The following is a 122,023-nucleotide window of genomic DNA, read 5'->3' on the forward strand; positions in this document are numbered from 1 at the left end:
CAGTGATGTCATTCATGCACAAGTGACATCACTGGTCCACAACTTTACTCAAATCAACTCTCAATAACTGTCAAACTAAACATGGCTGCAAAACGGTTTACAGTTTTGGGATATGTGTGAGATTATGTGCAAAATGTTTTTTGGTGGAGTGTCCCTTTAAGGGTAGGTGCCCACCTATACAGTAGATAGTTAAATTAATAGTTGATGAGAATTGTCTAACTTATGGTGTAGCAATGTTTTTAAACGTCACAACACTGTGCCACAATGTATCATCCTAGACCTAGAGGGATGATAAGTTTTTGGCAAAATTGGACTAATGTAGCTGTTATGGCCTTATGGGCAAAGTAAAAAAATGTGGTCTTTTAATTGATGGTGTGATTCGCCAGACCACAGTGGCAAAATTCATCATCCTGCTAAGTTTCGTCACAATTGGATCAGTGGTGTCTGAGATATTACTTTTAATTAAAAATGTTTGACCTTTAATCATAGTGTCTGCACTCTGCATTAGGCCAATGGTTCAGAATACATGCTACAGCATGCGCTGGGACGCGTCATCAGTGATGTTGACTGGGGTCGTGGGGTGTTTCGGGTCTGACAACATCATACACCCTCGCCCAGTAGACCCAGCCGAGGCCGATTACGACCCCGACCCACGTCCCAGAACAGCCGCTCACGGATCAGCCTTCCTACTCTGTCTGCAACGTTGCCCGTGGAAGGGTTGATCATGCCCAATCCGCTGCAATAGAGTTTAGTGCTACACCGCAGTATTGAGAGACCTTCGGTGCATGGAGGTCTAAGGCCCTGTGGGGTGATTCCAGGCCGGGCACCTCCTTCGTCTCACCAGAACCTCCCGCGGAAAAAGGCAATCCTACCATGCCGTACCATGGGCAGGGAGGATGCCTCAAGGAGGCCTGTGCGCTGCACGTCATTCGCCTGCGCCAAGCACCTCGCTCTAGCCTGAAGGACCCCAGGCCGCGCCGATGTTTACGCAGATTTTCAGGAGGCTGATCCGTAGCGTTTGTGGATTTCTCCCTCACGAGAGAGCCAGGATGGGGTGCTAATCCCATCCGTACCGGATGCCGTCTCTCCGACCGTCAACTGTCTCTCCAGCTTGTCACCAAACTATACTTGGTTGTCACCTAGTCTATTCCTAAGTGTCACTGGCCAGGGGGAGCCAGGATTGTAGGTCCAATCAGTGTAATAAAAGTTTAATTGCCAGAACACGGCGACAGATTGCATCCTCCTCCAAGTTTAGTCAAAACCAGAACGAGACCCTGCCCCCATTCTTACAGTGTTTATATGGGAGCCATAGCAAAAAATGCACACAAGAGAATGTCTCAACAAAGCCCTCCCACTGCTGTCTTACTGTACCTGCAGCGTGTCCTGCTGTGTCTCGGTGAGTGGCGAGGGCGTGGCCGAGCTGAAGCTGTCGTCGGTGAAGTCGATGAGTGACACCTCGCTCCTGGCCGAGCGCACGCCCGGCCCCTCCCAGGGGCGGAGCTTGAGGCCCAGGGACACGCCCAGCCTCTTCAGCCCTGACGCAGCGCTGCAGTCGTCGTCGACGTCGTCGTAGTCATCCATCACGGAGTCGTAGAATGGCTCTAGATACGAACACACGCACAGTACATACAAGAGTCAGGTAGTAACGGCAGATGCATTGGAAGTTCAGACAACAGAGAAAGAGAGTTAGCCTGGTAAAAACTGCCTGATAATGTGACCTCACATTCTGTTCCGCTCTACGCGTCAGTCTGGACTTCTAGCTGCACACAGCGATTTCAGTGGGTGGGAGTACAGTACTTGCCTTGACAGACAACTCCTTCAGCCAATCAGCATCGCCAAATCCAATCCAAATCCACTCAGAAGAACGTCGAAAACATATTTTTCGCTGAGAAACTCCGCTGGGGCATACTCCTGTTCTTGTTTAATTGTTGCTATTGAGTCTATTTCTGCAATAATTGCACTTATGACTGCGTTTACTAACGTTAACGTTACCGCTCATTGCTTGGGGAGACGCCATTCCTGTTTTGACGTCCCTGATTGGCCGGTTACGTTGTCAACTACGATGCAAGTTCCGTGCACTTTGTAATTTCTGGATATCGCTGAGGGTGGGCAGAAGTCCAGAGCGATCGGTAAAACGAAACAGAATGTGGGGTCACGTGATCAAGCTGTTTTGTACCAGGCTAAGAGAGGGAGATAGAAGACAGAGAAACATACTCTTCAGCAGAACAGCAGGCTGCGGCGGACGAGGGGGAGGTTGCTCTGATAGACCGAGAGGAGAGAGAACTTCAGTGATATTACATTGACATTTTACAATATAGGCATATTTAGCTTGCACTCAAATACTGATTCACAATGACTTAGAGATGGGACGATATGTTTATCTCACGATACAATTCGATACACGATATGGGGTTCACCATTTGATACAGCCACGATACGATCATGTCATGAATAAAAGTTCAATGACAACAGTCCGATTGTGCAATAATGATGTTTATTTCTGGGCCATAAATCTTTCAAAATTGTGATGGTCAAGCCGCCTCCTTTGCGATTACTGCAGCAGAATAAAATGGAGCTAATATCGTGATTCATTTTCCTGTCCCCGTCACATGTTTGCATTGCGATAGATTGAATTTGGATATATTGTCCCATCTCTACAATAACTGCAAAGTAGAGCAAAATAAAGTGACAGCAAAATAAGCTCAGTTTCCTACATCAGCAGCATTCCAAACAGGTAAAAGGAAAAGGTACATTGACAGACGGAAAAGAAAAAGAAATTCATGACGTGGTTCTTGAGTTTGTGTGTTTCAGTGTGTGGGCAAACGTACTCTTGGCACGGTTGGGGAGTTTGGTCGGCCTGGCTACGCTGGGGTCTGCTCCAAGAATATCAGGCGGGTCCATGGGGTTCCCCAAATACAGACTAGGGGGAGAAGAGAAGAAGTGGACTAATGCCGATAGCAATACATGTATGTTTGTATAAAGAATATGCTTAGATGAAGGCTACAAGGAACAGAGGAGTATTTGTTACAGTCATTGAATATTTGTTACTGACACACACCTTGCTATCAGTTGCCGTTAAATTCGGCGATCTACTAACTCAAGTGTATTCAAATTGCACTGCTTATGAGCAGCTGAATGGCTGAAAGGTCAATCTCAATTGAGACAGATGTACTGTAGTTCATTGCTGCACTCTAGTGGTGAATGATGGCAAAAGCAGCCCTATAACAGAGACAATAGATGGACTTAGATGAAGATCACCTGCTGTCAGATTATAATTCTCCACTGCATTATTATGGAGATGTGGTGAGATGTATGAATATATACTTTCATGATGAATAGATAATGTTATGATCCTGCTCAGGCTGTAACTGCAGTATGGCACTCTTGTAATGACTTCCTGCTTTCCAGCTAACAAAAGGGATTAGCTCTCAGTAGAGAAAGGAGGCTTGTGGTGGGGGCTGGACCATGGTACCATGTTAGACTTTTGTTTTTGTGAATAAATCATTGTTACAACTTTGAATACTAGTAGTAGATTGAAGTTATTTAAGGGTAAGTCATTTTCTCACTACAGATAGCACCACATTTCTTGTCAAGACCCACCCTATTCTGCCTCTGAACCCTAAACATTGACCTCTGCTCAGGCCTAAACCACCAAACCAATCATCACTCCTCATGCCTAAACCCAACCACCTCATGCCTATACCCAACCCAATCAGAGGCAGAGTACAGTATATCTCAAGGAGTACAACATTAACACAGCCAGAGTAAGCGACTCTCTTTGCTGATAGTGGCAGCTGGAAAAAACGTATTGTTGTTTGTCGTATTGTTTATCTACAACAACAAAAAGGCAGAATAGTGTGAGCGCACATCTAAGGAGCTGTGAATCAAACCTTACACACCTACTGTTTGTTGGCGTTGTACGAGGGTGTGCTCACCTGTCTATGCGGTCAGCATGGCCCCAGCTGCGGTGTGGGTCGGTGTCCCCGTGTCCGGTGTGGATGAAGGAGTGTTTGAGCGGCCTGCTGATGTCGTGGGCCGACAGGCCGGCCACTGACGTCACCACGTGACGCGGGAACTGACCCACTCGCAGCGTGCGCCGGTTCTGCCCGCGCCACCAGTAGTGCTCCGCCCTGAAAACACAATGTAAAATGGTAAAATGGTAAATGGCCTGCATTTATATAGCGCTTTTATCCAAAGCGCTTTACAATCAGTAGATATTCTACATTCACCCATTCATACACCAATGGCGGCAGGCTGCCACGCAGGGTGCCCAAGGACACAACAACAGCAGCTGGGAGGGAGCGGGGATCGAACCGCCAACCCTTGCGTCATTGGCCAACCCGCTCTACCTCCTGAGCTAAAGCCGCCCCAATGTAGACGTAACACAGACGCATACTATCACAATACCCACACAGATGGAAAGATAAGCATATCATATTCTGCTCACAACCCAGTAACTACCGACCATTGTGTGCTGTTAGTAGAGGCAAACACTGGTTATTTAATTGGTTTTGTATAATATAATCGAAGAGTCCCTTTCTCTATATTTTGATATATAGCATAACATCATGTAACCCCCCCATCAAACTAGTACAAATGTGAGTCAACATCGTGAACATCGTGACTCCCATGAGTGCATTAAAACATCGCCTATGTTACATGACTACACTAAATTACAGTGGAAATTATATCTTGTTAGCTGTCTGGCTCTTGCCTTTGGGAGGCGTACACACATGCGCCGCGGACGCATGCGCGAGCACACACACACACACACACACACACACACACACACACACACAGACACACACACACACACACACACACACACACACACACACACACACACACACACACACACACACACACACACACACACACACACACACACACACACACACACACACACACACACACACACACACACACACACACACACACACAGAGATGACTACAGATGTTTGTTTGTCCCAGCTCCAGAAACCACAGCATTTCTATAATGAGTAAGTAACAAGACAGTGATTACAGTAATTTTCCACAATGCGAGGAATCCTATGTCAACAAAAGATGCATTTGTTGTCTTGTAGGAATGACCTTCTGTGCCAGCACACACACACACACACACACACACACACACACACACACACACACACACACACACACACACACTGACCTTCCCTCGATGATGGTGATGATGTCACTCATGTTAATCTGCAGTTTGTCTTCATCCTCGAAGTCCTGCAGCGCTCTCATCTCTGTAGGCATGGTCTGACAAGACAGAAGACACACTCACAGCATGAGCAAAGCACTGTGAGTCCCATGAACGACCACCTTCATCAGTTAGCATGAGACTGAAGACAGAGATACTGACAGACGCACACCTCATGTCATCATCTATATAATCAAGTTGACGTTGTCTGTGTGCATGCGTCTGTCTGTGTGCACCATGCATGTGTACTGTATATTGAATGCACTCCCACACCATACCTGCCAACATTAGGCTGTGAAAATGAGCGAGATTTTCTGGGGTATCGGCAAATGTTTTGAACCGTGCTCATGATGAGCTGTACCCATTTGTTTTGTTTAATATGTAACGTTTCGTTAGCAGGGTTTTTACGCTTTTAATTTGAAGGCGGAAGAAAGAAATGGTACGTGTGTGAAGTGTGGGATGTTTGACACTGGTCTGTCGGCAGCAAAAACAAGTGCTTAGCGCTACAGTCCCTGTTTGGATGCAGGAGGGGCTGCACTGTGTGAAGCACTTAGACCTGTCTGGATTAAGTAACGTTAGAGAAAACAGCCATCAGAAACAGTCGCGAGATCACTTTTGAGAAATAAAGTCGGCAGGCAAGATATGAATGAAGTGTATGCTGCGAGCCACCAAATAAGGCTTGGCGAGCCGCATGCGCCTCCCGAGTCGCGCAATGCGTAAGGGCTAATGTACACCGCCTCCGGAACAGATGCGGTACGGCTCCGGTATGGCTGCGAACAGACACACACTCATGTAATCTGTCAGACGTATGCAGGATCCGACAAAAATAGAACAGGTGCATAATTTTTCCGTACCGCATGTATTGCACATCAATTAACATCCGGCAGTTTTACCGAATCCGCAATGCAGCGTAACACATCTGGTGTACATTGCCTGTAAAACTGCTCTAGGCTGTCAAAAATAGTTCAGTGTCACCCTAAAGGTGTCTTGCCAGGTGGGCGTGGTCAATGGAAACATGCACCAGTGCGATCTGTCGCGTGCATCTGAAACGACTTATTTTTCAGTCACCTACATTCAAACCTACTTGGTTAGCAAGGTGATAGGCAGCTTCCTTGCGTTTCAGACACAGACAATGATTCTTATTTTCAGGGGATTATACACTAATTAAAACCTACTCATGATGAATATTATATTCCATTTCTGCCAAGTCCATTCTGCGAGACGCCACTAAATTCTACACACTGGACTTTTAACTTGTAAAGTTACTCAACTGACCTACACCCACACACCACATCACATTCCAACTTTTTCTCGCCTGGTTCACAAATGGAGTTGTTACAGTATTTGCACAAACCAAATGAAGCACCATGATGGAGCTGGATGTGGTTGCTAGGAGATGTGTGATACCACTACAAAACCTTTCTTCCCTGTAGTTTGAAGTGAATGAAGCGTGCTACCTCCAGCAGGAAGTCTCTGAGGGCGATGAAGGTGGGTCTGTCCTCTGGCTTGGGGCTCCAGCACTGCAGCATGACGTTGTAGACATCCTGAGGACAGTCGTCTGGTTTACACAGCCGCTCCGCCTCCGCGTCCACCTTCTGGAGGATCTGCAAACACACATACACATTACACACACACACACACACACACACACATGCTGTACAATGATCATGAAGTTAATTATTGACAGGTGCATTTTTCAAATCCCGAGATGCTGCAATTGTATGAATGAGTGGTTTAAGGGGTTGTGTGTGTGTGTGTGTGTGTGTGTGTGTGTGCGCGCGCGTGTGTGTGTGTGTGTGTGTGTGTGTGTGTGTGTGTGTGTGACTGTGTGTGTGTGTGTGTGTGTGTGTGTGTGTGTGTGTGTGTGTGACTGTGTGTGTGTGTGTGTGTGTGTGTGTGTGTGTGTGTGTGTGTGTGTGTGTGTGTGTGTGTGTGTGTGTGTGTGTGTGTGTGTGTTTGAAGAAGGCCGTTAGGCTGAAACGTTTGTGTCTGTACCTGGTGAAACTGGAATAAACACAAAGAAAGGACATTTTGTGTGCTGGCTCTCCTTCTCCTTCATGTGTGTGTGTGTACCTGGCTCCCGTTGAGGCCCAGCCACGGCTCCTGTCCGTGTGTGAACATCTCCCACAGGGTGACTCCAAACATCCAGGTGTCAGACGCATGAGAGAAGGTGCGAGTTTTCAGAGACTCTGGAGCACACCTAGAGAGAGAGAGAGAGAGAGAGAGAGAGAGAGAGAGAGAGATAGTACAGAAACAGAATCAAAGGAAGAAAGTTGGATCGATTCGTTTTTACTTTAAATGAAAACTTACTTGTTACTTTAAATCGTTCTTTTTTGTGAAAGTTGAAAAGAGTGTATATATACACACACACACACACACACACACACACACACACACACACACACACACACACACACACACACACATTAACTGTGGGGTAATGCCAAAATACTAGTAACAAGTCACTTCTGTTAAAGGAACTAATTATGTTTAAAGCCAGATAAGTAACAAAGCAAAAAGAAAACACGTAAACAAATTATTTTTAAAAGTATCTTTCCCCAACACTTCTAAGTCCGGGGAGTCCAATTTAGTGCTAATCCACCAATACCAATAAGTGATACCTTATAGCTAACAGGTACTGTATGAATCTTTCAATTTATTATCATCATTTAAAAGGATTGGACAGGGCAAATGATGAATTGTTCTGTTGCGGGAATGTGACCTTTCACTTACGGGACGGTCTCTTCTCACCACTAGACTGAGAACCCCCCCTCACCATGCGAAGGGGATCTTGTGGCTCTCTTCCATGACGTAGTGGTCGGTGTGTGTAGGCAGCGCCCGCATCAGGCCGAAGTCTCCGATCTTCACTGTCTCATTGGTGGACAGCAGAACGTTTCGGGCTGCCAGGTCTCTGTGGAGGAACCGCCGCTGCTCCAGGTAGGCCATACCGCATGCCACCTGCACACACACATTCACGCACGCATGCACGCATGCACACACGCGCACACACACATGCACACACGCGCACACAGACATGCACGCACGCATGCACACGCACGCACGCGCGCGCGCGCGCGCGCGCGCGCGCGCACGCACACACACACACGTCCACACACACATGTCCACATGCACGCACATGCGCACACGCACACACGCGCATGCACACACACACACACACACACAAAATAATGGAAAATACACAGTAAATTACTAAGAGTACATGTAGAGAGGAGTCATAATGGAAAGATGGGAAACAGAGAGAGATGATAACATGCATAATCTCCAAAACAAGATATTCACCATTATAAAATAAAATATATATATATAATATATAATAAAATATAAAATGATTCTACCTATCCAGTTCATGAAACCTTTGCATTTGCTGTTCTTAACACCCGGTGTCTGGTGTGATGCATTTTAGGTGTATGGGTTGTTTGGAATAAACAGAAGAAGAACAGGGCATCACAGTCCCGCCCACGCTGTGTGACTGACAGGTGGAGCGCTTAGTAAAGATGTGAAATCAAAGGAGAAGCTGTGGCTGGTGGGTGTTGGACTGACCTGGACAGCGTATCCACACAGAGAGGAGATCAGGATGTGTCCCTGACGCTTCCTCAGACGATCCAGCAGAGAGCCCAGAGGAGCGAGCTCCGTCACCTGCACGCACCCACGCACACACACACAAAGATAAAGCCATGTCCAGCAGAGAGCCCAGAGGAGCGAGCTCCGTCACCTGCACGCACACACACACACACACACACACAAAGATAAAGCCATGTCCATAATATAGGAAGGAAGCTACAATGAGCGTGATAGCCTCACTAACCTGAGACCTATTGCTCTGACGTGCCACATTATGAAGTGTTTTGAAAGGGTTGTGCTGGGCCACCTCAGGGATCAGGTGGCACCTTATTTAGATCCCTGGCAATTTGCATACAGGAAGAGTGTAGGAGTTGACGATGCGCTGATTTTTATGTTGCATCGTATTTATAGCCACCTTGAATCATCTGCCAAGGAAATGTTAGGGAAATGTTCTTTGATTTTTCGAGCACCTTTAACACTATTCAGCCACATATTTTAGCAAACAAACTGATTCAATATAAATTGCATAATTCAACCATCGCCTGGTGCATGAAATATCCTGTGCCTCGACCTCAGTTTGTTAGGCTGGATGATATCGTATCAGATATTATCTGGACAAAAACTGGAGCCCCTCAGGGAACAGTTTTAGCTCCTTTTTTCTTTATACTACGGACTGCAGACATAGTGAGGCCATGTGTCATATGCAGACATTTTCTGATGATACTGCTCTTATTGGTCTCATCAACAAAGGTGACGACCGGGCCTATAAAAAGGAGATTGATTAATTTGTTCTTTGGTGTTTTTTACTGCTCAATGTTGAAAAGACCAAAGAGCTAGTTATTGATTTTGGGAGGAAGAAGGCGGAAGTCTCCCCTGTCATTATTAATGGGCAGGAGGTAGAAATAGTTCAGTCCTACAAGTATCTCGGTGTCCACCTGGACAGTAAGCTGGACTGGAAGAAGAACACAGATTCTGTGTTCAAGAAGGCCCAGTCTGGACTTTTCCACTTGAGGAAGCTTAGATCATTAACATCAGCAGGTCACTTCTTCATGTGTTCTACCAAGGTATCCTAGCTAGTGTCCTTTTTTATGCTGTGCTCTGCTGGGTTGGCAGCATCACTGTCATCGACAAAAATAGGATAAACAAAATGATTAAAAAGGCTGGCTCAGTGATTGGCCTTCCCCCTGATTCCTTGGAGATCACTATAGCCAAGAGAACAAGGAGAAAACTGAACTCTATTCTTTCTTTTGAAGGTTCATTCTTTGTATAATGTATTTGATGCTCTTCGTTTAGTGATAGACTTTTGATGCCTCTGTGCTCTACTGAGCGATTTAGAAGATCCTTTGTTCCTGCTGCTGTAAATTATTTAATGAACACTGCTAGCTCTGCATTGTGGGGCTCTCTTTTTGCTTGTGTTATGTAACTCGTATTGTGCCAGGGCCGCTGGAAGTCACTTTAACTCATTGAGTGCCACGGACGTCGATCGACGTCAAAGTAAATAGTGACGTAGAGTGCCACGGACGTCGATCGACGTCAAATGCGTTTTTTGACGGTGGGACGTGGATCAAAGCCTCCTGGATCTCCTGTACAAATATTGTAGCTTTTGGAGGTGTATAACCTATTTCACAGACCCATTAGGTGGCGACAGTGTTCTCCAGATTAGAGGAAGGTCCGGAAAACTGCAGGAAAAACCCCCGTGATCAAAGAGAAACCGCTCATGCTGCAGCCAGAGCCATATAGATGGCTCTGACTGCAGCTTGGCTGCAGCTGATGTTGGCTGCCAACAACAGTCAATCCGCGCACACAACTGAGCTCCTCTGCCTCTGTCTGTCTGTCTGCATAGTTTCTTCACACGATTAGCCGCCAGAAAGGCAGCACCCGACGCCGAAGGGCCAAACCTTTCCATGCAGTCCGGTTTGCCATTTCCTTGTCGCGCTGGGAGCCGGCGCAAAAAAACGGAGGCTCCGAAAATAGACTGGGTGCGTGTGGGGAGGAGTTTGCAGCTGAGGGGGGGAGAGGGGGGTGGGGCACGCATGCACCACACAACTACACCACGTCACTACATCAGAAAATATTATCTTCAGACTCAGAATGTGCTTGAAATGCTGCATTTCACAAAAGGCGGAATAACTCAGCTTCTAATTTGAAAAGTGTCTTTTTGCTCAAAACAGCCTATCTTCTCCGGCTCATAACTAAAGAACGGAAAATGCTTATGCTTATCTGGCAAAAGGACTCATTACTAAAGGCTTGCAACCAATTAAATTAGGCATAGTTTGGTTGCTTAGAAATTGACATATGTCCGTTTGCAAGATGTGCGTCTATATTTCTCATTCTCTCCCCACCTCCTCCCTCCCCCTGCTCTCTTCTCCCCCACACCCTTCCCCTCTCCTGCTCTCTCCTCTTGCTCCTTCCCCACCTCCTATACCCTCCAACATCTCCCATTCCCTCCCCACACCATCACTCTCTCACATTCCCCCTGCTCTTCCCCCTTCTCCTGCTCTCTCCTCTGCTCTCTCTTCATTTCTATATTTTCTATATTATCCATTGTTCAAATGTTATCTTTATTCTGTATATTCTTGTTACTGTGTGTCAGCTAGAATTAGCTAGACATACTTTCTGTGAAGCCCTCTGAGACATGCTTGTGAATTAGGGCTATATAAATAAACTTGACTTGATTTGACTTGAAAATGGGATCAATAAACTTTTTTTTGTAGATGATAGAAGAGAGTCTCATCGTTCTTTGTGCGTGTTCGGTGTTTACATAGTAATATCACACAATATTCTGTGGGCCTCGAGAAATCACTGAAAACGCTCTGAAACTCTGGCACTGGGAGCGTCCGTTCTCCAAAAGTGGCTGGCACTCAATGAGTTAAGCAGCGGGTGCTGGGAGGAAGGGACTCTTACATTTTTTTGCCATATTTAGAGGAATATCTCATTTTAAATTAACATTAGGATTATACTGTTGTGATGTAATTATTCAGTATTTTCTCCTTTTCTCACTCATTCAGAGCAAAGAGGGAGATATATAGCATGATGATAATGCTCTATATCTCCCTATTTGCTCTGAATACACCAGTTAACATGACACAGACTTAACATGATAGAAATATTATCAGCAAACTTAACTAGACTAATTATTCTGATCTGAATGGCAATGATTATATCAAGAAACATTGACTCCTCTCTCTTTGCTGTATAGTGGGAGGTGCATTTTTGAGTAGGCTATTAAAATAGCATGTCAAGTTCACATTTCTTTATTGCCAGATTAAACAATTCGTATTGGTTGTTGGTTGGTTCAACACAAATGTGCGCGCATGCACGCTTCTTCTTCTTCTCTAGCCTACAAGCACGTAACTTCCTTGATTGTTATTGTTGATAATTCTATTTAAATAGGCTACATTTTCAGCATATCAATAATGAAATCATTTCCCGAAACATTCCCAAACAAGAAAGGAACATACTGCACTGCAAAATATTTTTAATTACATTTGTAAAAAATAAAAGCAAAATAAAAAAATAAAAATAATAATCATCTCGCCACTACTTCCCGCGGCCCTGTATTGTGCTGTATGTTACTGTTTCCTGTTTGTGTATCTGTACTCGCTCTGGTGGCAAACCATGTTCCCCTCTGGGATTAAGAATAAACACCATACCATACCATACCAAGCTAAGAGTAAGCTAAAAGTGTGTATTGGTATGTAGTTGACTTAATGTAGGTGTGCGCTAGGGCTGAACAATTAATCGACATCTATCTATCTATCTATCTATCTATCTATCTATCTATCTATCTATCTATCTATCTATCTATCTATTATCTATCCATCTATCTATCTATCTATCTATCTATCTATTATCTATCCATCTATCTATCTATCTATCTATCTATCTATCTATCTATCTATCTACAGTATCTAACTATTATCTATAAAAGGGAGTAATTGGGCAATGTTTGTTTCTCTATTTACATTTTTTGTCCCACTGATGATGTCATAGGCATTGTGACATCATCAGTGATGGGTACGTCGTGTGGAAATTCATACTGTATGTGGATCTATCGTGTTCCTATGATAGAGATATTATTAAGCTCACTACGATCACCAGGTGCTGGCCCAGCTGACGGAGCTGAAGGAGGGCGACAGGCAGCTAGCTGGAGGTGCTCTATGACAAGCTTTATGAGAACTTTGTGGAGGAGCTGGATGCTATAGACACCGGCATTTCACAGTATGACGGGGAGGCCCGCTACACTGTCTCTAGCACACTGAGCTCACGTGTCGGCCACCTGAACCCATGGTCGAACAGCAAGAGTCAGGACACTGAGGATGGTTTCAAGAAGGCTGTGGTGATGGTTGGGGAGGAGTTCATGGACCGTCTGAACTACTACCGGAACTGCTGGTTGCCAGTTGGTGGTGGTGGTGGAGGGGGCTGTTCAGAAGAGGCATGAGGTGGACCCCAGCGGGGAGGTGCTGGTGTTATCCCAGGGTGGCTGTCCCTGGAAGGAGCATCTGTTCACTCTGTGGAGACGGAGCTTGAGGTGAAGACGCCCATCAAGTTTGTGCTTTACCCGGACCAGGATGGAAAGTGGCGGGTCCAGTGTGTCCCCGCCGCGCTCAACACCTTCCAGAACAGGCTGTCTCTGCTGGAGGCGTGGCGCGGCATTCGTGACGAAGTGCTGTCGCAGCTCAGCGGGATTAAAGGATGCATCTTCGTCCATGGCGGAGACTTTATTGGCAGGAACCAGACCCAGGAAGGAGCCCTGGAGATGACCCACAGGACACTGGCGGCCGCCACCCAGCACCCTGCAAACGGCAGCAGTTGACCGGCCAACTGGTAGTACGGATCAAATTCTTACTTGTTTGCTACAGTAGCTTGTGGCGTGTTCTTCTTTGTTCTGCCTTGCCAGAGATGGATGGTATGCAAATAGCAGCCAAATTAACCATGCTGCACTTGTGTCCCACATGCCTGATGTTATGATGTTGACTTTTTATTGTTATTGTTGTTATTTATTGTTCCTCTTTATACTCAAGTTAATTCTGCCTGTACGTACATTAAAATGTGTATGTGTTGTGCGATTCATTTGTAATAAAAGACTATTTCGATCATAAAAAAATAATTAACTTGAGTATAAAGAGGAACAATAACACGAGTCTATTTATCTATCTATCTATCTATCTATCTATCTAGTATCTTATATCTATAAAAGGGAGCAAGTGGGTAATGTTTGTCTGTCTGTTTAAAGTTTTGTCCCACTAATGATGTCACAATGTATATGACATCATCAGTGATGTCATCAGTGGCATCATTATTGACCTAAATCATCTTACGACATCACTGATGATGTCATAGGCATTGTGACATCATCAGTGAGTCCCACTGATGATGTCACAATGTCTATGATATCATCAGTGATGTCATCAGTGACATCATTATTGACAAAAATCATCTTATAACATCACTGATGATGTCATAGGCACTGATGATGTCATAGGCAGTGTGACATCATCAGTGATGTCATATGCATTGTGACATCATTAGTGACAGTGATGTCATCAGTGATGCGAAGTTGAAGTTCAAGGTTAGCGGGCGAGCCTAGGGTTTCGGCCCCGCTGTCAGGTGAAAAGAAGCGGCTGGTGACTGCACATGTATCGGAGGAAGCATTTGCTACAGTTGTTACTCATCACACCGTAATAGTTTTAATTTCATCCATTTTTCAATTAAAATGAGAATTACCGTATGTAAAAATGTTCATTCCCTTTAATATCGCAATTGTACTATCGGTTGAAATAATCATAATTAGGTATTTTCTCAAAATCGTTCAACCCTATTGCTTGAATGTGCATGTATGAGAGAGAGAGACAGAGAGAGAGAGAGAGTGAGTGAGTGAGAGTGTGTGTGTGTGTCTGTGCGTGCCTGCCTGCCTGCGTGCGTGCGTGTGTGACTCTCACCATCTTCATGGGCTGTGTGAGCACGATGCCATAGAGGCGGATGAGGTTCTGGTGGCTGAGGGAGTGCATGGCGTTCACCTCTCTGATGAAGTCATCCAGACCCTCGGAGTCCAACACCCCCCCCTTCAGACACTTCACCGCTACAGACAGCTGGGGAGAGAGAGAGAGAGAGAGAGAGAGAGAGAGAGAGAGAGAGAGAGAGAGAGAGAGAGAGAGAGAGAGAGAGAGAGAGGAAACAGATGTAGAGAGGTACAGTATAGTGAGAGGGAAACATGTAGAGAGGTACAGTATAGTGAGAGGGAAAAAAACAGGTGAAAAATGCTATTCCCGCCTTTATCATCAAAACCTGGTGGTGTGGTTGTAGCGCCCCCATCAGGCCAATAAATGCTAGTCTTCAAACACAAGAACAAAGAGCCAAAATACATCATCGATCTAAGTTCCATCAGAATCAGACCAGGGGTGTCTGTGTTATCACTGAGTCACTGAGAACTGAAAAATACTATGAGGTTTTTATTTGTGCAAGTTTAGCATGAATAACTGTTACTTTTTGTCTTAGGTCTGCCTTTGTGTGTACTGTGTTCCCATCATTGTGTGTACTGTGTTCACATCATTGCAATCAGTTGATACAACTTTTTCAAATAAAAAACCTACATAATTAAATATTATTATACACATTATTCTGCTTGCCTGCCATAACACAGCCTTTCTTAGCACACAGTGGACTGAAGTAGATCCTGAAATCCCCCCACTGTATGTACTGAATTGAGAATCGATTTGGAATCGGGAATCGTCTTGAATCGAAAATCGATTTGGAAATGAATCGTGACCCCAGGAAACTGAATCGAATCGTGAGATACCCAAAGTTTCACGCCATTAATGGTTACAATTTATTAAAATGTATGTACATTGTGCTGAATTTATCTTATTCAGCAAGTTTGAACTTGCTTATTTCACCCACTTAAATATATATTTAGTCACATTTTTAGAAGGGTAAACAAGCAGCTAGTTAAGAGGTAACCATATACAGTGCACTCTTCTTATAGTGATCACCTTGAGACGCGTCAAATTGATCACTTTTAGCGGATGATCATTATAAGCGATTTTTTTCTTTTTCTTTCTTTCTCATGCAGATTACCATCTAATTGACATTTGTATATGTATTACATAAATACAGTACATATAAAGTAAAGGAATGTTATTGACTTAAAAAATCCGTACAGTAAGTTAGGCCTCCAGCTGTTTCAAACACAGCTGTCTAGTCTATTTGCACAAATTTTTATGCAAACCAAGCTCATGTTTTATATAGAGTAATATTCATAAATTAATTTGTTAAAATAATAATAATAATTTGTTAAATAATAATATAAACATAAATACAATTGTATTCCCTCTATACTGTCTCTGTGTGTCTCACCACTCTGCCGTTGGGCCCGGTCCACTCTCCTCTCCGCACCACGCCGAACGTGCCGTCTCCCAGCCGCTCCAACAGCTGCAGCTCCGCCTCCCGGATCAGGCAGGTGAGCGAGGCTCCTGGCTCGCTATTGGCTGAGTCCTGGCTGGCCGATGCCCCCTGGGGGAGGGGCAGCTGGGGGTCGGCGTCGGGTCGTTTCCCCGGAAACACCTGCTGGCCCAGGCGCAGAGACTACAGCTGAGAGTGATTCCACCTCAGACGCATAGACAACAAGCAGATGGAGAGGCAGTGTGTGTGTGTGTGTGTGTGTGTGTGTGTGTGTGTGTTTGTGTGTGTACCAAGGTTATTATAGTTCACTGAAACTAAACTAAAACGAGGTGTGGGAAAAACTTTCACTATGTCTCAAGTCCCCTCAGGTTCCTCATGTTTCACTGTCTAGGTCCAGCAGATCTATGTTAGTCTCCAGTCTGAGTCTTGTTTGTAATCACTCAGCTCTTTCCCATGTGTAATCACTTCCCTCTGTGTATTTAGGTTCCTGTTCACCTCTCAGTCTTTGTCTGGTCATCATCAAGTTCACGTGTGTTCTGTCCATTACCTGTCTTTATGTTACCTGTTATTTGATTAAATATACACAGCCTCCTGCTGTTGTCTGCACTTGGGTCCACACATCACACCATCTACCCACCGTGACAGCCTATTTTCTTTTCATTCAATTCATTTAATTTTCCATTTCTATCTTTAACACACACTCAGCAGCACCTACAATCTGTAGGACGTTACCCCCCCCCCCCCCCCCCCCCCTCCAATCCTCTTCGGTAGTGGCCCTAATCAGGTCTTGGTGAGATATCGCATTAATGAGCATGAAATGGGCGGTCGTGAGGTCACAGTGACCTTGAACACTTTGAACACCACAATCTAATCAGTTCATTCTTGAGTCTTGGATGGGTTTTTTTCAATATTTTATTTTCAAATTTTCCTGAAACGGAACAAGACAAACAAAACGGGTTCAGATACAGGGGCGGAAACAAAACAAAAAACAAACAAAACATGCCACAACGACACTCAATATTACAGTTGTGTAATATAATATCGTGCTACCAGCTGGATAGGGTGCTTATGTGCTTCTAGGAGATGTTGTGTAAGAGGTCAATGAGGAACTAACGGGGCAAGTCACCTGCTGCCCCTAACCTCATCGAGGTAGGCTAGAAACAGGTCCCAAATACTTAGACATTTTTTAATTGAGTTGGTCCTTAGGGACCTGAGTCTGTCCATCCTTATAACAGAGATCATGTCCGTCAACCACAGTTGGAAAGGAGGCGGAGAGGGGGACTTCCACTCTTTCAGGATACGTTTTTTGGCCACAGTTGTCCCCAGTGTCAGAGACTGTTGCACAGCCGTAGGGAAGTCCAGAGAGGTCTCCGAGCAGCCGAAGATGGCAAGTTCTGCCTCCGGCTGAAGGGTTATTTTGTAGGCCTGGCTTAGAGTACCAGTCAAATATTTTTGCTCAAAATCCCGACGAGTCCAAGTGGATGTTTGAGCCAAATTTGATTGAATTCCATCAAGATATTGTGTTAACAAGCATTGGATGGATGGACGGAGGGACGGATGGATGGACGTAAGGACAGACGGACAACCAGAAAACAAATGCCTCCGGTCATTGCTATTGCTGGCAGAGGCTTAAAAACAAAACTAAAACTTTACATTTTTAAACAATAAGAGCTCAACTGAAATGAGCAAAACCACTTGAATTGAAAACAAAAATTAAAAACAAAAAATAAATAAAAACAAATAACTGTGTTCCGGACCCTCTCTGAGATCCTGGACTGTGATATAGAACCTTACCCATTCACAGCTCTGTTTGGTGTTACAGAGGAGGAGGGACTACCAAAGTCCAAGCATGATGCTCTGTCCTTTGCCTCCCTTCTTGCGCGCCGGGTAATCTTATTCAGATGGAAAGGAGCTGCCTTGCCCATGCATTCGCAATGGCTTCGGGACCTTATGTCTTGTCTGAATTTAGAGAAAATCCACTACTCAAGCCGTGGATCAGAGGAAAGGTTCTATAGGGTCTGGGGACCGGTTCTCATATACTTCCAAACAACGGACATTATGCTGGAGCCATAGCTAGGTGTCCTTAACTTCCAACATTTACTACAGCTCATTATGTAGCCAGGCACCATTAAACTCTGTGTTTCATTGTCATATTACTTATACAAACATTATTTTGTGTGTGTATGTATGTATGTGTGTGTGTGTGTGTGTGTGTGTGTGTGTGTGTGTGTGTGTGTGTGTGTGTGTGTGTGTGTGTGTGTGTGTGTGTGTGTATATATATATACAGTATATATATATATATATATATATATATATATATATATATATATATATATATATATATATATATATATATATATATATATCTCAATGCCTTCTCTCCCTTCTCTTCCCCCCCTATTTTCTTGTATTTTTGTTGTTGTTGTTTGTTGTTTGGTTTTATTCACCTGTGTACTGCAATTTTTATTATCATATACTGCCAGCTGTTTGCAGGGGGGAGGGGGGGTAGAACATTGGTCGATCTGTAACAATGTTGCTACCACTGTGAACCAACTTGACATGTCCACTGCTCTACTGCATATGTTTCAAAATCAATAAAAAAGAATTTGGGGAAAAAAATACAAAACTATTTTAAGTCTGGTGTGTACAAGACAGACCAATGTACCTTGCTCATCCAGGACTTGCGTTTATAGAGGGCCCTCCTCCTCTTGACTGCCTCCCACAGCCTCCTCTGACCTGAACACACACAGTCATAAACGTTGAAGACAGTTCCATTTACATTTTCATTTAGCTGTCATTCTCATACAACAAGCACAAAGGTAGAATAAGCTTGAATTCCTAGATGACCAATAGTAGGACAGTAAGGAGTGCAAGGGTGAAAGCCATGGAGCCAGGATAACCGATGCAACAAATATTCACATCCCAATAATTACGTATGATAGGTGAACCACACACACAAAAAAGCAAAGGTTAAAAGGGTTAGGGACAAAAAAAGAAATTCAAACATGATTTATATTTTGAAGAAACTAGGAGGGATGATGCTCGATGAAGTCACCACTAAAGATTTTCAGTTTTCCAGGACATAAAGGTACCGGTAATGAGATTGTGAATTTGTGATATAAAAAATAATAATAATTTGTGAATTTTATTATTATTATTATTATTATTATTATTCATTGTAAAATACGTGTATAGTATCTAGTATGGTAGTGTTGTAGAATGGAATTTAATCATTCTTCTCCTGCATAAGCAACACCTCTATTGCCGAGAGTGTGAAGGTGGGCAGTTTTGAGATAAAACCATAAATGAGGCCAATGGTAGAATTAGCTAAAAGGGCGAACAAGTATTTTTTTTTTTATCTCAGTATGACTTTACAAAAATAGTAGGGGAACTGGAAGTAGAATAGAAGTAATACTGTTACTGTAGTAGCATTACTCCACAATGAATGAAAAGAGAAAATGCTGAACATTGCCTCTAAAGCTGCTGATTTGACTGCTATCTGATCTGAAACACTGAGCGGAGGTCATATTTAATTTATGAGAACCGTTTAAATTGTGCACAAAGTTCTTTTCGTTTTAACCAGATATTCAGGCTTAGAAAGTCTCTCAAGGCTTGCTCTATTTCCATCTGTCCTAGGGTTGCATAATATTGACAACATTGACAACATTGTGAGAATTTCTGTTGCTGTGATGAAAACATTATTCCCATAAATTGTCAAGGGGAAAAAAGTAAAACAACAATGGAATTTACAGTCACCAATATCTCAATTATTATCAGTGCATTTGCAATATGTACTACCCAATGCTGTGTACTAGTACATGTACTGTACTGTATAGTTAATTTTGAAAGCAAATTTTGATTGAGTTTTAGTCAAAGTCTTTTGACTAAAATGCCATTTAGTTTTAGTCATAGTATTTCAGTCATCTGAAATGTTTAGTTTTAACCGACTAAATATAATACGATTTTAGTGGACTAAATCTACCGTAGATTTAGTAAACTAAAATCTAACAGGCTTAGTTAAATGTAATGCATTACTTTTTATTTTTTTAAGCTATGATGTATTTATTGTACTGTTGCTTTTTCCACTGTCAAATCAAATCAAATCAATTTCAATCAATTTCTAAACTCATTGGAAAGATCTATTAATCTGTCAGTATGTAATGGTATTTAGGTTTGAATAAGCAATTCAGGCACAGATTTAACTGTTTAACGTCTTCTTTTTCTCTTCTGATTGGATCTCTTCTCAATTCATCCCTCCCTAACATTTTTGTTGAAATTAATACTTGTATATTATGTACTACACCACCTATTCCCAACCTGTGGGACGGAGACCAATGGTGGGCTGCGAAGGTATTGTAAGTGGGCCGGCAAATCATTTGCGAACTATTACGATCTTCATGGGGGGGAAATGTAATTATGATTATTATGATTATTATGATTATTATGTACATATGATTATATTTCAATCATGAGAGGCCAGTTGGTAGGATTTAACAAACTTTATTTAGCAATCGGCATGCATGGCAAATACTTTGGCGCATGCCTCCATTGGCCAGTGGCGCTGCTCTTGAGGCAAGAGGAGGGCATCTCAGATATGTTGCAAAACAACGCTTCAGAGGACGGCTTCAGGGGAGATGGACTGCCGTGAAGCTAGCTGCTGCTATGATCGGCCAGAGAGAGAGAGGTGACGTAGAACCCTTGCTATATATACGAGAATGAACTGACGTCATATCTGACGTCATTGCAGACGTCATACTTGGACTTTGACTGACCACGTCATACTAGAACTTGACTGACGTCACGGGATGATCAGGTTATGCATGTGTGGCCTTCTGCTTGAAATTTGGTCTGGAGACCTCACATGTAGTGTATATGCATTTCTCTATTGTTGAATGATACATTGTTTAATTTGTAATCAATTATTCATTCATTAGACTATTGCAGAAAGCCCTTCACTTTTAGTTTCTGATTTCTGTGTGGTGCTGATGGACAGCTCCTTTTATTGTTAAAATAAAGAGTGCATTTGGCCTCCGTACTGTTTACAGTCGGATGTGGATTTTCAAAGGATGGGAACTGCTGTACTATACTACTACTACTATACATAATGCCCTGCAAAACACTGTAGGGAGTAAATGGGAGCAGTGGGACCTACCGGGACGTCCCATGCCGATCTTCTCCAGGTCCTCATTTTTGACATAGTCGAAGTGGGAGAGGCGCGTGACGTTCAGCTCGTCACGGAGCCGTAGGAAGTACTGCTGCAGTTGCACATCTGTCAGCAGTTCCGCCAGCCACTCTGTGCCCTCCTCACACTGCATCTACACACACAAACACACACACACACACACACACACACACACACACACACACACACACACACACACACACACACACACACACACACACACACACACACACACTTGTATCACTATACTTGTAAGGACCTTCATTGGCTACATTTATAGAGATTCAAAGTCACCGCCTACTTCCTGCTTCAGCTACGATCCAGCCTTGGAAAAAATATGAATGATGAACGTCGAGAGAGAATACTTTTTTTGATCCCGTTTGAATTGTGCCAAGTCCACATGTACATTTTGTCAATTTAAAGGATAACATCAAGAAAGTCGCAGTTTGTGGTAAAACTGAAACGTAACGTTTTGTTTTGTATGAAACCGCTCAATCAACTCATCTCTCGTCTCGCACAATATACATCCTTTTTTCTTTATTCTTTATACTGCGGACTGCAGACATAGTGAGGCCATGTGTCATATGCAGAAATTCTCTGATGACACTGCTCTTATTGGTCTCATCAACAAAGGTGACGATCGGGCCTATAAAAAGGAGATTGATTTATTTGTTTCCTGGTGTGATGACAATTTCTTACTGCTCAATGTTGAAAAGACCAAAGAGCTAGTTATTGATTTTGGGAGGAAGAAGGCAGAAGTCTCCCCTGTCATAATTAAAGGGTTGGAGGTAGAAATAGTCCAGTCTTATAAGTATCTCGGTGTCCACCTGGACAGTAAGCTGGACTGGAAGAAGAACACAGATTCTGTGTTCAAGAAGGCCCAGTCTCGACTTTTCCACTTGAGGAAGCTTAGATCGTTCGACATCAGCAGGTCACTTCTTCATGTGTTCTACCAAGGTATCCTAGCTAGTGTCCTTTTCTATGCTGTGCTGTGCTGGGGGGGCAGCCTCACTGTCATGGACAGAAATAGGATAAACAAAATGATTAAAAAGGCTGGCTCAGTGATTGGCCTTCCCCCTGATTCCTTGGAGATGATTATAGCCAAGAGAACAAGGAGAAAACTGAACTCTATTCTTTCTTTTGAAGGACATCCTTTGTATAATGTATTTGATGCTCTCTGATCGTTTAGTGATAGACTTTTGATGCCTCGGTGCTCTACTGAGCGATTTAGAAGATCCTTTGTTCCTGCTGCTGTAAAATTATTTAATGAACATTGCTAGCTCTGCACTGTGAGGCTCTCTTTCTACTGTGTTATTGTTATTGTGCTGTATGTTACTGTTTCCTGTTTGTGTATCTGTACTCGCTCTGGTGGCAAACCATGTTTCCCCTCGGGGATTAAGAATAAACACCATACCATCGTCATCACACAAACACCAACATGGCCTGGAGGGAGAGAAAGTTGATGACGTCACTTATGCGACTGGTTGTGTGTAGTCTTTCTGATTTATAACTTATAGTGCAGTATAACAGTTTTACGAAAAACTGCGACTTTCTTGACTTGCAAAGTTATCTTTTAAATTTGAGAAACATCATATGTGCACCTCATGGCACAAAATGATTGTCTTTCGCTGTTCACCACTATTCTTATGTTTTCCGACGCTGGTTCGCATCGGGACCGACCGGAAGCGGGGGACTTCGGCTTTCTATTTCCTAATTAAAACTAATTCTAATTCTAATCTTCATGGAAAACTCCATGGTGCCTCTATCATTCCCACTCCATGCCCAAACATGTGCCTCCTGCATTATGTCACTTTGGTGAGCGGGTCAGAGCACCCGGAGAAATATCAGTTGCCTGAATTTAACTGCACTTCCTGCTGCAACTACTTCATATTAAAAGCTGTCCACTAACGGGACGCCTTTACTGTGAACAACGTATAAGTGAAATGAGGTTTACCGCTCTGACTTAGCATAGCTTCATTGGCTGAGCTATTCATCAATAAAAAAAGGTCGATACAACAAGATTTGGGGATATTTGGAGCTAGTTAACTGTTAATTAAGGGTTAATTAATGTTTAATAGCATAAACTAAGCCTCTAATAACTAACATTTCATTTTCACATGTTTGAAAAGGGGATTGATGCTCTATTACAAATGACTGCAAAAGAAAAATTCAATGGGCATGACGCCTCTGATCAGTATAGAACTGACACAAACACACATTCACAATCACAAAAGAACAGCATCGAGCACCAATATGAAAATGTTGGCCAATACAGATAACCGATATTAACATTGCTGTTATGGCCGATAACCGATATTTACCGATGTTGATATGTGTATAAAAAAAGTTTCTACGATAATTACGATACGATAGTCTTTTTTTATTTCCAAAACATTTGAAAAGCCCATAAATTCATAGATTTATCACATTGTTTCCTCTCAATATGAAAATGTTGTCCAAATACCAATAACCAATATTGACATTGCTGTTATTTTGGTCACCGGACTGAAGAAATGACAAATATTGGCCGATAAGTAACGATATGATTGCCGATATATCGTGCATCACACACTGTACACATACACACCCGCGCGCACACACACGCACTCCCAGCCACAGACCCCCACCCCCCACCCCACCCCCCCCCCCCCCCACACACACACACACACACACACACAGAGCCCAGCATCACAGCATCTATTGATGCAAACACACATTCACAATCACAAAATAACAGCATACACACACACACACACACACACACACACACACACACACACACACACAAACACCACACAGTTACAGCCACAAAAGACTGATCACTGCATCTCCGCCCACTCTGAACTCCAGACGTTACCAGTTGTCGTCCTGTGTCTCTGTCTCTGTCGCTCCCCCTCTCCCTGTCCTCTCCCTCCTCCTCCTCCTCCTCGTCCCCCTCTCCTCGGGCGTAGGGCAGGCGCTGGTACATGTAGCTCTCTCCCATTCTGTCAACCAACAGCTCAACCTTCCCTCGTCCTTCACCGCCTTCAATTCAGCCTCTCTCTCTCTCTCTCTCTCTCTCTCTCTCTCTCTCTCTATCACACTGGTCCTTTCCGCTCTCCTCTTTTATCGTCGTCTAGCATCGAGGCGAGGGTGAATATCGGAGGAGGTGTTAGCTGCGCCGCCTGCCGCGTCCCCCCCCCGCTGCTGAGTCTAGTTTGCTAATCTCCTCTCTTGGCTCCGCGACCTTCTCTGCTCAATCGATACACACGCACGGCGCACGCACACACACACGCACACACACACGCACGGCCACGCACACACCAGGAGGGATTCGACACCGCCACCATCTCCATGTATCACCTAAGCTATGTATAAACTCTCTCTCTTTTCTCTCTCTGCTTCTCTCTCTCACCCTGCTGACTCACGACTTGAACAGGACACCTCCACACTCTCTCTATCGCTCTCTCCCTATCTCTCTCTCTCCCTTATTCTCGCTGAGCATCCTAGCCTATGTCTCATTTTAAATAATTCAGCATCCCCGACAAGAGGATGAGAGAGAGAGAGAGAGAGAGAGAGAGAGAGAGAGAGAGAGAGAGAGAGAGAGATCTTGGAGAGAGGAATGGAGGAGAAAAACACAGACAGAGATATGTGGCCAGATGGTTGGGCAAATGGATGGGTGGTCCAGCCCAGAGGATTCAGGAAGACAGGCAGTTTCCAACAGACAGTTTCCAACAAGCATCTGACAGAACGGTTATGTGCAGATGGTGGCAACTGGCAACGCTTCACATCAACTAGGGCTGGGTAAAAATATATATCGGTATATAATGTTTTTCCTGATACTAATCGAAATTAATTTGAAGGAACTAATATCGATTCATAAATCCCAATATTGATATTTTAATATAATGCCTTTTCCCGTGGATGCTTGAAGCTTTAACCCTGTTAGATTTGTGTGGTTTGGTTTCTTAGCGCAAAGAGATCTCGTAAACATGTGTAAACATAAATATTTCTAATAATGCACCAGGTTAGAGGGTTCCTTGTACAATTAACAGCATTAGTTCTTTGAGAATCTCTTTCATATCCAAGCAAAATTTGCATTGTAATTGAAATATCGATATCGTATCGTATAGGAAATCGAATCAAATCGGGACCTTGTGTATTGGAAGCATATTGAATTGGGAACTCAGTTGCGATACCCAGCCCTAACATCAACCCAAACAAGCAGAATAGCATGATGTTATGGCATGGTAAAAAAAAAAGAATCCTATCCAAAGAGCACTGTTTAGAACTGATATCAGGAAGATAATTATTTCGCAAAATGATGCAGGTAGCAGCGATGGACAACTATAGAGGTCGCTGGAACTTTCATTTTGGTGCTACACACCAAATGTAGAAAACATGAAGGACATTTTCCTGATATAGAATTGCAGCCCCTTTAGCACAATCCACATCTCAATTGTCTCAAAGCTTCAAAATCCTTCATCTGCTTCTCTTCACCTACTTCTCACTGTGATTGGTGTAGAATAGATTTAATGGATTTTTATCTGGATTCAACTCATCAGTGAACAAAAGACTAAGTACCCCTAATATTTTGAATTTTGAGTGTATTTACAGTGATTTTCAATGTCGGCGCGTGCCAAATCAACATCTCTTCAACATCACACAGACTCAGTAACCATGACAACATGAGAGAGATACAGAGACAGTAGGCCTGTGCACTAAATAATTCACAGATACATTATGAATCTCTCTCGTGCCGATATGCCTGGTAAAAGCTATCCCCACTGGCTCCGCCTCCATCCCATCCACATACTTCATGCTTCATTCAAAACCATTATTTTCAATTATGAAGAGATGTGTGAGATGTGGCAACATCTCACACATCTCTGTGATGTGGCAACATATACAGATTTAAGGCCATATTATGCATATTATGCCCTAATAGACTGACTGAGAGACTGACTGAGAGAGTGAGAGAGGATGAGACAGAGAGAGAAAGAGAGCGAGTGAGCGAGCTGCCACCATCAGCAACTTTTTGTGACAAGACAGGCTGACTAGCAGAGAGACTGGGAGGTGGTGATGACATCACTGTGGCCCCTATTCTCCCACAGGCCTTCGGCGCTAAAACGGGCCTTAACCGATCGATCGGCACGTGACCGGAAATGGCCGATTTTCACGTGATCGGCCTCGATCGGTGATCTGCGCCGGTCACTCTAAAATGCCGATTCTGTGAGCCGATTTTCAAGTGACGTGCGCGCACCCAAAAGCAGCGAGACCGAGTGGATGTGGATGAGTTGCAGCCAAAATAAAAGCTGCCACTACACAGTACACACATGCCACAGCATGTTTTCGTCAGTGTGGAGCCGCGGAGGGGCCGGGTAGGTTGGAGTCCACAGTCTCCAGTCTGAGCGGCTCGCTTCACCTCACCGTCCCCTCTTCCCCGGCCAGCCTCCACATCACCGCTGCCTGCTGCTGCTGCTATCTGTCAGTCACGTTGTAACCCTAACCCTAACGTGTACAGCCAGGAGAGGACTTTTGTTTCGTATTGCGAATAGAACGACGAACATAATAATAAAACGCATCGCACCAGTGTGCAAGGTTTTCTGTGAGAGATGATTTTTTTTTCGAATGGCGGATTAAAAAAAACGCGCTCTGTGTGTAAACTACGATATTCAAACTGAGTCAACTCAAACTCATTTCCTCATCTAGGCTACTCAAGAACAGCCAAATCCACAACTGTAGAGTGGGCATGGCTTCGAAGGTCTCTGGGCTCCAGAGCTATACGGCCCTATTCTCCCACAGGCCTTCGGCGCTAAAACGGGCCTTAACCGCAAAAAAACGTGCCTTGCGCCTGTTTTGGGACGATATCAATATGGCTTTACGCTGCCAAATGCGCTTTAGGCCGAATGGGCGTGGCGCAGTCCCAGAATGGGCCAAAGTGGGCGTGTCGGCCTTAAATCTCGGCGTACTGATATCTTCGCACCTGGCGTAAATTTAGCGCTTTGCGCCTTTGAAAACCAGGCCTATTCAGTGTGCCAGTGCTCTTCTGCCTCTTCTCTGTCACCCTTCTCTCTCTCTCTCTGACTCCCTCGCTTAGACAGGCACAACACACTTCCCATATAGGAAAAATAAGTTGTAAGTTGTCTGGCCTGTCCCAGCATGCATTGTGCTTCTCCATTTCGCTACTAAATAGCAACCAAATGAGGCGAAATAGATATAAAAGGTCGATCTAAATTAATGTGTAATGGTAACACAACCTGCAATTGTACACATTTCAATATTGGACCAAATGAAACATCGAAATGAATACACCACCCTATGTGAAACATATATGTCCTCCTGGGCATATATATATCTCTTGTCGATTTAACGTGATTTAGATAAGTGACAGCGGAACGCGCTGCGGAACGCTTTCTACTGTCATGTGCTATACTGTGATGTCCGCTCCAATAACTTGGCCCTACTTCACATTTAGTTTTACAATAAAAACACATTTATGCAATGACTTTACATAATGTAGGGTATATTTATGTGCATCATTCTACCTGCAGCAGGGGAGAGAAAACGATATCGTTCTGGACAAACTTTCACCAATATAAAATTAATCTCATCATATAGGGATAGGCTATATTTTTCTAGCTGATGCCTTTAGAACATTCTTTTCACTTTGATCTTGCTATAGTGTAGCGTATTTACATGCTTGCAGTATTTAAACTGCAGTTAGATTGGTTTGAGAAGCATAATAATATGGAATAATAGCCTATAATGGAGACAGACAGACTGGATGAAGGGAGGGGGGGGGGGGCAGAGCGCTTGGCTTTCGTCAGGTTTTGCGGGACCACTGGAATTGGAGCTAAAAAGGCAAGCATGCGATTCGTTTATTGCACTTATCCAATGAGCATGACGGTGAATAATTTTACGCTTAAAAGGCGTGGTTGTAATGGTTGAGGCTGCGTCTAGCGCCAAGACCAAGATATCAAGTGCGCTGGTCCACGCCCACTGATTTGTGCTGCGCCAGGCGCTCGGCCTAGAAACAGCGCCGATGCAATGATAGGGGCCTGTGTGTGTGTGTGTGTGTGCGTGTGTGTGTGTGTGTGTGTGCGTGCGTGTGCGTGGGCGCGCGCGCGTGCGTACGTACATACGTGTGCGCACGTGTGTGTGTGTGTGTGTGTGTGTGTGTGTGTGTGTGTGTGCATGTGTGTGTGTGTGTGTGTACAAAGGGCTGATAGAGGATATATCAATATTCTACCAATATTGTGATATGAGAACTTACCACCACCTTCAACATCAAATTCAAGGACGCATGTCTATTTTCAAAAACTTTTAATACCTTGATTTTTTTTTCCCAACTTCACAAACATTCAAGGATTTAAAGGACTCGTGGGAACCCTGGCAACTAGATAGGTGTTGTCTTTTCCTGCTTTTAAAGGCTACATTACAGTACATTACAAGTGATGTAATTTTCGGAACTTACCAGGCTGTTTTAGCTGTTTTATTATTTGGTTTTAACACTTCACTGTATCCATAATATTACTGATGATTATTTAGCAAAAATCTTATTGTGTAAATATTTTGTGAAAGCACTAATAGACATCCCTACAATATTGTCACAATATTGATAATGAGGTATTTGGGAAAAAATACTGTCTATTTGATTTTGTACATATCACCCAGCCCTGTGTGTGTGTGTGTGTGTGTGTGTGTGTGTGTGTGTGTGTGTGTGTGTGTGTGTGTGTGTGTGTGTGTGTGTGTGTGTGTGTGTTTACGGATGTGTGTGTGCGTGTGCATGCCAGTGGCCTAAATGAGCATAAACTCAGAGCTTTCATCTCGTGTCTTATCGAGGGCGGCACTCTAAATATAGTGACGCTAAATTCTGCATCCAGCGGCATAACGAGCAGTTTGGCGTGGCGTGGCGTGGTGCTTTCATTTCCACATCACACACCTGAGACACACACATACACCACACACACGCACACACCACATGCACAAGCACACACACAAAATGGATGGTAAAATAATGAAAGGAAGTGCCTGGGGGATTTTTGGATTCTACTAGTCACTGTGGCCAGATGGCTAAAATAGTTTGTTTCCTGCCTATTCATAGCTTTCAAGGGGCGTTACGTAAGTACAAGGAACGCCCATTCTGGCGGTCAAAACTCAAAACAACAATGGCGCTGAACACTGACCAGACGCAGCTCCAGCAAAAAGCGGTCTTTTTTCCACCAGTTTCCAGTCAGGAATATTTAGACCATCTATCAAGCGTTGAAAAAGAACGATATCTAAACAAACTGCACGTTTTGGGCACTTCAAACAAACCGAACTATCGTTAACGTTACTGTCCAACACATGGCAGTTCGGAGAAATTGTTTCACAACAAACTGCGTGCGGAGTGCGGACTCGTTTTTATAATGTTGTGGAGAGAGAGCACAGCCCTCGTCGCGTGTGAAGAGAGAGGGAGAACGGGTGAGACAGAAGCAAACTATTTTTTGCAGATCTCAAAAGCAGGTAAACCACTGTGGGATTAGTGAGACTATTGCTAAAAGAGAAGATACTGTAGTGATGCCTGTGCTGTCGTCCGCTCAAACAGTACTTAGCAGTACTGTTTGACCGTCAGGTGGGCGTTCCCGGCAGCACGTAACGCCCCTTGAAAGCTATGAATAGCGGCTGTATGCATCCAAAAAAGGCAGCGAGTAGGGGTGTCACGATATGAGAATTTCTACTTTGATACCGATACCAGGAAAATATCGATACTTGATACCATTTTCGATACGGGGGGGTTGACAACACATCAGGGCATACAACTAAAGGAAGACAGATTCATGGACAGACGCATGCTTCTCCATAGCAGGGGCGTTTCTACGGCCCCCACTTCTTGCCCTGGCCCACCCCAAAAAATAAAATAAAAATAAAAATAAATCTAGAGGCAAACTTGCTGCTGCCTTGCTAGCTAATTGTTTTATAGCTTAAAAACGCAGGGCACATCATCTCCAGAGTCTAATGCATGACGACTTCATGACATCTAGGAATTTTGCACGCTTCCCGCGCAGAATTTCATCATGCAATTGCCCCACCAATTTTATCCAGGCCCACCCAATTTTATCCAGGCCCACCCATAATTGAATTTCTGTCTACGCCCCTGCTCCATAGGCTCGATAAAGCTCATTAAAATCTTTGCACTTAAACAGCAGATTACCCACTTACTTCCACTATTTCACCAGTCAAATTAGAATTTAGAACAGAAAATAACTTCCAGAGAACGGATAGTCATTTGCAAGTGCAAGTGCAAGTGCTTAAAAATCAACATTCCATTGTAAAATAAATAGTGATACTGTGGTATATAATGACTGTTGTAGAAGGAAATTGTCTGTTCAGCTTTGAAATTTGGTCTGAAGACAGGCATTTCTGAATATAATTCGATGGTCAGTTTCTTGTGATAAAATAACTACCGGTAACAGGAAATGTAAGATAAAAAGGTAAATGAAATGATGAGATCAAGCGTGGATAAAGTTTCTTAGCTGTGGTTTATTTCTAAGTTGCATGAAGTTACAGCGAGAGAATAGACAGGTCAAGAACAGTGGTGAGAGTATATGAGAGCTGTGAGGTAGTGGAGTGCATGGAGGATAGAGAAAAAGTGGCCACCTCTCCATTCAGTGATGTTGGTTATACAGCTTTGTCAGAGGCAAAACAACCAGCTTCATCATCCTGTTTCCCAACCTCCTCCTCCAAGGTCACCTTAACCCCACGACCAGTTTGAGAACATTGCTGTCTCACTCTCGCCCCTAACTAGCCAATATCAAAAATCATACTTCAATATCATCTTGACCCATTCTGTCGCCACTTCTGACAGCATTAAAGCTTCTGGCTTTTCATAATTGGTCAGTTGTGAAATCATTGTACAAACATTCATCCCAACAATATCAAGACGACATGATTTCCCATCAACAATATTAAAACAACATGATTCCCATCATTTTGGGGACAAACTGCTCATTATTTTTGACATTTTGGCATGACACAAGTTTCTTCCCAGAATCCTCAGACCTCTGACCAGAAACCCAAGTCGCAGGTTCAAATCCTTCCACACTGTCAACAATGAGACTTGTCTCACCTTGTAGAGCGCTGCTGGGGGTCACTGGAGGTCACCTGGAGGATGCCATGGACGGACGGACCCACAACCCCTACAAAGAGAGAGAGTGAGAGAAAGAGTTAGCTGTGATTGTTTCAATGCAATTCTAAAATGATTTAAAGGAGTACAGAGTTTAAACTAGGGATGTTCATTTTGAAAATTTTCCAAAATCGATAATCGGTTAATATTAACGATCAATTATCGATCATCGATTTTATTAATACTTAGAAAATTTTCAATATTTTCAATTTTTTTTTTTTTTTTTTTTTTTTTACAAAATGAATGCCTATGGCAGAAAATACGAAAGACAACGTGTTCTCCTCAATGAACTCTTTATTTCAATGTGTCTCCTCTCCAACACTGCTGTCCCCGGCGCATGCCGGTGTGAATTTCCCATGTTTAAAACAGTTTTGTTGGCACAAAGGCCCGTGCCCAGCCAGAAAACTAGAGACTATATGAAGCTCCACCTCACGTTAGTCGGCTGTGCAATGGAGTGGGGCGAGGAGGAACGAATTCCACCCAAACCTAGTCCAAAAAAAAAAAAAACTTTTTTTTTTTTAATAATTAAAAAATCGATCCAAATGCCACAGGATCGATTCCAATCCTTAACGATCGATTATCGATTTTCGATAATTGATGAACATCCCTAGTTTAAACTACATTATTTTAACACGTTCACTGCCATTGACGAGATATCTCATCTTAAAAAATCCAACGGTTGACTGCCAATGACGAGATATCTCGTCTTAAAAAAAAAAAAAAAAAATTGACGGTGGGACGTGGATCAACGCCCCCCACGTCTCCTATAAAAATATTGGAGCCACCGAACGTGTACAACCCATTCCACCGACCCACTAAGTGGCGACAGTGCTCTCCAGACTAGAAAAAGCCGAGCCAAAACTGCAGGGGAACGCGCGAGGAAACCATTCTCTCATACTGTAAAATGGATTGGCGAAAACGCTTTCGCTTTCGCGCATTATCGCGCTGGGAGCTGGCGGTGGGGGATTGCAAATTTGCATAATAGATTATGCGTGCAACACACTTTGAAACACCCGCAGAAAGCCCACAATCGCACGCAGCTTCATTGCAGCTGAGCTCACATCCGAAACGACTCATGCAGACTCGCCCAAAGAGCAGCCGCCAGCAGCCAGGCAGCACAGACAGGCAGAGCCTCGCTTGTGACAAACGCTGCAAAGCCACCAGAGACACACCCACGGAGGGAGGAGTTTGAAGGAGAGGGGGGTTTCCTGCTGCTATGGAGGAAATTACTGTTCAAAACTATTGTTTAGATGTCTGACGTCTTACGCCAAAAATAAATGGTTAAAGTGACTGTTCTATCGAATTTCACAAAAAGCCATTTATCTCAGAATAAATTTTCAGACGCTGAAACCATGCTGTATTCTACTGCTAATGCCTACATAACTACTAACTCTACAAACTAACTCTTTTAGACAGAGAAAGCACACATTCTATTAGTTCTTTTGAGATCATTTGTGTTCACAAAATCTTAGCAGAAAAGAATCCTCGGCTCTTGAAAGATGAGCCAGAATCCTCAAAAAAAAACCTTGGCAGAACCTACCTACAGTATTGAAAAGACGGCTGGCAGTGAATGTGTTAATTTAAAAAAATGAAATTGCACAATAAAGGGCACTAACATGCCTAGTATAATACATTTTCATGAACTTGAAGGAGAATTCAGTTTTTTTACAACCCGGACCTTATTTCCAGCTTTAATTATGATTTTAAATTTTAACTCACCTCGAAAAGATTTTTTTTTAATTGATCCACTACATTATCCATGCACTATAACGCACCGAGCAGCGGCATGGAACAAAGGAAATAGGGGCATGTGTAATGTGTGTATTTACATCCTGTAAATAGCTTACTTTCTGACATGCAGCAGCTCATATAATTTTGAATCTTCCATAGTTAAAAACCTGTCATTTGACACCAGAATCGTAAAGACTTCACTGGACAGTGAAATTCTATGGTCAAAATAGAATATTGAATTTTGAAATTTACGTGGAATAAATCTGGCTTCGCTGTGGTCATAAATGTATGGATTGATAGCAAGATCATTCATATTGGAAAATTCTACACAAAGTTGCAGAAAAATAGTATTTCCGGGGTGGAAATGGGGGCCATAATGGGGGGGGGGGGGGGGGGAGATTTTTGAGTGGCTAATAGGTTTTATCAAAAGAACAATCCCAAGGAGTAGCCTATTTGTCTTTCCAGATGTGAACGATTTTACATTAAAAGTGAATTATTTTAATGTGCTCCACTAAGAGAGAAAATGGAGAAAGACACTAAAAGCCTGGCAGTAAGGCTGATGTTAACCATATTTGTCACCATGAGGAAGGAGACTGAGAACGAATCTCACTTCAGTGTGTGTGTGTATGTGTGTGTGTGGGGGGGGTGTGTGTGTGTGTGTGTGTGTGTGTGTGTGTGTGTGTGTGTGTGTGTGTGTGTGTGTGTGTGTGTGTGTGTGTGTGTGTGTGTGTGTGTGTGTGTGTGTGTGTGTGTGTGTGTGACACATAGACAGAGAGACAGAGAGAGAGAGAGAGAGAGAGGGGTACAAAGAAATATGTAACAATATCCCCGACCCAAAAAAACAGAGGTGGGGACTGGAGTCACATGACGGTGACTCTTCAGTTGTTTTGAGACTTACTTTTTTTCTTCTTTTCTTGAAAGAAGATCTTGTGTTTGTGCGAAAAAACTTAGAATGAAAGTGATGAGATTTGTTTCAGCAGATGACTGAATTTCAGTTTTGTTTTCTGTATTTGTATTGTTGATTATATGACTTGGACTTGACTTGGTAACCTACAATTTACACCTGAGACAATTTTTTCCTTATGATTGCTGTAACTTGAGCTATAGGCCATGGGTGTTGACAAACCCACTTTAGCAATCAATAGAATCTCCAACTGGCTGGCCTGGTGCACAGATTGTGGGACTCATTGAATTGTAATAGTTATGGTTGTGCCATATTTTCTATGCTTCTATTAGGCTATGTGTTTGTAACTCTCACGTTGACACTGTACCACAAAAATAATGTCTTATTTGGGGACGATAAAGTTGATCAAACAACAATCAAAGAATCTCTAGGCTATGTCATGCCAATAAAGTACTCACTGAACTGAATGGAAGTGAATCCAACTGAAACAGGGACAAGACAAGAGAGACAGAGGGAGAGACAGATGGAGGTAGAGAGACACAAACAGACATGGCATCCCAATAAAACAACCTATCTACACTATAATGACATGAGTGTCTGTCCGTCTGTGTCTCTCTCTCTCTCTCTCTCTCTCTCTCTCTCTCTCTCTCTCTGTCCTACACGTATCTCGAGAACCATTGGTCGGATCGACTTCAAACATTGGGTGTGTGCTAAGGGACCTGATGGAGTGCAGTGTCCTGTTTCTGTGCATTTCTTACCAGAAATGCGTTCAATATTAATAAATTGGTCTTCGATTCTGCCCCGCCCGCCTCAACAGTGACAACAAAAAGCGGTTTTCTACATTACATTACATTTACATTACATTACGTCATTTGTCAGTTATCCAAAGCGACTTACAACAACACATTTTGTCAGCAATAGAGCAATCAACTATGGAGCACAGTCTATGACAGCTACAACTTCTGAAGGAATAGTGGTAAATAGTGGTTTCTATCTATCTATACTATAATTCCGGCATCGTCTGTCTGTCTGTCTGTCTGTCTCTCTGTCCTTCGCGTATCTCGAGAACCGTTGGTCGTATCGACTTCAAACTTGGGGAGTACACTCAGGAGGACCTGATGGAGTGCAGTGCCCTGTTTTCATGCGATTCGGACGTGAAACACATTCAAAATTAATACATTTGTGTTCAATCAAGCGTGTGCTCCTTCAAGCCCCAGCTGTTCTGGGTTAATTGAGAAAAGTAAACACTGCTGTGAGTACGGTCCTTGAGAGTGAATGGTGCTGTAAGTAGGGTGTTGAGAATGAATGGTCGAGAATGAGGGGGGGGTAAAGTAAACATTGGAGAGAGGGCAGCATGAAAGGAGCAGAGAATAGTCAGAGAACATGTATTTGTAAGCTGAATATGCAGCATTAATATTCAAGTCTGTCATGGTTGTGGATCAGTCACTCACTGCACTTTAGAGTAGCCTACATGTAGATATTATTATGATTTATTTAGATAACTACATCAGAGAGGATAGGCTACAGTACGATGTCCTTGCTATAGATGCCCCAGTCACCATACTTCACCTCTGCTCTGTTCTGTAGTAGGCTACTAGCCTACCACACACTCACAAAAAAAAACGCCAAACCGCGGTGAAACTGGCCGCGGTGACCGCAATGATGAAAAATCCATACCATCACAGCCCTACCTGACAGAGTGCAGTGTGTGCGCAGGGGGGAAGCGCCCAAGGGGTGGTGCATGGGGGAACGGGCACTGCATTAGTCTATACTATAACGCTACGTTCACACAGGGCACCTACGCCTTGCCTTGCCTCAACCCACGCCTACGCCTACAGACCTTGAGCTGCGCGTGAACCTACACAGTATCACACGCTTTTGCGATCACACTGCACGCCTATTCCACGTTCACCTGAGCCGAGTCACAAGCGCCGCTCCTCTCTCCCGAGTGTTTTTTTTTGTCACGTGTGGTCCCGAATTATCATGGGTAGGTAAAATAAATCGGATATATTTAATGTGCTATTGATGCTGGATATGTATAACCAGGTCTCCTTCTTGGGTGACTGCTGTCATAGAGAACTGGATGCTGTTGTACTAAGTGGATTAACTTTTCATTGTCCATCTTGGTTCTTCGGTCGCTATTCTCTCTCCTGAAGATTTGTTTACCGACGGCGAGAAAGCCCCACGTTATAGCCACCCGTCAATCTCTCTCTCTCTCTCTCTCTCTCTCTCTCTCTCTGCTCAACATTGTTGTAGTAACACCATTTTATTTAGAAATTCAGTTGACTTTGCCATTTCCCACAGATATTGTCGCGTTTTTCCTTCATGGCTTGACAGAAGAAGTCTGCCTTCACGCGCCTAGTCGGCTTGAAGATAGAACTCACGCCTAAACGATAAAATCAGTGCAGGTCAGGCAAGGCGTGGGTACACGCAAGGTTCACGCTGAGGCGCCCTGTGTACACAGCCTCATTGACTAAAAAGGACGCCTATTTAAAAGTGTGGGTAAAGGCAAGGCGTAGGCAAGGCTTGGGTGCCCTGTGTGAACGTAGCCTAATGCCAGCATCATCTGTCTCTCTGTCCGTTTCCCTGTCCTTCACGTATCTCAAGAACTGTTGGTCGGATCGACTTCAAATTTGGGGAGTGCACTAATGGTAACTCGACACAGTGCAATGCAGAATTTTGTGCAATTCGGTACAGCGCCACCTACTGGCTAGGGTTGTGCGATATACCCGAAATAACCATCGTGATTGTTTCACAGTTAAACATCGTGATTAACGATGGCATCGTCATTTATGCCATCCGCCGCTGGAATGCACGTTAAAAGCAGGACAGCTGAGCTCTTCATGAGACCGACAGGCAGGCTACTAATGCTACTGCACAGAGCCAGGCCACTCAAGCAGTACTGCTGTAACAGCTAGCAGTAGCCTAGCTGCTGCTGCTGCTGTATTTCTCTCTCAACTCTCTCCAGTCTCCTCAACTCTCTCTTATTAGGTTCAAAAGCCCACGCGAATCTAAAGTTATATCCTCCAATAATTCTGTCACTTTTCTGCCAGCTAGTTAAATTCAACACACACGTTGTTGGTCAGGATCTGTAACGTTAACGTTAGCCTATTTGTTTTGCGCCGTTCAATATTGCTAGTGCTGTGTCAACGTTGAAAGCACGCACAAATCGCTTGAGGAACAGTTTCTTCCCGCAGGCCACGAGACTCCTTAACATACGTACACAAATAGTGTAGTAGCCGCACTGTACCGTACTGTAGCTGCTACCATTACGTATGTCTAACGTTTAATTGTATGTTTAATAAGGAATATGCTATTTGCACCTGTATGTCAAATACGCCGAATTTAAAATGCCGAGTTTAATTGTATGTTTAATAAGGAATATGTTATTTGCACCTGTATGTCAAATACGCAGAATTTAAAATGTTTAAGCACGTCTAAAGTATGCACCCGACACGTGCACCTATGTGCAGTGAATATGCCACTGTCTCTGACTTGTCTCATCACTATACTGCCTTATGCTTGTTGTGTCTCTTGTTGTTTTTGCACCCATATGCCCTGTTATATTTGTTATATTTGTACTATTTGCACTATGTTGTAAACGGAGTCCACAGCACAAGAATTTCACACGTGATACTTGTACCATGGAGTGACAATAAAAATCTTGAATCTTGAATCTTGAACTTCAACTTTCACTTTGGAAACAGGCGAGTTAAATTCACATTTGAAGACTTGTACTCACTTTGGGTTGAAAACAGGAAAGAACGTGAAGTTTCTTCTTTCTCTTAAAAGTTTTCACAACAAAAGAACTGACTTCTCATGTGCGGGGGATGCCCCGGCGACATTAACACATTCACTGCCAGCCATTTTTTTTTTACTGTAGGTAGCTTCTGCCAAGCCGTTTTTTGAGGATTCTGGCTCATTTTACAAGAGCCGAGGATAATTTTCTGCTTGGACTTTGTGAACACGAAGTTCACAAAAGTACTAATAGAATGTGTGCTTTCTCTGTCTAAAATAGTTAGTTTGTAGAGTTAGTAGTTATGTAGATATTAGCCGTTGAGTACAGCATGGTTCCAGCGTGTGAGACAGGAAGCTGAGATAATCGCAGTTTTGTGAAATTCAATCAAACAGGCAGAACAGTCACTTTAACCATTTATTTTTGGCATCAGTGAGAGATCAGACATCTGAACAATATAGTTCTGAACACCCTCTCCTTTAAACTCCTCCCTCCGTGGGCGTGTCTGGTGGCGTTTGTCACAAGCCAGTTTCTCCTGCCTGTCTGAGCAGTGAGCAGCCTCCCTCTCTGGCGGCCCCTCGTCGGCGAGTGTGGCGAGTGTGGACTGTGGATGGGACTCAATCGTTTCTTGGATTTTCGGTTGAGAGCTTTGATGAAGCTTTGTGCGATTATAGGCTTTATGCTGCCCACCCAGTCTATTTTTGGAACCCCACACCGTTGTGCGCCGGTGTGCAGCAGCGTGAAAGCGTTTTCGCCTACAGTATTAGAATGAGGCTCGTTCGTTTCTGGGTTTTCGGAATGCGTGCGATTCTGGCCTTTCTGCGGGTGTTTCAAAGTGTGTTTCACCCATAATATATTATGCAAATTTGCAATCCCCCACGCCAGCACCGCTCTCCGCTCTCTGTGTGCTGCTGCTGGCGCGGCCGCTCTCAGGCGAGTCTGGTGACTGATGACTGTAAAATCGCCATGCCATTTCCTTGAGAATGGCTTGCTCCCGCGGCTGTTTTTGGTTGGCTTTCTCTCTGTCGGGAGAGCACTGTCGCCACTTAGTTGGTCGGTAAAACAGATTATACACATTCAATACTTCCAATATTTTTATAGGAGACGTGGGGGACATTGATCCACGTAGCACCGTCAAAAAATTTTTTTTATTTTTTGACGAGTCAACTCGTCGTTGGCAGTGAACGGTTGGATTGTGTTTGACGAGTCAACTCGTCATTGGCAGTGAACGTGTTAAACAAGCGCACCCAGTGCAGAGAAGCACTAGAGCGGAGGAGCGGGAGGGGAGGCTTCTCTGAGTCTGAACTGGATGCGCTCGCTTAATGCCGCCGGCACGTCCCCCACACGTCACGGTAAGTGGACTTGGTATTTTTTATTATTAACTCATTGAGTGCCATGGACGTCCTTCGACGTCCAATTAAATAGTGACGTAGAGTGCCACGGACGTCCTTCGACGTCCAATGCGTTTTTTGACGGTGGGACGTCGATCAAAGCCTTCCGCAGCTCCTGTACAACTATAGTAGCTATTGGAGGTCTATAACCTATTTTACAGAACCCTTAGGTGGCGACAGTGCTCTCCAGATTACAGAAATGTCAGGAATACACAGCCTGAAATAGCCTTGATGAAAGAGAACCCGCTCATGCTGCAGTCCAGAGCCATGTAGATTGTTCTGGCTGCAACTGACGGTGCGTGCGAACACAGTCAATCCGCGCACACAACTGAGTCCTTCTGCCTCTGTCTGTCTGTCAGCATAGTTTCTCCACATGATTAGCCGCTAGAAAAGCAGCAGCGCGACACTGAAAAGCCAAACCTTTCACTGCAGTCCGCGTGTGGCTTCTCCATGTTGCGCTGCCTGGGAGGCGGCGCTTCCCAGGCTTCCTAGACGCTTGGTGCGAGGCTGTGTGTTACTAGTGTGGGGAGGAGTTTTCAGCTGAGGGGGGGGAGGGGGGGTGGGGCACGCAGGGCAGGACACAACTACACCACATCACTACATCAGAAAATATTACCGTATCTAGAGTCAGTGAATGTGCTTGAAATGCTGCATTTCACAAAAGGCTGAATATCTCAGCTTATAATTTGAAATGCCTGAAAACGCTGAAAACAACCTATCTTCTCCGGCTCATAACTAAAGAACGGAAAATGGTATCAATAAACTTTTTTTTGCTGATGATACAATAGAGTCTCCTTGTTCTTTTTGCGTGTTCGGTGTTTACATAGTAATATCACACAATATTCTGTGGGCCTCGAGAAATCACTGAAAACGCTCTGAAAACTCTGGCACTGGGAGCGTCCGTTCTCCAAAAGTGGCTGGCACTCAATGAGTTAAAACAGCACAAATTTAATTCGAACAGATAATTAATCACGATGATCAATGTAGAAGGCTCAGGGGTCGATGAGGGGTCGGCCAATCACGATCGTGCCAACCCTACTACTGGCAACACAAAAAGCTGTTTATCTTGAGAACTGTTCATCCGATTGACTTCAAACTTGGCGGGTGCGTTGCTGGGAACCAGAGAAATTGCAGTGGTAAACTTTGTGCAACTCAACAATAAGATCACCGCTTTCATGTAATGTATCTCCAGCAGAAGCGTCATGCCCATTGAAACTGAGGGGGCAGTTGCCCCCTCAGATTTTTTGAAAAAAAGAAATGAAGGGGGAAGTAAAATTCATGCTGTTTGTAGGAGCCAATTAGTGCTCTTCTATAAGTAAGACCAACCCCTTTGCTCTGATCAGGTGTTTCGCCCGGAAGAGCATACAGTTTTTGACCACACACACCCACGGTAGGCAGCTTGTTGCTGCAGTACCTAAATTACCTGTTTATTTGTTGTTTGTTTGCTACTGGAAATGCTGTGGAAACAAAGAGGATTACTAGAAAATAAATGTAACGAGTATCAAAGCAAGAAGTTGTCTGGACTTTGATTCAATCAAACAAGGTAACGTGTGCGTCAATCAGGTGAAGCCCTGGCATAGCACCTCAGTGGCTTAAAGCATTGGCTTAGCTTCTACAATCAAGTCAAAAACTTTGCTTTCGTGGAGTTTGGAGTTTGAAGAAGAGTTGGGAGTTTCTTCACGTTGTGATTGTTACGGCGAGGAGGATTCCGATCGGCTGGTTGCTGTGTGATTGGAGCACTTCGCCAGCTGCATCTCGTCTAATCAACGGCTGCCCAGGACGCAGAGACCGAGAGGTGTGCAGGCTGCGGCGGCGGTGGGAGAGCCCCGGACGGGAGCCAGTGTTTGGAGGTTGGAGCTCCGAGCGCGGAGTGTTGCCAGCTGCATTGCATCTGCTGATCGCCTGCCAGGACGCAACGCGGAGTGTGTTGCCAGCTGCATTGCATCTGCTGATCGCCTGCCAGGACGCAACGCTGTTGGAGCTTCTGGCCGCTTTGATTCATGGAACAACATTCAGGATAATCGAGGTATGTGTAGCGCTACCACCGTTTAGATGGCCATCTAGGTTTGTGTGCACACATTAGCTGGCGTAATTCCATGGTTGCTGAAGGGGATGAACTTGAACAATAAACGTTGATCTTTTGCGAACTGTTGACTGTCGGACAATGTCGAATAACGGTAACGCGGAGCAGTCTGACAAGCGGTCAGGTGTGGGCGCGCATACAGCAGCCAAATCGGACAGTGGGGCTGGCTGTAAAGAGGAGGTATTGGGAAAACGAGTGAGCAAACTTTCCGTTAAAGCACTTGCTGAGAGATTGGACACATTGCAAAATAGTAGAAAAAATAAGCTAAATAAGGCTGTCGATTTAAGAAGAGCAATACAAGGTTTAATTGATAATAATGAAATCTCAAAGGTAAAGGGTGCTTTTGATGGTTACATTAAATTGTGTGATGACATTGAGTGCATACATGATGCTTTGATGGCTTTACTGCCAAAGGAGGAACACGAACGACATGAAATATGGTATAAGGCCAAAATGATGTTCAATGATGAATTTGTTGTCACTGTCCGAGAGTGGATGAAAAACAATGAAAATTATGTGTCTGAAAATGAAGGTGCTGGTAATATGAATCAAAATGCTGGTAATCATGATGTTGTCACTGTCAATCAAAATGTTGGGATTTGTGATGGTATAAGTCCTGATGACAGTGTGTCCAGAGTGGGCAGAAAAGGTTCAAATAAAAGTTGCACCAGTATCCGATCTACCACTTCTTCAGCACAAATTAAAGCAGCAGCAGAAAGAGCTGCAATTGTTGCTCGTATGGCAGCTTTAAAGGAGCTACAAGCATTGGAGGAAGAGGAACAAAAAATAAGGAGGAAAAAGCAACAACTGGAATTGGAAACCGAGCTAGCAGCATCTACTGCTAAGCTGTCAGTTTTGCATGCTTATGATGGACAGCATTCCTCTCATGCAACAATGGATGGCATGGACTCTTATTATAAAAAAGGGACAAAGGAGGCACCATGCATCACACTTAACCCTATGGCACAGCCATATGAGCCTGCAGTATGGAAACCAACACATTGCCACTCAATGCCACAGAGCAAACAACCAGCGATGGATGCTAGACCAAAGCAATGTTTCAGTGCAATAAACCAAGTAGTGGATGCACAGGACCAACAACATCAGCAAACATCACATGTTTTCCAAAGTGTTGCTACAATTGCTCGAGCAAATCAAAGTAGTGGACAATATGTAAATCAACAACAACAAAATGATCAAATTCCATCTGGAGATATCATCACTATCATGAACAAACAAAATGAATTAACCTCTGCACTTGTACACCAGCAGCGCCTACTCTCCTTGCCAACACGAGAGATTCCTATGTTTGAAGGAGATCCGTTTCAATACCAAGCCTTTATGAAATCATTTGAGCAAGGAGTGGAAAGCAAGGCCAGCGAAGCTGACTGCTTGTATTATTTGGAACAGTTCACCAAAGGACAGCCAAAGGAGTTGGTTCGTAGCTGCCAACATATGGCTCCTGAATGTGGCTACATTGTTGCTAAGGGACTCCTCCAAGAACACTTTGGAAATAAATATAAGATCGCCACTGCATATATTGAAAAGGCTTTGGCTTGGCAATACGATCTGATGATGTTAAAGCCCTACAACCATACGCTTTGTTTTTGCGTGGTTGTACTAATGTCATGCAAGAACTCCATTATATGCAGGAATTGGATATGCCAACTAATATGAGAATGGTCATTTCCAAGTTGCCATACAAGCTCAGGGAGCAATGGAGAGCAAAAGCCCATGATATTATGGAAATCTCTAAAGATCGAGCTCATTTCATGGACATTGTTGTTTTTCTTGAGAAACATGTGCGCATACTGTCAGACCCGATCTTTGGTGACATTGAGGGCACGTCGCCACCAACAGCCGGTTTAAAGCCTTTCAACAAGTTTCATCTTCAGTCAAGCCACAGAGTGAGAGGAAGTAGCTTTGCCACTATAATAACATCAAGGGATTCAGAACATAAAACTACAACAAATGGCTCAAGGAGACAGGAGAGCTTATATTGTCAGTGCTGTTCACGTGCTCACCTTTTGGAGAAATGTCAACAATTTAAAGGCAAGAAGCACAGAGACAAGATTCGCCTTATAATGGAGAAAGGCATTTGTTTTGGATGCTTATGTACTGGCCACATAAGTCGGGACTGTAACAAGCGCTTGACCTGCGAAGTTTGTGAGCAACAACATCCTACTGTGCTTCATATTAAGAAGATGCATATGGAATCAGAACAAACAAATGAGGCACCAGAAGTGAAACAATCAACTCTCCCCCAGACATGTGGACGTACAGGGGATGGAAGAGATCGCTGTATTCTGCCTATTGTTCCAGTGCAGGTCAAGTCAGCCAAGGGACATGAGGTCATACAGACCTATGCATTTTTGGACCCTGGCAGTTCTGCTACATTCTGTTCAGAAGATCTTATGCAGAAGTTGAGCATTCCAGGAAAAATAACTAATTTCCTTTTGACAACTATGGGGCAGGAAAAGGTCGTTCCAGCATACTCCTTATCTGGAATGGAGGTGTCTGGTCTGGAGGAAAATAGCTTTTATCCGCTCCCAGAAATTCTCACACAGAAGAAGATGCCAGTTACTGCAGATAACATCGCTACTGCTGCAGACTTGAAAAGGTGGCCTTATTTGTCAAAGATTTGTATCCCCAGCATAAAGGCCAATGTTGACATGTTGATAGGAACCAACGCTCCCAGGTTATTGGAACCTTGGGAAATTGTTAACAGTCGTGGAGATGGCCCCTACGCTATAAGAACAGTGTTGGGATGGGTCATCAATGGTCCCTTAAATGGAAATGGGCGTGGCAGCAATCTTGACATTGAGCTTCCTTCTGTTGTGGTGAATAGAATTTCTGTATCCAACTTGGAGCTCATGCTGAACAATCAGTATAGCTACGACTTTAATGAAAAGTCCTCAGACGACAAGGAGATGTCTAGAGAAGACTGTAGATTCATGGAGATCATAAAACACTCAGCAACACTACAGGATCAGAGGTACTGGCTGAAGTTGCCGCTTAAGAAACCTGAAGTTCTCCTACCAAACAACTTTGCCGTGGCCAAGCAGAGGATACTTGGATTGAGGAGGAGGTTTGTGAAGAGCCCGCAGTTGCACAGGGACTATTCAAGCTATTTCAACGGAGTCATGTTTGGAGACAGACCCTTGAAGATTAATCATTCCAACAATGCCATAGTGAAGCCGCCGGAGCTGACGCCACAGGCTGCTGCCAAGGAGCTGGAGAGCGTGATGAAGAGGGTCAGGGAGGCCTCGTCCACCATCGCAGCTGTATTGGAACCAGTAGAGGAAAAGAAGCGCTCCCCCAGTCGCTCCAGGAAGCCGCGCCGCTCCCGCTCGCACTCGAAGACTCGCAAGAAGAGGTCCCGATCGAGAAACAGGAGCAAACTGTCTGTGAGGTTGTGGCCAAGGGTAAGCAACCCCCGCAGTGGCCACAGGAGGCGCTCTCGCTCCAAAGACAGGAGGCATAGCCGCAGTCGATCCAGGGAACACATAAGGAGGAGCAGAGGTCAGTCCAGGAGCCCTCGGGTTAAAAAACCTCGATCACCCTCACCGAGGAGGGGCAAGAGAGAGAAGAGGAGGGAGCGCAGCAGGGACAGGAAGGAGCGGTCTACATCCAAGAAGAGGAGTTTAGTTGCTGGAGATGTTGTCGTCATCATGGATCCTTCAGCTCCACGTGGTTCCTGGCCTCTTGACAGAGTGTTGGAGGTTTTCCCTGACAAAAGGGGCCTGGTGCGTTCTGTCAATCTACAAACCAAAAACAACGTTATTAAAAGATCTATAACGAAAACTTTGTTTACTACAAGAGGTGTAGATTGAATTACATTGCATTTCATGTGGTGATGGTGCTGCATTTATGGTACTTGTGGGTTTCATATTTGGCTCCTCTGTGGTTTTGTATTGAATTGTTGTGTCTAGCCGCCACTAACAATTAGAGGGCGGTGTGTAGGAGCCAATTAGTGCTCTTCTATAAGTAAGACCAACCCCTTTGCTCTGATCAGGTGTTTCGCCCGGAAGAGCATACAGTTTTTGACCACACACACCCACGGTAGGCAGCTTGTTGCTGCAGTACCTAAATTACCTGTTTATTTGTTGTTTGTTTGCTACTGGAAATGCTGTGGAAACAAAGAGGATTACTAGAAAATAAATGTAACGAGTATCAAAGCAAGAAGTTGTCTGGACTTTGATTCAATCAAACAAGGTAACGTGTGCGTCAATCAGGTGAAGCCCTGGCATAGCACCTCAGTGGCTTAAAGCATTGGCTTAGCTTCTACACTGTTAGTTATTATAGGTATAGTTTGCATAGCAAGTTAGTTGGCTATATTTGTACTACCATGCAGCTAAAGTTAGCATTGTAATGTTAGCCAGAGCTGTTATGGCAGTGAGCTGTTTTTACCACTACCACCACTGTCACAGGTAAATCCATTTCATGTCTCCAGGTCAAGATGCAGTTTTTTTAAATAATTTGCATTGTGGATACTGGATATAGTCTTTTTATGTGAATAACATTTTGGGTGAAGCAAGATTGAGCTATTTCAAGAAAAGTGGCAGCAGTGTAGAAGCTAGTGTGGAAGTAGTCTCGCTAGCCAGCCTCTCTTCCTTTCTGTCAGAGAGTCTGGCGTCGCGGAAACAGGCACGGGGATCAGCCCGCCCCTGCTCTAAAGCTGCTCTCCCATTCGAGCGGCTGTTTCGGTGGCAGCAGGATATCCGCTCCCCCGCTTGCAAGCTCTGTCACACTCTGTCATTGGCTCCGACCATATGTCAATCAGAGCGGCTTCCGCTCCCATGGCATGTGTGTCGCTGTAATGCTCCCGGCCGCCGAACAACGCTAACTAGCTAGCGTAGAAAGCTAACGGCAGAAATCTATGGGCTAACTCGTTGCTACATGCTGAAAATGGCAAGTTTTGAAGAAGATATGGATTGTGCAATAAAGAAGGCCTGCTCGGCACTTTCGGTGGATGGTTGTAAAGATATCCAGAGAATATGTTTAGAACATTTGCTGTCTAACAGTCTAACAGTCTGTCTTTATGCCTGTGCGCTCTCCTCCCGTCTAAATGTTCCGCCGACACAAGTTCCACCCCGAAACTATTTTCCAAGGGCACTAACGTTAAGCACCGCCCAAGACGAAGCTGATTGGTTAACCCAAACAGAGCATTTTTTTCGCAATCCCACAATGGAAACCTGCGACGCCAGACTAGTGTGGAAGTGACTAAGCTAATAACCATAAAAGCACAATCACCGAAATCTCTAAATAAATATACAGTATTTACCGTAATGAGAAAAGGAGCAAAATATTGATGGTTAAAACTTAATCATGATATCACAACACTCTAATCCCAATGATAATTTAAAATGAGATATTATAAATCTGGCCAACATTTTAGAAATAGCTAAATGGACGATTGATAGATCAATCAATCATGAGTGGATTCAGCACACTTTATCTGGGCAGACTGATTGAATCATTGCAGATCTATTCAGACCTTAGGTCGCCACCAAAACTTTTCTGCTGGGGACCTTTGGTCGCTGCCGAATGTTTATCTCTAAATACATATACAGTATTTACCCTAATGAGAAAAGGAGCAAAATATTGATGGTTAAAACCGAATAATGATATCACAACACTCTAATCCCTCTAAACTCTAATAAAAAAATTATAATTTAAAATGAGATCTTCCTCTAAATCTGGCTTCAAATGGCAAACATTTTAGAAATAGCTAAATGGACTGATTCAATCATGAGTGGATTCAGCACACTTTATCTGGGCAGACTGATTGAATCATTGCAGATCTATTCAGACCTTCGGTCGCCACTGACATTTTTTAGCTGGGGACCTTTGGTCGCCACCGAATGTCGCCCCCTCAGAATTTTGTTTGCATGACGCCCCTGATCTCCAGGACTGTCCGTCCGATCGACTTCTGTATGTCTGTCCTTTGCATATCTCAAGAGAACCGTTTGTCGGATCGACTTCAAGCTTGGGGACCTGACTGAGTGCAGTGGGGGTGGGGGGAGAGCGCTCCGGGGTGGTGAATGGGGGGAACGGGCACTGCACTAGTTAATTTTAATTGAACTGAACTTAGATGGTGTGAATTGAAACGGGCAAAAAGGAAGGACAGAAGTGAAAAACGGGGGAGAGGGTCCAATAGGGAAAGACGATAGGGGAGATACATTGCAGACAGACAGACGTCTTTCCTATATAAAGACGAAATCTGACTGGCCAAGCTGTTTCATCTCTCTCTCTCTTAAAGCTGATTAGTTCCCCTGCTCACCACTGTCAGTGAGCAAAACAAACCGCCACACTCTTCTCACTAACGTTACAGTAGGCTACTTCAGTTTATACTAACCTGAACCACGAGATCCTCCTCTGCTGCTGCAAAGCCAGAAGACATGTCGCATCTCTGTCAGAATCATTATTAACCCGGTTATAGACATGAGCTGCACGGGGGAAAGGTTATGATGATGATAACCTCGGCACGATGCTAACGTTACTAACCTGTAATTAAGACGATCTGTCCTGATGTCCGCTATAATCAGCGGCCGTAGCGGGATAGAAACCCGCCGCACTGTAACGGGAACTGGTTGAATTAACCGGATCCGTTATCTCTCTCTCCTCCGGTAATTCCGGGGCGCAGGGCGCTCGCTGCCCAGTGCGCCTGCCGCTTCAGAGCGTCACTATGTGCGTAAAAAGCTTAAGCGGCGCACCTAGAGTGCACTTTCAGGCTGGCTGGCTAGCTGGCGTGGCGATAAGAGAAGATAATACTTCCGGTTTGAGCACTCATCTTTCAAAATAAAAGCACTAACGTTGAAACCCAAGGGCTTCTGAAAAATAAAGCCAATGCGGAAGTGCATTAAACCTGGATTCTTTCTAATCGCCTGCAGGGGGCGACTCCACTGGCTGCAAAAAGAAGTCAGATTGTATGGAAGTAAATGGGAAAATTACTCGGTAATCACTTTCCTTATTTGTTTCTCAATCACTCGTTTCAAGTCTTCAATGCATGATGTTCATTTTGTAAATTATGGTCCCATTTAGTCAATTTAGAGTAAAATAGACAATAAATCAGACTATGTTTTGGAGCGTGTTTGACAGGTCACCTGTTCAGTGATCGTGCACCAATAGTAATGAAAGGTCATTTATGAAGTCATTGTGCATTCATTTTCAATATATAATTTCTACACCACTCATCCAAAGAGAAATATCTATTCCCATGCAGTTTACTCTAAGTAGCGTAACTGTGTCCTGCAACGGACACCTGGACGCCTGTTTCGTCACGTCCGGGTCAGAGGTCTCTCGACGTGGTTTCCGGTACTTTAGCAGGCATTTCAGATGCTGGATCGCCGCTTTGTGAAAGTGGAACTAATTTATACATCTATATGTGTCAATATGTGGAATTTCATATGAATATGTGCATGGTAACATGTCAAATTACTTTAGGAAAGTGACTTTGATGACAGAAAGCCATAAGACGTGCTTGGGCGACGAGAGTTACTGATCTTTAAAGTTGCTAGCTTGCTAGCTAGCTAACGCTAGCTTTGTCTAAAACACAACAAGGCCAGCTAGGTGGCAATAATGCAGCAAAATGGGACTCAGCGACCACTACAAGCCACTCGCTTTGTTGACTATTACTGGCTTGCTAACCACTGGCTTGCTAACCAGCAGAGCCGCAGTGAGCTGTCCGTAACAGGACAAGAGCAGCTTTCAGTTAAGACGCCAGCGGTAGCGTCCGTTCCCCGACTCTGGTAAATCAAAGACACAACTAAAAGAAATTATTTCAACGGTATGTTGCTAGAAAGAAGTTCGACTTAACGTTTTCGCCGTTAAACTACACGGAAACATGACATGATCATTGTAGCAGTGTTTGAAGCACAATTTTAACAGGAGTTTTGTAAAAATATTGTCCGTTGCAGGACTCGCTTCCGTTAGGTGTTCGTTTACAGTCATGGTCTACAGCAGCCGTACAAAATAACCACATAGAGAGACATATGATGCTATAAGCCAAAGGGTTTATTACAGTTTTCTGGTGAACATGGAAAAAACAGGCAAACGTAATTTCAAAAACCATAGGTCAACTGACAGCAACTGGCTAAACTATGTGAATCAAACACTGAAAAGGGAATTCATTCAGCTGTAACAATTTCTTGCATTTTTAAGTGATGCATAGGCCTATCGAGTGATAAGTCCATTTCCCCAAATGCTAAAGTTAATTTCAATTCTTAAAACAGGTGTGGGAAGGTAACAAATTCAAACAGCCTAAGTATGTAAGTGCCAATTAAGGGTCTTTTCAAGCAGAAGATAGAGGCAGACATGAGGGGAAACCTTTCTGAAATTAGTTCACACAGCCAATTTTACTGTTGAAACATTTAAATCTCCTTGGCTCTGGAATGCATGTTAAGATAAAACAAATGGGTTTGAACTATAGGACGAATCAGTGTGACATCACAACCCCCTGGAAATGCGGAACCCTGCAGCAGTTAAATAGTATGAATTGTGCCAAACAAACGTTAATATCTCAAAAACTATACATGACATCGCTTATATTTTGACATTGAGAGCAGAAGTAGCTCAAGTCTGATGTATAATTATGTATGTTGTGTTAAAGTTGTGTGTTAACTGTCGCAGTTTTTAAAATGAAGTGAATTAGTAAACAGCACAGCCGGCTGGAGTGAGACACTCAAGGCTGGCTCCACAGGGTCCCATTATAAAGTTACCCCCACAAAGTTTGTTTACCAACACTGATCCCTCGTATAGGATTAGACCGATATCAGTTTGCCGATGTTTTCCTTTTATTGAATATTTGGTATCAGCCAATGGAGGTTTGTCACAGCTACAGAAAAGCTGCCCGTGAAACCTGCAATGAAGCTTTACATCTTTCTTGTACATTACTAGGGATGCACCGATTGCAAAATTCTGGGCCAATACCGATGTTTCAAAATGTTTTTTATGCCTTTTTTGACAGGGAAACAAAGAAATCTTCATTATAAACAAATAATTGACCTGTTTTAAAATCTTTTGAGTCCTTCATCACACTATCTTTGAATCAGCACAAATTCAATCATACTCTAATGTAATTATGAAACAAACGACAAATTATGTGACCCAACTGAGAGGCTAAATATCGGCCACTGCAATCAGTGAACGGCATTTTCTTTTGCCGACGGCAGTGAACAAGACCCATATCGGCCCATACCGATATACGGCCCATATATCGGTGCATCCCTACATTACATTTCATTTCCACAATAATGTTTGTGTAAACTAATAATTAATTTACAGTAAATGCAGTAACAACTTAGAGATGTAGGGTTTTAATGTCCCAAATAGTTTTAGAGATGTGACAATAAAAAAAATACTGGGAAAAACAAAAAATCAATGTAATTTTTTTTGCAATGAAAGTGATCAAATATAAAGATACTGAATATCGGGAAAAAGTATCAGCTTTCGGCAGCGTCCATACAAGTATGTCTGTATTGTTGACCCAAGACCCAAGTCTGTTGAGCAGAACTACATTTCAGTAAAGCAATACAGTAACATGCAGTGAAGGATTAAGGCATTGAAACACATGCAAGAGAACCATGAGAGTCGAGTTATGAGAATGCATAAGTAGTACAGTATCTGCGCCTGCGGTATCTTCACAATTCAGACACTGAGAAACACAACAGGATTCAATAAGTCTACCTTTACCTAGCCAGGCTGATACTAGGTGTGTTGCTACCTATCATGTACTCTGTCTGAATTAAAGTATTCCTGCCTATTTCATGTTGTAAGCAAAAACAAATAAACAAAATAATAAATCTGAGGTGCTGACAAGACAGTAGCATGAAAAAGGGAAACAAGCACAAACAAAATTAAAAAATTTCACCACACACACCCACATACACCCACACTGGAGGTCAGGAGGGCTGTGCCTACACACAATCCAAACATAAAGACAATCAAAATAAATAGATCAAGTATAAAACTCTGGGAAACACTGTTCCCGATAAGTTGTTCCACCCTTCCAAGTGAAATATGGGAGACACTGCTCCCGATACACACATAAAACACATGTACACACACACTCACTGGTAGGCAAAAACTACCATCACTGCTTATCATTATGGAAGCACTGCTCCCGATAATGGGTTTAATTATGGAAGGCACTGCTCCCGATAATTTGTCATATTAGAAATATAAACCGCTCTAAAATAGACTGTGCAACGTGAATAGCTTTCTTTGCAACTTATTTAACCAAAACATTGTATCAGCATTCAATGCTTCTCAATGCTTTCAATCTAAGCATTTTTTATTTTGATTATTCAGCCATACTAGTTTTTGTGACAAGCGGAGCATGATTCAAGCCACGTGATTTCATCATGATGTGATTTTGATACTTTTGGGAGAAACTTTCCCCCTTATAAATATCCAGACAGTTCAAGGGCGTTGGAAGCACGGTGCGGTGGGTGCTGCAGCACCCCCTGGTGGCAAGAGATGTATTTTTTTTTTTTTTTACAGTGCACCTGAACGCAACATGCAAAATACCCGCTGAATAAGTGTCCAAATGTTCATGTAATTCTGGCCAATACTCCACTTCTGTTATAACATTTCAGTCTGGAAGATATAATCTTTATGACTAAAAGGCTAAATGAATAGCTTAGAAAATGAATAGCACCGGGGGCCCATGGTACTATTAATCCGGCCCTGGATATATGGGAGGAATAGCAGGTAGGCTATCACTGTCCCTGAGTCCTGACGGTAAATTGAGTAATGCTGCAGAGAAGAGGAGAAGACACTGAATAATGACATCACAACAGTATAATCCTAATGTTAATTTAAAATTTAATATTCCTCTAAATATGGCTAAAAGTCCAAAAAGGGTGGGAGAGAGAATGAGGATTCCAACACAGCAGTGGGAGCAAGTGGTGACATGGAGGTGAGTGAGAAAAGGTGACTGAATAATGACACAACAGTCTAATCTTAATGTTAATATTCCTCTAATCTGGCGACAAAGTGGCCAAAAAAAAATTGCCGGCGACCTTTGGTTGCCGCCAAATTTTCCGGCGCCCTATGGGCGCCGACAGCCGTCCCCCCCAATGTTGAATCGGTGGCAGCACCCCCTACCTAAAAGTACTTCCAATGCCCCTGAGACAGTTTTCTCTCCCTCCTCCTGATATATTGCCTGACACTGCATCTGTGATCTGGGGGAAAACTCACTTTCTAAACTTTCACCCACCCCCCCACCCCCTTTTTTTTGTTCTCTTTTTGTGTGTGGAAATAACGGAATCTCAGTGAGCGCACCACTGGTCCACCCTGCTTGTCTACAGGTAACTTTTTTAATTGCCAGGCACAACTAGGTCTGGTCACATAAGCAGATTATGTATCTCTGATGCTAATTTAGCACTCCCACTTTTCAGTACAGTACAATGCAATGTCAATGGAGGCTGGGACCCAAGAGATGAACCTGATGATTTGAAAGCAAACAGAGCTTAGAGTGTCTCCATCTGAATGAGCGAGCAAAAAATAATTAAAAAAAGGCTATGACATCGCATTTGTTTTGTTATAAGAAAAATAAATGTTGCAATTGCAAGTGAAATACTTGAAGAAATGGTAATCGTGTCTCACCAATATTTTGTGTAACAAAACAGGCAACACTTCAGAATGATCTGAAGTGGACCAGGACATTGTACTGAGAAGAGGCCAAATTAGCATCCAAGTTACACCAATTGCCCAATCTGGCATTTCCAGCTCCGTAACCAAGTGTTCTTTCTGCCTGTGATCAAAGTCTGGGCGGCATTCCCCTTTAATATTCAGGAAACTCATCAAGTACAGTAGAGGAAGAATGAAGGCCATGTATGGCCCCATTTCATTAGCAACAGTAGAGTAATTTCTGTAGCAGATGCTGCCATAGGATGAGACAGTATAACCGTCATAATTATGGAAGGCTCTGCTTCCCGATAATGTTGTATAAAAAGACAAACATACATTTATAGTGGGCACTGCCACTGATAAATAAAAAGTATAAATAAGGTTCTCAGTGCTAAGGTGGCAAGAGGTCGCAGCTTTTTGGTTCAATTTGGGGGGGGATGGGGCTCGGACCTGGGAGGAGGACAGAGTTTTGACTTTCAGGTAGCATTTGTACTTGATGGCAAATTACATTTCACAGCATGTAGAGTGTGTGTTATCTTCGGCTTTAGCTTAGGAGGTAGAGCGGGTCGGCCAATGACGCAAGGGTTGGCGGTTCGATCCCCGCTCCCTCCCGGCTGCTGTCGTTGTGTCCTTGGGCAAGACACTTAACCCCAAATTGCTCCCGATGGTGTGTAGGCACCCTGCGTGGCAGCCTGCCGCCATTGGTGTATGAATGGGTGAATGTAGACTATCTACTCATTGTAAAGCGCTTTGGATAAAAGCGCTATATAAATGCAGACCATTTACCATTTACCATTTATCTTCAATTCAACGGATTCTCCTCCAAGGTCTCTGAGGGAATGAGGTGAATCCCCACCCCCATATCTGAATACAAGCCAAACCTGTATATAAATGGGTGGGGCTTAGACCTCCGATTGACAGCTTGTGCTTAAGTGCTACTATTGGATCTACTTCATCTGGCAGAAGAAATGCCCTCATGCACAAACATTCATCGACGTCGCTAAGTTTCTCTTTTTCTTTCTCTCACATAGTCACACTGATACTCACACCCTCTCGCACGCACGCACGCACGCACACACAACTCCCCGCATCCTTAGATCTGGTTGTCGATGTCCCAGATGTCTCCGACCATGGCATTGGCACATCCCTGCAGGGTCCAGGTGGCGAGGGCCAGCTGGATGCGGAGCTGCTCCATGTCGCTGGTCTCAGAGATGGCTGCCAGAGTGTGGGAGCCCTGGCCCAGCAGCACGTGACGGAAGGGAGCATCTTTGACGGACACGTACGGAGACAGGAGGGCGTGTTCCACCTGGAAACCAGAGAGGAGGATGTTTACCTGGGAAACAAGTGAGGTTATACTGCCCCGTACGGCAAAATGACCGTAAATCGGTGGTGGATCAATACCACTAACAATTGCTTTGCTAGTTTTCTGGCTTTCAAAACTTGTGTCTAGGGCAGAGGGATTCCCAAAGTCTGGTGACTAGGGGGCATGCGGGAGGAAAAATGCAATGGCTGTTTTTTTTGTTTTTTTTATTGCAAGTGGGATTTTTCACAAAATAAAAACATGACGTTTAAAAATGTGCTTTATAATACAGAAGCAGTGTAGCAGTGAAGACTAAATATCGGAAAATGAGGATAAAATATCAAAGACTGGATGCGGTCGAGAAAAAATTGAGGCTTATAGGTCATATACCACCGCTTCACTAGACATTTCCTTTGATCTCTGCTCTAATTAGATAGCTTACTCATCTCTATAGTGAAAACGTGACTTTACAGTTTGTGTTGATTATAGGCCACGGTAGCAGGGGACGGGAGGGATGTGGCTGGAGCCTACCAGGAACTTGTGTAGATGAGAAGTTATATCAGAGACATTGGACTATAGACACAGTTCAACTTCCAGAGACATTGGACTATAGACACAGTTCAACTTCCTGTATCTGTTTTGCCACTGCCACACCCCCTTAGGAGACTGGTCAGCCAATGAGATTTCATACCATTGACAGACAGCCAATCACAAGCTGTTGACCATGCCCATTTAGGAGACTGGAAGAGTACGGTTTCATACTATTGGCGGAGCCTGGAACGAGGTATCTCTATAGTCCATTATCTCTGGTTATATCAATGTTGTTGCACTTCTACTGGTCACTCAGTCATTTGGGGTGGCAAACTGGCAACCCTGTTTGTTCGACTAAGTGCAACAAAATAAAAATATATCAAAAAGTGGATTTGCCTCACCATCATCATCCTGTCGTTGACGATGCGGCAGGCCTCCTTGTCGTTGATGTCCATGTTGGTGATGGCATTATTGATGCTGTCAGCAGCTCGATTGAAGGAGCCCCGTGCGTCGAGGAGCCACCTGGAACTCAGGCCATCAGACTACAGGAGAAAATATATTAATATGTGGAAAAAAATAGTCAAATCACACATCAGCTTCAGAATAAACAAATTTCAAATAATAAAAACAGTTAAATTGGCTAGTAAAAACATTTGGGTGCTTGTTTCACTTATAAGTTATCAGTTTATTGTTGATTCATGTATTTCTTTGCCTCGTTTTAAAAATAAAAATTGCCAACAAAAGAGGCAAAACATCAAACAATAAAAGTGGGAGCATCAGTCTAGTTTGCCATTTGTATCTCGATCTAGCCCATTCCTCCCGAGTCATGAGCTTGGATAAATCCTCACGTGAGACTCTATGTCTCGGGTCTATTTTTGTTTGCCTTCGTTTATATTGTTTTTCTATTCCATCAATATCTCTGAGGTCAGGTTGTGAGGAGGATCCTTGCCTGACCGGTGATGGCTGAATTACTTACTGAATTCATTTGGGTCTATGTCCAGTCTCTTTAAAGATGCTATGTTTTGTTTTACTGTCCTTCGGTTTAGCACCTGCTTGACTTGGGCTGTATTTTGGGCGCTGTTCTGCTGCTTCAGTGGAGGAGAGTGATTGGTTGGATGGTTGGCTGCTCGCTCCTCCTCCTTCTTGCTCATGGGCTCTGGCTGCCGCGTTATCATTTAAACGAATTGCTTCTGTGCATGCTATTAGCTCTAACATTTGGTCATTATCATTTCCCTCCTCTGACTCTGAGGAAACACATTGTTTAGAATATAAACGCGTGCCAGTGGGCTCTGTGTCTGTAAACCTATCACAATTGATACCGCTCTTTCTCAAATGTCTAATGAAAGACTGGGGAGTCACGTGATTGTTTTTCACACAGTGCAGATGCATGAGGACAGATGCTTGCTTTGCAGTGTTTTCAGGGAATTTTGCTGAGATTCGGACTATATCTGTTTGTTTCAGTTCCAGGATAGATATGATTATACTGAGTTTGTCGGGTGCCGTTGTTTTGACAATTTTATCAATCATATCTGTCATTTCTTTAACACACTTGAAGGCTACTCTGTAGACTCAACCTATCTGTTATTCTGGCCCTGTAGAGGGCACCGTGGCACGGTGACAGGGCACAGTGTGCGATAGAGAGGAGCTGCAAATGTAAGGTACAAGTTATCTAAATACGTCTGTGTATGTACACAGGACAGGTTATCCAAATATGATGTCTATCTGTGTATGTACACAGGTCATCTAAATATGAAGTCTGTCTGTGTCATAACTATATGTAACTGAAATGTATATGAATATTAGTGATTGTCCAAATAAAGGCTAATGTGATGTAAATCTTCTCTATCAACTATCATGGATGTTCATCTGACTCGTGTCATAAAACCTTGGAGCAATGACTCCGCTCATCACCCAGAGATGCATTTTCAAGTGAGTAACAACTGAAGGAGAACAGAGTATAAGAGAGAGAGACCTTAGATAACTTCTTGATGTGCTGATTGAGCTTGAACACAGCCTTGGTGATGGGGTCTTTGTATCGCTCTACATCCAGGCGGAGCAGGTGGTCGTGGGCCAGCCGGAGAGCCATCTGGCCGGCAAACTGTCCCGCCACCGCAGCCATTTCAGCGGTGTGATGGTTGGTTGCATAAGCCAGGTGATCCATGTTGTCCAGGTTGGTGCCATAGTAAGGGTACTCCTCAACCTTTAGACATAAACACAGGGAAACGTTAGGGCTGCTCATGCTAAATTGGCATACCTCCTTTCCAGTCAAATGCAATGTCAATGTCTGAGAGCTTATTGGAGTGTCCCTAATATTTTCTGTTTCTGCAAGTGTTATTTCACTCACCTTAGGAGTGATGAAGTGGAAGGAGACAGAGGGGATTCCAAAGGAGGCCAGGAAGGGGTAGGCAGGGTCCTCCATCGCCATGGGCCTCATCCTGGAAACATGATATGTAAATGCGTTAACATACATGGCTGGAAATAGACAATTCCTCTTTCTAGAGAAACAGATATTAGGTGCAGGGAGATTTCTGTGGCATTCAAACTGACTGAGAACAGTATATTTGAGGACCATGTGAAAAACTTTCTTACAAAAGGCCAAAATGTCATTTTGTAATAAAACCCTTCATGGCCAGAGATGCAAACCACTGACGACAAGATAAGATATTCTTCATGGCAGTGAAATGACATGTGTGATGGTGGTTAACCAGACAACAACACAGTGAACTGTCTTTGTATACTGGTATTCTACTTACCAGTTGGCTCCATCAACCATATCGTACATAGAGCCGGAACCAATAGGACTCGTTACCTGTATGGACAAGTCAGATTAGAATCCATGCAAACCACACTGGCGTGATCAGGACTGGACTACCATGTGCGGTGATGTGTGGTTACCTCTTTCATCGTGCTCTCAATGAGGCTGTGCAGCAAAGGACTTGAAGAGGCCATGAAACCCCCACGACCTAGTGACAAAATATGGACTCATTAGTCTACTGACAATCCTACCCATTTGAGTATTGGTGTGTGTGTGTGTGTGTGTGTGTGTGTGTGTGTGTGTGTGTGTGTGTGTGTGTGTGTGTGTGTGTGTGTGTGTGTGTGTGTGTGTGTGTGTGTGTGTGTGTGTGTGTGTGTCCTGTACTAACCCATGACCACTCCATCCAGGCTGATATAGGTGAGAGCCCTTCTGTCAATAGATGACATGTAACCCTAAAAAACATTATGAGCAACATCTATAAAACAGTCTAACAATCTCTCACTGAACTAAAAACGGTATTTTCTGATCCGGCGACTCAAACTTCTTACCTCCAACCACTCGGTGGCGCCGACGTTTCCGTACTCTCCGGCGGCCCAACTGGCAAACACCAGGCTTCTCCTGGGCCTGAACCCATCTAAAACTCAAACACATGTCATGGTCACACAGTGCATAGTGTTTGTGTCCTTCAATCAATCAATCAATCAATCAGACAGACAGACAACAACAATGTATTTCATATTTATTGTGTATATCATATGTATGCACAGAGCAGTAGTAGTACATTTTGTTACCTTTCTCCACCATCTCATGGACAGCCTTGGCCAGCTCCGTCAGTATGGTGGTGCCAACATTAGCTTTGGCATAACCTTGACCCCAGGCGTCTCTCTGAGCTCCCAGCACAACATAGCGATCTGCAGATACACGCACAGACAGAGGCGCACACTTTAAAATCCCACCTCTTACATGCACAACGACGAAACCAAATAACACTTTAGTATCCCACCTCTTACATGCACAATGTAGAAACCAAATAACACTTTAGTATCCCACCTCTTACATGCACAATGAAGAAACCAAATAACACTTTAGTATCCCACCTCTTACATGCACAATGAAGAAACCAAATAACACTTTAAAATCCCACCTCTTACATACACAATGAAGAAACCAAATAACACTTTAGTATCCCACCTCTTACATGCACAGTGTAGAAACCAAATAACACTTTAGTATCCCACCTCTTACATGCACAATGTAGAAACCAAATAACACTTTAGTATCCCACCTCTTACATGCACAATGTAGAAACCAAATAACACTTTAGTATCCCACCTCTTACATGCACAATGTAGAAACCAAATAACACTTTAGTATCCCACCTCTTACATGCACAGTGTAGAAACCAAATAACACTTTAGTATCCCACCTCTTACATACACAATGTAGAAACCAAATAACACTTTAGTATCCCACCTCTTACATGCACAATGTAGAAACCAAATAACACTTTAGTATCCCACCTCTTGCATGCACAATGTAGAAACCAAATAACACTTTAGTATCCCACCTCTTACATGCACAATGCAGAAACCAAATAACACTTTAGTATCCCACCTCTTACATGCACAACGAAGAAACCAAATAACACTTTAGTATCGAACCTCTTACATGCACAATGAAGAAACCAAATAACACTTTAGTATCCCACCTCTTACATGCACAGTGTAGAAACCAAATAACACTTTAGTATCCCACCTCTTACATGCACAATGAAGAAACCAAATAACACTTTAGTATCCCACCTCTTACATGCACAATGTAGAAACCAAATAACACTTTAGTATCCGACCTCTTACATGCACAATGTAGAAACCAAATAACACTTTAGTATCCCACCTCTTACATGCACAATGTAGAAACCAAATAACACTTTAGTATCCCACCTCTTACATGCACAATGTAGAAACCAAATAACACTTTAGTATCCCACCTCTTACATGCACAATGTAGAAACCCTATAACACTTTAGTATCCCACCTCTTACATGCACAATGTAGAAACCAAATAACACTTTAGTATCCCACCTCTTACATGCACAATGTAGAAACCAAATAACACTTTAGTATCCCACCTCTTACATGCACAATGAAGAAACCAAATAACACTTTAGTATCCAACCTCTTACATGCACAATGCAGAAACCAAATAACACTTTAGTATCCCACCTCTTACATGCACAATGCAGAAACCAAATAACACTTTAGTATCCCACCTCTTACATGCACAATGTAGAAACCAAATAACACTTTAGTATCCCACCTCTTACATGCACAACGACGAAACCAAATAACACTTTAGTATCCCACCTCTTACATGCACAATGTAGAAACCAAATAACACTTTAGTATCCCACCTCTTACATGCACAATGAAGAAACCAAATAACACTTTAGTATCCAACCTCTTACATGCACAATGCAGAAACCAAATAACACTTTAGTATCCCACCTCTTACATGCACAATGCAGAAACCAAATAACACTTTAGTATCCCACCTCTTACATGCACAATGTAGAAACCAAATAACACTTTAGTATCCCACCTCTTACATGCACAATGTAGAAACCAAATAACACTTTAGTATCCCACCTCTTACATGCACGATGAAGAAACCAAATAACACTTTAGTATCCCACCTCGTACATGCACAATGAAGAAACCAAATAACACTTTAAAATCCCACCTCTTACATGCACAATGAAGAAACCAAATAACACTTTAAAATCCCACCTCTTACATGCACAATGAAGAAACCAAATAACACTTTAAAATCCCACCTCTTACATGCACAATGAAGAAACCAAATAACACTTTAGTATCCCACCTCTTACATGCACAATGAAGAAACCAAATAACACTTTAGTATCCCCCTCTTACATGCACAATGCAGAAACCAAATAAGACTTTAGTATTCCACCGCTTACATGCACAATGCAGAAACCAAATAACACTTTAGTATCCCACCTCTTACATACACAATGTAGAAAATAACACTTTAGTATCCCACCTCTTATATGCACAATGAAGAAACCAAATAACACTTTAAAATCCCACCTCTTACATGCACAATGAAGAAACCAAATAACACTTTAGTATCCCACCTCTTATATGCACAATGAAGAAACCAAATAACACTTTAGTATCCCACCTCTTACATGCACAATGCAGAAACCAAATAACACTTTAGTATCCCACCTCTTATATGCACAATGAAGAAACCTACGTCGAAAACTATGTCGTAAACGGAGTCCACTGCACAAGAATTTCACAATTATATGCACAATGAAGAAACCAAATAACACTTTAGTATCCCACCTCTTATATGCACAATGAAGAAACCAAATAACACTTTAGTATCCCACCTCTTACATGCACAATGCAGAAACCAAATAACACTTTAGTATCCCACCTCTTATATGCACAATGAAGAAACCTACGTCGAAAACTATGTCGTAAACGGAGTCCACTGCACAAGAATTTCACACGTGGTACTTGTACCATGGAGTGACAATAAAAATCTTGAATCTTGAATCTTGAAACCAAATAACACTTTAGAATCCCACCTCTTACATGCACAATAATTCATGTGCTAAGAAATAATGTTCACAAGCATGCACATGCTCACTCTATCTATCTATCTATCTATCTATATGTATTGGTTCTCTATTATTTAGGCTATACAGTAGGGTTGGGCGATGGGACAAATATATGGGCTATCTGCAATTGAGTCCACCGTCGGTTGCTTTTGTTGGGTGATCTTTCACGTGATTGTTGTCATTTTAATTTGCTAGTTTAATGGTGAGAGAGAGAGACCGACAGACGTCTGACATGCGGCTCGGCACACACACCCACAGACACACACACACACACACACACACACACACACACACACACACACACACACACACTGAAGAAAGACTCCTCAATGTCTGCTAGCAATTTTATTTCCGACAAAGTGCACACTCTCACACGACCGGAAGGAAAAGGACGTGGCAACAACAACTCACTCTAACCTAGACTGTTCCAAAGGCAGTACTGCACTGCCCCCTAGCCACGAACCACCGCGGGTTAACGGTCTCAGTCCAAAGTCCATTGGCCGGTCTCCGGCTCGTAACGCTTGGGCGGCCCCCTGGCGCGGGCCGGGTGGGCGGGCCGTAGTGGCGACGGCGCAGGAAGAGATGCAGCAGGGGCGGGCCGCACTGGCGACGGTGCTGGGAGAAGTGTAGCAGGGGCCACACCAGCGGGAACAAGGGGCGCGGGGAGAGACGTCGCCCCGCCTGAGGGCGCTAGCAAGGAGGGGCCCAAATCTGCACCACGGGGCCCGTCTGTCCACTGCCGTGCGTCACCCTGGGGCGCCACCGGGCCAGGGGGGGTAGCCGGGGGCAGACATTCCAGGGAGGGAGGAAGCGGAGGAGGCGGCGACGGCAGCCGCTGGGTATAGGGGCAGACCGGCGTATAGCCACGGAGGAACCGCCGATTGCGCAAAGTCAGACGTCCAGACCCATCGACTCTCACCCGATACTGATCGTGGCCAAGCGACTCTACCACCACCCCGGATCTGTTCCACTTGTTGGGGCTCGGGCCCTGCTGATTCTGGACGAACACCCTCTCACCGAGAGCCAGAGGGCGGAGCGGCCTCGAATGAGCCCCCAGAGACTCGGTAGTGCGGGACATCCGCGTACGAAGGGCATCCTCCTTCGCAGCCCATGCCTGACGCCAGAGCAGACGGATATGTGGGTTTGAAACTTCTCAAGCCGGTTGACGAAGGAGAGCGACCCTCGAAGGGGGTGACCGAAGATAATCTGCGCCGGTGAGAGGTTGCAGTCCGGGTCGGGTGTGTTGCGCAGCTGTATCATCGCGAGCAGGAAGCGATCCTGGTCGAGACTGCCCGCCGGGCCAATGTTGGACACCAGAAGGCGCTTCGCAGTCTTGACAGCGACCTCCGCTCTCCCGTTGGACTGCGGGAAACTGACGGATGACACGCGATGCCTGATCTGCCACAGGTGGAGGAAGTCCTGCATGTGGCTCGCCATGAACTCCGGGCCGCCATCGCTCGAAAGCTCCTCAGGCACACCAAAGGTACGGAAGAATGAGCGGAGGTGGCGAACGAGGCCAGCCGCACCTCCAGCATCAGTCCCGGCCGCAGCGCCCAGGACCTCCACCCAACCCGAGAGCCGATCCCCGACGACCAGGTAGTGGCGGCCCCCGTAGTCAAAGAAGTCAGCAAAAAAAAACTCAAATGGGGAGGACGGTGGCGGAGATGACAGAGGGGGCGTGGCCGCCTGCGATGGAGCGTTGCGGTTGCAGTCTGCGCACCCGTTCCTGACAGCGCGGATATCCCCTGACATCCCAGGCCAGTAGACTATGGCCCGGGCGTGCTGCTCCATCGCTGAAACCCGCTGGTGGGCAGCATGAAGGTGCCGAAGGACCCTCTCGCGGAGGGACAGGGGAACCACGACGCGATCTTGGTACAGCAAGACCCCGTCCTGCGCATAGAAGGAGTCACAGACCGGTGACGGCCGAGGGACGCGTCAGCCACTGTCTCTTGTGCGAGGAGGGGCCAGGAGACGGCGCCGAGCTCCTGAGCATCGGTGCGGATCGAAGCCATGAGCGCCAACTCCACGGCGTCAGGCACGCCTGGCGGTTCCAGAGAGAGGCCGTTAGCCGAGCCCGAGGGGGAAGGGTGCCTCGAGGCAGCGTCAGCGGCATGCCAGGAAGGTGCACAACCTCGAAACGCCACGGGAGGGTGCGCTGCTTCAGCCTGAACAGGCGTGAGTTCGTGATCTCGTCGAGAGTGCGGTCCCCGAAGATCTTCACCAGGGGCTTGTGATCGGTGACCACGACGAGGTTGTCGCATCCCTGCATGAAGTATCGTGTCTGCTCCAGGCCCCAGGCCATGGCCAGGGCCTCCCCTTCAATAGCCGCATAACGCTGCTCCGCCGGGGACAGGAAGCGCGACCCAGCGAGTGTGATTCTCCAACCCCCCGGGCAGCAGAACGGCACGCCTGAGGCACAGCTGCAATGCTGTTGGAGAAGGAAGTAGCCAATGCCTCGCCTGGACCAGTCGGGGGGGAGGCAGGTGCGCTTCTGCATGTCGTAGATCTCCACACCTTCGCGAATGGCCCCAATTATGACATGCTTGGACGCCTGGAAGGCCTCCTCCAGCTCAGGTGACCACGAGAACTTGCAGCGTGGGCTGAGGAAGGGCTTGAAAGGGGCCATAGTGTCGCGCAACTGGGCGTAGTTAGTCACCTGGTTGACGAGGCCGAACCAGCTCCTGATGTCCGTCGTGGAGACCGGGCGGGGGAAGTCCCGAATGGCATCCAGGTATTTGGGAAGTGGCTCAATAGTAGCCTCCGACACCCTGAAGCCAGCAAAATCAACGCTCCTCTGCGCAAATTGGAACTTGTCCGAGTTCAACACGACGCCCGACCGCCCGACACGTGTCAGGAAGTCGATGGTCCTCCACCAGTGCTGCTCCAGGTCGGTGTCGTAGTGGACCGTGTCATCCACGCAACGTTCCTTGCGTTCAAAGTCTGAGAGGACAGCGTCGAAACGGCGGTTGTAGCCATCACCCGACGACAGAAAACCCTGTGGCGCCCTGGTGTAATGCCACCGGCCAAAGGGAGTGATGAAGGTTGTCAGATGACGATCAGACTCGCGCAGGGGCACACTGTGATAACCATTCCAAGCGTCCGTGACAGTCTTCCAGGTGCCCTTCGGAACACGACGTGCAAGGTGGAATGGGGACTCAGTTGCGAAAGTCTCACGCTGGCAGAACTTATTGAGAGGGGAAAGGTCCACGGTTCTGCGGGGGGACCCGTCGTGCTTCCGGGTAACCGGCTCGCCGTATGGCATGCGCTCGATGACACCGAGGGCCTCGTCCCGGAGAAGGTCGTCGCGGACCTTGTGCTGCCAGTGGAGAGGCACACCGGCTGCGGTGTGGCATGCTTTCGGAGTGGCGGCAGGGTCCACGTGCATTTCGATGGGCGGTCCATCCATGCAAGGCAGCGCCCGATGGGGGCACGTGTTAAATGTGGACGAGGCGTACCTCTCAAACAACCACCTCTTCATCTGGTCGTTCAGGCGTGCAGGGGAATGGCAGTGCCGCGGGGCGCGACGGAGGGACAGCGCGCTGTGGGAACGAGCACCGGGCGCCATGGGGGTCATGGCCGTCGCAGCCGCCGTTGGCGTACCTCACTGCATTGACAGACAAGGGCAGGTCCGGCGAGGAAGGGGTGGCGGAATCACGCTCGTCCCTGGGTTGCCCCGCACCACCTGTCGGGAAGTCCTTGGGCAGGAGGTCGAGGTTGAGCAGCGACCCATAGGAGAGGTACATGCCCCGGACCGAGCTGCTTACATACACCATGGAGCGGCAGGACGACCCCCCGCCGCTCTTGGGGACCGCAGAGAGTCTAGCGAAGAATGCGCCATCAATGGCTATGGGGGAGCGGTTGGCCGGCAGCCGAGAAGCTGAGGCTGACAGGGCGTAGGTCGTCACGCGAGAATCCGCAGGCGAGGTACTCCTCTAGAGACCAAATGTCCGACTGCGCACCTGTGTCTGCGATAGCAGACACCTTCACCTTGATCCCCGATGGCCGACAGCCGGCGCCGTCCCCCTGACTGACTGGATTGTCAACCGAGACGGTGATCAGTGCCCGGGGGTGTTCCCTCAGCCTCCATTCGCCCTTGGAGAAGATATGGTGCTCGAGTCTGACCGGTGCTGCCGCGCGGCGTTGGCGACGGCTCCCGCGATAGTGGCCTGGGTGCGCCTCAGACTGAATGGTCGAGAGCTGGGAGATCGGCTCCGACTCCAGGGCGGCCTGTTGACCGTCAGACGGCGTCTGCAACCGCTCCTCGGATCCCATGGTGGCCTGCTGACCGTCAAATGGTGGCGGGCGGCGCTTGCGTCGGCGGGCCCTGAAACAGTCGATACAGAGCTGGTGAGGCTTGGTATTCCATCCACGAGACCCCTCTGTGAAGACAGGAAAGGTGTTCTGACATCCGGGGCACGCGGCTCGTCTCGCCATATCAGCTGGGCTCGGGGCCAAGGAGGGGCTCCGCTGTGGGCTTGGCTGTGGGCTCAGCTGTGGGCTCTTCCTCGAGCGCTGGAATGAGGAGACAGCCGACAGGGCGGATGACGGGAGGGCGTTACGAGCCATCTCCTTGCCCTCAACGAGCGCGATCACATCGTTCACGGGCTTCCTGAGAATGTCAGGTGTGCCTAGCGCCTCGCGGCGTATGTCTGAGTCGTAGATCCCATTGACAAGGACATCGCGGATGATGTGATCGGTGTAGCTCACATCCCTGCCGCATTCACAGACAGCAACGTAGGAACATGTCTCTGCCTTCCCACGCACTCTGGCGGTAAAGGCGCGGAATGTCTCATCGCGTTCCTGACGCAACTGAAGCAGCTCTGTGCGCAGGACGCATGTGGCGACCGGAACAACGGCCAGCGAGCGCATAGCGGCGAGTAGGTCAGCCAAAGTCCCGGAGGCGGCATCCGGGTCCGCTTTCAGTAGGCTGTCACCAAGTTCGGGCCCCGCACACTGAAACAGCTGGAACGGGGCCTGGGCTGCTCCTATGCCCGAGCCTGCACAGAAGACATTCCAACGCCGGACGAACACATTCCATTCCTCTGTCGAGATGCCGGTGTCGACCCTAGGCCGCTCCAGCTTCGGGCCTTGGTGAGCTGGGGGCCGGGCCGCTGCATCCCGATGGGCATGTCCGTGGGCCGTCAGCAGCGCGATGGCAAGTCCCTCTGAGACGTCTCCGGTCTCAAAGTCGCAGCCGAGGAAGGGGCATTTGACCAGCATGATGGTGTTCTCATGAAGAAAGACTCCTCAATGTCTGCTAGCAATTTTATTTCCGACAAAGTGCACACTCTCACACGACCGGAAGGAAAAGGACGTGGCAACAACAACTCACTCTAACCTAGACTGTTCCAAAGGCAGTACTGCACTGCCCCCTAGTGGCCGGGAGTACACTCCTGCACACACACCACAGCGTTGAGGTTTAAGCAGTGAGAGAGGGGGAAACGAAACAGAAACACGCTTACCTGGGTCTACAAGGCAGGATGACAGCAGATTAATAGCAATGCGTCGATCGCATTTAAAATAACTGCCCAAATCCGACTGAAGCAAATTAAACTCAAACTATAAAGCAGCCATCGATATGATTCAGACACTTTTTCCACTCTATCTGCCTGTCTCTCTCAACCCGCATGTTTGTTTAGTGTGCGTGTGTGTTGTAAAGAGGTTTCATTTGCGTTCGTGTCATTTTCATCGGCGTTTATTATAAGAGCATTGTATCGTCCCGGCTCCGTCCCCAAATTAATTTTCATCGCCCCTGACGCTATTTTTAACGTCCCCGGGATGACGGGAGGTCCTGTCGAGCCCTGGTTAAGTGTGTATAGCCTCTTCTAAACATGAACTGCGGATTATAACCGTAGAATCAGGTCCGACTATCCGCTGCAGTTACCCTGCTAGACATGACTCAATAAACTGCTTAATCACTTTCTAAACATGGGGAGAAGCTCCGGCGCGGTTTGGAGCACAGTGCTGCTGCCTGCCTACTGCAGAGGACAAGTAGGCTACAGAATAGGCAACAATTATCTGCTCTGGAGAGTGTGTGTCAAACCAACCCTCCCTCCGTGTTGTCGTCCTCCATGCTGCTCTGCTGCGCTCGCGAGTCGCACTTTGAAGTGAAAAGGCGGAGGGGAGGAAAACTTTGGAAGCGTCTTTCAGACATAGAAATGCAAATGGTAGAATGTGCACTGCATGTAGCGCGATTCTAACCATCTGTCTGGAAAGGCAGATCGTGGACCCATTCTAATCGTTAACGATCTAAGATCGTCATATCGCCCACCCCTACTACAGCCACATAATTTTTTAACTACACTTATATTATTTGTCCATGAATGAACGTCCAGGAACATCACAAGTATGTGGCAAGTCCTACCAGGATCAACAAATCCCTTGATGACTCCAAACACGTTGTGGATCTCCTTGTTGACGAGCACGTTGTTCACCTCCAACGTGATGTTCACACTGCCTCCCAGTGTGTAATTCACTGAGAGCATGCCGCCTTTGAAGCCACTGCTAGCGTCAGGTACAGGGCCTCCCATCTTCCTGGAGAACAACGAGAGAGAAGGGAAGGGGGACTAGAGCTGAGTGCCACCGCAATATGCAGAAGAGTTTGTGTCGTGACCAATTTGTACATCTTCCTTTCAGTCACCTTAAATAAAGTTCATTGAAAAACACTGTTGCTCGCATTCATTTAAGTTTAGAGTCATCTTCATATCTTTTCTTTCAAAGCAGATGTTTTTTGGGGATATAATCAGCTCTGTGGAGAATGTCTGATAGCAAAACCTTTCCAAAATGAATAGTGTTTTGGAATCCGTTTTCATATTTTACATTTAATTAGTAGTGCCTTACAGGGGTAACCATTCCATTGGATAAATAAAAAGGTTCTTTATCTCTACTTGCTGTTCACAGGGATTGTTTGCAAAGATTTCATTCTAAAAGTTTCTTAAAGTCTCTCTGCCCTGATAATCATGTTAACTTTCTATTTGCTGGCCAGTTCCAAGCAGTGCAGGTTTTGGTCTATCCTCTCATGCTACAAATGGACACCTTGTGATACAAACGGACACCTTGTGATACAAACGGACACAGATGGTAGGTATAGAAGCGACTGCACTGATTAAAAATGTACATAAACATATGAATTTAGGTGGATACTTGCATCCAAAGCACCTTATGGCACAAACACACTGGAAATGGAAGCGACACCGGAGCGAGGCGAAGCGTCTGGAAGCGCAGGCAGTTTTATTTCGGTGCCCTTGTTAACAGATTCGACCAGTCACACAGAGATGGGGACTTGGACTTGAGACTTGGACTTGAGTCGCACTTAAGTCACCCACACAGTGACTTGAGACTTGTCCTCAAAGACTTGCCGCGTGCGTGCATGTGGCCTTACTGTAGAATAGCTACAGCCATCTGGGCGGTGATAGTCTGGGCTGGGATGGTGGGGAGGCCAGATGACTGAGCCGGGGGAGCTGGGTGTGGTTGAAGGAGGGGAACCCAGGGGTGTAGGGATCACCAGAACCAAGATGGACCTGAAACGAACACACACACACACACACGCAAAATCAGGAACTTTGGACAGAGAACAAAACATTAGATACCAAAACATGCGACACCAGCTAGTTTCAGATTAGATTAATCGCGAGGACATACTGGTGATAATACAATAACTAGCACCGTGGATATATGCCTCCACCAACAAGTGAGCAGTCGACATGCATGTCTGTCCAGACTTTGACGTTTGAGCCAAATGTGAAGAAATGCCATCAAGGCATTCCTGAGATATCACGTTAACGAGCATGAAAAGAGCGGTCGTGAGGTCACTCACAGTGACCTTGAACTTTGACCTTTGACCACCAAAATCGAATCAGTTAATCCTTGAGTCCAAGTGGACGTTTGAGGCAAATTCGAAGAAATTCCATCAAGGCATTCCTGAGATATCACGTTAACAAGCATGAAAATGGCATTTGAGAGCTCACAGTGACCTTGACCTTTGATCACAAAAATCTAATCAGTTCATCCTTGCATCCAAGTCGACGTTTGAGGCAAATTGGAAGAAATTGCCTCAAGCAGTTCCTGAGATATCACGTTAACAAACTTGGGAATGGCGTTCGTGAGGTCACAGTGACCTTGAACTTTGACCTATGACCACCAAAATCTAAGCAGTTCATACTTGAGTCCAAGTCGACGTTTGAGGCAAATTTGATGAAATTCTGTCAAGGCATTCCTCAGATATCGCGTTAACGAACACCGGACGGACGGACAACCCAAATCCATAATGCCTCTCGCCTGGCTATCGCCGGCGGGGGCATAAAAAATAATAAGATAAATAAAACGAAATCAACATACAGAAATGTCATGCTAATAAATAACTCATTATTGGCTTGAGGGAGTTCTTGCTACATTACTCCAGTTGGCTTAGAAAATTTGCTCTGAGATGAATTAAAAATGTAAGGGGAAGCGAGCAAAGTTGTCACCCGGAACGACATGACACAGGTGTGAGTTCAAACTTACGTGTCCGTAGAGTTCTGTTTTCTCTTCATATTTGTAGTCTTGAGGGTCAGCGTAGATCAGAACAGCAGCGGCTCCCTTCTCAGCAGCATTATCCACCTACAGTATGAAAGCCACTATATATAAATGTGTATATATATATATATATATATATATATATATATATATATATATATATATATATATAATAAGTTAAGGCATATATATATATATAATAAGTTAAGGCTACTAGTTACTAGTGTAGATACTCATTTTGTTTAGCTTTAATTAGGGAAACTAGCACCTGCTGCTTGGCAAATGCTGGTAAATATTTCCATGTGGCTGGTCAAGTTTGTCTACTCTACCAGCCACTTTGGTGGGCATAGCCATCAATTATAAAGTTTCTACTAGGGGTGCACCGATCACGTTTTTTGCCACCGATCACCGATTCCTGATCGCCTATGGGAAATATCTGCCCAACCGATCATCGACTGATCACCGATTACCGATCACCGATTACCGATCACCGATCACCGATCACCGATATATAAACTCCTCAAAAAAAGTTTGGAAACGTTATTTCGGTCGATTATTTCTCCCCTTTAATAATACCAATTGGCATTGTATTTTATATCGTTGGAAAGATTAGTGATAGGGCTTTTTTCTATTTAAAAAATAAATAATAATAATAATATAAAAAAATATCGGCAATCAGCCGAAATATCGGCAATCAGCCGATCACATATTTGAGGTCAAAATCGGCCGATACAGATTGCTTGCCGATCGATCGGTGCACCCCTAGTTTCTACTCTTCCATTAAAAAGTAATCTGTTACGTTACTGCTTTACCTAGCAGGAAAAGTAACTCATTAGAGTACTCTTAGGAGTACTTTTGCATTACCAAAAATGAAAACCCCTTTGCGATTCATTGTGCAGTAGTCTACAGTGCACATAATCTGTAACTCTGAAGGCTATTAACAAGAATGATCAGACACAATATCCCCTTTACAGCTGTTGATGTAACCATTATGTTTGATTAGCCTAAAAGTACGGTGATGTTTTTGTCCCTTTCCATGTAACCAATCAGGGACCTAGAATAGGCAGCTAGGCTGTGACGACGTGCTTTGAGTGAGCCAGCAAGGTTGGTTGTTATCATACGGTGTACTGCGCATTAGTGCACAAAGCTGAAATGTTTTTCAGATTTAAATAAAATTGCTCGTTCTGAGTTCTGAGTGTATCGGGCAAGCACATGGGAGACAAAGGTAACGGATTACTTATTTGAAAAAGTAACTAATAACGGATTACTTGAATTGCAAAACTAATACGTTGCTCGTTACCTTAAAAAGGTAATCTGAGTACTCTAATGCTCTCTAACCCCCAACACTGCTATTGACAATGTAGTTATCTGGTAAAATTGCTAATAATACAGTGTAGCCTAAGCCGATGTAATTGTTAGTTTTGGGTTGACTTGAGATAGTTCAATAAGCCGTTTTTTGTATTCACCTGCAGAATTTCACAATTGGCATTTCTTCAGTTTTGTTTTTTTACAACTGCATTTTACCAGTTTAGTTTTTTAGTCAGTTTTAGTTCCTTTTCATCCAAGTTTTTCAAAAGTAAAACTAGTGGTTCACCTGATAGGAGGTACTACTTTACTGCATCAAATCAACTGCTCTCTCACACACACACACACACACACACACACACACACACACACACACACACACACACACACACACACACACACACACCTTCTGTGCGAAACTGATGCGTCCTGCACGGAGCAGCATCACACAGCCTTTCAGCTCAATGATGTTCTTCTTCTGCAGCACTTTCAGATCCTCTTCACGCCCGTAGTTACCATATACCACCTTACCCTACACACACACACACACACACACACACACACACACACACACACACACACACACACACACACACACACACACACACACACACACACACACACACACACACACACACACACACACACACACACACACACAAACAATTTGGATTACAGTGCATCTGCTAGTTTTTCAGCCTGAGCTTTGACATGGTATGAAGCACAACAGACTGCATGGATGAATGTTCTCTGTGAGATACTTAGAGGGCCGAGCTGATTGACAGCGTCCATTTCTATAGAAATAAAATATGTCTAAAAATATGTCTAAAAATATGTCTAAAAAAATATGTTGAATATGTTCAAAAAATATATTCTAAAATATGTTGTGCATATTAGCGTGCAGTGATTGCTGTGTGGAGCTATTGTATGTTCATTCAGATAGGTTCTGCTACCTTTTTCCTTTCCCTTAGAATGTGATTTATGCTTTGTGAAACTTTTGAAGATTGTACCTGGGTCTGCCTCCACACCACTAGGCGGAGACAAAGACCCATGAAAATGCTATTTAAGCACTTCCTTTGCAAATGTATTTTTCAATTGACACTGACGAAGGCCCGAGTTAGGCCGAAACTGTTTGTCCCAATAAATGTCTGCCACGGGAGCTACCAAAAACTTGTGTTGCGAGCCCTTTTTTCGTTTATGAGGCACAACAGAAACATGACACTGAGCAGGACGTTTCAGATCAGACCATCAGATCATTTCATGTGTGATGTAAAGATGCAGCCTCCTATGCACCTTATGCCCAGATGAGTGACTTTTTTCCAATCAACCTATTGATTTACAATGTTCTTATCAGCTGTCACTTGTATGATTTGTTGCATATGCAAAGATCTATGGTATTAGAGGGTGATTTAGTGTGCGTGTGTGCCCGCGCAAGCGCGCGTGTGTTTTAAGCCCTGTCGGCAAACCAAATTCTCCTTATGGGGGCTTGAATTGAATGGTGTTGCCATATACTGGTAGTTAGTGTTTTGTTTTAATAAGCGCTCACATTAAACTTCCTTGACCTTCAATTCTTGACTGGCTATTAAAATTTTGTTCTGTGCGGTTTGATTGTCACTGAACGTCTACGACAGACAAGCCACTAAACTCTACAGCTGAAATGAGATGAGGAATAATTATTATTCTTCATCTCCAATATCTATAAACAGTTTTTCAACACTAGGAACTCACGCCATTTTCACACGGTTTTCTTCACAGATTCATGTCAGCTCACCCCAGCTGTTCCAGTAGCGCTGTAGGCAAGATAGCCCTTGGGTTGAAAGTCATGTGAACCAAACAGGACACGGTTTGGCTGCTTACTGAAGATGAGAGAGTAAAGGCTTGTTACAAGATCATTCTTTTTTTGTTTCGTTTTACAGTCAATCAGCACCAACAGCAGCAGCAGCTACAGGCAACCAATGAGAGTCAGAGCAACGGCACCTTGAAAATAGATGTGACAAAATATCCCTGTGACTCTAGCACCCCATTTCCACCTGGTTTTTAAAAGCCACCAGTATCCAGATAAGTTCTCTGGATAATGGTCGCATTTAAAAACTATGTGTAAATGGGGTGTAGGACGATCGTGTGAGGTAGAGAATTGCTAGGAAAAGAAATAGGAAATAAAAGGACAAGTCAACATGTCATCTCCCAAGAATGATGCACCAAATCAGACTGGTTTAGCACTTATGGCCTTTCAAAAGTTTGAATTTTTGACAGTTATTGTAATTAATTATAGCACCCGCAGCACTACATTTCTGCTTATGTATGTATGTATGTATGTGTGTGTGTGTGTGTGTGTGTGTGTGTGTGTGTGTGTGTGTGTGTGTGTGTGTGTGTGTGTGTGTGTGTGTGTGTGTGTGTGTGTGTGTGTGTGTGTGTGCGCGTACCTGTCTGATGTCTGCAGCTGAACGTAGTGGATGTCAGTCCAGGGATCCATCTCCTGTGTCTTGAACGTCTTGTAGATCTCGTCTGCCAGACGCATGTCTTCTTCACTACCTGCTGAACGGCTGCCAGTATCAAAGACGCTGCAGAGACAGAAGTGAGAGTTTGCCTGTTAAATTTGTCTCCGTTCAGGATTTTCAAATAACCCTGACATGATGACATGAACCATTCTATTTTCTGAAGATGCTGCATTAGACTGGAAACACTGTTACTTTTCAGCTGTTATCAGGTCTTTGTTGTTTGTTGTTTCAGTACTGAATCAATAGCCGCTACCTTATGTTCAAGATAAAGTTCCTATGAGATATAATTGTATCTCGAATTTACAAGAATAATGTGGACAAGAGGGTAGATGTGCATGTGTTTTCTGTTACCTTTTTGTCTTCACCTTCAGAATGACACAAGTTCAAAGCAATCCTGGTTGGCAATGAAGTGAATCTTGATCTAAAACTGAGTCTGTGTGCGTACCTCAGATGCTTGTCAAAAGCCTGGGAGGTGAGTTTCTGTTTTAGCAGGCCGGTGATCTTCTTCCAGTCCAGCGGAGCTTCTGGAGCTGCAACGGGCATCTTCGTCACCTCTTCCTGTTCTGTAGGAAGGGGAGTAGGAAGGGCTGGACAGGGGGAAACGGGCATCTTCTCCACCTCTTCCTGTTGTGTAGGAAGGGGAGTAGAAAGGGCTGGACAGGGTGCTGCCCCCTGCTGATGTGCACGGTGCGACACATAGCCCAACATGTAGCCTGGAAGACGGAGACAACGCAAATGGTTAAAAAAGTGTTTATTAGAACAGAGGAAAGGTATGTGCCTGAGCCTGCCTATAGCAATTAATGTCGGATTTAACATTAAATCATTGCCACAGTAATTTTGAGACATTAGTATGATTACCATATAAACAAACAAGACTATTGTCGTGAAGATGGCAGTCTCTTGCTACATTGTGTGCCACCGGTTCAGCTTCACGACAAAAAAACAGGAAGAGCGCGCAAGATTTATGGGGGGAAGTGTATGGCGCCATGGTATCATGCATTTAAAAAGGTTGTTATACCAAAGTTTCACAATTAATTTGACACTGGTATATTGAAATTTAAAAATGCTACACATTGCACCTTTTCTTGTTGGAAAGTGAGACAGAAAGAGTTTGATGTAAAAACAGACAACAGGTGAGGATGAGTGTGGCTTACCGAGGATGAAGAACAACAGGACTCCCAGGGTCACCCAGCAAACGTTATGCCGCCGGTGTTTCAGAGATAGCCTGGAGCAAGGAGGGCCTCCCGGCTGGTGTGTGATCTCGGTGGCGTCATCGATGCCGTTGTCAGACAGTTTGACTTCCACGTGGCTTCCTCCTTCCTCGTCGGGCTGCACGGTGAAGCGGCTGTATCGCTCACCCTTGATCTGCAGAGGGTCAAAGGAAGAGCAAGATCTACTGTCAATCAAAACTATGGAACTATGCCACTGTGCTGCTCAAAAGGCCCATATGGCCCAAAAATATGACAATGACAAAGTCGGGCGGCTGTGGCTCAGGAGGTAGAGCAGGTCGTCCACGTCCACTAATCGGAAGGTTGGTGGTTCGATCCCCGGCTCCTCCAGTCCGCATGTCGAAGTGTCCTTGGGCAAGACACTGAACCCCAAATTGCTCCCGATGGCTGTGCCAGCACCCTGCGTGGCAGCTGGCCGCCCTCGGTGTGTGAATGGGTGAATGTAGGCACATTGTAAAGCGCTTTGGATAAAAGCGCTATATAAATGCAGTCCATTTACCATTTCATTCAACTTAAAGTCGAACTGAACCCATTCGTCACGTGCGTCGCAGTCCGTTTCAGACTGAGAACATAATTTGTCTGAGATGACAAGTTGAGAGGTGGGTCATAGTATCATGTCGATGATTTGATTTGACAATTCTGTCGACTGGCTTTGGCATTGGTCAATCATGGCGTGTTCCACCCCCAAATCATGTGGGATTCAGTGTGTTGTCGTGCTACGCGAGTGGGATCCGCGGAGTACCAGGCAGCCAGCTTCTTCGTGCGGAGCGAGCGGACAATCCGATGCATGGGTGCTGCCCGCCCGCCTGGAATCTCCGAGGGCAGACCCCTGACAACCACGCTCTCAAGCGCGCGGGGCACCTTTAACGCTATTTCTGTAAATACGATATTCCTGGAATGCGCGTTTTAACGAGCCAGTTACATTTCTTTGCATTCTTAGAGATTATAGTTTTTGTTTTTTGTTCATGTTTCTAACAATTGGCCAAGTTAGTAGTTAGTTTATGGGATAGGAATTCTGCCAGATGACAGGCACTAGGCGCCATTTTCTATTTCATTTGGAAGAGAAAATTATCCTGAAATGAAGATTTGATTGACAGCTGCATGTCGTGATATGATTGGTTGAAATGGGGTAGAAATTTGATAGTACTAGGTGACGTCAGCAAACTGTACATTACTGTTATCAATGACATCTTGAAAAATTAACTTTTGATGTGAAAAACTAAAGAAATTAGATTTTTGTGAATGTTTTTGCATACATTATTAAATAGGTGCACTGCATACCCGCGGACTTATGCCTCCGCCATTATAGTTCATTCTACAGTCCACATCGCCATTTGAGGCAAATTGGAAGAAATACCGTCAAGGCGCTCGTGAGATGTTGCGTTACAGAGCTTGAAAATTGGGTGTGTGAGGTCACAGTGACCTTGAACTTTGACCACCAAAATGTCCTTGAGTCCAAGTGGACATTTGAGGCAAATCCGAAGAAATTCCATCAAGACATTCCTGAGATATTGCGTTAACAAGCTTGAAAACGGCATTCGAGAGGTCACAGTGACCTTGACCTTTGACCTTTGATAACCAAAATGGAATCAGTTCATCCTTGCGTCCAAGTCGTGGTTTGAGCCAAATCAGAAGAAATTCTATCAAGCCGTTCTTGAGATATTGCGTTAACGAACTTGGGAATGGCGTTCATGAGGTCATAGTGACCTTGAAGTTTGACCACCAAAATGTAATCAGTTCATTCTTGAGTCCAAGTCGATGTTTGAGACAAATTTGATGAAATTCCGTCAAGGCATTCCTGAGATATCACGTTAACAAGCTTGAAAATGGCATTCGAGAGGTCACAGTGACCTTGACCTTTGACCACCAAAATCTAATCAGTTCATCCTTGAGTCCAAGTCAATGTTTGAGAGAAATTTGATGAAATTCCGTCTAGGCATTCCTGAGATATTGCGTTAACAAGCTTGAAAATGGCGTTCGAGAGGTCAGTGACCTTGACCTTTGACCACCAAAATCTAATCAGTTCATCCTTGAGTCCAAGTCGATGTTTGAGGCAAATTTGATTAAATTCCGCCAAGGCATTCCTGAGATATCGCGTTAACAAGCTTGAAAATCAAGTTCAAGTTCAAGTTGACTTTATTATGTCCCCGAAGGGCAATTGGTTTTGCAGCATAGCCATACATACAAAAAGTGCAATTGACGTATACAATACAATACAAGGGTGGTAACCTGAGTACAGAGGGCTAGAAGGCCAAACAACAAGAAGTCTTCACCGACCAACCTGTACGTGCAAAATTACAATATACGATGAACTCGGTAGCATCTGCTACAGCGATAAAAACAATAGGATTTAAGACCAAAATAGAAGATAAAGGATCAGAAACGATAAAAAGATAAAAGTATAAAAATATAAAAGAATGAAAGAATAAAAAATTAAATAAAAAAATGAAAGGACATTGCTAAAAATGACAATTTGGGACCAGAAGTAAAGTGCATACTGTATAACGCATCCTAAAAACAGTCACAGCAACAGCAACTAACCTAGGAAGAGCTACCTCCTGCCCCGACCTGAGTTCAGGATGGAAATGGCTGTGGGGGTAAAGGAGTGCTTATACCTGTTAGTTTTTATAGGTGGTGGTCTATACCTGGAGCCAGAGGGCAGGGGCTGAAACTCTGAGTATAGGGGGTGAGAGCTGTCAGTTAGGATGGCCCTGGCCTTTCTTCCAACCTGTCTATTAAAAAGCTCAGACATCATGTTCTGCTGGACACCTGAGATTTTGCTGCTCACTTTGACAATTCTGGAGAGTGAGTTTTTGGCCTTGATGCTTAGGTGACCATACCAGCACACTAGAGAGAACATGAGCACAGACTCGATATATGATCTATAGAATAAAGACATCAGGGTCTTGTCTACGTGGAACTGGGACAGCTTCCGAAGGCAGTGCAAACGTTGCTGGCACTTCTTGCAAAGCATCTCAGTATTATGGTTACAATTCAGCTTGTTATCAATGTGGGTCACAAGGTATTTATAGCTGTCAACAGAGTCAATCACCTGGGCCTTGATGACAGTGCTCTGGGGGGTAGAGGGCTGACGCCTAAAATCAATGCACATGTCCTTCGTTTTAGTGACATTTAATTGGAGGAATGCATTGTCACACCAGTTAACAAAATCGTCGATCACGGGACCGTGGCTGTTTTCCTCATCGTGGAGAAGGCTCACGATCACCGGGTCATCTGCAAACTTTAAAATGTGCCTGCCATCATACTGGCTCCGGCAGTCATTTGTATACAAAATATAAAAGAGTGGTGAGAGAACATAGCCCTGCGGGGAACCAGTGGATGATGACAGTTCCCCTGACAGACTCCCATTCACCCTTACTCTTTGGGTTCTGTTAGTTAAAAGATCCAGAACCCAGCCCACAATGTTAAAATCAAGACCAAAGTCATTAATGAGTTTGTCAATTAAAATGTGTGGGGTTGAATAGTGTTAAAAGCAGATGAAAGATCTACTCTTGCACCCTTTCCCACCACGCTCACCCCGCCCCCCCTCCTTCGATCGGATACATCTTACTGGAGCCATAGATATATGGATCTGCTATGAATGATAGCATAGCCTCCAGTGTTGCTGTGGACGAGCTACTCCCTCCACTTCCCACTGCAAACCCCCGACCCCCGCAAACCCACTCCCTCCCCCCCCCCTCGTTTTCTTTGTTTTCAACGGATGTTAATTCCTTACATGTAACAACAAATGTTTATGTATTGTATAATATTCAAGCGTGCCATTATTCCTAATCAATCTAGTAATAATGTAATAGTCTTAATTTGAGTATAGAAGGTGATTCCCATTCGTGTGTGTTTTTGTCTTTATGTTGTTTGTTGAGGACCGCAATGGAAACAAGCCAGTGCTTGAAATAGCCAGGCTTTATTGTGTTTTTATCCTCGGTGATTGTCTGTACCCTGTATCTTTGTTGACATTTCACCAAATAAATAAATCAATCAATCAATCAATACAAAGAGCAGCTTGGCATGGGTTTTGCTGCCTTCAAGGTGTTTAAAAACAAGATCTAACAGAGTGGCGGTAGCATCTTCTACCCCACGGCTAGCCCTGTATGCCAACTGGAGGGGGTCCAGCAGATGCTCCGTGTCGGCAAGAAGTTTGCTTTTCATCAGTCTTTCAAAAGACTTCATAACTAGAGAGGACAAAGCAACTGGCCTAAAATGGTTAAAAACCTTGGGGTACTTGCTTTGCCTTTGGCCACTGGAATGACTGTGGACTGTTTCCAGATTTTTGGCACCCTCTGCAGGTTAAGAGACAGCTATGTGGCAGAAAATAGGTCCTAATTGTTCTGCACAAGAGGAGAGCAGCCGGCTGCTTATGTTATCAGGACCTGGGCTTTTCCTATAGCTTTGGAGGATTTGAAGGCTTTGACCACAGAACGTTCGTCAAAGGGGGCACAACCAGGACAAGATAATTTAGTTTTCAGTTCTAAAATCTCAAAAATGGCGTTCGAGAGGTCACAGTGACCTTGACCTTTGACCATCAACATCTAATCAGTTCATCCTTGAGTCCAAGTCGATGTTTGAGGCAAATTTGATGAAATTCCGTCAAGGCATTCCTGAGATATCGCATTAACAAGCTTAAAAATGGCATTCGAGAGGTCACAGTGACCTTGACCTTTGACCACCAACATCTAATCATGCACTTTACAGGTTAATTAGTTGCCATTAAATTAGACAATTAAATTAGCTTATTAAAATGACAAAAAATCATCATCAACCGCCCCAAAAAATGCAACCGGCGGTGGGCTGAGCCGACCGTGGGTCGGCGATATATTTGTCCAAACGCCCAAAGAACAGACACGGTACAGTATTAGTAGCATATCTGTCTAATACTGTAGTGATATTATTGACCAATTTATCTAACCTGTTCAAAAAGTATGACAAATTAATTAATTTGTATTATAATTAAATAAATGAAATCAAACCAAACAAAAGTCAAATAACTATGCTTAACTCATTGAGTGCGAATGACGACTATAGTCGTCAATTCAAATAGTAACGTAGAGTGCCAATGACGACTAAAGTCGTCAATTGCGTTTTTTGACGGTGGGACATGGATCAAAGCCTGATACATCTCCTGTAAAAATTTGGGGCATGTTGAATGTGTATAACCTATTTTACGGACCCATTAGGTGGCGACAGTGCTCTCCAGATTAGAGAAAGGTGAGGAAAAACAGCAGAAGAAGCCCCGTGATGAAACGGAAACCGCATCGGTATGCATCGATATGCATGAAGCATAACGTTAGCTGTGCCTGCAGCAGCCAATCTGCTCCCACAATTGAGCCCCTCCGTGTCCGCTGTGATAGCCCATCCACATGATTAGTTGTGGAGTTGTTATTATTCTCAGTTGGAAGCGCTAGGAGCCGGTGACAAATGCACGCGAAACGCTGTGAAAAAGCTGGGTTTTCAGTGCAGAGCAAACGCAGCACAGAGCCACCAGAGACACACCCACGGAGGAGGGGTTTGCAGTCGAGGGGGGTGGGGCACGCAGGGCAGCATACAACACCGACCCAGACAGACCCAGACAGCAGGCTCGATGGACAGATTGGCAAGCTAGAATATCTGATGCCCACCAGCAGTAAATCAAGACCAGCAAGAAAGTATAGGGTCTGCGCACGCAGGGGCCAGCGCTGCTGGTTGCAGCTAAAAAATATTATTTTGCCAAACAAAATTCCTTTCTTTTCGCTGTTTTATTGAAGGAAATTATTTTTGAGGTGTCACTACATCAGAAAATATTAGCTTCAGAGTCAGTGATGTGCTTGAAATGCTTCATTTCACAAAAGGCTGATTATCTCAGCTTCTAATTTGAAACGTCTGTTTTTGGTGAAAACAACCTATCTTCTCCGGCTGATAACTAAAGAACAGAAAATGATATCAATAAACTTTTTTTTGCTGATGATACAATAGAGTATCATCGTTCTTTGGGCGTGTTCGGTGTTTACATAGTAATATCACACAATATTCTGTGGGCCTCGAGAAATCACTGAAAACGCTCTGAAAGGGCTGGCACTGGGAGCATCCGTCTTCCAAAAGTGGCTGGCACTCAATGAGTTAAATAACTACTAATGTAAGTGCCTTCTCCATGGGGAAAAAATCCAGTGAGAGGAGTGTGACTGACAACCAGTTATCCAATCATGGCAATGCCGTAAGGAGGAGCATGAGTGAGTCATCCAATCATGACGATGCCATTTCCAGCTTGCACTCACACAGCGACGTGCACAGGTAGACCCCCAGGTGGTGCCAAAACTGCTGCCTTTTTAACCTCTGACTGTGCCCTTTTTGCAAGACACTTCCAGTGGCCAACATGACTATCTTTCAGAGGCTGTAGCAGACTCATTTATAAAGCTATAGTGACGATACTGATAGCATCATGAAACTAGAAGACCAGACCGAATGCATCCATTGGTAACAACCGTCATGCTAACCTGTAAAGTGTTACCTCAGTATTTGGCTTTGTCTGATGATTATATGGTTACTGCTGGCTGTACAACAAATTGCTCCTCGGGGATAATAAAGATGTGAACGTTTGAACCATAAAGCATGTGATATGAAGACGGAGAAGGAAGTCCAAAGGGCGACTCCACCGAACCTGATGACGATGTCACGGGCTGTGAACTTTACACCACAGGAAGTTTGTTTTTCAAGTTGAACAAATTTGCCATGGAAGTTCAGATGAGAAGAAAATGAAATGCTAAGAGATGAAAATATTATGGGTGAAGATGTAACTCAAAAGTAATTGCACCATAGAAATGTTATCTAAATGTAATCAAAAAGTACAAATATGGAGGGGGGTACGGTAAATATGGAAATCTAAATATGGAATCTAAATGGAATCTGAAACTACTACTAGCCTACTTCACCCTGACATGAGATTAGATACTGTATGAACTCCTTCATGCTGGCTATATGCAAAAATAATAATTAGTATTATTAGTATTAGTATGTTGGTGCTTAAGTTAAGTTATCCTTTATTTATCCCCATGGAGAAATTCATCCTCTGCATTTGACAGATCCTCTACTAGGAACCTTCTTAGAACTAGGAGCAGTGGGCAGCCGCAGTGCAGCGCCCGGGGACCAACTCCAGTTCTTTTGCCGTTGCCTTGGTCAGGGGCACTGACGTATTAACCCTAAAATACATGTCTTTGATGGTGGGAGGAAACCGCAGCACCCGGAGGAAACCCACACAAACATGGGTAGAACATGCAAACTCCACACAGGAAGGACCTGGGACGGAGCGGGGTTCGAACCCGGGACGTTCTTGCTGTGAGGCAACAGTGGCAACAGTGTAAAGCACTGAGCCACCGTGCCATCAGTGTGCTTTCTCTAACAATAGGATCTTGTGATCAGAGATAAGAATCAGATCCTCATATCGTCTGATGTCAACACATTTAATTTATTAGTTTACAATTCACAATTCATTAACTTGCTGACTGACAACTTCCCCACAGTAAACACTGTATGGGTCACTGACTGCATTGTACAACAAGGGTAGGTCTGTTAGCTCTGCTTCCTTCATGCTGTCCATGAAAGTGTAAGAAAGAAAGAAAGAAAGAAAGAAAAGAAACTTAGTTAGTTATAGGCTAAATTTTGGCGAGGGGAAAAAAAATTGCATTGCCATTTTCAAAGACGTCCCTTGACGTCTCACCTCAAGATATTTGAATGAGAATGGGTTATCATGGGAACTTGCATACCGGATAACTTTACACAGACACTTGAACACGTTGAACAAGTTAATATTTAATATTTAAACTGATGAACACAAACAAGTCATCCAAGTCTTTACGTCTCAAGTCAAGTCAAGTCCCGAGTCTTTAACTTCCAAGTCCAAGTCAAGTCTCAAGTCATTCAGTTTTTGTCAAGTCAAGTCGCAAGTGATTGAAACAGGGACTCAAGTCGACTCAAGTCCAAGTCACCAAGTCTCAAGTCCCCATCTCTGAATACAGTCATCTAAAAAGTAATAGGAGAAACAAAACACTCACCACGCTGTTAAATGCCGACCTCACTCGATCCATTGCTGCTGCCGTTATGAATCTGAAGAGAGAATGTGGGGAGGGAGGAGATGAGGTTTTCAGGTCAACTAAGGTCTAGAATGGTGGAGGCTGTTTCCTCTGTCAACAGGGTGACTGTTATTCACCGGAGCAGAGAAGCCTGCACTGGTGATGGATGCTAAACGCTAGAGGTGATTGGGTATTCACCCTTAAAGTCGAACTGAACCCGTTCGTTACGTGCATATGAGTCCGTTTCAGACTGAAAACATAGTTTGTCTAAGATGACAGGTTGAGAGGCGGGTCATAGTATCATGTCGATGATTTTATTTGACAATTCTGGGGACTGGATTGGGCTTTGGCCAATCCTGGCGTGTTCCGCCTCCAAATCGAGTGGGATTCAGTGTGTTGTGGCGCTCCCCTCGGGAAGAGCCTGGTGACGCGAGGTTAGTGGCTGAGTGGAGCTCAGCGAGCCGCAGGCAGCCAGCTGCCTTCGTGTTGCCGAGCGAAGAGTGCAGCACGTCGGCCTGGAATCTCCGAAGTGCGACCCCTGACAACCAAGCTCTCGGATGCGCGCGCCATTATCGCTGCTGTAAATCCTCTCTCTCTCTCTCCCCAGCTGTCTGTAGCGGTGAAGTGTCTGAAGGGGGGGGGTGTTGGACTCCGAGGGTCTGGATGACTTCATCAGAGAGGTGAACGCCATGCACTCCCTCAGCCACCAGAACCTCATCCGCCTCTATGGCATCGTGCTCACACAGCCCATGAAGATGGTGAGAGTCACACACGCACGCACGCAGGCAGGCAGGCACGCACAGACACACACACTCTCACTCACTCTCTCTCTCTCTCTCTCATACATGCACATTCAAGCAATAGGGTTGAACGATTTTGAGAAAATACCTATGATTATTTCAACCGATAGTACAATTGCGATATTAGAGGGAATGAACATTTTTACATAATTCTCATTTTAATTGAAAAATTTATGAAATTAAAACTATTATGGTGTGATGAGTAACAACTGTAGCAAATGCTTCCTCCGATACATGTGCAGTCACCAGCCGCTTCTTTTCACCTGACAGCGGGGCCGAAACCCTAGGCGCGCCCGCTAACCTTGAACCTCAACTTCACATCACTGATGACATCACTGTCACTGATGATGTCACAATGCATATGACATCACTGATGATGTCACACTGCCTATGACATCATCAGTGCCTATGACATCATCAGTGATGTTATAAGATGATTTTTGTCAATAATGATGTCACTGATGACATCACTCATAGACATTGTGACATCATCAGTGGGACTCACTGATGATGTCACACTGCCTATGACATCATCAGTGCCTATGACATCATCAGTGATGTTATAAGATGATTTTTGTCAATAATGATGTCACTGATGACATCACTGATGATATCATAGTCATTGTGACATCATCAGTGGGACTCACATCATCAGTGGGACTCACTGATGATGTCACAATGCCTATGACATCATCAGTGATGTCATAAGATGATTTTGGTCAATAATGATGTCACTGATGACATCACTGATGATGTCATATACATTGTGACATCATTAGTGGGACAAAAATTTAAACAGACAAACATTACTCCCTTTTATAGATATACGATACTAGATAGATAGATAGATAGATAGATAGATAGATAGATAGATAGATAGATAGATAGATAGATAGATAGATCAGCGTTTCTCAACTGGTGGGTCGCGACCCAAAGGTGTCGCGACCCACCAAATTGGCCCAATTTTTTTTTTTCCATATTTCATTTGAGTTAAATTCAGATTATTGAAACTGGATTAGCCTGACCAGTTTTACTTGTTTAACAAGCTGCAGCATATGCTCTGCCTGTAATTCAAGAGAAGTCTGCCTTTTCATTTCATATTTAATTTTAGTTCAAGATGATTGAAACTGGATTAGCATGGCCCCAGTTTAATTAAAAGTTATTACCAGTTTAACTAAAAAGCATATAGCCTGCCTGTGATTCAAGAAAAGTCTGCCTTTTTATTTCATATTAGTTAAATTCAGACTATTGAAACTGGATTAGCATGACCAGGTTAACTTGTTTTATTATTATTATTATTATTATTAACTTGTTTAAAAACATATAGGCATGTAATTCAAGATAAGTCTGCCTTTTATTTCATATTTCATACAGTTCAAATAAGACTTTCTGAGCATGACCAGTTTGACTTGCCTGTAATTCAAGTCTGCCTTATTTCAATTGGTTTTTAGCCCTAGTTGCACTTCTGTTGCACTTTTTTGTTCATTTGAGGTTTATAACAGTGCATGAAGGCATTGTGTATTAAATTAATGCGCTATTTTTTGTGCAATAAATTTGAGTGGTTTAAAAAAAAATCTGAAATTTTGGGTCGCGACTTCATGACAAGGAAAATAGTGGGTCCTGAGGCTACACCAGTTGAGAACCACTGAAATAGACAATAAATCAGACTATGTTTTGGGGCGTGTTTGACAGGTCACCTGTTCAGTGATCGTGCACCAATAGTAATGAAAGGTCATTTATGAAGTCATTGTGCATTCATTTTCAATATATGATTTCTACACCACTCATCCAAAGAGAAATATCTATTCCCATGCAGTTTACTCTAAGTAGGTGTTCGTTTAGTCATGGTCTACAGCAGCCGTACAAAATAACCACAGAGAGACATATGATGCTATAAGCCAAAGGGTTTATTACAGTTTTCTGGTGAACATGGAAAAAACAGGCAAACGTAATTTCAAAAACCATAGGTCAACTGACAGCAACTGTCTAAACTATGTGAATCAAACACTGAAAAGGGATTTCATTCAGCTGTAACAATTTCTTGCATTTTTAAGTGATGCATAGGCCTATCGAGTGATAAGTCCATTTCCCCAAATGCTAAAGTTAATTTCAATTCTTAAAACAGGTGTGGGAAGGTAACAAAGTCAAAGTGCCAATTAAGGGTCTTTTCAAGCAGAAGATAGAGGCAGACATGAGGGGAAACCTTTCTGAAATTAGTTCACACATCAGCCAATTTTACTGTTGAAACATGTAAATCTCCTTGGCTCTGGAATGCATGTTAAGATAAAACAAATGGGTTTGAACTATAGGACGAATCAGTGTGACATCACAACCCCCTGGAAATGCGGAACCCTGCAGCAGTTAACTAGTATGAGTTGTGCCAAACAAACGTTAATATCTCAAAAACTATACATGACATCGCTTATATTTTGACATTCTGAGAGCAGAAGTAGCTCAAGAGTCTGATGTATAATTATGTATGTTGTGTTAAAGTTGTGTGTTAACTGTCGCAGTTTTTAAAATGAAGTGAATTAGTAAACAGCACAGCCGGCTGGAGTGAGACACTCAAGGCTGGCTCCACAGGGTCCCATTATAAAGTTACCCCCACAAAGTTTGTTTACCAACACTGATCCCTCGTATAGGATTAGACCGATATCAGTTTGCCGATGTTTTCCTTTTATTGAATATTTGGTATCAGCCAATGGAGGTTTGTCACAGCTACAGAAAAGCTGCCCGTGAAACCTGCAATGAAGCTTTACATCTTTCTTGTACATTACTAGGGATGCACCGATTGCAAAATTCTGGGCCAATACCGATGTTTCAAAATGTTTTTTATGCCTTTTTTGACAGGGAAACAAAGAAATCTTCATTATAAACAAATAATTGACCTGTTTTAAAATCTTTTGAGTCCTTCATCACACTATCTTTGAATCAGCACAAATTCAATCATACTCTAATGTAATTATGAAACAAACGACAAATTATGTGACCCAACTGAGAGGCTAAATATCAGCCACTGCAATCAGTGAACGGCATTTTCTTTTGCCGATGGCAGTGAACAAGACCCATACCCATACAAGGCCCATACCGATATACGGCCCATATATCGGTGCATCCCTACATTACATTTCATTTCATTTCCACAATAATGTTTGTGTAAACTAATAATTAATTTACAGTAAATGCAGTAACAACTTAAGAGATGTAGGGTTTTAATGTCCCAAATAGTTTTAGAGATGTGACAATAAAAAAATACTGGGAAAAACAAAAAATCTATGTAATTTTTTTTGCAATGAAAGTGATCAAATATAAAGATACTGAATATCGGGAAAAAGTATCAGCTTTCGGCAGCTTCCATACAAGTATGTCTGTATTGTTTTCGGCCTTCATAAACCGATATTGGACTGAACATTTCAAAAATGTATACAATTCATTTGACCCAAGTCTGTTGAGCAGAACTACATTTCAGTAAAGCAATACAGTAACATGCAGTGAAGGATTAAGGCATTGAAACACATGCAAGAGAACCATGAGAGTCGAGTTATGAGAATGCATAAGTAGTACAGTATCTGCGCCTGCGGTATCTTCACAATTCAGACACTGAGAAACATGACAGGATTCAATAAGTCTACCTTTACCTAGCCAGGCTGATACTAGGTGTGTTGCTACCTATCATGTACTCTGTCTGAATTAAAGTATTCCTGCCTATTTCATGTTGTAAGCAAAAACAAATAAACAAAATAATAAATCTGAGGTGCTGACACTGACAGTAGCATGAAAAAGGGAAACAAGCACAAGCAAAATTAAACATTTTCACCACACACACCCACATACACCCACACTGGAGGTCAGGAGGGCTGTGCCTACACACAATCCAAACATAGACAATCAAAATAAATAGATCAAGTATAAAACTCTGGGAAACACTGTTCCCGATAAGTTGTTCCACCCTTCCAAGTGAAATATGGGAGACACTGCTCCCGATACACACATAAAACACATGTACACACACACTCACTGGTAGGCAAAAACTACCATCACTGCTTATCATTATGGAAGGCACTGCTCCCGATAATGGGTTTAATTATGGAAGGCACTGCTCCCGATAATTTGTCATATTAGAAATATAAACCGCTCTAAAATAGACTGTGCAACGTGAATAGCTTTCTTTGCAACTTATGTAACCAAAACATTGTATCAGCATGATTCAATGCTTCTCAATGCTTTCAATATAAGCATTTTTTATTTTGATTATTCAGCCATACTAGTTTTTGTGACAAGCGGAGCATGATTCAAGCCACGTGATTTCATCATTATGTGATTTTGAGACTTTTGGGAGAAACTTTCCCCCTTATAAATATCCAGACAGTTTTCTCTCCCTCCTCCTGATATATTGCCTGACACTGCATCTGTGATCTGGGGGAAAACTCACTTTCTAAACTTTCACACCCCCCCCCCCCCCCCCCCCCCCCCCCCCCTTTTTTTTTGTTCTCTTTTTGTGTGTGGAAATAACGGAATCTCAGTGAGCGCACCACTGGTCCACCCTGCTTGTCTACAGGTAACTTTTTTAATTGCCAGGCACAACTAGGTCTGGTCACATAAGCAGATTATGTATCTCTGATGCTAATTTAGCACTCCCACTTTTCAGTACAGTACAATGCAATGTCAATGGAGGCTGGGACCCAAGAGATGAACCTGATGATTTGAAAGCAAACAGAGCTTAGAGTGTCTCCATCTGAATGAGCGAGCAAAAAATAATAAAAAAAAGGCTATGACATCGCATTTGTTTTGTTATAAGAAAAATAAATGTTGCAATTGCAAGTGAAATACTTGAAGAAATGGTAATCGTGTCTCACCAATATTTTGTGTATACCAGACCAGGACATTGTACTGAGAAGAGGCCAAATTAGCATCCAAGTTACATCAATTGCCCAATCTGGCATTTCCAGCTCCGTAACCAAGTGTTCTTTCTGCCTGTGATCAAAGTCTGGGCGGCATTCCCCTTTAATATTCAGGAAACTCATCAAGTACAGTAGAGGAAGAATGAAGGCCATGTATGGCCCCATTTCGTTAGCAACAGTAGAGTCATTTCTGTAGCAGATGCTGCCATAGGATGAGACAGTATAACCGTCATAATTATGGAAGGCTCTGCTTCCGATAATGTTGTATAAAAAGACAAACATACATTTATAGTGGGCACTGCCACTGATAAATAAAAAGTATAAATAAGGTTCTCAGTGCTAAGGTGGCAAGAGGTCGCAGCTTTTTGGTTCAATTTGGGGGGGGGGGGGGGGGGAGGCTCGGACCTGGGAGGAGAGGACAGAGTTTTGACTTTCAGGTAGCATTTGTACTTGATGGCAAATTACATTTCACAGCATGTAGAGTGTGTGTTATCTTCAATTCAACGGATTCTCCTCCAAGGTCTCTGAGGGAATGAGGTGAATCCCCACCCCCATATCTGAATACAAGCCAAACCTGTATATAAATGGGTGGGGCTTAGACCTCCGATTGACAGCTTGTGCTTAAGTGCTACTATTGGATCTACTTCATCTGGCAGAAGAAATGCCCTCATGCACAAACATTCATCGACGTCGCTCCAAGTTTCTCTTTTTCTTTCTCTCACATAGTCACACTGATACTCACACCCTCTCGCACGCACGCACGCACGCACGCTCGCACGCACACACACACAACTCCCCGCATCCTTAGATCTGGTTGTCGATGTCCCAGATGTCTCCGACCATGGCATTGGCACATCCCTGCAGGGTCCAGGTGGCGAGGGCCAGCTGGATGCGGAGCTGCTCCATGTCGCTGGTCTCAGAGATGGCTGCCAGAGTGTGGGAGCCCTGGCCCAGCAGCACGTGACGGAAGGGAGCATCTTTGACGGACACGTACGGAGACAGGAGGGCGTGTTCCACCTGGAAACCAGAGAGGAGGATGTTTACCTGGGAAACAAGTGAGGTTATACTGCCCCGTACGGCAAAATGACCGTAAATCGGTGGTGGATCAATACCACTAACAATTGCTTTGCTAGTTTTCTGGCTTTCAAAACTTGTGTCTAGGGCAGAGGGATTCCCAAAGTCTGGTGACTAGGGGGCACGCGCGAGGAAAAATGCAATGGCTGTTTTTTTTGTTTTTTTTTATTGCAAGTGGGATTTTTCACAAAATAAAAACATGACATTTAAAAATGTGCTTTATAATACAGAAGCAGTGTAGCAGTGAAGACTAAATATCGGAAAATGAGGATAAAATATCAAAGACTGGATGCGGTCGAGAAAAAATTGAGGCTTATAGGTCATATACCACCGCTTCACTAGACATTTCCTTTGATCTCTGCTCTAATTAGATAGCTTACTCATCTCTATAGTGAAAACGTGACTTTACAGTTTGTGTTGATTATAGGCCACGGTAGCAGGGGACGGGAGGGATGTGGCTGGAGCCTACCAGAGACTTGTGTAGATGAGAAGTTATATCAGAGACATTGGACTATAGACACAGTTCAACTTCCAGAGACATTGGACTATAGACACAGTTCAACTTCCTGTATCTGTTTTGCCACTGCCACACCCCCTTAGGAGACTGGTCAGCCAATGAGATTTCATACCATTGACAGACAGCCAATCACAAGCTGTTGACCATGCCCATTTAGGAGACTGGAAGAGTACGGTTTCATACTATTGGCGGAGCCTGGAACGAGGTATCTCTATAGTCCATTATCTCTGGTTATATCAATGTTGTTGCACTTCTACTGGTCACTCAGTCATTCATTATATAATTCCCCTTTCAAAACTGTTGTCTTCATAATTTTGGGGTGGCAAACTGGCAACCCTGTTTGTTCAACTAAGTGCAACAAAATAAAAATATATAAAAAAGTGGATTTGCCTCACCATCATCATCCTGTCGTTGACGATGCGGCAGGCCTCCTTGTCGTTGATGTCCATGTTGGTGATGGCTTTATTGATGCCGTCAGCAGCTCGATTGAAGGAGCCCCGTGCGTCGAGGAGCCACCTGGAACTCAGGCCATCAGACTACAGGAGAAAATATATTAATATGTGGAAAAAAATAGTCAAATCACACATCAGCTTCAGAATAAACAAATTTCAAATAATAAAAACAGTTAATTTGGCTAGTAAAAACATTTGGGTGCTTGTTTCACTTATAAGTTATCAGCTTATTGTTGATTCATGTATTTCTTTGCCTCGTTTTAAAAATAAAAATTGCCAACAAAAGAGGCAAAACATCAAACAATAAAAGTGGGAGCATCAGTCTAGTTTGCCATTTGTATCTCGATCTAGCCCATTCCTCCTGAGTCATGAGCTTGGATAAATCCTCACGTGAGAGTCTATGTCTCTGGTCTATTTTTGTTTGCCTTCGTTTATATTGTTTTTCTATTCCATCAATATCTCTGAGGTCAGGTTGTGAGGAGGATCGTGGCCGTGGGAAATAATCCTTGCCTGACCGGTGATGGCGAGAGAGACTGCTCTTACTGAATTCATTTGGGTCTATGTCCAGTCTCTTTAAGATGCTATGTTTTGTTTTACTGTCCTTCTGTTTAGCACCTGCTTGACTTATGCTGTATTTTGGGCGACGTTCTGCTGCTTCAGTGGAGGAGAGTGATTGGTTGGATGGTTGGCTGCTTGCTCCTCCTCCTTCTTGCTCATGGGGTCTGGCTGCCACGTTATCATTTAAACGAATTGCTTCTGTGCATGCTATTAGCTCTAACATTTGGTCATTATCATTTTCCTCCTCTGACTCTGAGGAAACACATTGTTTAGAATATAAACGCGCGCCAGTGGGCTGTGTGTCTGCAAACCTATCACAATTGATACCGCTCTTTCTCAGATGTCTAATGAAAGACTGGGGAGTCACGTGATTGTTTTTCACACAGGGCAGATGCATGAGGACAGATGCTTGCTTTGCAGTGTTTTCAGGGAATTTTGCTGAGATTCGGACTACTGTATCTCTGTTTGTTTCAGTTCCAGGATAGATATGATTATACTGAGTTTGTCGGGTGCCGTTGTTTTGACAATTTTATCAATCATATCTGTCATTTCTTTAACACACTTGAAGGCTACTCTGTAGACTCAACCTATCTGTTATTCTGGCCCTGTAGAGGGCACCGTGGCACGGTGACAGGGCACAGTGTGCGATAGAGAGGAGCTGCAAATGTAAGGTACAAGTTACCGTATCTAAATACATCTGTCTGTGTATGTACAGAGGTTATCCAAATATGATGTCTATCTGTGTATGTACACAGGTCATCTAAATATGAAGTCTGTCTGTGTCATAACTATATGTAACTGAAATGTATATGAATATATTAATAACTAGTGATTGTCCAAATAAAGGCTAATGTGATGTAAATTTTCTCTATCAACTATCATGGATGTTCATCTGACTCGTGTCATAAAACCCTGGAGCAATGACTCCGCTCATCACCCAGAGATGCATTTTCAAGTGAGTAACAACTGAAGGAGAACAGAGTATAAGAGAGAGAGACCTTAGATAACTTGTTGATGTGCTTATGGAGCTTGACCACAGCCTTGGTGATGGGGCCTTTGTATCGCTCTACATCCAGGCGGAGCAGGTGGTCGTGGGCCAGCCGGAGAGCCATCTGGCCGGCAAACTGTCCCGCCACCGCAGCCATTTCAGCGGTGTCATGGTTGGTTGCATAAGCCAGGTGATCCATGTTGTCCAGGTTGGTGCCATAGTAAGGGTACTCCTCAACCTTTAGACATAAACACAGGGAAACGTTAGGGCTGCTCATGCTAAATTGGCATACCTCCTTTCCAGTCAAATGCAATGTCAATGTCTGAGAGCTTATTGGAGTGTCCCTAATATTTTCTGTTTCTGCAAGTGTTATTTCACTCACCTTAGGAGTGATGAAGTGGAAGGAGACAGAGGGGATTCCAAAGGAGGCCAGGAAGGGGTAGGCAGGGTCCTCCATCGCCATGGGCCTCATCCTGGAAACATGATATGTAAATGCGTTAACATACATGGCTGGAAATAGACAATTCCTCTTTCTAGAGAAACGGATATTAGGTGCAGGGAGATTTCTGTGGCATTCAAACTGACTGAGAACAGTATATTTGAGGACCATCTGAAAAATTTTCTTACAAAAGGCCAAAATGTCATTTTGTAATAAAACCCTTCATGGCCAGAGATGCAAACCACTGACGACAAGATAAGAGATTCTTCATGGCAGTGAAATGACATGTGTGATGGTGGTTAACCAGACAACAACACAGTGAACTGTCTTTGTATACTGGTATTCTACTTACCAGTTGGCTCCATCAACCATATCGTACATAGAGCCGGAACCAATAGGACTCGTTACCTGTATGGACAAGTCAGATTAGAATCCATGCAAACCACACTGGCGTGATCAGGACTGGACTACCATGTGCGGTGATGTGTGGTTACCTCTTTCATCGTGCTCTCAATGAGGCTGTGCAGCAAAGGACTTGAAGAGGCCATGAAACCCCCACGACCTAGTGACAAAATATGGACTCATTAGTCTACTGACAATCCTACCCATTTGAGTATTGGTGTGGGTGTGTGTGTGTGTGTGTGTGTGTGTGTGTGTGTGTGTGTGTGTGTGTCCGTCCTGTACTAACCCATGACCACTCCATCCAGGCTGATATAGGTGAGAGCCCTTCTGTCAATAGATGACATGTAACCCTAAAAATGAACACGAACATTATGAGCAACATCTATAAAACAGTCTAACAATCTCTCACTGAACTAAAAACGGTATTTTCTGATCCGGCGACTCAAACTTCTTACCTCCAACCACTCGGTGGCGCCGACGTTTCCGTACTCTCCGGCGGCCCAACTGGCAAACACCAGGCTTCTCCTGGGCCTGAACCCATCTAAAACTCAAACACATGTCATGGTCACACAGTGCATAGTGTTTGTGTCCTTCAATCAATCAATCAATCAATCAGACAGACAACAACAATGTATTTCATATTTATTGTGTATATCATATGTATGCACAGAGCAGTAGTAGTACATTTTGTTACCTTTCTCCACCATCTCATGGACAGCCTTGGCCAGCTCGGTCAGTATGGTGGTGCCAACATTAGCTTTGGCATAACCTTGACCCCAGGCGTCTCTCTGAGCTCCCAGCACAACATAGCGATCTGCAGATACACGCACAGACAGAGGCGCACACTTTAAAATCCCACCTCTTACATGCACAACGACGAAACCAAATAACACTTTAGTATCCCACCTCTTACATGCACAATGAAGAAACCAAATAACACTTTAAAATCCCACCTCTTACATGCCCAATGAAGAAACCAAATAACACTTTAGTATCCCACCTCTTACATGCACAATGAATAAACCAAATAACACTTTAAAATCCCACCTCTTACATGCACAATGCAGAAACCAAATAACACTTTAGTATCCAACCTCTTACATGCACAATGCAGAAACCAAATAACACTTTAGTATCCTACCTCTTACATACACAATGTAGAAACCAAATAACACTTTAGTATCCCACCTCTTACATGCACAGTGTAGAAACCAAATAACACTTTAGTATCCACCTCTTATATGCACAATGAAGAAACCAAATAACACTTTAGTATCCCACCTCTTACATGCACAATGAAGAAACCAAATAACACTTTAGTATCCCACCTCTTACATGCACAATGAAGAAACCAAATAACACTTTAGTATCCCACCTCTTACATGCACAGTGTAGAAACCAAATAACACGTTAGACTCCCACCTCTTACATGTACAATGAAGAAACCAAATAACACTTTAGTATCCCACCTCTTACATGCACAATGAAGAAACCAAATAACACTTTAAAATCCCACCTCTTACATGCACAATGTAGAAACCAAATAACACTTTAAAATCCCACCTCTTACATGCACAATGTAGAAACCAAATAACACTTTAGTATCCAACCTCTTACATGCACAATGAAGAAACCAAATAACACTTTAGTATCCCACCTCTTACATGCACAATGAAGAAACCAAATAACACTTTAGAATCCCACCTCTTACATGCACAATAATTCATGTGCTAAGAAATAATGTTCACAAGCATGCACATGCTCACTCTATCTATCTATCTATCTATCTATCTATCTATCTATATGTATTGGTTCTCTATTATTTAGGCTATACAGTAGGGTTGGGCGATGGGACGAATATATGGGTATCTGCGATTGAGTCCACCGTCGGTTGCTTTTGTTGGGTGATCTTTCACGTGATTGTTGTCATTTTAATTTGCTAGTTTAATGGTGAGAGAGACCGACAGACAGAGAGAGAGAGAGCTCTGTCTGACATGCGGCTCGGCGCACACACACACACACACACACACACACACACACACAGCGTTGAGGTTTAAGCAGTGAGAGAGGGGGAAACGGAGCAGAAACACGCCCACCTGGGTCTACAAGGCAGGATGACAGCAGATTATAGCAATGCGTCCTCGCATTTAAAATAACTGCCCAAATCCGACTGAAGCAAATTAAACTCAAACTATAAAGCAGCCATCGATATGATTCAGACACTTTTTACACTCTATCTGCCTGTCTCTCTCAACCCGCATGTTTGTTTAGTGTGCGTGTGTGTTGTAAAGAGGTTTCATTTGCGTTCGTGTCATTTTCATCTGCGTTTATTATAAGAGCATTGTATCGTCCCGGCTCCGTCCCCAAATTAATTTTCATCGCCCCTGACGCTATTTTTAACGTCCCCGGGATGACGGGAGGTCCTGTTGAGCCCTGGTTAGGTGTGTATAGCCTCTTCTAAACATGAACTGTGGATTATAACCGTAGAATCAGGTCCGACTATCCGCTGCAGTTACCCTGCTAGACATGACTCAATAAACTGCTTAATCACTTTCTAAACATGGGGAGAAGCTCCGGCGCGGTTTGGAGCACAGTGCTGCTGCCTACTGCAGAGGACAAGTAGGCTACAGAATAGGCTACAATTCTCTGCTCTGGAGAGTGTGTGTGTGTGTGTGTGTGTGTGTGTCAAACCAACCCTCCCTCCATGTTGTCGTCCTCCATGCTGCTCTGCTGCGCTCGCGAGTCGCACTTTGAAGTGAAAAGGCGGAGGGGAGGAAAACTTTGGAAGCGTCTTTCAGACATAGAAATGCAAATGGTAGAATATGCACTGCATGTAGCGCGATTCTAACGATCTGTCTGGAAAGGCAGATCGTGGACCCATTCTAATCGTTAACGATCTAAGATCGTCATATCGCCTACCCCTACTACAGCCACATAATTTTTTAACTACACTTTATTTGTCCATGAATGAACATCCAGGAACATCACAAGTATGTGGCAAGTCCTACCAGGATCAACGAATCCCTTGATGACTCCAAACACGTTGTGGATCTCCTTGTTGACGAGCACGTTGTTCACCTCCAACGTGATGTTCACACTGCCTCCCAGTGTGTAATTCACTGAGAGCATGCCGCCTTTGAAGCCACTGCTAGCGTCAGGTACAGGGCCTCCCATCTTCCTGGAGAACAACGAGAGAGAAGGGAAGGGGGACTAGAGCTGAGTGCCACCGCAATATGCAGAAGAGTTTGTGTCGTGACCAATTTGTACATCTTCCTTTCAGTCACCTTAAATAAAGTTCATTGAAAAACACTGTTGCTCGCATTCATTTAAGTTTAGAGTCATCTTCATATCTTTTCTTTCAAAGCAGATGTTTTTTGGGGATATAATCAGCTCTGTGGAGTATGTCTGATAGCAAAACCTTTCCAAAATGAATAGTGTTTTGGAATCCGTTTTCATATTTTACATTTAATTAGTAGTGCCTTACAGGGGTAACCATTCCATTGGATAAATAAAAAGGTTCTTTATCTCTACTTGCTGTTCACAGTGATTGTTTGCAAAGATTTCATTCTAAAAGTTTCTTAAAGTCTCTCTGCCCTGATAATCATGTTAACTTTCTATTTGCTGGCCAGTTCCAAGCAGTGCAGGTTTTGGTCTATCCTCTCATGCTACAAACGGACACCTTGTGATACAAACGGACACAGATGGTAGGTATAGAAGCGACTGCACTGATTAAAAATGTACATAAACATATGAATTTAGGTGGATACTTGCATCCAAAGCACCTTATGGCACAAACACACTGGAAATGGAAGCGACACCGGAGCGAGGCGAAGCCTCTGGAAGCGCAGGCAGTTTTATTTCGCTGCCCTTGTTAACAGATTCGACCAGTCACACAGAGATGGGGACTTGGACTTGAGACTTGGACTTGAGTCGCACTTAAGTCACCCACACAGTGACTTGAGACTTGTCCTCAAAGACTTGAGACTTGACTTGGACTTGAAGGTTTGGGACTTGTGAACAATCTTTAACACATTGACTGCCAGCCCTTTTTTCAATGCTGTAGGTAGGTTGTGCCAGTTTTTTTTTTGAGGATTCTGGCTCATTTTACAAGAGCCGAGGATTCTTTTCTGTTAAGACTTCGTGAACACCAATCATCTAAAAAGAACTAATAGAATGTGTGCTTTCTCTGTCTAAAAGAGTTAGTTTGTAGAGTTAGTAGTTATGTGGATATTAGCCGTTGAGTACAGCATGGTTTCAGAGATTTTCAGAGAGTTTTGAGATAAATGGATTTTTAGAACCACCTCACGTGCCTGTGATTATGGGTGCCCTTGGGCAAGTCTGTATACTGTATTGTGTGTGTGTGTGTGTGTGTGTGTGTGTGTGTGTCTCCAAACTCCTCCCTCCGTCTGTGCTGCTGCTGCTGGCTCCTGCTGGCGCTCTCGGGCAGTCTGGATTACTGTAAAACGGGCTCGTTCGTTTCTTGAGGTGTCGGCTGAGAGCTTTGAAGAAGCTTTTGCGATTCTGGTCTTATTTATGCGCAAAGGTACTCGAGTGTGTGTGTGTGCGCGCGCGCGTGTGTGTGTGTGTGTGTGTGTGTGAAATCGAAAGAGTTTTCGCCCAGCTATTTCCTTGAAAATTAGAATGGCTTTCTCCCGCGGACCCGTGGCTGTTTTTTGCTCGGCTTTCTCTCTGTCTGGAGGGCACTGTCGCCACTTAGTGGTCGGTAAAATAGATTATACACATTCTCTTCCTCTAATATTGGTATAGGAGACGTAAAAGGGGTTGATCGATGTCCCACCGTCAAAAAAAAAAAATGTTTATGTAAGCCGAGATATCTCGTCCTTGGCACTCAACGGTTGGATTATGTAAGCCGAGATATCTCGTCCTTGGCACTCAACGTGTTAATTTAATTAATTTTTTTTATTTTTGGTGCATTAACATTAAGGAAATGTCTACTAATGATGTCAACACTCAATGCTGATACTGTATGTTAATAAAGGAGAGGATAATACAGTACTGTACATGCTTTGATTTCCTTAGTTTTAGCTAGGCAGTGTTCTAAGCAGACTGGATGACATACAGCAGATGATAGAATGCTCATCCATAAGAGACTTGAGACTTGACTTGGACTCGTGATCAAAGACTTGAGACTTGACTTGGACTTGAGCTCAAAGACTTGAGACTTGACTTGGACTCGTGATCAAAGACTTGAGACTTGACTTGGACTTGCAAAAAGTCCACGCCGAGCGTGCATGTGGCCTTACTGTAGAATAGCTACAGCCATCTGGGCGGTGATAGTCTGGGCTGGGATGGTGGGGAGGCCAGATGACTGAGCCGGCGGGAACTGGGTGTGGTTGAAGGAGGGGAACCCAGGGGTGTAGGGATCACCAGAACCAAGATGGACCTGAAACGAACACACACACACACACACACACGCAAAATCAGGAACTTTGGACAGAGAACAAAACATTAGATACCAAAACATGCAACACCAGCTAGTTTCAGATTAGATTAATCGCGAGGACATACTGGTGATAATTCAATAACTAGCACCGTGGATATATGCCTCCACCAACAAGTGAGCAGTCGACATGCATGTCTGTCCAGACTTTGACGTTTGAGCCAAATGTGAAGAAATGCCATCAAGGCATTCCTGAGATATCACGTTAACGAGCATGAAACAAGCGGTCGTGATGTCACAGTAACCTTGAACTTTGACCATCAAAATCTAATCTCTTCATCCTTGAGTCCAATTGGACGTTTGAGGAAAATTGGATGAAATTCCTTCAAGGCGTTCCTGAGATATTGCGTTAACGAGCATGAAAAGAGCGGTCGTGAGGTCACTCACAGTGACCTTGAACTTTGACCTTTGACCACCGAAATCGAATCAGTTAATCCTTGAGTCCAAGTGGACGTTTGAGGCAAATTCTAAGAAATTCCATCAAGGCATTCCTGAGATATCACGTTAACGAGCATGAAAATGGCGTTCGAGAGCTCACAGTGACCTTGACCTTTGATCACGAAAATCTAATCAGTTCATCCTTGCATCCAAGTCGACGTTTGAGGCAAATTGGAAGAAATTGCGTCAAGCAGTTCCTGAGATATCACGTTAACAAACTTGGGAATGGCGTTCGTGAGGTCACAGTGACCTTGAACTTTGAAATTCTGTCAAGGCATTCCTCAGATATCGCGTTAACGAATACCGGACGGACGGACAACCCAAATCCATAATGCCTCTCGCCTGGCTATCGCCGGCGGGGGCATAAAAAATAATAAGATAAATAAAACGAAATCAACATACAGAAATGTCATGTTAATAAAGAACTCATTATTGGCTTGAGGGAGTTCTTGCTACATTACTCCAGTTGGCTTAGAAAATTTGCTCTGAGATGAATTAAAAATGTAAGGGGAAGCGAGCAAATTTGTCACCCGGAACGACATGAAACAGGTGTGAGTTCAAACTTACGTGTCCGTAGAGTTCTGTTTTCTCTTCATATTTGTAGTCTTGAGAGTCAGCGTAGATCAGAACAGCAGCGGCTCCCTTCTCAGCAGCATTAGCCACCTACAGTATGAAAGCCACTATATATAAATGTGTATATATATATATATATATATATATATATATATATATACGGTATATATATATATATATATATATAATAAGTTAAGGCATATATATATATGGAGGAGTGTAGATACTCATTTTGTTTAGCTTTAATTAGGGAAACTAGCACCTGCTGCTTGGCAAATGCTGGTAAATATTTCCATGTGGCTGGTCAAGTTTGTCTACTCTACCAGCCACTTTGGTGGGCATAGCCATCAATTATAAAGTTTCTACTAGGGGTGCACCGATCACGTTTTTTGCCACCGATCACCGATTCCTGATCGCCTATGGGAAATATCTGCCCAACCGATCATCGACTGATCACCGATTACCGATCACCGATCACCGATATATAAACTCCTCAAAAAAAGTTTGGAAACGTTATTTCGGTCGATTATTTCTCCCCTTTAATAATACCAATTGGCATTGTATTTTATATCGTTGGAAAGATTAGTGATAGGGCTTTTTTCTATAAAAAAAAATAATAATAATAATAATAATAATATAAAAAAATATCGGCAATCAGCCGAAATATCGGCAATCAGCCGATCACATATTTGAGGTCAAAATCGGCCGATACAGATTGATCCGTTCAACCCCCGTTCGGGGTGCACCGATCGATCGGTGCACCCCTAGTTTCTACTCTTCCATTAAAAAGTAATCTGTTACGTTACTGCTTTACCTAGCAGGAAAAGTAACTCATTAGAGTACTCTTAGGAGTACTTTTGCGTTACCAAAAATTAAAACCCCTTTGCGATTCATTGTGTAGTAGTCTACAGTGCACATAATCTGTAACTCTGAAGGCTATTAACAAGAATGATCAGACACAATATCCCCTTTACAGCTGTTGATGTAACCATTATGTTTGATTAGCCTAAAAGTACGGTGATGTTTTTGTCCCTTTCCATGTAACCAATCAGGGACCTAGAATAGGCAGCTAGGCTGTGACGACGTGCTTTGAGTGAGCCAGCAAGGTTGGTTGTTATCATACGGTGTACTGCGCATTAGTGCGCAAAGCTGAAATGTTTTTCAGATTTAAATAAAATTGCTCGTTCTGAGTTCTGAGTGTATCGGGCAAGCACGTGGGAGACAAAGGTAACGGATTATTTGAAAAAGTAACTAATAACGGATTACTTGAATTGCAAAACTAACGCGTTGCTCGTTACCTTAAAAAGGTAATCTGAGTACCGTAAATTCCGGACTATAAGCCGCGGCTTTTTTCCCGTTTTTTGGCCCCTGCGGCTTATATAACGGTGCGTCTTATCTATGGATTTTTTCAGAAAAAAAATTTCAAATACAAATAAAATCTCTCTTTTTTAGCACTCTTTCTACCTATAAATCCACTTCTGTTTTAATTTCCTCTGTTGCCCTCTTTTCACCACACCGCGGACACTGTGTGCACTGTCGAAATAAACAAAGGTGTTGTGTTATGTTGTTTTGTTGAAATGTTACGGTAATACGGTAAATGGGAGCTTCCTCAAACAGCCAACAATCCCCTCTGTGCGTGAACCCTTACATATGGTAATTACGGTAAGCAAAGTTCATCAGCCCGGAATCACAACAAGACGAGCAGTCTCTCTCTCACTTACCATGGGGAAGGTACGCAGAAAGTCACACGACGCAGCTTTCAAGCTGAAAGCAGTCGAACTCGCACTAAAAGAAACAAACAGAGCAGCAGCGCGTACCCTGGGCATCGATGAGTCAATGGTGAGACGTTGGAAGCAGCAGCAGGAGGAACTGTCTCAGTGTAATAAGACAAAAAAGTCCTTCAGAGGCCACAAAAGCAGATGGCCGGAACTTGAAGATTCCCTTGAGGACTGGGTGTTGACCCAGAGAGGAGACGGCCGAGGCGTTTCCACGGTGCAGATCCGACTGAAGGCCAAAACAATCGCCACCGAGATGAAAATTGAACATTTCAGAGGTGGGCCATCTTGGTGCTACCGATTCATGAGACGAAAGGGACTGTCCGTCCGGGGGAGAACTACTGAACAACTCCCTCCCGACTACCAGGAGAAAATCACAAACTTCGGCGAATTCACACAAAGGAAGATCACGGAATATTATAGGAGTGTGAAAACATCCACAATCACCAACGGGTTCCAAAACGCTGGACTGCTGCGGGATGAAAAGGATGACGCCGCCACAGCTGGCGCTGAGGGCCGTCAGAGGCTTCAGAGGCTGTTCGATGCCGACAGTGATGAAGAGGAGTTCGTTGGTTTTGAGTGACAATGAAGGAGAGAGGAGAGTGGTTGACGAAGCCACCCTGAACCTGTTCGTTTCCGACACTGAAGATGAGGACTTTGGTGGTTTCAGTACGCAGGAAGAAGAGGAAGACGAGGATTAGTGACTTGACTTCTCTGGTTACAGGTTTGCTGCACATATACGGTAGCCTATTGTTGTGTGATTTTGTCTGGGGATTAGTGACCTGACTTTTGTTTTGTTTTGTTGAAATGTTAATAAATGGGAGCTTCCCCAAACAGCGATCTCTTTCCCGACATTCCTCTCTGTGCACGAACCCTTTCATATGGTAATTAAACATCAAAACACCCGCGGCTTATAGTCCGGTGCGGCTTATAGAAGAAAAAAATAGTCAATTTTGGTGCTGCGGCTTATAGACCGGTGCGTCTTATAGTCCGGAATTTACGGTACTCTTAAGGCTCTCTAACCCCCAACACTGCTATTGACAATGTAGTTATCTGGTAAAATTGCTAATAATACAGTGTAGCCTAAGCCCATGGATGTAATTGTTAGTTTTGGGTTGACTTGAGATAGTTCAATAAGCCGCTTTTTTGTATTCACCTGCAGAATTTCACAATTGGCATTTCTTCAGTTTTGTTTTTTTACAACTGCATTTTACCAGTTTAGTTTTTTAGTCAGTTTTAGTTCCTTTTCATCCAAGTTTTTCAAAAGTAAAACTAGTGGTTCACCTGATAGGAGGTACTACTTTACTGCATCAAATCAACTGCTCTCTCTCACACACACACACACACACACACACACACACACACACACACACCTTCTGTGCGAAACTGATGCGTCCTGCACGGAGCAGCATCACACAGCCTTTCAGCTCAGTGATGTTCTTCTTCTGCAGCACTTTCAGATCCTCTTCACGCCCGTAGTTACCATATACCACCTTACCCTACACACACACACACACACACACACACACACACACACACACACACACACACACACACACACACACACACACACACACACACACACACACAAACAAACAAACACTTTGGATTACAGTGCATCTGCTAGTTTTTCAGCCTGAGCTTTGACGTGGTATGAGGCACAACAGAAACATGACACTGAGCAGGACGTTTCAGATCAGACCATCAGATCATTTCATGTGTGATGTAAAGATGCAGCCTCCTATGCACCTTATGCCCAGATGAGTGACTTTTTTCCAATCAACCTATTGATTTACAATGTTCTTATCAGCCGTCACTTTGTATGATTTGTTGCATATGCAAAGATCTATGGTATATTAGAGGGTGATTTAGTGTGCGTGTGTGCCCGCGCAAGCGCGCGTGTGTTTTAAGCCCCGTCGGCAAACCAAATTCTCCTTATGGGGGCTTGAATTGAATGGTGTTGCCATATACTGGTAGTTAGTGTTTTGTTTTAATAAGCGCTCACATTAAACTTCCTTGACCTTCAATTCTTTTTTTTCTTCCCCCCCCCCCCCCCCCCCCCATTTTTTATCCCATTTTATCCCCCATTAGTGCTCATTTGATTTCTCAATCCTGGTTGCTACTCCACCCTCTGCCGATCTGGGGAGAGCCGAGACTGGCTCCATGCTTCCTCCGAGACATGGGCAGTCAGCCAGCCGCTTCTTTTCACCTGACAGAGGAAGCTTCACCGGTAGGACATAGCACGTGGGAGGTTCACGCTATTCCAACCAGTTCCCCTCCCTCTGAACAGGCGCCCTTAACGACCAGAGGAGGAACCACACTAGCAACCAGGATATTGCATGTTTTTGTGAAGGGGGTTCCTATATGAAGCAAACCCCCGGGAGGCACGGGGAGAACATGCAAACTCCACACAGAGACCTTCAATTCTTGACTGGCTATTAAAATTTTGTTCTGTGCGGTTTGATTGTCACTGAACGTCTACGACAGACAAGCCACTAAACTCTACAGCTGAAATGAGATGAGGAATAATTATTATTCTTCATCTCCAATATCTATAAACAGTTTTTCAACACTAGGAACTCATGCCATTTTCACACGGTTTTCTTCACAGATTCATGTCAGCTCACCCCAGCTGTTCCAGTAGCGCTGTAGGCAAGATAGCCCTTGGGTCGAAAGTCATCTGAACCAAACAGGACACGGTTTGGCTGCTTACTGAAGATGAGAGAGTAAAGGCTTGTTACAAGATCATTCTTTTTTTGTTTAGTTTTACAGTCAATCAGCACCAACAGCAGCAGCAGCTACAGGCAACCAATGAGAGTCAGAGCAACGGCACCTTGAAAATAGATGTGACAAAATATCCCTGTGACTCTAGCACCCCATTTCCACCTGGTTTTTAACACATTGAGTGCCACAGCGCTTCAGTAAAATTGTCTGGAGCCTGTGCCAGATTCACTTCCATTCAGTTGAAAACAGCTATAGAATTTTTTCTATTAGGGCTATATGAACAGGGCTGGACTCTAACATTGGACACTCCTGCTTCTTTCAAAGAAGAAATTTTGTTTCTAGACAGTTCCATTATGAAATGACAGCCTCTGAAAGAAGAGCACTTTCAAGGGTTTTCTGCTGTCTTTTTTTACTTTTCAAGATAAAGTCACTTTTATGAATACTTTTTGCACTCTAATTTCAAGCACATTCACTGACTCTAGCTACTATTTTCTGATGTAGTGACATGGTGTAGTTCTGTGCAGCCTGCGTGCCCCACCCCCCTCTCCCCCCTCTCCCCCCCTCTCCACCCCTGAGCTGCGGGCTCCTCCCCACACGCACACAAGTCTGTTTTCGCAGCCTCGTTTTTGCCCCGGGCGGATCCCAGCGCAACAAGGAAATGGCAAACGGGACTGAAGGAAAAGGTTTGGCCGTTCGGCTTCGGGTGCTGCCTTTCTGGCAGGGAATCGTGTGGAGAAACTATATGCAGACAGATAGACAGAAGCAGAAGAGCTCAGTTGTGGGCGTGGATCGAAGCCAACTGTCAGCTGCAGACAGAGCAATCTATATGGCTCTGGCTGCAGCATGCATCGGTTTCGCTTTGATCACGGCTTTCTCCGCTTTCTCCTGCACAAAGTAAAGGATCTGAGGTGGGTGGCGCAGCTCCCGTGTAGATGTTTAAGGTGGCGCCGTGTGATCCCTTGAAGGGATTCATGCTCACTGGCTGGGTACGACCTTAAACAGCAGAATTATGGAATAATATGAATTATGATTTTAGGACGTCCTTGGCACTTCTCGTTACTTTTTTTTAGGACGTCCACAGACGTCCTTGGCACTCAATGTGTTAAAAGCCACCAGTATCCAGATAAGTTCTCTGGATAATGGTCGCATTTAAAAACTATGTGTAAATGGGGTGTAGGACGATCGTGTGAGGTAGAGAATTGCTAGGAAAAGAAATAGGAAATAAAAGGACAAGTCAACATGTCATCTCCCAAGAATGATGCACCAAATCAGACTGGTTTAGCACTTATGGCCTTTCAAAAGTTTGAATTTTTGACATTTATTGTAATTATAGCACCCGCAGCACTACATTTCTGCTTATGTATGTATGTATGTGTGTGTGTGTGTGTGTGTGTGTGTGTGCGTGTGTGTGTATGTGTGTGTGTGTGTGTGTGTGTGTGTGCACGCGTACCTGTCTGATGTCTGCAGCTGAACGTAGTGGATGTCAGTCCAGGGATCCATCTCCTGTGTCTTGAACGTCTTGTAGATCTCGTCTGCCAGACGTATGTCTTCTTCACTACCTGCTGAACGGCTGCCAGTATCAAAGACGCTGCAGAGACAGAAGTGAGAGTTTGCCTGTTAAATTTGTCTCCGTTCAGGATTTTCAAATAACCCTGACATGATGACATGAACCATTCTATTTTCTGAAGATGCTGCATTAGACTGGAAACACTGTTACTTTTCAGCTCTTATCAGATCTTTGTTGTTTGTTGTTTCAGTACTGAATCAATAGCCGCTACCTTAGATAAAGTTCCTATGAGATATAATTGTATCTCGAATTTACAAGAATAATGTGGACAAGAGGGTAGATGTGCATGTGTTTTCTGTTACCTTTTTGTCTTCACCTTCAGAATGACACAAGTTCAAAGCAATCCTGGTTGGCAATGAAGTGAATCTTGATCTAAAACTGAGTCTGTGTGCGTACCTCAGATGCTTGTCAAAAGCCTGGGAGGTGAGTTTCTGTTTTAGCAGGCCGGTGATCTTCTTCCAGTCCAGCGGAGCTTCTGGAGCTGCAACGGGCATCTTCGTCACCTCTTCCTGTTCTGTAGGAAGGGGAGTAGGAAGGGCTGGACAGGGGGAAACGGGCATCTTCGTCACCTCTCCCTGTTCTGTAGGAAGGGGAGTAGAAAGGGCTGGACAGGGTGCTGCCCCCTGCTGACGTGCACGGTGCGACACATAGCCCAACATGTAGCCTGGAAGACGGAGACAACGCAAATGGTTAGAAAAGTGTTTATTGTGGTTTATTAGAACAGAGGAAAGGTATGTGCCTGAGCCTGCCTATAGCAATTAATGTCGGATTTAACATTAAATCATTGCCACAGTAATTTTGAGACATTAGTATGATTACCATATAAACAAACAAGACTATTGTCGTGAAGATGGCAGTCTCTTGTTACATTGTGTGCCACCGGTTCAGCTTCATGACAAAAAAACAGGAAGAGCGCGCAAGATTTATGGGGGGGAAGTGTATGGCGCCATGGTATCATGCATTTAAAAAGGTTGTTATACCAAAGTTTCACAATTAATTTGACACTGGTATATTGAAATTTAAAAATGCTACACATTGCACCTTTTCTTGTTGGAAAGTGAGACAGAAAGAGTTTGATGTAAAAACAGACAACAGGTGAGGATGAGTGTGGCTTACCGAGGATGAAGAACAACAGGACTCCCAGGGTCACCCAGCAAACTTTATGCTGGTGTTTCAGAGATAGCCTGGAGCAAGGAGGGCCTCCCGGCTGGTGTGTGATCTCGGTGGCGTCATCGATGCCGTTGTCAGACAGTTTGACTTCCACGTGGCTTCCTCCTTCCTCGTCGGGCTGCACGGTGAAGCGGCTGTATCGCTCACCCTTGATCTGCAGAGGGTCAAAGGAAGAGCAAGATCTACTGTCAATCAAAACTACTGTATGGAACTATGCCACTGTGCTGCTCAAAAGGCCCATATGGCCCAAAAATATGACAATGACAAAGTCGGGCAGCTGTGGCTCAGGAGGTAGAGCAGGTCGTCCACGTCCACTAATCGGAAGGTTGGTGGTTCGATCCCCGGCTCCTCCAGTCCGCATGTCGAAGTGTCCTTGGGCAAGACACTGACTGAACCCCAAATTGCTCCCGATGGCTGTGCCAGCACCCTGCGTGGCAGCTGGCCGCCCTCGGTGTGTGAATGGGTGAATGTAGGCACATTGTAAAGCGCTTTGGATAAAAGCGCTATATAAATGCAGTCCATTTACCATTTACCATTTCATTCAACTTAAAGTCGAACTGAACCCATTCGTCACGTGCGTCGCAGTCCGTTTCAGACTGAAAACATAATTTGTCTGAGATGACAAGTTGAGAGGCGGGTCATAGTATCATGTCGATGATTTGATTTGACAATTCTGTCGACTGGCTTTGGCATTGGTCAATCATGGCGTGTTCCACCCCCAAATCATGTGGGATTCAGTGTGTTGTCGTGCTACGCGAGTGGGATCCGCGGGGTACCAGGCAGCCAGCTTCTTCGTGCGGAGCGAGCGGACAATCCGATGCATGGGTGCTGCCCGCCCGCCTGGAATCTCCGAGGGCAGACCCCTGACAACCACGCTCTCAAGCGCGCGGGGCACCTTTTACGCTATTTCTGTAAATACGATATTCCTCGAATGCGCGTTTTAACGAGCCAGTTACATTTCTTTGCATTCTTAGAGATTATAGTTTTTGTTTTTTGTTCATGTTTCTAACAATTGGCCAAGTTAGTAGTTAGTTTATGGGATAGGAATTCTGCCAGATGACAGGCACTAGGTGCCATTTTCTATTTCATTTGGAAGAGAAAATTATCCTGAAATGAAGATTTGATTGACAGCTGCATGTCGTGATATGATTGGTTGAAATGGGGTAGAAATTTGATAGTACTAGGTGACGTCAGCAAACTGTACATTACTGTTATCAATGACATCTTGAAAAATGAACTTTTGATGTGAAAAACTAAAGAAATTTGATTTTTGTGATTTTTTTTGCATACATTATTAAATAGGTGCACTGCATACCCAGGTATTTGAACTAAAAGAAAAGAAAAGTCATTTTTGGGTTCAGCTCGACTTTAAGTCAAGCTCATCGTTGCTCAACCCTCATTACAAGGCAGACCATTTGACCCCCGCGCAGCTTGACTTCACCATAACTAAACTCCAGGATGAAATGGTGAAGTTCTGGTCAAACTAGAACGACCGCAACGCGGACTTATGCCTCCGCCATTATAGTTCATTCTACAGTCCAAATCGCCATTTGAGGCAAATTGGAAGAAATACCGTCAAGGCGCTCGTGAGATGTTGCGTTACAGAGCTTGAAAATTGGGTGTGTGAGGTCACAGTGACCTTGAACTTTGACCACCAAAATGTCCTTGAGTCCAAGTGGACATTTGAGGCAAATCCGAAGAAATTCCATCAAGACATTCCTGAGATATTGCGTTAACAAGCTTGAAAACGGCATTCGAGAGGTCACAGTGACCTTGACCTTTGACCTTTGATAACCAAAATGGAATCAGTTCATCCTTGCGTCCAAGTCGATGTTTGAGCCAAATCAGAAGAAATTCTATCAAGCCGTTCTTGAGATATTGCGTTAACGAACTTGGGAATGGCGTTCATGAGGTCATAGTGACCTTGAAGTTTGACCACCAAAATGTAATCAGTTCATTCTTGAGTCCAAGTCGATGTTTGAGACAAATTTGATGAAATTCCGTCAAGGCATTCCTGAGATAGCGCGTTAACAAGCTTGAAAATGGCGTTCGAGAGGTCACAGTGACCTTGACCTTTGACCACCAAAATCTAATCAGTTCATCCTTGAGTCCAAGTCGATGTTTGAGGCAAATTTGATTAAATTCCGCCAAGGCATTCCTGAGATATCGCGTTAACAAGCTTGAAAATCAAGTTCAAGTTCAAGTTGACTTTATTATGTCCCCGAAGGGCAATTGGTTTTGCAGCATAGCCATACATACAAAAAGTGCAATTGACGTATACAATACAATACAAGGGTGGTAACCTGAGTACAGAGGGCTAGAAGGCCAAACAACAAGAAGTCTTCACCGATCAACCTGTACGTGCAAAATTACAATATACGCTGAACTCGGTAGCATCTGCTACAGCGATAAAAACAATAGGATTTAAGACCAAAATAGAAGATAAAGGATCAGAAACGATAAAAAGATAAAAGTATAAAAATATAAAGGAATGAAAGAATAAAAAATGAAATAAAAAAATGAAAGGACAGTGCTAAAAATGACCATTTGGGACCAGAAGTAAAGTGCATACTGTATAACGCATCCTAAAAACAGCCACAGCAACAGCAACTAACCTAGGAAGAGCTACCTCCTGCCCCGACCTGAGTGATCTCACGATTCGATACGATTCGATTATACAAGTCTACGATTCGATTCGATTCGATTATACGATGCATCGAGATGCATCTCCGCTGCATCGAGATGCATCTTAAATCGATGCATCACTTTTTCCGCAATACATGATTTATTTTTTCTCACTTTCTTTTTTCTCACTGTGTGGCTACTTTTAAAATAAAAGTGCATTTGGAATTGCATTGTATTATGATCCATAATTAAAATAAACAACTGCATGTACTTACATTCTATTTTATTTGATTACCGTATTAAAAAATATATATATATATATATATATATATATATATATATTTTTTTTTTATAATCGATTTTTGATATTTGTTAATCGATTCAGAATCGTCCTATTAAGCATCGCGATGCATCTCTGAATCGATTATTTTCGGCAGCTCTACCTCTAAGCTGGTATGCTGCCAACCAGCACGAACACTGAATACAAATAAGCAGAACCTTTTAACTGTAACAACACACTGTTTTTATTTCTCATAACTATTCAGCTTAACTTTTCTTCAAACATCAACATAATAAACAAAATAAGACTTTTGCCTACTAGTGCAACTTGAGAAGAGGCTAATACGAACAATAGTGCAATCAGAATGGACTGGCAAAAAAAATAAAAAATAAAATAATAATATATATATATTTTTTTTTAGGTTTTTTCGGTTCGCACGTGATCAAACCGGTTTGGGCTCGTACACCGAACCGAACCGGTAAAACCGGAAATCGACCCATGCCTAGTGGTAGTCTATACCTGGAGCCAGAGGGCAGGGGCTGAAACTCTGAGTATAGGGGGTGAGAGCTGTCAGTTAGGATGGCCCTGGCCTTTCTTCCAACCTGTCTATTAAAAAGCTCAGACATCATGTTCTGCTGGACACCTGAGATTTTGCTGCTCACTTTGACAATTCTGGAGAGTGAGTTTTTGGCCTTGATGCTTAGGTGACCATACCAGCACACTAGAGAGAACATGAGCACAGACTCGATATTTGATCTATAGAATAAAGACATCAGGGTCTTGTCTACGTGGAACTGGGACAGCTTCCGAAGGCAGTGCAAACGTTGCTGGCCCTTCTTGCACAGCATCTCAGTATTATGGTTACAATTCAGCTTGTTATCAATGTGGGTCACAAGGTATTTATAGCTGTCAACAGAGTCAATCACCTGCGCCTTGATGACAGTGCTCTGGGGGGTAGAGGGCTGACGCCTAAAATCGATGCACATGTCCTTCGTTTTAGTGACATTTAATTGGAGGAATGCATTGTCACACCAGTTCACAAAATCGTCAATCACGGGACCGTGGCTGTTTTCCTCATCGTGAAGAAGGCTTACGATCACCGGGTCATCTGCAAAGTTTAAAATGTGCCTGCCGTCATACTGGCTCCGGCAGTCATTTGTATACAAAATATAAAAGAGTGGTGAGAGAACATACGTAGCCCTGTGGGGAACCAGTGGATGATGACAGTTCCCCTGACAGACTCCCATTCACCCTTACTCTTTGGGTTCTGTTAGTTAAAAGATCCAGAACCCAGCCCCCAATGTTACTTAAAATCAAGACCAAAGTCATTAATGAGTTTGTCAATTAAAATGTGGGGTTGAATAGTGTTAAAAGCAGATGAAAGATCTACAAAGAGCAGCTTGGCATGGGTTTTGCTGCCTTCAAGGTGTTTAAAAACAAGATCTAACAGAGTGGCGGTAGCATCTTCTACCCCACGGCTAGCCCTGTATGCCAACTGGAGGGGGTCCAGCAGATGCTCCGTGTCGGCAAGAAGTTTGCTTTTCATCAGTCTTTCAAAGGACTTCATAACTAGAGAGGACAAAGCAACTGGCCTAAAATGGTTAAAAACCTTGGGGTACTTGCTTTGCTTTTGGCCACTGGAATGACTGTGGACTGTTTCCAGATTGTTGGCACCCTCTGCAGGTTAAGAGACAGCTGAAAAATGTGACAGAAAATAGGTCCTAATTGTTCTGCACAAGAGGAGAGCAGCCGGCTGCTTATGTTATCAGGACCTGGGCTTTTCCTATAGCTTTGGAGGATTTGAAGGCTTTGACCACAGAACGTTCGTCAAAGGGGGCACAACCAGGAAAAGATAATTTAGTTTTCAGTTCTAAAATCTCAAAAATGGCGTTCGAGAGGTCACAGTGACCTTTGACCTTTGACCACCAACATCTAGTAATCAGTTCATCCTTGAGTCCAAGTCAATGTTTGAGGCAAATTTGATGAAATTCCATCAAGGCATTCCTGAGATATCGCGTTAACAAGCTTAAAAATGGCATTCGAGAGGTCACAGTGACCTTGACCTTTGACCACAACATCTAATCATGCACTTTACAGGTTAATTAGTTGCCATTAAATTAGACAATTAAATTAGCTTATTAAAATGACAAAAAATCATCATCAACCGCCCAACAAAATGCAACCGGCGGTGGGCTGAGCCGACCGTGGGTCGGCAATATATTTGTCCAAACGCCCAAACCCTAATGCCTAAACCATCAAATGTACACATGGGCAACAGTCATCTAAAAAGTAATAGGAGAAACAAAACACTCACCACGCTGTTAAACGCCGACCTCACTCGATCCATTGCTGCTGCCGTTATGAATCTGAAGAGAGAATGTGGGGAGGGAGGAGATGAGGTTTTCAGGTCAACTAAGGTCTAGAATGGTGGAGGCTGTTTCCTCTGTCAACAGGGTGACTGTTATTCACCGGAGCAGAGAAGCCTGCACTGGTGATGGATGCTAAACGCTAGAGGTGATTGGGTATTCACCCTTAAAGTCGAACTGAACCCGTTCGTCACGTGCATATGAGTCCGTTTCAGACTGAAAACATAGTTTGTCTAAGATGACAGGTTGAGAGGCGAGTGATAGTATCATGTCGATGATTTTATTTGACAATTCTGGGGACTGGATTGGGCTTTGGCGTGTTCCGCCTCCAAATCGAGTGGGATTCAGTGTGTTGTGGCGCTCCCCTCGGGAAGAGCCTGGTGACGCGAGGTTAGTGGCTGAGTGGAGCTCAGCGAGCCGCAGGCAGCCAGCTGCCTTCATGTTGCCGAGCGGAGAGTGCAGCACGTCGGCCTGGAATCTCCGAAGTGCGACCCCTGACAACCAAGCTCTCGGATGCGCGCGCCATTATCGTTGCTGTAAATACGATATCCCTGGAATGCGCGTTTTAACGAGCCATTTACATTTCTTTGCATTCTTAGAGATTATAGTTTTTGTTTTTTGTTCATGTTTCTAACAATTGGCCAAGTTAGTAGTTAGTTTATGGGATAGGAATTCTGCCAGATGACAGGCACTACGCGCCATTTTCTACTTCATTTGGAAGAGAAAATGATCCTGAAATGAAGATTTGATTGACAGCTGCATGTCGTGATATGATTGGTTGAAATGGGGTAGAAATTTGATAGTACTAGGTGACGTCAGCAAACTGTACATTACTGTTATCAATGAAATCTTGAAAAATGAACTTTTGATGTGAAAAAGTGTGAAAAACTAAAGAAATTACCGTAGATTGTTGTGATTTTTTTTGCATACATTATTAAATAGGTGCACTGCATACCCAGGTATTTGAACTAAAAGAAAAGAAAAGTCATTTTTGGGTTCAGCTCGACTTTAACCTGACAGTTAAATAGCAGAAGTGGTTTCTTCCAAAGAAGGTAGAGGCCATTTCCTTTTCTCAACCATTAAAAAAAACTCACAACAGGGTTTGTGGGGTTTCACAACTAGAGCGTTAAGAAATTATCTGCCACTAGAACACTTCTTAAGCCATTTCTCAAATGCACTACTGAACAGACATTTGTAAAATGCACTACTGAACAACAGACATCTAAGATGCACTACTGAACAACAGACGTTTGTAAAATGCACTACTGAACAACAGACATCTAAAATGCACTACTGAACAACAGACATCTAAAATGCACTACTGAACAACAGACATCTAGAATGCACTACTGAACAACAGACATCTAAAATGCACTACTGAACAACAGACATCTAAAATGCACTACTGAACAACAGACATCTAAAATGCACTACTGAACAACAGACATTTGTAAAATGCACTACTGAACAACAGACATTTGTAAAATGCACTACTGAACAACAGACATCTAAGATGCACTACTGAACAACAGACATTTGTAAAATGCACTACTGAACAACAGACATCTAAAATGCACTACTGAACAACAGACATCTAAAATGCACTACTGAACAACAGACATTTGTAAAATGCACTACTGAACAACAGACATTTGTAAAATGCACTACTGAACAACAGACATCTAAGATGCACTACTGAACAACAGACATTTGTAAAATGCACTACTGAACAACAGACATCTAAAATGCACTACTGAACAACAGACATCTAAGATGCACTACTGAACAACAGACGTTTGTAAAATGCACTACTGAACAACAGACATCTAAAATGCACTACTGAACAACAGACATCTAAAATGCACTACTGAACAACAGACATATAAAATGCACTACTGAACAACAGACATCACATCGATGAACAACGATGAATTTCACTGCTCTCAAAATACGCTCTCACTAGATGATTCATATCACACACTTGACATTTATTTAGATTATCTTCTGAAATGTCACATTTAACCAACCTTGCAGGAACTTTCACAATCCAACCTGAATCAATTCGGCATTTTCAACCAATATGGCGCTTAATCACAATACAGCTCAGTCTGTTTGACATTTGATTGTTATCACCTGCAGTGTTTCCCCTAGAACATTTTTCAGGCCTGGGGGGATTTCCAAACGTACGCGGGCACAACGGTGGGGGCCCTCGCTGGCGATGCTAAACTTTTAGCTAACCTGTTCACATCTATGTTCCCAATGGCATCCCAAGTATCATCATACTATTATGGGATGTGATGCAAACAGTTGTATTATGGGATGTGCGTTTCCCAGGCAACGACACGTTGACACGTTTTGGAACAGCGCTGCACACTGGCACAATGCTCCTAAAAGCAAAATGCTTATTGTTTTGAATGATTTGGCATCTTCTATTACTGTCAACACTGTCAACACCAGTATTGTTGTATTGTAATAATATGCCATAAAGGTTTATTGGAATTTTGGGGAGAGCAGGGGGGGAAATCTTTTTTTTTTTTGCAATTTATTTTCTGGCCTGGCGGGGTGGCGGGCCCGCCAGGCCTGTAGAATGGTAGGGGAAACACTGACCTGTTAATTTATTACAATCGCCTGTTATTTTCCTACCAAGATGGCCGTGTGGTGATAACAGAGTACTATGAATAGGTATTAACACGTACATTAATGCAACGTGCAAAAATATGCATCTTGCACACTCAGTGACTGGAGACAGGTCACGACGAGTAGACAATAACTAGACTCCCGACTTAAAGACATCGCCTCCACATCATAACAATAATAGCCTTGTTCCCTTTACAAACATGTCAGACACACTCCCGAGTCGGCTCAGGCTTGAGAAGAGGAACCTGTCCCAACTGACTACCCACAGCTTCCTCATTCTTTTCTAGACGTTTCCATTTCCTTACAGGTGACACCTGCCAGGGGGCCTCTTAGCCGACGGGATTTAATCATTTAATCAGCGCCCTTCAGTGAACGCTTGCAGGAAATGGTGGCTGGCACAAATAAATGACACTAACAGACAGCAGCACTCTTCCTCCTCTGTTTTCTGCGGAGGTTTGAGACAGACCAGGCTGCAGAAAGCCATGACAGCGCTCTAGGCTTTCTGGGTTTCTCATGTGGCCCCCCATGAAAAATAGTTGCCCACCCCTGCACTATACTGTACCTCTCTACATCTGTTTCCCTCTCCCTTCCTCTCTCTCTCTCTCTCTCTCTCTCTCTCTCTCCCCAGCTGTCTGTAGCGGTGAAGTGTCTGAGGGGGGGGGGGGGGTGTTGGACTCCGAGGGTCTGGATGACTTCATCAGAGAGGTGAACGCCATGCACTCCCTCAGCCACCAGAACCTCATCCGCCTCTATGGCATCGTGCTCACACAGCCCATGAAGATGGTGAGAGTCACACACGCAGGCAAGCAGGCAGGCAGGCACGCACAGACATACACTCTCACTCTCTCTCTCTCTCTCTCTCTCTCATACATGCACATTCAAGCAATAGGGCTGAACGATTTTGAGAAAATACCTAATTATGATTATTTCAACCGATAGTACAATTGCGATATTAACACGTTCACTGCCAATGACGAGTTGACTCGTCAAACACAATCCAACCGTTCACTGCCAATGACGAGTTGACTCGTCAAAAAATAAAAAATAAAATTTTTGACGGTGCTACGTGGATCAATGTCCCCCACGTCTCCTATAAAAATATTGGAAGTATTGAATGTGTATAATCTATTTTACCGACCAACTAAGTGGCGACAGTGCTCTCCCGACAGAGAGAAAGCCAACCAAAAACAGCCGTGGGAGCAAGCCATTCTCAAGGAAATGGCTTGGCGATTTTACAGTCATCAGTCACCAGACTCGCCCGAGAGCGGCCGCGCCAGCAGCAGCACACCGAGAGCGGAGAGCGGTGCTGGCGTGGGGGATTGCAAATTTGCATAATAGATTATGGGTGAAACACACTTTGAAACACCCGCAGAAAGGCCAGAATCGCACGCATTCCGAAAACCCAGAAACGAACGAGCCTCATTCTCATACTGTAGGCGAAAACGCTTTCACGCTGCTGCACACAGGCGCACAACGGTGGGGGGTTCCAAAAATAGACTGGGTGGGCAGCATAAAGCCTAGAATCGCACAAAGCTTCATCAAAGCTCTCAACCGAAAATCCAAGAAACGATTGAGTCCCATCCACAGTCCACACTCGCCACACTCGCCGACGAGGGGCCGCCAGAGAGGGAGGCTGCTCACTGCTCAGACAGGCAGGAGAAACTGGCTTGTGACAAACGCCACCAGACACGCCCACGGAGGGAGGAGTTTAAAGGAGAGGGTGTTCAGAACTATATTGTTCAGATGTCTGATCTCTCACTGATGCCAAAAATAAATGGTTAAAGTGACTGTTCTGCCTGTTTGATTGAATTTCACAAAACTGCGATTATCTCAGCTTCCTGTCTCAGACGCTGAAACCATGCTGTACTCAACGGCTAATATCTACATAACTACTAACTCTACAAACTAACTCTTTTAGACAGAGAAAGCACACATTCTATTAGTACTTTTGTGAACTTCGTGTTCACAAAGTCCAAGCAGAAAATTATCCTCGGCTCTTGTAAAATGAGCCAGAATCCTCAAAAAACGGCTTGGCAGAAGCTACCTACAGTAAAAAAAAAATGGCTGGCAGTGAATGTGTTAAAGGGAATGAACATTTTTACATACGGTAATTCTTATTTTAATTGAAAAATTTATGAAATTAAAACTATTACAGTGTGATGAGTAACAACTGTAGCAAATGCTTCCTCCGATACATGTGCAGTCACCAGCCGCTTCTTTTCACCTGACAGCGGGGCCGAAACCCTAGGCGCGCCCGCTAACCTTGAACCTAAACTTCGCATCACTGATGACATCACTGTCACTGATGATGTCACAATGCATATGACATCACTGATGATGTCACACTGCCTATGACATCATCAGTGCCTATGACATCATCAGTGCCTATGACATCATCAGTGATGTTATAAGATGATTTTTGTCAATAATGATGTCACTGATGACATCACTGATGATATCATAGACATTGTGACATCAGTGGGACTCACTGATGATGTCACAATGCCTATGACATCATCAGTGATGTCATAAGATGATTTTGATCAATAATGATGTCACTGATGTCATATACATTGTGACATAATTAGTGGGACAAAAATTTAAACAGACAGACAAACATTACCCACTTGCTCCCTTTTATAGATATACGATACTAGATAGATAGATAGATAGATAGATAGATAGATAGATAGATAGATAGATAGATAGATGATAGATAGATAGCACACACGCTTGTTTAACAAGCTGAAGCATGCTCTGCCTGTAATTCAAGAGAAGTCTGCCTTTTCATTTCATATTTAATTTTAGTTCAATTCAGATGATTGAAATTGGATTAGCATGGCCCCAGTTTAATTAAAAGTTATGACCAGTTTAACTAAAAAGCATATAGCCTGCCTGTGATTCCTTTTTATTTCATATTAGTTAAATTCAGACTATTGAAACTGGATTAGCATGACCCGGTTAACTTGTTTTATTATTATTATTATTATTATTATTATTATTATTATTATTATTATTATTATTAACTTGTTTAAAAACATATAGGCATGTAATTCAAGATAAGTCTGCCTTTTATTTCACATTTCATAGAGTTCAAATAAGACTTTCTGAGCATGACCAGTTTGACTTGTTTAAATTTAAAAACATATAGGCTTGTAATTCAAGTCTGCCTTATTTCAATTGGTTTTTAGCCGTAGTTGCACTTCTGTTGCACTGTTTTGTTAATTTGAGGTTTATAACAGTGCATGAAGGCATTGTGTATTAAATTAATGCGCTATTTTTTGTGCAATAAATTTGAGTGGTTTAAAAAAAAATCTGAAATTTGGGTCGCGACTTCATGACAAGGAAAATAGTGGGTCCTGAGGCGACACCAGTTGAGAACCACTGATCTAGATTACTAAAGAGATAACCATGCCAACCCTGCTGTCACTTCCTGATCGTTTCCATGTGCACAGCATGAGGCTGAATGTACCTGTCATTAAAAATGCATTTGCATGTCTCAGATCACTAGCCTGCTTCTATCAAGAAAGTCGTGATAGGCATAAAGAAAGAGAGAGCAAGAGAGCGAGAAAGAGAGAGCAAGAGAGCGAGAGAGCAGGAAGGAATAAGAGATGATTCAGCTTCTTTACAGCAGTGTTTCCTGAATGGATGGAAGAGATACTGTATGCGTTGTGAGTCTGGTGCTGATGATGGGGCCTCAATAGGCAAAAGAGCACTAGCATGATTTTAGGGGTCCTCCTGGTGGGGCCAGGCTACCTGGCATTAACGTTAACAATTTCAGCCAAAATGATTCAGGACCACTGCTGGGGATATTAAAGTAGCAAAAACAAACATGTACACATCGACCTACCGATCATAAAGACACAGAACACACATTTAAACTGTAAACATTATTTAGCTGTGATGATTAGCTGCAGGAAAACGGCACAAACATGATCTAGATTACTAAAGAGATAACCATGCCACCAACCCTGCTGTCACTTCCTGATCGTTGCCATGTGCACAGCATGAGGCTGAATGTGCCTGTCATTAAAAATAAAAAGAAAGAAAGACAAAGAAAAAAGAAAACGCTATCTCGTCAATTCATAGATGACGTATCACGATATATGAATTGGGAATGTATGCACAAGGCACAATTTAGGCAGAACTTCAAGGGCAGGTGACAGGTGACATAAGTAACGTTAGCTATAGCTACAGTAACTTAGCTGCTAGCATCTTGACATCAGCAGCATCTCTAAGATACACACGTTTCTTCCTTTATAACTTGCCAGTTTCTTCTCAAGCGACTGCTCTAAAAGGTACGTACAGCTCGATATCTATCTTATCCTGAACTTACCGCACTGGAGAAAAAGATGTTCGTTAACTCACCTTTCAGTCTGCACCGCCCCGTGTCCTTATCGGCTGTGTGCTGCCCATGGATGTAGGCTGATGGTAGGCTGTGCCTGGGCTGTGCTACTATTTCCGTGTCACGTGACATCACCGTGAAGTCACGTAGGCAGCGAGACAGAGAGTGACGTCATACGTGATACACACATACACCAAGGGACCAAAGAGCAGTTTTGTAATCTTGAAACTGAGACCCATATGTCATTTATTTTTGGATTGTTTATGTGCAAAATTGTTTTGGATAGAGATAGTGTCTCTTCAAGGAGCTGACTGGTCCAACTGTTCACTTAGAAAAAAGAGACATATTTTTTTATGAAAAGAGTGATATTGATAGTAAAAGATGATTTATTTTGAACCTTTTTATTTTATATGGGAGATACTACAGTATATACATAAGTGCAAGTGGACTACCAAGAAACCACACGTACCAACAGTTCAAAGTTGAATTCGGACATTACATTCAAACTTTATGTGGTCTCAAGAACAGCAAAGCCTTAAAAACTGTGAATATTTGTAAAGATTTAAATATTTTTATTAATGCCTGAGTTTATTCTAACATGATACCCCTGTTTGTTTGTTTGTTTGTTTGTTTGTTCTGTTTTTTTATTTTTTTTATTTCTATCGAAGTGGCATACTCTCTGTACTGATGTTTAATGTATGCTTATTGACTTGTATGCTTTGGAATGAATCAATAAAAAAATAAAATAAAAAAAGGGTCCGGCGGTCCGAGTTGTCTTGAACAGGACTATTAGGGACATTCACACCAAAAGCGTTTTTTTCAGTCAGAACGCTATTAAAATCATGTTGAGAGCGCTTCCATTGTGCACAAAACAGCGCACGGAGCGATTTTTTTGTGCTCCGTTTCTTTTCCCCTGTAGTCGCGTGACGCGTCCAGTACAGAACACAACGACCACAAGGACGGTAGCCAGCTGGTTTTGTCTGTTTGATGTTGTTCACTGTCAACACGAAAGCCAGATTATTGCCAATTCCAGCAGCGGAGGTTGAAAATCCCTCGGGAGGAGAAAAGGTAGGTGGAGTGAAAAAGTCGAGCAGGGCGCTTTTCCTCTAATGTTCAACTTTTTTCAGCTTTAAAACGCCCACAGCACTCCTCCAAAAACAACAGACCCCACCACTGCTAAACGCCAGGTGCGTTCATTAAAAGAGGAGCACGTTTAGCGCGTCCTTACATAGAGGGGCAGCTTGCGAACAGGCAAGGCAGGCAACTGCTTGGGGCCCCAGTCAGTTAGGGCCCCCTGAGGGGTGACAAACTTTACTCCAAAAAAGGTCGTTTAGGGCGGCAGGACATGCCAGGTCAGGGTGAGAGCGGGTCGTTTAGGGAGGCAGGACATGACAGGTCAGGGTGAGAGCGGGTCGTTTAGGGAGGCAGGACATGACAGGTCAGGGTGAGAGCGTGTCGTTTAGGGCGGCAGGACATGACAGGTCAGGGTGAGAGCAGGTCGTTTAGGGAGGCAGGACATGACAGGTCAGGGTGAGAGCAGGTCGTTTAGGGAGGCAGGACATGACAGGTCAGGGTGAGAGTGGGTCGTTTAGGGAGGCAGCACATGAAAGGTCAGGGTAAGAGCAGGTCGTTTAGGGTGGCAGGACATGACAGGTCAGGGTAAGAGCGGGTCGTTTAGGGTGGCAGCACATGAAAGGTCAGGGTAAGAGCGGGTCGTTTAGGGTGGCAGGACATGACAGGTCAGGGTAAGAGCGGGTCGTTTAGGGAGGCAGGACATGACAGGTCAGGGTAAGAGCGGGTCGTTTAGGGAGGCAGGACATGACAGGTCAGGGTAAGAGCGGGTCGTTTAGGGAGGCAGGACATGACAGGTCAGGGTGAGAGCGGGTCGTTTAGGGAGGCAGGACATGACAGGTCAGGGTGAGAGTGGGTCGTTTAGGGTGGCAGGACATGACAGGTCAGGGTGAGAGTGGGTCGTTTAGGGAGGCAGCACATGACAGGTCAGGGTGAGAGTGGGTCGTTTAGGGAGGCAGGACATGACAGGTCAGGGTGAGAGTGGGTCGTTTAGGGTGGCAGGACATGACAGGTCAGGGTGAGAGCAGGTCGTTTAGGGAGGCAGGACATGACAGGTCAGGGTGAGAGCAGGTCGTTTAGGGAGGCAGGACATGACAGGTCAGGGTGAGAGCAGGTCGTTTAGGGAGGCAGGACATGACAGGTCAGGGTGAGAGCGTGTCGTTTAGGGAGGCAGGACATGACAGGTCAGGGTGAGAGCGGGTCGTTTAGGGAGGCAGGACATGACAGGTCAGGGTGAGAGCGTGTCGTTTAGGGCGGCAGGACATGACAGGTCAGGGTGAGAGCAGGTCGTTTAGGGCGGCAGGACATGACAGGTCGACTACACCCATCAAGGGTGTGAAGCAGCAAAGGCACAAAACACCAATTCTCCTGCAATAGGCTATAGATGAAATCCAGTCTGCAAGTGGGTTGATCACATCCATCATAATTATAGCAGTGTTCATGATGAGGCATAACTGGGCATAACACTATATTTTATATCAACAAAAAAATGATTTTCAGCAATGGATTCATTCTGTTTTTCCTTACCAGTATACTTGAATCATGCTGTAGCTTGAGATTGCTCTTTGTTATCACATTTGAAAATTCACTAAAGGATTTTGATTGATTGAAAATAGATTAGCTGCATGAGTGTGTGTTAATAATTAATTCATGCAATTATTTTGCAATAAAATAAGTTTAAATGTAAGAAACAACTTGAAAACATCTAAATGTTCATCTGCATGTACAAAAAACATCCTTCTTCAAAGGGGAAATACATACATTTAGTTTCAGACATAGGCCATTTTAACCTGTGTTATGGAAAAGTGTAGTTTTACAAATGTCATGTCAAATGTCATCTATTAATAGACCCCATTATGCACCTGCACATGTGACTCATTCTTGTGGCAGTGCAGCAGTGTATAACATCTGAAAACACAGGTGTTTCCTTGTGAAGACATTCTTTTTGAAAACCTGGTTGTCTTCAGAGAGTAAAGCCTATCAAAAACACCTCAACAGAGATTCTGCCTGTGGTTTTGA

General features: G+C 43.9%; 2 protein-coding genes and 2 pseudogenes across 4 annotated transcripts in view; 1 reads left to right on the forward strand and 3 right to left on the reverse strand.

Annotated features, from left to right (window-relative positions):
* tnk2a (tyrosine kinase, non-receptor, 2a) overlaps positions 1-21,504 on the reverse strand; it is a gene marked incomplete at both ends in the record, with an annotated part of 29,462 nt that extends 7,958 nt beyond the window's left edge. Inside the window, 13 exon segments of the mRNA XM_083654457.1 lie at positions 1,372-1,601; positions 2,215-2,259; positions 2,829-2,920; positions 3,936-4,130; positions 5,171-5,265; positions 6,664-6,810; positions 7,280-7,406; positions 7,983-8,164; positions 8,768-8,863; positions 14,731-14,880; positions 16,145-16,351; positions 18,855-18,925; positions 21,342-21,504. Coding sequence (XP_083510583.1) covers positions 1,372-1,601; positions 2,215-2,259; positions 2,829-2,920; positions 3,936-4,130; positions 5,171-5,265; positions 6,664-6,810; positions 7,280-7,406; positions 7,983-8,164; positions 8,768-8,863; positions 14,731-14,880; positions 16,145-16,351; positions 18,855-18,925; positions 21,342-21,504 — 1,800 coding nt within the window.
* Positions 9,063-13,604, forward strand: LOC310791476 (MYG1 exonuclease pseudogene; annotated as a pseudogene). The gene is made up of 2 exons: positions 9,063-9,107; positions 12,890-13,604. The product of its transcript is annotated as an MYG1 exonuclease pseudogene (transcript).
* Positions 21,505-54,090: 32,586 nt separating the features above from the next.
* On the reverse strand, positions 54,091-77,896 carry LOC310771156 (transferrin receptor protein 1-like; annotated as a pseudogene). Its single transcript has 18 exons — positions 77,699-77,896; positions 74,710-74,920; positions 74,001-74,268; positions 73,481-73,618; positions 72,829-72,913; positions 71,464-71,589; positions 69,741-69,836; positions 68,620-68,758; positions 67,603-67,772; positions 58,375-58,494; positions 58,132-58,217; positions 57,972-58,035; positions 57,724-57,791; positions 57,582-57,637; positions 57,173-57,263; positions 56,801-57,028; positions 55,230-55,370; positions 54,091-54,303 (listed from the first exon to the last, which is right to left on the reverse strand). The product of its transcript is annotated as a transferrin receptor protein 1-like (transcript).
* Positions 77,897-88,093: 10,197 nt separating this feature from the next.
* Positions 88,094-118,973, reverse strand: LOC310772442 (transferrin receptor protein 1-like). The gene is made up of 19 exons (XM_083632260.1): positions 118,957-118,973; positions 111,900-111,951; positions 106,627-106,834; positions 105,907-106,174; positions 105,394-105,531; positions 103,847-103,931; positions 102,593-102,718; positions 99,439-99,534; positions 98,237-98,376; positions 95,981-96,150; positions 93,667-93,786; positions 93,428-93,513; positions 93,259-93,322; positions 93,065-93,132; positions 92,923-92,978; positions 92,514-92,604; positions 92,142-92,369; positions 90,529-90,669; positions 88,094-89,559 (listed from the first exon to the last, which is right to left on the reverse strand). The coding sequence occupies exons 2-19, from the start codon at positions 111,930-111,932 to the stop codon at positions 89,347-89,349; spliced, it is 2,331 nt and encodes a 776-aa protein (XP_083488386.1). The 5' UTR covers positions 111,933-111,951; positions 118,957-118,973; the 3' UTR covers positions 88,094-89,346.
* Between the last annotated feature and the right edge of the window lie 3,050 nt (positions 118,974-122,023).

This window comes from Poromitra crassiceps (genome assembly GCF_964638095.1).
Source record: "Poromitra crassiceps genome assembly, chromosome: 2".
NCBI lineage: Eukaryota > Metazoa > Chordata > Actinopteri > Beryciformes > Melamphaidae > Poromitra > Poromitra crassiceps.

Bases quoted from the DNA above. Each gene is read 5' to 3' on its own strand.
- LOC310772442 (XM_083632260.1), bottom strand. From the start codon at position 111,932: ATGGATCGAGTGAGGTCGGCGTTTAACAGCGTG. The intron at 98,377-99,438 runs GTAAGTTTGAAC...TGTTCGTTTCAG, and splicing joins AAACAGAACTCTACGGACAC to GTCCATCTTGGTTCTGGTGA. The intron at 92,979-93,064 runs GTAACCACACAT...TTGTCCATACAG, and splicing joins TTGAGAGCACGATGAAAGAG to GTAACGAGTCCTATTGGTTC.